The 143,689-nt window shown below is 47.3% G+C and overlaps 2 protein-coding genes across 2 annotated transcripts; one reads left to right on the top strand and one right to left on the bottom strand.

Annotated features, from left to right (window-relative positions):
• Positions 1-26,967: 26,967 nt before the first annotated feature.
• On the top strand, positions 26,968-69,515 carry LOC122378789 (spidroin-2-like). Its single transcript, XM_043360320.1, has 6 exons — positions 26,968-27,069; positions 27,263-27,382; positions 29,212-29,439; positions 29,707-29,926; positions 67,896-68,873; positions 68,932-69,515. The coding sequence occupies exons 1-6, from the start codon at positions 27,016-27,018 to the stop codon at positions 69,513-69,515; spliced, it is 2,184 nt and encodes a 727-aa protein (XP_043216255.1). The 5' UTR covers positions 26,968-27,015.
• A 37,745-nt stretch (positions 69,516-107,260) lies between these two features.
• LOC122378719 lies at positions 107,261-111,445 on the bottom strand. The gene has a single exon (XM_043360197.1). It carries the CDS (start codon positions 111,443-111,445, stop codon positions 107,261-107,263), a length of 4,185 nt encoding a protein of 1,394 aa, XP_043216132.1.
• Between the last annotated feature and the right edge of the window lie 32,244 nt (positions 111,446-143,689).

Genomic DNA, 143,689 nt, shown 5'->3' with positions numbered 1-143,689 from the left:
GGACATTATGAACCCTGGCCTCTTTGAATTTACCCTATCTGCAGCCAGTTGGCCACATTTGGACCATGCAAACCCTGGACAATATGAACACTGGCCAATTCAAGGCACTGGCCATTTCGAGCACTGGACACATCGTACCCTGGACATTATGAACCCTGGCCTAAATAATACGCACCCGCGCGCCACCCGGTGCCGTGTTGCGGAGTCGACTGGGGAGTGGGGACGGCGGCCCCGGCAAACTCCCGGAGCGGGTCCACGGCGGGCAGCGCGGAGGCGCGCGCGTCGTGGACCCGCTCGAAAAAAAAAACTAAAAACTAAAAAAAAACGAAAATTCGTGACAAATTTGAGCCAGGCTCGTTATATGATGTCAGACCATCGCTAACATAAAGTTTAAAGCATGCAAATTAACCCGCGCCCCAGTGGCGGTCTCAGCCAACTTCGCCCTAGTGGGGGGGGGGGGCATATGTTACCACCCACCTCTAACTCAAAAACTAAGAGGGCTAGAAAGACGCGGTAAAAAGCAGTCGATAGCGCTCTCATTGCGTACGTTTGAAAGTATTTCGGTCATTTTTCATCTTAGAGCAATATTGGGGTCACTGGAGGTCATCAAAGGTCAAAATTTGCCAAATGTCACAATATTTCTCAGAAAACATGCATTTATCTCAAGAACTATGATAGCTAGAAAAACGTATTGAAAAGCAATCGACAGCTTTTGAATTCTTCTTTTGATAAGGTCATTATCAAAATTGACCTCAGGTCAACGGTTTAGCCTCCAGAGGGCAAAAACTCCAAAAATAGCTGTTTTTACGAAATGTGCTTTTTGACAATAACTTTTGACTAAAAAAAAACACGACATTTCTATTGCCAGAATCGTGTTCCTCTCGCCAAGACGCCTCGAATGAATTATAATTTGACCTTGAAAGGTCAACTTGAAAATTTGACCTCAGGTCAAGGTCATGACCTGACCGGAAAAGGTCATGTTGCATATCAGTCGATGCGTCTTAACAAGACAAACACAATGAGGCCATCCCCAGCGTTCTATCTCTTTCCAATCGAGAGTTATTGGCAAAATCTGTAGCCTCAAATGCCCTCGGATTACCTTTCTAGAGGCTATCAGCGAAAAAGACACCTTGGTCCCTGGTTGGTGGTCCAAATCATTGTGATTCTGAAATATTTGGACTGTTCCTATGCGTACACACGGATCTAGAGGCATTTTCATTTTTCTCCATTGACTTATAATGGTAAGGTCACGCCACTGCACAGTGGGGATTTTTCCGATCTAGCGCGTCTTAATTCCAAAAAATCTTTTTTTGTTATTTGTTTATTTTTTTCTGTCAGTGGGGCTAAGAAATGTGTGAATTTTTCATATATGGCATTGTTTTATCTGTATGTCCACAGCAAGACTAGGAAAAATGCGCCCATAGTTCATGCGTGCTTACTCAATGGGCTCAGTAAGGCCCGAAAGTATAGCTCAATTTTATTGTCCTGTCCTGTTGGTTTTATTCTTGCGAGGTCTTAAAGTTGCATATTTTCTGAAAGATACTTTTATTAGGAATGGAATGGCAAACAGAAAGTATGCCACAGCCCACAACCTTACAAAGGTCACAAAAATGTCATTTACAAAAAAAAACCTTACAGACACCATATTGTTGCATTGTATTGTATATACCACCAATTGTATTGTATTGTATTGTATTGAAGGAATGGTATTCTAGATAAATGTAGGACATCAACAATGTTTTCCACACTTTTCCACTCCGAAACATATCCTAGCGAATTCGCCACTCTCTCCTGCACAAGACAACGCCTAGTTTGGCTGCCGAAACTTGCTTTAACACGGAATATTCGCAATAGAGTATCTTAAAGGGACCCTCCCACCTTCAAAAAAGTTAATGAATTGGCATGAAAGTGATGTCGCTCGGTTCAGAAAGAGCAAAAACGAATATCTACCAAATTTCATCGAAAAATATTCACCGGTTTTCAAGAAATTAGACTTTTACTTTTGTTTACTTTTTGGGATCTCCGCTGTTCCTAGCGACTTTATTTGAAAGGGCGGCATTTGTTGCGCGCAAAGCAGCATATACCACCGCGTGCTACAAAACGTTTTAGTCAAACATTTAACGGACGTTCGAAAGCCTGATGACGTCATCAGACTCCCGTAATGGTTAAGAGATAGGGACCACGCTGGTCCCACCCTGCAAGTAAAGGGAAGAAATTTCTTGAACACCATAAAGCTGCGGGGGTTGCGACCAGGATAAATGGTGGTTTCTGAGCCTGGCCGCAAACTTGGCTATCTCAACTCAAAACTAATGTTAAGGTGGGAGGGTCCCTTTAATACCCCACTCTAGGAGCGCTAGGGCAAACAGCACGATATAAGTATGTTCCAGACATAGGCGAATAATTTTACTTATTGATGTATATGATGCATATTTTCTGAGACACATTCATTAGGAATAGGATGACAGGCGTAAATTATACATGTAGAATTTACGCCTGTCATTCGTATACGAATAAAGACGCGCTAGATCGGAAAAATCCCCACTGTGCACTGGTCTGACCTTAGGTCACGGATATAAAAAATCCGAGATATAAGTTAAAAGCTACTCCAAGCGGCGCGGCGCCACGCGCCGCGGTTTTTTATTCACACGCAAAAAAAAATGCGACAGGGTGGTAACATATGCCCCCCCCGCCCCCCACTGGGGCGAAGGTTAAATTGTGGATTAGAATTTATTTTGCTATTTAGAATTTGGTTTCCTAAGACCAGTGAAAGCTGAGTGAAAAGGTTGGCTCTGACTTGCTGATAAAGAGGGCATAATAAGAGTAGGAGAGTGTGGGGTAAGCGAGTGTTTTGATCAGAGAATAGAGATGTTAATCGGATACCAACTTTTTGGTTTACCGATACCAAACCTATACCTACCAACTTGGTATTTGGTATTTCAAGGCCAATGTTTTTGGTATTTTGTCGGTATTGTGAATCGTTGCTAATGTAAAACAGGCTGTGAACTTGGTAAAAAGTTGGTATTTCCCTCATTTTTCAGAGTCGGTTCGGTATTGCTATTTTCCTATGGTTATTGTTGGTATTTGGTTTGGTATCGGTATCACAATTTTCCGTAATTGACATCACTAGTTTTGATGTAACAGGAAAACTTTCAAATGAATGTCGCCTCATTTCAATGGCAGTACATGAGGACGGTACATGATGAAAAAGTGAAATAGGTATGTACTAGGTGGCTGAAATAGGTATGTAGGTATGAATGAAATAGGTATGAATAGTTTTCCTACAGGAAAACTAATCATATATGTGTATGATATTTTTAAGTGCTTACAACGTTTGTTCCTGCTTTTTGTTCGTGGGGGCTAGATTTTCGGTTCCGGGGTGGTGTCGTTTGCGGCGGTGAGGACTTTTATGTTTTGACATGTTCTGCTATTTTTTTTTTGTCTCATCGCTTTCCATCTAATAACTGGAAGAGGGCCTTTAAACATTCATAAGCCGACAAACATCACACATCACACATCACACAGCTAAACGCGCTCACGCACCCGGCGCCATCAGCTGAGCCCGCACAGCTCGAGCGAAACACCGGTGGGACATCTCTGCGACACCGGCGGGCAGCGAGTTATATAGGGACGGCGCGCGGTACGCAAACCGGCGCCTCCCGGCCTCTGTCCTCGGCCGGGGTAGGCGGAAGAGGCCGTCCTGCCTGGTCGTTCACTGGCGCACATCGCGGCAGCGAGTAAACGCGTCAGCCAGTGACTCGGGCTCGCCCCACCGCAGCACCTTGTACGCGAGAGTCAGCGTCTGCGCCTCCATCATCTGCCGTGGCATCATCCAGCGCAGCTGCTCCCGCAGATCGGACACATGATCGAATTTACGTTTGCCGAAAATCACTCTCACCGCAAAGTTAAGTATCTTGAGGAGCCTGTCTAAGTTTTTTTGCGTGCCGTTTCCGTATACCGAGAGACAGTATCCGATCCGCGAGAGCACCAGCGCCGTCACCAACACCTTGATGACGCCATCGGGAAGGTAGTGTCGACAGTGGGATAGGCCGATCAATACACCCATGCACTGACGGCTCAGCTCGGACACATGCGATTCCCAGGACAGAGCACTGTCGAAGACGACACCCAGGTTTCTCACCTCCGCTTGTGGTTTCAAGACTACGTTGCAAAAATTTACCTCAATGTCCGGAAGTGATCGGAGATTCTGACGACTGCCAAAGACGGCGAGCTGGGTTTTGTTAGCGTTGACCTTGAGAGCATGAGAGATAAACCAGCGACTGAGTGATTCTAAGGAGCGTTCCATGCGCGAGGTGAGTCCCCTGAGGTCGTCCTTCGGGCCGCTCACCAACACCTGGGTGTCGTCGGCGTACTGGTACACGAGTGCTCCCTCAGCGTGTAATGACAAGTCATTAGAGAAGACGGTAAACAGGAGCGGACCCAGTACAGAACCTTGGAAGACACCCATGTTGTTGGCGAGCGGCCGAGACAGCACCCTGCATCCGGACCCATCGTTCAGAGACACACTCTGAGTGTGTCCCTGAAGATAGGCGGCGAACCAGGAGATTTCAATGGCGTACTGACGGCTCAGGCCCGGGTGACCTACGTCCGGGTGGCCTACGCCCGGCTGACCTACGCCCGAATTGCCTACTCCATCGAATGTCTACGCCCGGGTGACCTACGCCCGGCTGACCTACGCCCGAATCGCCTACTCCATCGAATGTCTACGCCCGGGTGACCTACGCCCGGCTGACCTACGCCCGAATCGCCTATTCCATCGAATGTCTACGCCCGGGTGACCTACGCCCGGCTAACCTACGCCCGAATCGCCTACTCCATCGAATGTCTACGCCCGGCTGACCTACGCCCGGCTGACCTACGCCCGAATCGCCTACTCCATCGAATGTCTACGCCCGGCTGACCTACGCCCGGCTGACCTACGCCCGAATCGCCTACTCCATCGAATGTCTACGCCCGGCTGACCTACGCCCGGCTGACCTACGCCCGAATCGCCTACTCCATCGAATGTCTACGCCCGGCTGACCTACGCCCGAATCGCCTACTCCATCGAATGTCTACTGCTCCCCTCCTGTCCGATTAACGAGTGAAGATTTCGCATACCAAAGTGACCCTTCCGGGGGAACCGGCACCCGCAGTCAGGTAACAATGGGGAGGGTCGGAGGGACCGACCGCCGCGCCGCATGGTGACAGGTGATTCCTGGGACGTCCGAGCGTCGCCTTTCAGACGCATCACCGCCCTCCCTCTCCCCCCCCCCGCCGCGCCGTGCCGCGCCGCACAAAGCAGACGGACCCTGTCGCGGAGCGAACTACCCGACCAAGCTGTCATCATCGGCGGAGAGCCTGAACTGCTTTTTTTTTTTAATCGTTGAGCTGATCAAGCTTGAGTAGCCATGCTTGCGTATTTCACGCTTCAGCCCTGCTGTGAGCCATGTTTTATGATTTCTCATTTCAGATCTTAACAATGATCTTAGGTAGGAAGAACCGCGAGAAACGCCCCTCCCCCTTAGCCCTCGCCGGTATAGGGGGGGGGTCGAACAGCCCCCTCTCGGTTTTCGCAAATAACTCGCGTAAAAACCCGCTGATCGCGACGGAACTTTCATTAGTCATTACCCTCGCGTTCATCAATTTTACACCTACCCTAACAATTTCATGACCCTGACGCAAATGACCTTTGACCTGTGACCTAATTTTCGACACCATGTTTGGCCGGAATCGCGATTCGGCGTATGTCGTCTCCTCTTACTTCTTAGCCGCGCGTTTGCACTCTTTTCGTGGTTTCAAGGGTTCAAACATGTGATATGATATTGCTCCTATGCGTTAGGTTGGGTGTTAAGTTCACTTGAAGCTCAGGACAGGTCACTGACCTTAAATGAGCTCGGTTAACTTTTACATGTTTCTAGGCTAGTTTTTTTAGCTTAATTCGAATTTAGCAACCATATGAGCATTTACGAAGTAGTTTTAGTGCCATCGTAACATGTTACGAAGCTGTCAGAGGCGGTTGACACCTACTACGAATACCCGGCAAAACCACTACTGGTTGAACTGAACTGACCTGACCCGACCTGGCCTAAAAGCATGAAGACATCATCTGTGATAAAAACTAACATGATATTCGTGATCAGAACCCCGAATAACCCCGTAGCAGCCACACTTAACGACCTAGACACTGCTTTCCTCCAAGCTGATCTCGATCGTTTATATAGGTGGTCAAAGTCCTGGGGTCTGACACTAAACCCCTCAAAGTGTAAGATTCTGACGTTGTCACTGCGCCGGTCTCCTGTAATAGGCATATATTCGATAGGCGGCGCGGTGTTGGAAAGAGTGACAGTAATGCGAGATCTTGGTGTCTTGTTGGACGAAAAACTTACTTTCGGGCCTCATGTCGATTCGATCTTACTCAAGGCCAACAGAGCACTAGGACTTATAATGAGATCTTTTCAGACAGGAAAAACGGCAGGTCCTTACGCTGTCTTAGCTGCAGCGATCGCAAGGCTATAATCAGCACTTACTGTGCGAATGTAAGGTCGGTAGTTGAATACTGTAGCGTGATATGGGGAGGAGCAGCTCAGGCACACATGAAGCGGGTGGAGCGTATCCAGCTTAAGTTTTTGATGTGGCTGTGCAGTCGCTGTTGCCTGTCAGATGTCTCGTTTGAGTATGCAGAACTCTTACGCTACTTCGGTCTGAGTTCTCTGGCGGCGCGACGAATGCAACATGATTTGATGTTCATGCGCAATGTACAAAACCAGTCTGTAGACTCGTCTTTTCTGCTCGAATATTTTCCGCTGACAGTGCCCACTCGTGCTCTGAGAGCACGGGTACTGTTTCATGTCCCATATGGTCGAGTCAGCACAGTTAAATCAGGAATGTTTTGTAGACTGCCGCTATTATGCAACGAGTTTTTAGATGCGTGTCGTGATGTAGATGTTTGGAACTCTAGCGCTGGCCAATTCAAGAGCTCTGTTCTGGCTTATGTCAACACTCGTAGTGTGTAGATGCTTTACCTTTACTGCTAAGATGTTTTTATATTGTGTTTTTATCTCTGTTTTTATCTTTACAGTTGCATACTTTTTTCTTAACGTAACAGTCACATGTAAGCGGTATTCTCTGAACTGTATTTTATAAGTGCATGTTGTGTTTTAACTGACTTCATCTGTGATTGGGGGCATACCCCGTTGATGATCTACAAATAAACTAAACTAAACTAAACTAAACTAAACCTAACTGGTCTCGATTTTCCCGACTTTTGGGCCATTGACCTGGCTTGGAAGGTCAACCAATGACCTAGGACCTTAAAATTGGGTATCATCGGCTTCCTCTTGTCACGGGAAACACGCTCGTTTTTTTCGCGAAGCTCTAGCTCGATCAGGGGTGAGACGGCAAGGGGGGTCCAACGGACTTCCCCCGCCCTTATACGTTTGCGGCTGTCAAAACACCAATACTGGCGAGGGGAAGTGTGTCACCGCTAGACTAGTTATTTGACCATATACTATTAGGTATTTATCTATATTTGTTTATTTACGATCTCAAGCCTCCACGTGGTAGGTTTTAACCCGCGCCCGGCTGGGGGTCCTGGATTTCCACGCCCTGCTGGGGGGGGGGGGTGTTTGAACACCCCCCTTCTAACTCGGCTCCTGGGCCACGTAGCGATACGCGGAAGGCGGCGTTCGAAAGAGCGTCAAAAATAATGAGGAAATTACTTCGGTCAATTTTTTGGTCAGGTCAAAGGTCAGGTCACCAGAGGTCATTGAAGGCAAATTTTCGCCGATTTCCAGGTCGAATGTCGAAAATTTCCAAGAAGCCAACGCATAACTCGGGAACCAATAGAGCTACAGCGCCGCGGAAAAGCGCATTCGATAGCCCTATTAACGCCCTTTCTGAGTAATTTTCTCAGATTTGACCTAACGTCAACGGTTTTGCCTGCAGGGGGCAAAAACTACAAAAATAGCCGATTTTTTCGGAAACAGTTTTTCTGCAATAACTTTTGACCCAAGCATTGTACGAGCTTACTTTTACCGGCATCGTGTTCCTCTCGTCAAGACGCATCGAACGAACTATAATTTGACCTTGAAAGGTCAACTTGAAAATTTGACCTCAGGTCAAGGTCATGACCTGACCGGAAAGGGTCATGTTGCATATCAGTCGATCCGTATCGTCGAGCTGAACACATCTAAGGCGTTTTCATCGCTCTAGCATGCCTCTATCAAAAGTTATTTGCGAAAAACTGTTAGATACCATTCGTGACCTAAGATGACCTCAGGGCATAAACAGGGGTCACAGACACCATTTTCATGTTCAGTGTGTCTAAACCACTTGTAATTCAGTGTTTGGGAGTGTTTATAATGTCTTTCGTCCAAAACAGGCGCATTTCAATTTTCTCCCATTGACTTATAATGGTGAGGTCGCAAAATTGACCTGACCTTAGGTCACCGATATCAAAATTCTGAGATATACATTTTGTACATGCTAATGCTCTTAGCAATCGCTGAAAGTTTCAAAGCGATCGGTCACTCGGTGTAGCTATGACAGACATTGAAACTTTTTATGAGGTGAGGTCACTTCGAGTGACCTGGTGACCTGACCTTGAATGACCTTGGTCTGAAATTTCCACAACATGTGTAGAATTGATGTATGATAAGGTGTACCAAAAACGGCGGCGCTCCGCGCCGCCGTTTTTGAGATATTCGCGAAAAACCACAGGGGGGGGTGTTCAAACACCCCCCCCCAGCAGGGCGCGGGTTAAAGCTTACGTCATTGCACAGTGTCTTAAAAGTACCGCGCAAAGTAACAGTGGATCCATCAAGCCTGACCGAGGAAGGACTGCTAGTCACCGAAACAATGGATATCCTCGTCCATTCCCCAGGTCAATTGGTTCGGTGACTTTCAAATTATAGCAGGCCCTTCCTCGGTCAGGGTTGATGGATCCACCGTCACTATGCGCGGTACTTTTAACCCTCGCCCTGGCAGGGCATTTTTCATAACACGGCCTGGCAGGGGGGGGGGGGGTCGATGCGACCCCCTCGCGATTGGCTCCTATGGCACCTAGAAACACCAAATTTGGTAGGTAGGTGGGCCCCTTGGAGTTCTCACCCCTGTGCAAATTTGGTTGCTCTAGGTCAATATTTAGGGAGTTTTTGGGGGGATATAAATGTAAAAATTTCGCTAAAATAGGTCAAATGTTTTTCGCTTATAACTTTTGATCTAAGATAGAGCAAAAAGAAAAGCAGACTGTACATACATTGTAGTGTTATGCATACATACATAGGTACAAACCATGGTCACAAGTTCATCGGTGCAAAACTCACAGCCTATATAACGCACTATGCCATATACTATTTTAAAGACCTTCTCTTTCAACCATTAAACAAAATAATGCATAAAGCACTGGTATGCTGCATTCGAGCGTGAATGAGCTTTTCCAAGACATTTCGAAACGGGGTGTTTTATATTACGGGTATGGTAAGACGCTATACTTTGGTTGTCACCTGATTATGAGTTTCGTTTGCATAGAAAATGCATTTAATGTTCCGTTTTCGTATGAGTGTCAGTAACGTGGCCTTCGGATAATAGGTTTAGACGAAGAACCGTTTCAAAAACAAACAATACTTAAGCGTTTGCAAGCAAGGTTGCCTAGCGCAATATATAGCCCCACTGCAAAAGGAATGTTTTAAACATTTTCCTTATCTATTTGCCCCAATTAGCAACAATGCATCGCAATATAGCCACTTCTGGATTGTAAAGCATTTTAGCATGTAAAATGGTAGGTATATGGATGTCTTCGGAGCCAGGTGTCAGTGCGTTTTGTGAATTCTACAGTGATTGTTTGTAGCGCGATATCTGATGTCGGTCATTTATCTATCAGTATGTCTGTCATTTAGCACTGCTTTAAGTGAATACTATTTACCTTTCTAATGACGGTCACGTTGTAAGGAATAGTGGTGTCAATCGGAACTTGAATCTTCGGAATTCCGATTTTGTCCAATGTCCAATTCGGATTTCGGTTGGAAAATGACGGCAGGCGTTGGACAACTTTGGACAATCACTTGCTACACCTCAGCATTTTTATAAAGCAATCGTGTTTAACACTGATTGGCGAATAGAAAGCTCAGCTTTTGAGATGATTAGCACATTAACCCGCGCACCGACGGGGGTCTGCGCCAACTTAGTACCGACGGGGGGGGGGAGCGGATGACCGCCCCCCCTGAGATCTCGAGAACGAAGCAAGATAGCGACAAGCGGTAAACGGCATCGGATACGCACGGACAAGGTCTACAATTTTTACTAAGGTCATTTTCAGGTCAGGTCAAAGATGACGTCACAGGGGTCGAAAAAGTCAAAATGGCGGCGCTAGATATGGAGAGGGTTTTTCTCGAATAACTTTCGAAGTAGTCAAGATAGGAACAAACTAAGGGCATCATCGTGATCCTCTCGGCAATCCGCATCGAATGATATATAGGTTGACCTCGAAAGGTCAAGGTCAAAGGTTGACCTCAGGTCACGTGACCTCGAGGTCATCATGTATATCATTCGATGCGTCTTGACGAGCTGAACACAATGAGACCATCCGCGCGGCTGTATCTTGTTCCTGTAAGGAGTTATTGGCAAAAAACCTTTGGTGACCTTTGATGACGTCACATGACCTTACAGCTGCCCAACAGCAAAACAGACCTCAAGGTAGTGAAGGTTGATCGTATGTGAAGTCATGTATGGTATATGGGGCCATTCTGACCCGTTTTAGTGGTAAAAACAGGGAGTTGATTTTTCCCCCATTGACTTATAATGGGGAGGTCGCGAAATTGACCTGACCTTAGGTCACCGACATCAAAATTCCGAGATATACAAATTGTAGCTACTAATGACCTAATAAGATCCTGCGACTTTCAAAGGCCTCCGACATCTACTGTAGCTCTGGCACGGTGACAAAGTTGCAAAAAAGTGACTTGAGGTTGGGTCATTCAAAGTGACCTGGTGACCTGACCTTAAAAGTTAGGAGGTTCAAACTTGCACACCATGTGTAAAATTGATAAGAGAATAGTCATACCAAATTTCGCGGCGCTACGCGCCGCGGTTTTCCCGCTATCCGCGAAAAACCTCAGGGGGGGCGGATATCCGCCCCCCCCCCCCGTCGGTGCGCGGGTTAAAGCTGGTAATAGTACATTTAAAACAAATTAAATAACAGTGGTGAGTGTGAACTATTGCGTAGGTTTCGGACATCTTTGGACAAATGGCTGGCTTGGACATTTTTGGACGGACAATCGACGTAAGCATTGGAAATTGGACGGATATTGGACATACATTTTCTAAAACTGACACCACTAGTAAGGAAGCCCCTACTTGGTAAAAAAAAAAAAAAAAAAAAAGCCGAAGGCCATCAGTGCGAAGTTATCTTTTGCAGAGAAATGAAACTTGCAGGAAGAAGCATCTTCTCAACTTGCAGGTAGCTATATCTCGGATCGTAAGGGACACTGTCTCAGGCGACCTTATGACCAGCTCACTGAGGTGTCTCTTTCATCGCACCTACTGTTGGCGTTCTGCGGCCGCTAGCATAAATTATATACCTACCTAAAAATAACTGAAATTCAAACGCAGTTTATGGTGTATCATTCAAGAGGTAAATGTTCTACATGCACATATATGTGCATGTAGAATTATTTGCGTATACGCAAACGAAGCAATAAGGTACTCAATTAACCCTCACCGGCCGATGGGGGGACAGCGGGTGCCGCCCCCCCCCCCCCTAGGGTTTTTTCCGCGATAGCTCCTAACACACTGGCGATGGAAAGCTGAAACTTGGCATACCTAACCTTTGATTCAAGCCAGATCTTTTGACACCAACGGCATTTTCGAGTCAGGTCAGGTCACTGACCTATGACGTTATAAGTGAACCTCTGCACGGTCTTCAGATGTCGCAACTTCACAACGCCCTCCCAGAGGAAACTCACAGGGAAATGAAACTTGCAGGATCTAGTATCCATAACGAGTCTCACAACTTGTATATCTCAGATTTTTCCTAAAGGTCATATGAGGTCAGGTCATTTTCGTGACCTCCCCATTAAAAGTCAATGGGGAAAAATGAAAACTGCTATTCTGGCGGCGGGAACGATCTCCAACTATCTCAAGCACACAGAATCGTGATTTGATGTACTCCTTGCAAGGTTACATGCGTCACTTTTGCAATTTTGACCTTGCGTGACGTCATTTACAACGTCATCAAGGTCATTTTAGTTTTTCGTCAATCACTCCCGATCAAATTGAGCTAGCGAGCCAGGAAAGCCACCAATGAACTCAGGAAGACCTGCCAAATCGAATGATATGCGACATGACCTCTTTCGACCAACTTCGTGACCTGGGGGCGCTGAACTGACCGTGACCTGAGGGCAACACCCTAAGTTGACCTGACCCAAATAAAAAGTATATCATTCGACGCGCCTGAGTGAGGCGAACACGATGCTGCCAAAATCGTGGCTCTGTGACCGTTTTTTGCGAAGTTATTCGCCAAAAACTGAACCGTACCTTGGGGCACTTGACCTGACCTCAGAGGTCACCGGTTGACCTAGGACCTTAAAATCGGGTACCAATCTCTGCGCCTCGTAACGGCACACACGCCCTTTTTTCTGCCACGCGCTAGCTCCACCAGGGGCGAAACGGCAAGGGGGGTCGTACCCGCTCACCCCCCTCCCCTCGGCCGGCGCGTATGTAGAAAAGCAATAGGTCCGGCGAGGGTTAACCTTCCAGGCGGAAGGGGGGCATTTTTTGCCCCCCCCCCCTTAGTTTTTTCGATATATCTCGAGAACTGCTGCGCCGATCGTCACCAAACTTTCAGTACCCTCCCGGGAGTAGCTAGCGCACATGGTGATCAAAACTTTTTCCAAAGGCTATGATAGGTTGGCCGCTAATGACGTCAGAGTGACGTCATTTTTGCCATTTTTGACCCAAAAAAAGGTTTCGCGGGAAGAGCTGTCAGGCCTACAGCTGTAGAGATACAGAAAAATGTTCCGAACATAAAAGGTGTGGAATTAAGAGGGCTACAAAACTGCTATTTCGGTGTTTCGAATTTTTTGGATTTTGACCCCAAAAATAAAAAAATATATTTTTTGAATATAATAGCCGACAAATCCAAGTTTTTTGAATTTCAAAAAAACGGAATATGTGTGATAGTCCCTACCGCCTTCTATCTACATACCAACTTTGAGATCAATACCTCTTTTTTTGGCCAAGTTATAGTGAAAAAACTGTTCAAAATTGATCACGTCAAATTTTCAAACTAAATTTTTAGCAATTCTAGACCTCGTAGCTCAAAACAAAGACCACCATTAGACTCCCCGTGACGAGCTGCATCGAACCGATACCCATTTTATGCAAAAATATCAACTTTGAAATCTGACCTTTTTTGACCTGACCTCCACCAGAAAGTGACCTAAACCGTACCTGATGGTCTTATAACCAATACCATTGAGTTGGAAATGAAAACTGGCCATAAAACATGCATTCCACAACCTTAGTAAAGTTGGGTTCATGTGGTGACCCTTGGTGACCTTTGGTGACCTGACCTGTGAACTGACCTGGTATGACCAGTGACCTCTAATAGCAACGTATGTACTAGACAACTGACGCCTTATCGCTGATTTTCCACAAAATGCGTTTTACTCGGTGTTATAGCGCTTTCCCTAGAGGCCCCGTGAACGGTGAAACATTTTATCTTTGACCTGACCTGTGACGTCATCGGTGACCCCGAGGTCAATGAAATTTGGTTTCCCTCGAAAAATTTGACAGGGCTATCGAACGCCGTTTGAATTTTCCAGATCCGTCCAGTAGTTTCGGAGATACGAGGGGGGGGGCAAAAAAATGCCCCCCCCCCCACCGCGCGGAAGGTGGCTGGGAGGCCCATCGCCTGCCGGGTTAACCAATTTTGAAATAATTACTGCCGATCGATGCAGAATGAACCAAATATTAGCATGAATCATAAATATAACCATTTTGAAAAAATAAAAGGGGGATACAGGTAATCGAATTAGGAAGCACACAAAATGCAACATAAATCGGCTTCTTCGTTGGTGATATCACGAAAACGTGTTGGCAATAGTCTAATTATGTTACAAAAAGGCGTGATAAAATTACTCAAATTAATTTGAAAATTCATAGATGGCGTTAGGGTACCGAAGTTGGCAGGTGAAATCGATCTCCCTTTCTTTTCCGGGGTCCACCTATGATCCACCTGGCGCCTGGCACCTCTTGTTCACTTGTGAACCTACAAAAAATGTTCATTTCAATCGCTATTGCATTTGTTATTTTACACACTTAACGTCATGATCTGAGTAGAAAATATTCGCTGTGTGTACACTTTCCATACTTTCCATGTAATTACTTTCCAATACCTTCCAACATTCACTGGACGCGCCTAGATATCTTTTTAATAGCTTGCAAGTGTTCCAGAACATAACTGAATTGAGTCACTCCAGGACAATCTAACTATTACCAAGCCGCTCATCAAATGCTACGTTGCATATCAATATCACACCCCTTTTTTGGACGCCTAGATCGTGCTATAATAACCTTCGCCCTGGCAGGGCATTTTTCGTAACGCGGCCTGGGGGGGGGGAGGGGGTGATCCGACCTCCTGGCGTTTCGAAACTAAGCGTCGTAGCGCTTCCCAACAAAGACAAGTCGATTGCTCTTTACGAGTATTCGCGACTGGTGATACCTATATTTTTATCCTAGGTCAGTATTTTACTCCTTTTTGGCTAGTCAACGATCAAATTACGGGGAAAAGATAAAATCTTCCAAGCTATTTAGCCAATAATGGCAAATCTATGAAAGATATCAACATGAAACTTTCACGACCGTGTTTCTCAATGAATTAGCAACAAAATGATGCATAGTTCACTGCAGTTCAGTCATTACTGGCGTGACATAGTCCCCGGGAACACGAGAGTCACACCCGCCGCTGGCGAGGACGGTCCTAATTGACCTGAGGTGACCTTGTAAAGATCGAGGAACAATTTTAAAGCATTTAGATGAAGATTGAACCACAGATTCGGATTCAGGGCCTCAAGAAACCCTACTAAACACAGACATGCGAGGTCAATGACCTTTGTTGACCTTAGAAAGGTCAATATACGATGTAATGTTTCATGTCCTGTCAAAATTTGACATAAGTCACACAGAATAATTTCGTTCTTGTCGATGGGATCGCGTCCAGTTACGCCAGATGTACCGGGTGGCCCAAAAAAAACTTCCGAACTTTGGAGGCCTATATCTCAAATTCGAGTGCAAATAACGAGCCAAAATTTTCATCAAGTTTGCATCACTTCTTTGCGCATTGGCATGCCAAATTGTAACACTGTACCATCATTTTGAAGCCAGCAGTCTTATGTTGAATTAAGCAAGACGTTTTTGCTTTTTTTGCCGATGTTGAGCGGAAGTGATGATTGGCTTAGACGTACTATGTTATGAAAAAATAAAAAATAGAACACGTGAATGAAACCAGCACGTATGTTGTTATTTTAAATATTTTTTATCTCACTTATGTGCCAAATATTCAAATAATGAGCCAAAATGGTGTTAAGGAATGCCATTCGTTTCAACGCTAAGTCCTGTTTCGAGCTGAAGGAGTGGCACGGTGCATGGGTTACTGCTCATCGCCCTCCCTTCAAGATGATCAAACAGTAAATCGACCGAATAAAGAAAAAAGCTAGACGAAATGTGTCACCCTGAGGCCTGAACTATCAATGAGACTAGTTGCCAGTAGCAGTCATGGCTGCAGGCCGTGGTGCCGAGATGGAAGTGGCCCGTTCACTCTCATTTTTTAGTAAACATCTGAGCAAAAAAGTAATTTTTACATGGCATGCTAGAAACACGAACCGTTTAAAAAGTAATTGATCGAATAACATAAAACTCATACCATTCATTGAAAATATATGCCGCATTGACTATTGGAAGTTTCAGTGCTGCATCTTTATCACTTTTTGAGAAATATTGATTCAAAGTTGGGAACGTTTTTTTTGGGCCACCCGGTACGATTTTGTCAAAAAGAGTCGGAGGTTTTACCTATTGTGAGGTCATAGCTCGGTGACCTGACATGACCCGAAAATACTTTTACCGAAAGATTGAGCTGAAAGTTAGCATGTAGGTAGGCACCCACTAAGCCATGCATATCCATGTGCCAGATTTGGGGTGCTGTTACACGTGCGCACGTGCAGGGGTCGATTCCAGATCTCGAAGACGGCTGGACCGATTGCGCTCAAATTTGGTACACGGTTAGGGAGCAGTTGGTAGGGTGCCGTGCAAAAGTCAGTTGGGACCCAGTTGGTACGTGCGCACATGCAGGGTGCCGCTTCCAGATCTCGAGAACGGCTGGGCCGATTGCGCTCAAATTTGTCACATCACTAGGGACCGGTTAGTAGGTCTTGGGGTGCAGTGCACAAGTTATTTGGTGGTACCCCCTCGCAATTTCGCATGTGCAAGGCCCACCCTCCCGCTCACTCCGTTGGTCGCCCCAAAAGGCGTTTTTACTGGTGTGCACGATTACTTTATAAAAATGCTGAAGTGTTGCAAGTAATTGACAAATATTGTCCAAAGCATGCTGCCTTTGTCCAACCAAATTCCGATTTGGGCATAGGACAAAATCGGAATTCTGAAGGTACAAAATCCAATTGGCACCACTCTAACAGATGTGGTAAGGTTGTGATAGGTTTTACCGAACGGAGATATAGACGATCTGTCAACTGACGAGAGAAGCCAACCTCTGTCAACTGGCTGGTGTGCAGCAAGCAGATATTGATATTCTGCAACGGTTATTTTTGTTGTTGTTTTAATCTTTCTTCAATAAGGTACCTATGTTAGAGCTGTTGTGCCTATTTGTTTATACACCAAACAACATCGGTGATAGCCAGATAACTATTTCATGGCGTGCAAAGAAAGACTGTTCAAGTTACCTAACGGTCGGGTTATTTGAATACACCGTCACTTGACGGAGAAGCAAGGCTTTACTTCACATTTTTCAAAAAAAAAAATATGTTCAACTTGAAGCTTGATGCACTCTATGGCAATGACTCTTGTCAAGTTGTTGGAAAAGTATTTGCTGAAGTGGCTATCAAGGCCACTTCATTATCAAGGCCATCAAGGCTGTTCAAGTTGTTCTTAACCCGCGCCCCAGTGGCGGTCTCAGCCAACTTCGCCCTAGTGGGGGGGGGGGGGGGGGCATATGTTACCACCCACCTCTAACTCAAAAACTAAGAGGGATAGAAAGACGCGGTAAAAAGCAGTCGATAGCTCTCAATGTGTACGTTTGAAAGTATTTCAGTCATTTTTCACCTTAGAACAATATTGGGGTCACCAGAGGTCATCAAAGGTCAAAATTTGCCAATTGTCATGATATTTTTCAGAAAACATGCCGCTATCTCAGGAACTATGGTAGCTAGAAAAACGCATGGAACAGCAAACGATAGCTTTTGAGCTCTTCTTTTGAAAACGTCATTATCAATATTGACCTCAGGTCAACAGTTTAGCCTCCAGAGGGCAAAAAACTGCAAAAATAGCTGTTTTTACGAAAAGTGTTTTTCGACAATAGCTTTTGACTACAAAAAGCCACGGCATTTCTATTGCCAGAATCGTGTTCCCCTCGCCGAGACGCGTCGAATGAGCTATAATTTGACCTTGAAGGGTCAACTTGAAAATTTGACCTCAGGTCAAGGTCATGACCTGACCGGAAAAGGTCAAGTTGCATATCAGTCGATGCGTCTCAACAAGACAAACACAATGAGACCATCCCCAGCGTTCTATCTCTTTCCAATCGCGAGTTATTGGCAAAAAACTGTTTGTAGCCTCAAGTGACCTCGGATGACCTGTCTAGAGGCTATCAGCAAAAATGACACCTTGGTCATCACGAGTGGACTAAATCATTGTGATTCTGAAATATTTGGACTGTTCCTATGCGTACACACGGATCTAGAGGCATTTTCATTTTTCTCCATTGCCTTATAATGGTAAGGTCACGCCACTGACCTGACCTTAGGTCACGGATATAAAAAATCCGAGATATACAAATTGTAGGCGCCCATAACATCATGCAATCCACCAAGTTTGAAACCTTTCTGACAAACACTGCAGGCTGGACATGATCGCAAACTTTTTTTAGGCTTGGTCAGTTAACTTGACCTGGTGACCTGACCTGACATGACCTGGGGTCAAAAATTTCACACATTGTCCAAAATTGATGTACAAAAAGCTACCCCAAGCGGCGCGGCGCTACGCGCCGCGCTTTTTTATTTACACGCGAAAAACGCGACAGGGTGGTAACATATGCCCCCCCCCACTGGGGCGAAGGTTAAGACAATAAAAATTTATTTCATTGGCTTCCACTCGCCAAACCCGCTTTCCCTATAGCTCAATCAAGGGATGAATCACTGGGTGGTTCTTTCGACCCCTCCTCACCCTCCTGCAATTGAAGTTAGCCGTTGGCAAAGACACTAATTCGTGCAGGGGCTCATTTTCACTTGTCCTTTTAATGTAATCGGTGACTTAAGCCAGCAGGCCAAATGAACAAAAATCCATACAAACCCAGGTGATGCCACGGGCCCACGGCCCTCATCCTTGTCAGCGTCCACTCCCTCGGCGGCGGCGGCGGCGGCCCGCCGTGCCGTGCGCCGCGGCATGTTAGCTCTCGCCGCGCCAGGGGCCGCGGGGCGGGACGCTACCCCCCCGCTGCGCCAGGCGACCCCCGGGCCTGGGCACCGCCGCGACGGGCGACGGACGACAATAGAGCAAACAAAGGATGGGGCCGCCAGTCAGCCGGCGTAGTGAATGGGTAAATCCTTACTCGATAATACAGCAGGGACTGCTCCAAGAACACGGGCAGGCCGTACGCTAGTAGACATTCGATGGAATAGGCGATTCGGGCGTAGGTCAGCCGGGCGTAGGTCAGCCGGGCGTAGACATTCGATGGAGTAGGCGATTCGGGCGTAGGTCAGCCGGGCGTAGGTCACCCGGGCGTAGACATTCGATGGAGTAGGCGATTCGGGCGTAGGTCAGCCGGGCGTAGGTCACCCGGGCGTAGACATTCGATGGAGTAGGCGATTCGGGCGTAGGTCAGCCGGGCGTAGGTCAGCCGGGCGTAGACATTCGATGGAGTAGGCGATTCGGGCGTAGGTTAGCCGGGCGTAGGTCAGCCGGGCGTAGACATTCGATGGAGTAGGCTATTCGGGCGTAGGTCAGCCGGGCGTAGGTCAGCCGGGCGTAGACATTCGATGGAGTAGGCGATTCGGGCGTAGGTCAGCCGGGCGTAGGTCACCCGGGCGTAGACATTCGATGGAATAGGCGATTCGGGCGTAGGTCACCCGGGCTGATCCCGTACTGACTGAGTTTTTGGAGAAGAATTTCATGATCGATAACGTCAAAACATTTACTCAAATCGATAAGGCATAGCATTGAAATCTCCCCCCTATCGGTGGCGGATAGGATCTGGTCGGATACGGACAGGAGTGCGGTTTCCGTGGAATGGTGCGGCCGAAAGCCATGCTGGCTGGATGAGAGGAGATGGTTGGCAGAGAGGTACCGGTAGAGCTGCCGGTGGACGGTGCGCTCGACAATTTTGGTGATAACTGGGACAAGGGAAATTGGGCGAAAGTTGGAAGGGTCAGACTGGTCACCGGATTTATAAATGGGGCTGACTAGGGAGTGTTTCCAGGGGGCAGGGATGTCGGAACGGGTGAGGCAGGAATTGACGATGTGTAGGATGGGATCACCGATAGCTGGGAAACCGATCTTCAGCATGCGGATACAGATGCCATCGGCGCCGCAGGCCGCAGAGCTCCGCATGCTGAAGATCGTGTGTCCGAGCATCTCCCGAGTCACGGGAGAGAGGGTGAATGAACAGGCCCCAACACGGGGCAGACGCGCGTCAGTGACAGGTCCCGCCCCCTCCGTCCGCGCCCCAATCTCCGCGGTCACCCGCGGGCCAACCGAAACAAAGAACTCGTTCAGCTCGTCCGCTGTGGCGTCAGGCCGAACACAACCCCCCTCCCTCTTACCCGCCACCACAGACTTGATACAGCGCCACACCCTGGCCGGACCGCGCTCGCCGATCTCCCGCTGTATATCACGGCGCCTGTCACTCCGCACCGCGGAGCGGACGGCTCGGTTCAGCTCCCTGTACTCGGCGGAGTCACGGCCGGAGCGCGCCAGCGCTGCCCGGCGGCGGGCCATGAGGTCACGCGTGGCCGGCGAGACCGGGGGCGCGGTGGGGTTTCGGATTGTCAGTCTTTTCACTGGTGCGTGTACGTCAATAATCGGTAAAAAGCGAGTCGTAAAGGCGTCCCACTGCTCACCCACCGTCGGCGCCGCGAACACAGCCCCCCAATCTACAGAGCACAGATCACGGTTAAAAGCGGCTACATCCAGATGCTTAAAACTCCGAGATGTAATAACGATGGGTTTCACGCGCGGCTTTGGGACATCGATGAGGACACTGATGAAACTATGCGGGCTAAAATCACAGTTCAAGACGTTTAAACTCCGTACAATGTCACGATTATTAACCATGCAGATGTCTAAGAGGGATCCGGAAGAGAACGTGGGTGATGTTACAAGCTGATAAAGTGAGTGGTCAGTTAAAAACTCCGCCAGCCGCCGACGCGAGGGGTCACAGTGGTCCTTATACCAGTCACAGTTCAGATCACCACAAATCACAAGTGGAACCCCGGGGAAGTCCACCAGCACGCGCTGCAGCTGGGCCTCCAAATCGGCAAAATCGCACTGCAGGGCAGCTACTGTGTACCGGGGTGGCCGGTACAACGAGCCGATGACGAGCTGTCGTCCCCGATCTAGCTTGAGCAGCGCCCAGTGCGACTCCAGCTTGCTGGCGGGGTCCCCGGAGCCGGTGATTTTCAGGGCGGATGTCGTGATGCCGGCTCTCGTCAGTATGGCTACGCCGCCGTATCCGCGCCCGTCGGGCCGGTCCACCCGGCTGATGTCGTAACCGGGGAGCACAACGAGACGACTGGGGGTGGCGGGCCGTAACCACGTCTCAGACAAGAGCATGACGTCGAAGTCGCGTCGCCGCAGCTCGTCCGACAACTCCAAAAGCTTCGGCTTCAGGCTCTGGATATTTAGAGCTCCAATGTGCAGGCAGCCGGGCGCTGCGCCCCGCCCGCCGCGGCCGCGTCCCCTCTGTCCGCGCGCGCCACGCCGCTGTGGTCTCCTCCTCCCTCTGCCCAGCTGCCGCCGCGGCCCAGCTCGGTCGGCGGCCGCGGGAGGTTGATAGGTCGCAGCCTCGGGCGCCGACCGGTCAGAGGTCAGGGCCGGCGCCGCGCGGCCGGGCGGCCTGGGAGCGCCACGCGGACGCGCTGGCTGCCGGGTGGCGACGTCACGCAGCAGGGCGCTGTGAGGCTGATGCAGACGGTGCACATTGCTGTCGCTGTGGTCGTGCTGGGTGGCAGTCCGGGGAGTGTGGCTCATCACCAGCCGCGGGGTGCAGAGAACCACCAGCACTCGGACGACGGCCAGCAGGGTAAGGTAGCGGGCCAGGTCTCGATGCATGGCTGGAGACTGCCACTCGCCCACCACCACACCAGTGATCCTCAGCGTCACAATAGTCACCGTGGAATCGTGAAATCCGGGTGGGTAAAATCCAGTGGGTTGTAGCGCACACACTCGCTCGCAATATCTCTCGCACTCACGCAAGCACTCGCTGGATTAGGCCGGCTGGGTACACGGGGGAGGAGCGAGCAGCGCTCGCGACCGCACGAGGCGGCGCGCTCAGCTGAACTGGGCTAACTGCTCTGAGCTAACTGAGCTAACTGCTCGTTCCGGGACGTTGTAACGAAACTAGGGTCGTTGCAACCTCCCTAGTTAGTATGCAACGAACCTAGGGTTGTTGCAAAATAACTAGGGAGTTTAAGAATTCGTGACTTGGATTCGCAAATAAGCTATACAAAACAAATTTCATTTCAATCACTGAAGAAAAAACGGAACACATCAACAGAGGCTTACACGCCACACCCAAGCGAAGCAGAGAGTGGCGCATGGGCTAGGTAAGGTTTGGTTTTGCTTTGTTTATTTGTTTTGTTGAGTTTTTCTCTTTCGGTCTAACGAGACCATTACAGAGCCGGAAGGATGATCCGATGAGTTTTTGGAATTTCGAGAATTTTCTATACCTCCTCCCAGCGTCCAAGACCGCCTTTCTTGATCCGTCAGTGCACGTGCTTTATCGCCAAGGTATTTTGTACTTACCAACAATTGCGTACGTACTTGACTTTTGTTATACATGCTTAATTAAGCGATGCGTACTTGTCCTCAAATCGTCAATGATAATTGTTTCACAGTTAACTTGTCAGCTCGCGGGGGCATGGGCAGAGGGCGCAGTATTCCACTTAGATGGCGCCAGTGACACGGACAAAACGCTAGCAGCTGAAACTATTCTACCGCGGCCTTTTCGTAAGATCTGATTTATAAGCTATTTAGGAAGGTACAGATATTTTGCTTCGCTTATGAAGAAAAAAATGTTAAAAGTTCTGTGGGGTCGGAGCTATTTTTTTAATTTGTGGAATGAATTTGTCTTATATCTGTAACTCTTATAATTTTTTTTGTGTTTTCATCCTCATGGCTGAGGCCTGAGGATCCATCGCAAAAGCATTGCCCGTTGCCTGCGGCGCGATCTGGAGGTCGGCCAATGGGTCGGGTCAGCCGGCCAGTGGGCGAGGCTTCGTGCAGCGCTGTGCGTTCGCCCCGGTTCTGTATTTGGCGGTTTAGGCCTGATTGTGAGCTAACGATGTCGCGAGAACTGTTTGAAGCACGCTTTCAAGAGTGGGTATCAAGCCAAAGCGGTAAGAACACCCGCATCGTCACAGACGACGAGCACGATGAAATCGTGCAGTTTTTAACAACGCATCAACAGGGAGATGTAGCGACATCAAAGCAGAGAAGATGGCTGACAACATTTTCTGTTGCGGACTACGGTATTGTCAAGAAGCTGCTAAGAAAAGGAACGGAGTTGGAGGTCGTAAAAAGCTCAGAACTTTTCGATAAGATTCAGGCGGTGCATGTGGAAAGTGGACACAGCGGGCGAGACAAGATGCAGGCGGAGCTGGCCAAAATGTTTTATAACATTAGTCAGCAAGTTGTTGCAATGTACCTTGGGACCTGCAGCACATGCGAGGAGAAAAGAAAACGGGTAACCGGACAAAAAGTCAAAAAGAATAAAGTCAAAAGAAAAATAGTCAAAAGACAAAAAGTCAAATGCAAAAAGTCAAACGGGATAAAAGTCAAAAAGATAAAAGTCAAAACGGATAAAAGTCAAAAGACAAAAAGTCAAAAGCAAAAAGTCAAAATGCGCAAAAGTCAAAAACGCAAAAAGTCAAATGACAAAAAGTCAAAAATGCAAAAAGTCAAAAGCAAAAAGTCAAAACGTGTAAAAGTCAAAAGACAAAAAGTCAAAAATGCAAAAAGTCAAAAGGATAAAAGTCAAAACGGAAAAAAGTCAAAAGACAAAAAGTCAAAAATGCAAAAAGTCAAAAGGATAAAAGTCAAAACGGAAAAAAGTCAAAAGACAAAAAGTCAAAACGTGTAAAAGTCAAAAGACAAAAAAGTCAAATGGAAAAAAGTCAAAAGACAAAAAGTCAAAACGGGTAAAAGTCAAAAGACAAAAAGTCAAAAAATGAAAAAAGTATAAAATAGAAAAGTCGAAGTCAAAGTCTGAAATAAAAAGTCAAAAGGATAAAAGTCGAAGCATCGATCTTTTCATCTTTTGAAAAATATTATACAGCGCAACGTACCCTACCCACTGAAGTTGTAAGGAACATGTGTGTACGCGAGGGATTCTGACAGGTACCGGGGTCCGCAGCAGCGGGGCAGGGACGCTGGCTGCGGTGGTGGGGCCCACGCTCACATAATACGCGTTGAGCGCTTCCGGCGTGCACGCTGGCGCAGCAGCAGTGGCACTCTTCCCCGCCCCGATCACCGGCCGCAGCACTGTCCACATCCTCGCCGGTCCTGCCTCACGCAGCTGGTCAGCATAGTATGCCGCGTGGTCACGTCTGATGGCCGCTCGACACTGCCGGTTCACCACCGTATACTCGGCGCGCGGGCCGAGCAGTGCGCGCCGCCGCGCCAGCAGCGCTCGCGTGGCGTCCGTGGTGCGCGGAGCACCGGGCGGCGGCAGCCCCTCCCCCATGGGAGCGAGTGAAAAGCAGTGCCTCCTCTAAGCAGTTTTGACTGGGGGGCCCGATCACGGGCAATGACTAAGGTAACCCCTACCAAAAACGTCTAAGACTAAAAAATGACTAAGGTACCCCTCAGTGACCAGTTTGGAGGATGACTGCGGGGCTGCAGCTCCCGCAGTTAACATGTTAGAGGAGCCGCATGGGTGTCGTTTTGTATAGGCATGGTAGGGCCCGAGCCCTACCAATAATTTTGGAAATTTAGCATTATGCCTATGGCGTTGCGTGGAAAGAATCGCTTTGAATTGGCAAAAATTTACATTAGAGCCCTACCAAAATTTTTTGGAAAGTGTCGCCCCTGAGAGGAGGCCCTGGTGAAAAGCCAAAACCTCAAAATAAAAAAAAATACCATGTGATTAACGCTTAAATGACGTCAATGGACTTAAAGTAAAAAATACAAAAGACGAGATAATTTCAAAATTTTGAGTTGCAATTTTTGTCCCCTCAACTTTCAACCTACCCCATCAGCTTTTCAAACGTTCCCGGGTCACCACTGCCCCATCGTGCAATTCCAGTGCTATGGCAAAGTTTTATCTGAAAGTTTAAACGTGCCCGATAGACTGGACGCGGTCCCCTCCGTCCACTCACGCTCTCTAGTCTCTGTACGGTCATCGCTGACTGGTCCAGCATCCAACGCGCTGGGTTTATAGAAATTTGGTTAAAAGAAATGAACATATTTTAATGAACGAATCCATTAAGTAATGAAATGAAAATGATTCACAGGTTATTATTACATGTGGGAGCACTGGCGCTGGAACTTTCTCAATGTTGGAGCCGGGCTCGAGGCAGTTTGAACTCATTTCTTTCCATGCAACGCCATAGGGTTAATTACGAGCGAGCGGTGTCTTAAGCCTAAGCTACACTAGCATGAATTCCGACGTTTTTTCGGTTTCTGCGGGATTTCGGTTCGCTTCGTCAAGTTCGCCTCATAGCGAATGCATTGCGCAAGCTACACTGCCAGTCTGGCGTCCCGTGGACCGAAAACCCGGAAAAACCGACGAGTCGGAACCGAAAAAAAGTTCAGAGATGTGAACTTTTTTCGGTTTCTGCGGGATTTCGTTTTAGTGATGAATGATTAGAAGTGATTGTTGCTATTAATATTGTGACGATGGAACAGTTTCAAATGTAAATAATGAAAATGGTGTAACTCATGATTAAAGAAGACAAGATGTGTTTCAAAAGTCATCATTCTACTTCAAATATGATAATTGTAATTAAGCTGACAAATGATTATGATCGAAAATATATTCTTGCTAGTTGTAAAATCCTTTAAACAATTATTTAATTATAATTTTGTTAAAACACGACAATTTTTAACATGAATAATTAATCAATTTGATCACTTATCCATCACTATGCTAATAAACAACACCGTCCACGCGGCGGCCGCCCGGAACGAAAAAACGCAGAAACCGTAAAAACGCGGAAACCGAAATCACGCGGAAACCGAAAAAACGCTGATAGTGTAGCCTGAGCTTTATGTTTTTTTAGATACCTATATGACTTTTTACTTTTGACTTTTTCTTATTTGACTTTTTCCATTTGATTTTTATCATTTTGACTTTTTTGCCGTTTTTTCACTTTTTGTCTTTTGACTTTTCGCGTTTTTTGACTTTTTGCCATTTGACTTTCTGCTTTTGACTTTTTGCGTTTTTGACTTTTCGCCATTTTGACTTTTTGCCATTTGACTTTTTTGCTTTTGACTTTTTTTCGTTTTTGACTTTTCGCCATTTTGACTTTTTGCCATTTGACTTTTTGCTTTTGACTTTTTGCGTTTTTCACTTTTTGCCATTTTGACTTTTCGCCATTTGACTTTTTGCTTTTGACTTTTTGCGTTTTTGACTTTTCGCCATTTTGACTTTTTGCCATTTGACTTTTTGCATTTTTGACTTTTGGACGTTTTGACTTTTTGCCATTTGACTTTTTGTCTTTTGACTTTTATCCGTTTTGACTTTTATCCATTTGACTTTTTTCCTTTTGACTTTTATCCGTTTTGACTTTTATCCATTTGACTTTTTTCCATTTGACTTTTATCCATTTTGACTTTTTGCATTTGACTTTTTGTCTTTTGACATTTTGTCTTTTGACTTTTTGTCCTGGAATCAAGAAAACGTCCTCGAAAAAGCGTCGTATCGAAGCCGATACTTTCTGACGACATGAACTCCAGAGCTCAGGTTGATTTAATATCATTTGAGAGTGAGAGAGATGGGCCATATGCTTACATCATGACGTATCAAGACCACTTGACAAAATTTGTTACACTCCGTGCACTTAAATCTAAAAGAGCAGAAGAAGTGGCGTACCAATTAATGGAAATTTTTTGTACCTTTGGAGCGCCGGCAATATTACAGGTATGTCGTGTGCGTATTTTAAGAGTTTAAGTGTTTCCACTTTAGAGCCATTTAGCTCGCATGCTAAAAGGATAGCCAAGTAAATCACGAGTAAGTGTTCTGTTAAGTCCACGTAAAAACGTTCAGACAATTACAGCTTTATAAACCGTTCTCTCTGCGACCCACCTTAACATTCGATAGACGCTTTTATGCAAAACTGTGTTATATGATCGCCGACTGATTTGTAGGTAAAGTAAATTTAGTCTAGTGCAACAATGACTGTGGTAATGATTTATGTACCTTACCTTCGACCAAAGAGGGATTCCTGTTACGCTTAAACATTCGCAATAAACTTTCTCTTATAATCAACTACTAACGTTGTCGTGGACCCGTCCACTTCTCAGAGCGACAACGGAAGGGAGTTTACCAGCAGCGTGATTAAGGAGTGTGTCGCTATGTGGCCGCAACTCAAAATCGTCCACGGGAAGCCGCGTCATTCGCAATCGCAGGTTTGTAGTTTTCTTTTTTTACTGTGCTTCCTGTGCATCTTCTCGCCATCATATAGAACTCACTCCGATACATATAGAACTCATTCCGATTTTATGAAATTGACATCACTATGTTTCATATCCTCCTTGCTCCCGGAACGTTGAGAAAGGAAATGTATGAGCAAATTCATTCCAGCCTTATCTCACTTCGCAGGGCTCAGTCGGAAGAGCTAATAGGACCGTACAAGAAAAACTGTCGGCGTGGATGAGAGAAAACGGAACAAAAACCTGGTCTGAGGGTCTACGATTCGTCCAATGGCAAATCAACAGCCAGGTAAAGTGTTAAGGAATGGAAAAAGCATGCCTATTCATCTTTGCTTCATTCGCTGCAATTAAAAAAAAAGCAGGACAAGCCGATTTTTTTTTACCCGGCCGGGCCCAGGAGTACCTAATCCCAACAAATGCTCTGATCCCAACCACCGCAGAACGGGGGGTGGCGTTTTTCGCCCCCCCCCCCCTCTGTCTAAACCTTTGTAAATAAGGGAGCTATGGAAACAAAAGCGATACCAAACGAAAGGTCCTTACAAGACGATTCTGAAGCACCTAAAATTTTTGACCTCAAGTCAATTTTCAAGGTCAGAGGTCAAGGTCAAAGGCAAAAACTGGCACATGTGTAGTGATCTCAAAGTAAGCGTTCTAGAGGACGGCAGGATTAAAAAGAAGGGCAAAATTGGGTGTCAAACAAAAGGCGAGAATCTGAAGATTCCGAAAATGTGCTCAAAATTAAAGATCAAGGTCAAGGTCATGCTCAAGGTTGACCTCGAACATTGCACTTTTTCGTACATCTCGCGTGCTAACTTCCAAGATATTTTGAAATGTTTTGAGACTTATCACGTCCCTATTTGTGGTTCATCTTACGATACAAGGCTGCTCAAATGTCAAGGTCACATAAGAGCATTCTTGCTGAAGGTTATTTCACTGATTCAAGTTAGCAATAATAAACAAGGCAGTTTTGCCATCCGGAGGCTATAAATGAAGGCTTAGAGGAAAATAAATGCCAGATTCGTGATCAGCGGGTACTAATCCATCTTTAGAGACCTTTCACGTGTCAAGGTCAACCAAAGTCCATTCGAGGTCACATAAGGTCAACATAAAAATTGACCTTTCCAAGCAAAATATGTATCGTACGACGCGGCTCGTCAAGGCGAATGCGTTGGTACCACTGCCGTAGCTTTAAGACCATTTTTGTCGAAGTTTTTGCGAAAAACTAAAACCACAGCTCGGGATCGTTGACCTGACCTCAGGTCTCAGTTTTGTTTTGGTGACCTCAGGTCACCAAAACTATTTTGTCTATTTTTCTCTAGGTCAACCGCTACACAACCGTGCTCGTTATTTTTATCTCTAAAACTCTACTTTTAGCAGCTATTTGAATTTCGCGTCTGTGACGCCGAAGTTTGCCGTGCAGGGGTCATCGACCCTATGACGTCATCAAGGGGGCTAGGTCCAATTTTTTAACTTCAGACGATGTCAAATTGATGGGAGAAAAGGTACGGAAAGTTTCGTTTTCCTATCCCTAAGCGTTTGGGAGCTATCGCAAATATTCGCCAGGGGGGAGCGAAAATCGCCCCCCCCCCCGGGCCCGCGAGGCTAATGATTATTGACAAATTTCTGATTAACCCTCGCCAGTCGAGGGGGCAGGTGCTGCCCCCTCCCCCTCCCATAGGTTTTTTTCGTGATAGCTCGGAACACCGCTGGAGATAGAGAGCTGAAATTTGGCAGATTTGAATTGTGACTTCATGCTTGGCATACCTACAAAGAACATAGAAGTTCAAGAAAATAATTCACATAAGCTCTGTATATTAATTTACCAAAATATGGAAGGCTAGCAATAAAAGGAACAAATTCATTTCTAAGCGTGTCTTGCTTTCTGTCATTCAATGGAAGCCATTGTCAGGTGGGCATATCTTGTGTTGACAGGTTAATGCTGGCATCGGCCGATCACCATACATGGCCATGTTTGGTACCGAACCGAAGTTGGGCCTCACAAGGACAACTATTCCAGCAGCGGTTTCGTCTGTGCTCCACACGGAAGAAGCACTCAGCACGGCTCTGAGCCTTCCATCAACGAGTGAAACGGTCATCTGCGTGGAATGCCACCGGCAGGTTCGCGACGGCGATCGGTGTCCGTGCCAAGAGGCCCGACCCGAGCCGCGGTTGGTCGCCGAGAGACGACTTGCCCAGCAGCAGCAGAGAAAGCAGGCCGAATGCATGGTAAAGAGGGCGCGCTCAAGCTCCACGGCCATCAACGTCGGCGACAACGTGACCGTGGGCATCCCCGATGTCGACCGTTCTCGTATCGAGCATCGAAACCTCATCTGCGTGGTTCTTGAGGTAGACATTTATTGTAGCTTTTGTTGTACAATATCGATGTGCTCTATGGTTATGCTGACCTTAACGGTTAATTGAACAGAAATTACACCAACAGATTTGCACGATCGCAAGGAAACAACTTGCAGGCGGGACCTGATACACTTTGGAGCAATCAATAATGCATATTTGCCAATTGATGGATGTTTTCCGAGCATTCAATCAGCTTTCCTTTACATCGTTCTGGTGAATGTTGCTGTCGGTGACTCAGAAACAACGCCTTTTTTCAAGGTAACTGATGACGGCTTCATTCTGGGCTGCCGCCATGGACGGCTGGGTCTGTACACCAGAAACCAAATGGAGCCCTGCCGGGAAAAGCACCTGTCGTCGGATGAAGTTCCCCAGCGGGACACCACTGTCCGGGAAGCGGCCCGGATGCAGTCCGGCGGAAAAGGGCAGGGATTTTTAAAATGTATGTGCTCGAAGCTGTGTAAAGGGAAGTGTGTGTGCGGTCGAATGTTAAATGCAACAGTAGGTGTCACCATAGCAAGCAGTGCAATAATACATAAGAAGTGCCCATCAATTTTTTGCAAAGTGGGAAGTTGGCATGGGGCTTCCACGCACTAATATAACAGCTCATACTAACATAATCTGACTGGCTTTCCGTAAACTCCCTAGTTATTTTGCAACAACCCTAGGTTCGTTGCATACTAACTAGGGAGGTTGCAACGACCCTAGTTTCGTTACAACGTCCCGGAACGAGCAGTTATTTTGTAACGTCCCTAGGGTCGTTGCAAACAAACTGATCGTTCAGGGAGGTTACAACCACCCTAGGGTGGTTGCAAACAAACTGAAATCGCATACTCCCTGTAACATATATATATTCACCCTGCTGGCGAAGCATTATTATGGAAAGGTGAGGCACTTACCAATATTGCGCGCGGTTATAATCTAGGCCAATTATTTAGTTGCGAGAATGATGATAGTCAGACTGGACTGGATCAGGACATGATAAACCATGAATTGATTGATAACGTTTTCTAGAGATTTTAGAAACACGTATGATCTATGAATGTCGTTACCGCATAATGTCTTGCACCATAGACACCCGAATTGTGCTAACTGCCGTATTGGTGACGCTGCATAAACTCACCTGAGATGAAGAACGGTAGCGTTTTATCTCATGTGCTTCTGGCACGTTCAACACTCTCTCAAAGCTTAACTCATGAACAGTCAGCACAATGAAATACGACACTCGGCCCGTCCAGGGCCTCGTTTCATAAAAGAAATTACTTACGGCGTTCCGTCAATTATGCCAGATTTGGCGTATTTGATGCCAATTCGGTTTCATAAAGCCGGAGACGGGAGTAATTCACGCCATCGAAATTACGGAGCTTCATTTACGGCAAATTATCGATTCCGGACCAATTGATGCTATTTGGGTTTCATAAAACGACGTAATTAACGCCAAATATTTTATCAAGTTCTTGATATCAGTGGTGTAAACTACGCACAAAAATGTTTGGTGAATTTGAATTAATGTGAAGATTCGAAGCTAATTTTTAATATATTTTATAATATTGAGCCCGGTGAGGAAGAAAGAACAGCCAAAATGAGAAAAAGAAGCTGCAAATCTTCTGTACCAGTCGCTTTTTGTGGCCACTATCGGAATTTTGTTTATTCGCCGCGCCGCGCCACTTTCGTAGTTACGCACTTCTGCTTAAGTGGCTTTCGGCTGTTTTTAATATATTGATTTAATAAAGGATGGTCATCAATATCAATTTTGTTTTTTTTTCATAAATAATTTTTAAGATTTAAATTCAACATAACTGTTTTATAATTTCTCGTAAAAAATAAGTGTTGACATGAAATTGTAATTTGTAGGATGCTTGATAAATTACGGTAACTACGCAAATGTGCTTAGTTACGGAGGTGTAAACAATTCCAGTTGTGGCTTTGTGAAACGGCTTCATTTGCGCTCCGTAGTTTGAAAGGGTGTGGATTACGGAAAGGCGTAAGTTACGGCAGAGCTTTATGAAACGAGGCCCAGGGCACTTAAGAGTCGGGTATTCCAAAGTTTTTCCTAGTATATACTAGAATCATACTATATCATCTAGAAAAACAGCTAGAACTGAGAGGTTACAACTATATAGGTACCGAAAAATATCCCAGGATATGGCTGCGCTCAAGCGCGGCGCAGCTGGCGCTCGCGTTTCGATACATTGCGCGTAATATTTATACACAATGCGGCCTGTGGTTTCGCGCGGGGTTCATTGGTGTTCTCTCTTCATTTCAAGACTTTAGAATTGTGCTGACTAAGTATCAATAACTATCATATGCATAAAAATCCGCTCTTCATCATGCCTGGAAAAGTCTGAAAGGGCTTTCTGGGCAGTTGTCTGCAAATTTGCAAAATGCTGAGCTTGAATTTTGATTTGGGTGACCGGTGATGGGCCAGCCTCATGCTTTCTCATTCTTTCACTGTTACTTAAAGGGACCCTCCCACCTTCAAAAAAGTTAATGAATTGGCATGAAAGTGATGTCCCTTGGTTCAGAAAGAGCGAAAACGAATATCTACCAAATTTCACCGAAAAATATTCACTGGTTTTCAAGATATTAGGCTTTTACTTTTGTTTACTTTTTGGGATCTCCCCTGTTACTAGCGACTTTATTTGGAAGCAATAATTTGGCAGCCTTAAAGTGCGGCAGACGTTGCGCGCAAAGCAGCGTATACCACCACGTGTTAACGATGGTTTTAGTCTAAGATTTAGAAATTGGTAGATCTCCGCTGACGTCACAAATTCTAAGGGGGCATTCCAATGCATTAGCCCCTTAGAATCCAAAAACTGCAAGTTTGAAATTCCATATCTTCGAATTAAAGCATTTTTCGATGTTGTGAGTGCCCAAACCGGTATTTGCAGGCCATGGCCACCAATTTGGCTATCTCAACTCAAAACTAATGTTAAGGTGGGAGTGTCCCTTTAACCAGTAAAACGCCTTTTGGGCGAAGAACGAGCGAGCGAGATAGTGAGCCCTGCACGTGCGGAAGGGCGAGAGGGTACTTCCAACGGGCTTGTGCAAAGCACCCTTCTAACCGGTCGCTAGCGGTGTGCCAAATTTGAACGCAATCGGCCCAGACGTTCCTGAGATCTGGAAGCGGCATTCTGCACGTGCGCACGTGCAAAGGGGTCCAAAATGACTTGCACGGCACCCTACTAACCGGTCCCCAACCGTGTACCAAATTTGAGCGCAATCGGCCCAGCCGTTCTCGAGATCTGGAAACGCCCCCTGCACGTGCGCACGTGCAGTAGCACCCCAACCGCAACACATGTGAATTCATTGCCTGGTGGTGGTGGGTGCCTACCTGTATGTCAAGTTTCAGCGAAATCGCCCCAGTAATTACCGAGTTACTGAAATGGGAACAAATTTGGCACCTCTTCTTTTTATACAGGGTGTCCCAGAAGTCTTGAAGCTTTTTTATTTTTGTCGTGTGACCTTGCTATGCCACTGATTAAGGCAAATGACGCTTCAAACGAAAGAGAATGAACTGAAGTTTTGTATTTTCATGCGTAGAGCACCATTTCAGTCAGGTGGCCCCGTTGTGAGTCGCACAAGATTGAGCACGAGAGATCACGTTCTTCGCTGCCGCCAAGATCTCCCGGTTTGCGAAACACCGGTGTCGCCATGCCCGTTTCTGGTCAGCTTCAGAGCCTTATTTCATGAAGCGAGCCAGGAAACAGAGTATTGGATCTCCGAGAAAACATTAGCAACATAATGATTTAGGTACTGATCAGAAAGTCTCCTGACATGTTTGCACGCATCCATTACGAAAATAAGGCTCAGCTGCTTGAGCGCGCTAAGCAAGCGCTAAGTTGTAATCCTTTGCTTCGTCGCATTATTTTGGGGCTATCAACCCGTCGCAAATACATGTCGCTAATATTATGTCGCTCGCTTCAGGGAATAAGACTCTGAAGCTGACAGGAAACGGGCATGGCGACACCGGTGTTTCGCAAACCGCGAGATCTTGGCGGCAGCGAAGAACGTGATCTCTCGTGCTCAATCTTGTGCGCCTCACAACGGGGGCCACCTGACTAAAGAGGTGCTCTACGCATGAAAATACAAAATTTCTGTTCATTCTCTTTCGTTTGAGGCATGATTCGCCTTAATCGATGGCATAGCAAAGTCACACGACAAAAATAAAAAAGCTTCAAGACTTCTGGGACACCCTGTATTTTGCACGTGCAGTGGGGGTCACTCACATGGATCAAGTGTATCCGACCTTTGGTAGAAGGGATGCAGCTACCCTATAAAAATTACCGCAAGACAATCCAGGGTTGCCAGACTTGGCGATATGTCGCCAATTTGGCGAATTTTGGAAGTCATTGGCGATAGAAGCACGGCGTTTGGCGATAGGCGATAAAACGTCAAATATTGGCGAATTTCCAGAGTTCGCCTCCAAATCACCGAATATTACTTTAAAAAATAAACAAAACAAAGCAAAAAACATCGTTACGAAATATTTCGTAATCTGATTAATTTAACCTTCCAGCGTTTTATATTAGGCACTCAAATATAAAATGTTCCTGATGAAAATATTCTGAACCACATCTCGCACGACCTTTGCTCAGGGCTGCAGATCTGTCAAAATGTCAGGGGGGGGGGTCCAGGCCGGGCAGATGGAGGCGGGCTGGATGCAGTACCATTGACTTACATAGCAGTTATTCGTTTACAGGGGGGGTCCTGACCCCCCGACCCCCCCCCCCCGAGATCTCCACCTCTGCCAATATTTGGCGCTGGTTAAGGTACGCTGTTATGTAGATGAATATGAGAAACGAGATAGGTAAATCGTGAACTTGGAAACGAACCGTGAACACGGTTACACGAACGCCAACTTGCGCTGCTACGTATGCTTATACAGTGCATCCTATTTGGCGAATTTTGGCGAAATTCGAGGGGCGAATTTGGCGATAAGGACCATTCTGGATCTGGCAACCCTGAGACAATCGTTCAAGCCGCTGCTGAGATATGGGCCTCTCAAAATCATTGCTTTTGCAAAACTGCTTGAGCACCCTTGACTTTTCACGTGGCACGTGCCACGACGGTCACTGAGATGTATCAAAAGTAGTCAATTACGGGGCAGAAGGGATGGGGCTACCCAGCAAAAAAAGACCGCAGGCCAATCGGTCCAGCGGTTGCTGAGATATAAGCCTCTCAAAAGCGTTACAGGCCGGGCCGGGCCAGGCCGGGCCGCTCATACTGAGATTTTTCCGTTATATTGAAAAGACTCGCTTCGCTCGCTGCGCTCGCTCGCTCGTAACAATGTGCTAAAAAAGAATTTAGTGAATTGTATCAAAGTTGATACCTTAAGACATATTTCGATTTAACTTGAGCACGGTTAGTATAATTGTATTGCAAGGATTGTTTACGCCAGCTTTATCTTGCTCTACTTGCAATGGTAGCTTCCGAACAATATTTGTGTATTTTCCTTTCTATTTTGGTCGTTTGTATGCATTTTTTAGAGCTCTGATAGGCTGACAAAGGAAGACTGAAGTCTTCCAAAAGCTATCATTACTAAGAAATAAAGCTGGTCTTTTGAACAAACTTAACAATATCTGTCAACAATAACTGTCCCAGATGAATACCATCAACGTGTAACATCATACTTTGTGTAATTATCGATAATGAAATCAAAACACATGCATTCTATATCTGGGTGAAAGTGGACAGTAGGTATGTAAAAAGTAGCATTTGTTGGCACTTGTTAGTGATAATCGTGCAACATCTTGTAATTTTAAATTAAGTGAAATAATGTAAATTTTAGTTGAGTGAAAATAAACATGGAAGATAATTTTTAGGTCAATTTTTAGTTCTCTTGCCGTTCTTGATATTCCACTTAACTCACATACCAGTTTAAAAGTTATTTCAGGGCTTTCACAAAAGCCATGTCTTTGTGGTCAATCATCCTCAGAGCAGCCTGAATCAGTTTCATTCATTACTTCCCTAGCTAAATACCTCTGATCCTTTTTCAGGATAAGACCTGCACCTCGAACCTCGAGTGAATGCTTCCTCAAACAAAGCTAACCAAAGGTGCCATCAGCTGTTTAAATAGAACAGGAAGGAAGCTGAGCTTTCAACATAGGCGCCAGCTTGTGTGAACTTGCGGCTTTCAAGGCGTGCACCTGGCACCACCCACCCAGGGTTCATTTCCGTAAAACATCAAAAATGTGTGACCTCAAAGGGAAACCCTTATGAAGGTAACATCTCTCGACCTTATAGATTCTAAGATCCCCTTAACATTCAACTATACCCAAGATAAACAGGTTACTTAATTAACCATGCATTACTCCTCTGATAATGCTTGTCATGTTTTCAGATAGGTACACATTCTTTCATCCTGAGTTTTGAAACATAAGTAGTAGAGATGTCAATCGGATACCAACTTTTTGGTATACCGATACCAAACCGATACCAACTTGGTATTTGGTATTTCAATCATAGACCCGGGAACAAGGGGGGGGGGAAGCGGGGGCGCTTGCCCCCCCCCCCCCCAACTTGAGAGCCGAGGGGGCGGCGCCCCCTCAACATTGAGGCAGCGTGAAAGGATCTTTTCTCCCTTTTCCGGACTTCTTTCCTTTTTATTTTCTTTATACATCTAAACATCATCACACGGCATTTTCCTAGCCATCTGAATGGTTTCTGCTGATACAGTATCGATTTCACAACATCTGCTATTGGTTTGGTTTGGGCCTGGCCTTGGCCATGAGTTTGGCAGGCCAGATTTTATACTAGACCATGCTGATTCAACTTCGAGAAATACATAGCGTACAACGGTGGTAAAATCGTTGCTATAATATAGGTATAACACAGTTTACCCGTTTCGGGTGTGAGGGAGGGGTGTGGAGCAATGAGTGCACTGACGTGGAGCCCTCGGAAGGCCGATACATATGGGATTAAAGCTAAGCGACACTAAGGGCTTGTGTGATGCCTTCGGTTATCGGTAGCACCCTCAGAATCACCGGCGTATAGGGCCCTCATAGCCGCCGGTAAGGGGCCTTTAGAGGCCCCGGTATAGGGCCGCCATGCAGATGCAGTGGCGGCGGAATAGGGGGTGCAGGGGGTGCAGCTGCACCCCCATCGAAAAACATGGGGGTGCAAACATATCTTTTTGCACCCCCAAAATCCGTACAAGGGGCCCGTCGCACAATCCAATACATTTTCTCCTGAAAACCAGTGATCGAGAAACGAACACTGATGTGGAATCATCCGGGATGTCCAGTTATGGTCAGGAGCGCCCAATGCTAGTCTTTGGGGCCCCCACACCGACTAGAAGTGTTCCGAGCCGCGTTTGGTGCTCCATGCGGCATCTGAGGACCCCCACGACGGCCTCAGAGGGCCCTTTTATGACGATCTCTGAGGGCTCCCACGACGACCTCTGTCCCCTGGGGCCCTACAACGGCCACTAAGGGCCCTCATGACGACCGCTGAGGGTCCCACAGAGACTCTAGGGCCTCAAGGAGACTCCTGAGGCCACACTGGCCTCTGAGGGCCCTATGACGGCCTCTGAGGGCCCTTACGATCTCTGAGGGCTCTCACGACGACCTCTGTCCCCTGGGGCCCTATAACGACCACTAAGGGCCCTCATGACAACCGCTGAGGGTCCCACAGGACTCCAGGGGCCCCGCTGGCCTCTGAGGGCCCTCGTGACGGCCCTAGACCCAACTCAAGTCTGAGGGCCCATTTGGCTTCAGACGGCCCAGCGATGGCCTCTGAGGGCCCCAACACAACCAGGCTGCAGGGGCTACGCTGGCATCTGAGGGCCCTGCAACGGTCTATGGAGGGCCCTAACGATGGCCTCTAGTGGTCTTACCAAGGCCTCTGAGAGCCCTGCAAAGGTATCTGGGGGCCCATGAAGACCCTCACTATTGCCAAGGACCATCATGACGACCTCTGATGATCCTCTCGAAGGGCCCTCACAACAACTTCTGAGGACCCAAGGATGGTCCCTGAGGGGCTGAAGGCCCTGACGACGACCTCTCTGGGCCCTCACAATGGTCTCTAAGACCCAACGCAAGCTCCAAAGGCCCACGCTGGCGTCTGAGGGTTCCACGACGGCCTCTGAGGGCCTCGACGCAGGCAGGCTCCAGGGGCCATGCTGACCTCTGAGGGCCCTCTTGACGGCTTCTAGGGCCTAACGAAGGCTTCAAGGGCCAACGCTGGCCTCTGAAGAACCCTACGACGGCCTCGGAGGGTCTCACCTCAGCGCAGGCAGGTGCCAAGAGACATGCTGGCCTCTGAGGGCCCGCAGAGTTCAGCTTCAGAGGACCCAACGACCTTTGTGGACCTTACGAAATACGAAGGTCTCCGAGAGCTCACGCAGGCTCCTGGAATTCCACACTGATTCTTAGGCCCCATGCCGGCTTGTTGCGGCACTTTATCTGCTCTTGGTGCCCCGTCGCTGGCCTCTGAGTCTCAATGTCGGAACTTATGGGGCCATGGGCTCTACATCGGCTTTTATGGCCCCTACATAGACTCTTGGGACTCATGACCCATGAAATGTGGGACTAAGCGGCTTCTAAGTCCTAAGAATCCCCATCCCTGTTCTAGTAGCCGCCAGCTGAATATTTGGGCTCACACGCGAGCTCCTGGGACCCCGTGCATATCCCAGGGGTCTACCTGCCTCTAAGATCCCGCACATACTTTTGGGGCTCAAACGCTTGCCCCTGAAGGCCCCACTGAGACCCCTTTCCTCTATTCAGTCCTCCATACCGGCTCCTTAGGCTAAACATTGGCTCCTGTGGCCTTCATCCCGGCTTTGGAGGGCCTCTCCATACAGGCTTTTTTGGGGTCCGATGCCGGTTTCTGAGAGGCCTAAAAAGACTTTCGAGCCTATACTGCCTTCCGAAACCTTTCAGCAACTTTCAAGGGACCGACCCTGATCGGAGGGCTCATTCAGTCTGGGGACTGGGGAGTCATGTAGGTCTCTGGAGGAGTCTCTATGTGGTCGGTTTCCAAGGGGCTTCTAAACACGGTCTTCTTGGAACGGTCTCGTAGGGCCCTCAATGGTCCACTGCGCATCCAGAAAAGTGGTTTGAGACGCTGCGGGTGGTGGCTAGACTAAAAGATTAGCCGATAAAAAACTAGCTGCCTGCATTCGCTTCTTTATGCTTTCATTATTTGAGATAGGTATGTACACTGCAATTTCAAACCTTTTACAGAACTTGTGTGTATGGGCATAGTTTTCCAAAATCTTCGTTTTTCATAAATCAATAATAATCACTCAAAAAAAAAATGAAGGGGGGCCCAAAACTTCCAGAGGGGCCCCTTGAGAAAACTTTGCACCCCCATCCAAAATTACCTTCCGCCGCCACTGTGCAGATGCCGGTTCGGGCGCTCAGAGGTGCTAGTGTGATTCTCTCAGAGGCGCCGGCGAGGGTCCTTACAGGCGTTGCTCTGGGCCCTCATATAGACGCTGGTGTGGAGCCGTTACAGACGGGTGTGGGGTCTTTAGAGCTGCTGACGCGAACCCTCTACAAGCCAACAGGGGGTTCTCAGTGACCGGCACGGGCCCTTAGGCCGGCAGAAGAAGTCTTGTGGGGTCCTTAGAGACCGGCTACTGTCAGACGCCGGTGGGGCCCTCAGGGCTCAGAGTCACCGGTGTGGGCCCTCAAAAGTTTCCAGTGGGTGGCCTTTAGATGCGCAGGTGTTGACAGTTGGGTCCTCAGAAGTCAGAGCCGCCGATAGGTATAGGGCTTTAATAGGCACTCAGAGTTGGGGGTGTGAAACGCTCAGAGACACTGGTGTGGGCCCTCATAGTCGCCGATGAGGGCCCCCCTAGTTGCCGTTATGGGACCCTCGGAAAAATAAGTGTGTGACCATCACGGGCGGGGAATGCCCCTAGAACTGGCCCCTCATAGTCCGGTAAGAACTCTCAGAGCCCAGTAACATGCCTTTGGAGACCACCGAGGGGCCCTTAAAATATGCAAGATTCCCTCAGAAGCCGGCGTGGGGCCCTTGTGGAGATCTTAGTGTGGTTATTTAGGGCCCATGAGGTGCTGTAACGAGACATATGGGGCCCTTCTGAGTCGAAATATGGCCATCGTTGTTAACCCTCAGCGCGCGGTCAAATGGCGCCGCAGGGCCTCTCGGACCCGAGGGTCTCTTTGAACCCGATGGGTGGGGGTGGGGACTGGGGAGGGGGGGGGGGGGTACGTGTCCCCTTAGACCTCTAACTACGCCACTGCTTCATATGCATCATGTCAGGTATTTTAGGCTCCCCCCCCCCAACTCGAAAATCGTTCCCGGGCCCCTGATTTCAATCGTAATGTGTTGGCATTTGGTTGGTATCATAAACCCTCACTAATGTATAAGAAGCTAAGAAATCGGTAAAAAGTTGGTGTTTCCCTCATTTTCCCAAGTTGGTTTGGTTTCGGTGTTTTCCCGTGCTTTTGGTTGGTATTTGGTTTGGTATCGGTATTCCGATTTTCCGTAATTGACGTCACTAATAAGTAGCACCTAAATTTGTTTTTATTGCAAGTGTGATGCATGTAATTTTATCTTGATGTGTTCCCAGATGGAAGTTTCTGCTCGCAGCTATGCCTCACTGCCTACCATGGCCGAAACTTTTTTGAGAGGGTTACCACAGTGTTCTCCGTCTTATATGTTGAGGATGAGCTGTATCTTGTGATCAATGTAACTTTAGTGTAACAACGTGACATCTTTCAATGCCAAAGTTTATTTGTAAAGAGCCAAAGTTAATTTGCATTGGAACGAGCGGTAATGTGATGTGTGGAACATGTAATTTTTACGATTGGGAACCACTTACTCTGTAACCCAAAGTGGGATGTTTACATATATGAGAATGTTCAGTGTTCATCGTCGATAGATAATAAAAGCATTAGCATACCAGTAGCTGGATTGGTTGGTGGTCGTCCAACATAGCATCAGAGCTGCAATTTTGACACCATCGTGTTCGTCATGCTCAGCCACGTCGAATGATACGCTTTTTGTATGGGTGAGGTCAATTTAGGATGTTCCAAGGTCAGGTCAGGTCATGAACTCATGATAAGATCAAGTTGCACATGATTCAATTCGGCAGGTCTTTCTGACTCCATTTGTGTCTTTTCCGTCTAAGATCACTGTCAGCGCCAAAACAACTTTTTATTCCCCCTTTGGCTTAAAGGTAATGGTCAGATCACCTGACCGACCTGACCTTACGTGACCCTTAGGGGAAATCCGAAGCTAATAACTTTTGAAAATTAGGGAGTTTGATCAGTTCTGTAAGTTCTGTGATAGATCTCCTTGCATTGATGGAGTTACGATGTTGCGACGTCTTCGAGACCGTGCAGAGGTTAACTTATGAGGTTAACTTATGGTTAACATAGGTCAGTGACCTGACCTGACCTGAAAATGAGGTTGGTGCCGCAAAATCCGGCTTGAACCAAAGGTCAAGTATGCCAGCTTACCACTCTCCATCACCAGCGCGCTTACCCCTACTTTGCATTGCAGCCATGATTTGCCGCACATTTACGATTAAAGTTTTGGTCTGTCCGAGATTCGAACACACGACCTTCGGATGTGTCAAAAACATGGGGTCATATATGGACGAATATCTCGAAAACAGTTGGATGGGCTTGAACTTTTCGTCCCAAAAATGGAAATAAAAATGTTGTAGCTATCTTTTAACATACCTTATATGTGGCTGCCCACACTACGAGACCTTGAAAACCGAGCGCGAAAAGTCTCATTTTAAAGGAACTATCCCACCTTCTAAAATGTTGTTAGAACCAGTTAAATTGAGCCCGAATTTATAGATTGGGTGACCAGGAACACGGTTCTGGCATTTATTTTTCATTAAACATCTTAGGCTTCCCATATTCCAAACACAAACTTTCAAATATGTGACGTCACAGCCCAAAATTACCTCCTTCCCCAGGCCACATTACTGTCATAAAGCTGATTCTTTTTACTCTGCAGGCACCACAACAAAGTTCAGACCAAGTTTTAAGCGATTTTTCAACGAACAAACCCATTTACATCAGAATGACTAAACGAGGTGACGTCACACTAACGGTCGCTCCATGTTGAAGATAGGGCCTTGCACAAGGCCCATTTTAAAATGAAGGGAACGAATTTCTTCAACACCAAGAGGCCGCGGGGGTTGCAACCTAGATAGATAGTGGTTTCTGAACCTCGCCGCAAACTTGGCTATCTCAACTCAAACCCCATGTTAAAGGTGGGATAGTCCCTTTAACACGCAACCCTATGGGCTAGTAGGAAAAGTCACGCCCATGCTGCCATATGACTTTGGAGGGGGCTGGGCCCGTCTACATATAAGTACCTACCTCGAGGAGGTCTTCAGTGGTGGCAGCGGTAAAGAACTCAAAACTGTCATACCATTTAGCTTTTGGTCCGTATCCGTACAAAGTTGATCTAGAAAACTATTCGTTGCGTTGCCATGTTTGATGTTAATGTCATTAAGGTCATCGTTGCTGTTGATACGAGAGTGTGTTTTGTTGTCATCTCTGTTTTGCTCTTATTGTTCTGATCTCTGACGTGGGGCCTAGTTATCATGAATGCCATTCATGTTATGAGACTATCAAAATATGCATGTCCCACGTTGTGCGCAGGCTTACGTTAGATAGCCGCTCCCGTCCGCATCGGGTGCCGGTCACACCGAATTTGTATTTGTGAGATATCGGACCATGTCTAGGCGTACTCGCATTGACCGTTCGCCAGTTGCTCGTTTTCCAAACCGCGTCACAGGCCGCCCCTGCCGCAATGGCTAGTATGAATTTTTCATTTGCACCCCCTCTCTTTAAAGGGACTATCCCACCTTCAAAAAAGTACCATTTAGGATTCGGAAACGTTACTCATGATATTGTGAGGAATTCTGCAAGTTTTTACGCGTTTTCATTGTATACTTTTTGATATATTGCGACTTTTATATTTCATCGTGACGTCATTTAGATCGGATCTGTGACGTAATGAAGGCTTTACTTCATGTCAATGTGGGGGGAATTTGGCAGCAAATATAGGTATTTGCTCTCAAATATGACTCAGCTCATACAATAACAAGTGTCTCTGATTAGCTTATTCGTAAATCAAGTGAAACACCTTAAAGCGACTATCCCACCTTTACATTAGGTTTGAGTTGAGATAGCCAAGTTTTGCGGCGAGGTCCAGAAACCACGCATATTTACGTCTGGACAACGAGTTGCGGGGAAAAGTGCTGATTGTGTTGCAGTTTTAGGAGCCGGTGATTAGGCTGGATTTTTGGGTTACTTTTTCGTTCCGATTCATGTATTTCATAGTGTTTGGCTTTTGAATATTTCAGTTCTTTCAGATAAATATTACTTGCCCAAGGCATAATTTCGCTCACATGTATGTGTTGTAAAATGATGGAGCGTATTTTAGTTTCCCATATTGTGATGCACCTAGATGATTTTGACCTATTCTCTGATAGTCAGCATGGATTCAGAAGACATCTTTCTTGTGAGTCACAACTGTTACTGCTTTATCAGGATATTATGTCATCCATTGACAAGAAAAAGAGTGTTGATTTGGCATTCATTGACTTCAGTAAGGCGTTTGATAGGGTTCCACATAAACATCTCTTAACTAAACTAAAAATGTATAATTTAGATGATAACGTTCTTGGCTGGATTGAAGCCTTCTTATATAATAGAACGCAGAGAGTTCTGGTTAATAATTGTTATTCTGATGTGATTAGAGTTACGTCCGGTGTCCCACAAGGGAGTGTATTGGGTCCAATATTATTTCTTTTATATATTAACGATCTTCCGGATATGATTAATTGTCAGATAAAATTATATGCAGATGATATTGTTCTTTACACAGACATCTTAAGCAATGAAGAATGGAGTTTTTCGTTACAGGCAAATATAAATAGATTATCTCAATGGTGTTCCAAATGGAAAATGTCTATTAATGTTGGAAAGTGTGCTATCATGAGAATGACAAAGCAAAAACTTGCTGCAATGCCTAGATACTATTTGAATGGAATAGAAGCTCAGGTTGTCAATGAGTTCAAATATTTAGGCGTGCATATTTCGAATAAATGTACCTGGCAAAATCATGTACAACATGTCACTGGTAAAGCGAATCAGATGCTACGATTTATTAAGCGAAATTTCAAGGATTGCCCACAGGCTGTAAAGGAAATCATGTATTTGTCCCTTGTTAGGCCACATCTAGACTATGCCAGCTCTGTTTGGGACCCATGGGGAGAGGGCATGAAGCATGAGCTGGAAATGGTTCAAAGGCGTGCTGCTAGATTTATACTTAATGACTACGACCGACATAGCAGTGTTACTGACATGCTGGCCACAATAGGATGGGTATCCCTAGAAAGCCGACGTAGAGAGGCGAGATTATGCTTACTGTACAAATTACACCATGGCAACATGAAAGTAGATGTTAGTAGAATTATATGTGAACCTAGCTATATATCACGGAGTGATCACCCTAAAAAGATAGAGAGACTTCCGTCGAGATTACTTCAGTACCATAACTCGTTTTTCCCAAAAACCATAAGAGAGTGGAACCAACTTTTGCCCAGCATGGTGGAAGCCGAATCTGTGGAAGATTTTCGGAAAAACGTTCAAACACATGTAAATTCGGCGTAAACGTGATTGTAATTGAAATTGCTCATGAGTAATGCAGAATGAATCAATCTAAAATCAGTAGTAATGTGAGTAGGTATGTACTTGTGTGTATGTGCGATACTGATGTGTGCATGATGTGTGAACCAGATTTAACATCACCAGGGCCAACCGGCATTCGTGATTGTTGTAATACATGATACATGATACATGATACAACTCAGGTGCTTCATACCTCAAGGCACTTCAAAAATAAAGCACCAGGTGGTGGACATTGTCTATGTGACAATCTGAAGGGGCACAGCTGAGTTTTTGCCATTTAAAGGTAGACTGCCACCTTTTTTCACAAAACGGTTTTCACTAGAGCTGAGCCACCTATGTCCCAGACTGAAGTCGGTTTTCTGAAATTCGAACCCGTTTGCGAGAAATCGGAGACCAAAGTTCAGTTTGATGCCATTTTTTTAGTCCAAGAAAACCGACATCTCTACTGTTTATCGATAACTTTGAAACATGAATTTTCTTATCTTTTGGTAAATATATGTCAAAACTTTGATTGTTTCGAGATCAGAGAAGAATTTTGGAGTGTCAAAATAAAAGTTAAACTTATATATTCAGTAGCTCATTTTTTCCAAAAAAAGTGTGGGAAATGGGGTTTAACATGGGCCAGACCCATTCCAAATGAGCCATGATTTTTAAATGTTTTACGAACTTAAATGCAAAATAAATTAAACATGGCCAATTTCTTATGAAATCATATATTAGTAAATCATAAAATACCTTACTTTTTCAAATAAAATGTAATAATCTTATGACCTTGAAGTCTGGTGATGTGTAAACATTGTCGCTAGACATTAACCGATTGATAATTGTATGATAATCGACAATTTTTTTCGCGATTCACGTGATGATACTTTGTCAGGTGAATTCTAAAATTTTGTTTTGTCCAGGGAATAAATCATAGGCCGATCTGAGAAAACTTTTTGAAGGTGGCAGTCTTCCTTTAAGCTTGGTTTTTCCCTATGTATGTACAAAGATTCGAGCGTTCTAAGGTCCATAGCTGTAGGCGGTCTTCCTAGTATCTGAAAATCCGAAATTGAAAAGCGGGTGTCGCACTCATCTGAATGATCTCTAACAGATGACTGGGGAGGAGATGTTAGCATTTTACCCGTTCTCTCAGAGATTCCTAAATGCTGGCTTACTCTGGTGTTAAGGCGTGCACTGGTAGAACCAATGTACGACCCCCCACACGAGGGGCAACAGAATTTGTATACCACGCCAGAGCAGCACATTTTGGGAACTCTATCTTTGTATTTGAAAAAAGAGCCTATCGTCAACCGGTTCCTCAGAACGATACGAAATTGAGCATAGGGATAGTAGGTAGTCAGTATATCGGTAATAGCATGTTTTAAAGCTTGAGACTGTTCTCCAAAGTACGGGAAAGTCACGTATTTGCTGAGCTTGGGCACATCAAAAGATACTGGTACCCGATCGTATTGTTTGTTGAGGAATTTCCTCACTTCAAAATGGATAAGAGGAGAAGGAAAACCATTATTTTTGAAGAAGGATCTCAGGAAGTTAAGCTCACAATCAAAAAGTTGATAACTGGAGCATAGCTTGTAAGCTCTGTGGATGGCCGATTGTACATTGGTTCTACCAGTGCACGCCTTAACACCAGAGTAAGCCAGCATTTAGGAATCTCTGAGAGAACGGGTAAAATGCTAACATCTCCTCCCCAGTCATCTGTTAGAGATCATTCAGATGAGTGCGACACCCGCTTTTCAATTTCGGATTTTCAGATACTAGGAAGACCGCCTACAGCTATGGACCTTAGAACGCTCGAATCTTTGTACATACATAGGGAAAAACCAAGCTTAACCCGCGCGGGGCTGGGGGGGGGGGTAAATTTTACCCCCCTCGCGAATTTTTGCGATATCTCAAAAACGGCGGCGCGCAGCGCCACCAAACTTTCAGTACCTTTTCTTACATCAATTTGACACGTTCCCTGAAAATTTGAGCGAAATCCGTCGGACAATTTTTGAGAAATTGACGTTTTAGTGACGTCATGTTCGCCATTTTCGCCTCAAAAACGGCAAAAGTTCAAACGCCGCTAACATCTTCATTTTTAAAGGAATCAAGACGTAACAAAAAAGGTTATACGTAATTTTACTTTGTCTATCAAATGGCTATCTCGGTTTTTTGAAAATTTTGGATTTTGGCCTAAATTTTTTTTTTTCAAAAAACTGACTTTTTTGGGAAAATCATTATAAAATCCAAAATTTTGAGTCTATCGAAAAAACCGGAATATATGTCAGAGAAGTGGTCTATGTGCACCTACATACCAAATTTTAGAAGAATCGGTTCAAAAATGTGGGAGTTATTCAAAATTTTATGACGTCACGACACACAAAATTTTTGAAAAATGACTTTTTTGGAAGTTCTAGACCTCGTACGGAAACAAAAATAGCACCATTCGATTCGCCGTGAAAAACTGCATCAGATAGACACCTTTTTAGGCCTTAACAACCAACTTCAAAATTTGACCTCACTTGACCTGACCTTGACCTGACCTCGACCTGAAATTCATCCAGAGGTGGTCCATATCACTTATTGAGTGTGCCTATTGAATTCTATGAGTAAAATGACCCATAAAACATGTGTCGCACATGCCCTTTTCTATATTTTGTTTTTTGGTGACCTGACCTGACCTGACCTTGACCTTGACCTCTGAATGATATTGTATGCAACGAATATTGTCTTGGTAGCCTAAGAACACGTTTTGGGCGATCAGTCTCAGTCCATGACTCCATTCTTCGGCAACTACGGTGCAAGGCCGATACTGTAGAAACTTGCAATTTGTACCCTTGACCTGGCCTTGACCTTGACCTCAAACTTTAAATTAAGTACATGTTTTTAGTAGTTCGTGATGAGAGCTTTCGATTGGCGTTTGAATTTTCCAAATCGGACCATTAGTTTGGGAGATAACAGGGGGGGGGTAAAATTTACCCCCCCCCCCCAGCCCCGCGCGTTCGGCTGGAGACCCCAGCCCCGCGCGGGTTAAATGGCAAAAACTCAGCTGTGCCCCTTCAGATTGTCACATAGACAATGTCCACCACCTGGTGCTTTATTTTTGAAGTGCCTTGAGGTATGAAGCACCTGAGTTTTTGGCATCTTTTTTCAAATAGGTCAGTGAGGGTCTCAAGCGATTTTTAAAAAAGACTGTAACGATTGATCCGAGTGTTGCAACGATGTAGCGATTTGTGAATTTTGAACAAATACGATTTTTTTGTATTAGCTTTGTAATGTCTTGTATCATTAATGTAACATGTATGTATGCCCACTGATGATGGTACTGAAACGTGCCGAAACCGGTCTGGAATATGATAACTGCCTTGAGCTGTCTTTTGCCGAAGTTTATTTTACTTCTACGACCAAAACATGAACGACTTTTCGATAATATTACTTGCCTTACAACTTTTGTAAAGACGTTTCATTTTTTTTATAAGCCGACGCTCAGAGTCCTAAAAAATACATCAGCACTACAATCATTGTAAACAAACAAATGGAGCACCACTTGGCTCTGTTCCAAGGCCATTTTTTAGTTTATCTGGTGGTTTTCTTGCTCTTGTACGTCGTTTTGTTGGATGTTTTGAATCCCTTAAGATTGACTTATATCATATTTAAGAAGCATGTCGACTGAAAACAATCTGAAGGATCCAGGAGGCTGACAGAGGTCCTGACTACTGAGCAATATCAAGTTGAACAAGTTATGAAATTTTGGTTGATAAACGCAAGTTGATCGGGCTCATATATCAGCAAGAAAAAGTAAAATTAAAAGAGCTTATTGTCCAAAAACAAGCTATAATATTGCAGACCTTGGAGCAATACTGAAGAGCACGCTGAGCAGGATCATGCCAGAAAATGTTGACTGATGAGCGCATATTGATGTAGGTACCTATTGGTATGAATATTGAATGATAACTTACAACAGCAAGATAAATTAGTGCTATCAAGTTAAAATCTAGAATGAATGGACTTGGGCAGTTTTACTATGCTTAGATGCTATGCAGATTGTAATGTGCATCAGGTACTCAGTGTCTGGCAAATGAAACATGCGATCATTCCATTACTACTGGAGGAGAAAGCTTGGATCACTAAATCCACTTTATGTTGATTTTGATGTTAATCATCATCACTATATTTCTTGAAAAAAGGATTGTAGTAAAATTGTCAATGTGACAATCCATGCAACGATGTGATCATATTATGTGTTCATAGTCATTCGTGATAGTCATTATTGGTCCAATATACAATGGCAAAGCTCTCAGTCTCAGCGTTTCTTCCTGTGGATGGCCAGCAGTGACTCAGAGCTTAGAAGTATTAGTTTTCTTCACAGGGCTGGGATAAAAAGTACTGAGGGTAATCTTCCACCAAGGAACTCTACTTTGACATGGTATGAGATGTAGGCACAAGTAGGTAGGTGCTCAGTTCCTATCCTATAGTCAGTAGTTGTGTATGTTTAGTCGGGTTAGCTTAGATCAGATTGTTGTTTTTTAATTTGCCAAATGTCCATAAAAATGTGACCTGAGCAATGAGCATACCTGATTCCTGAACCTGACTAACCTGACAAGTGACAGCTGACCTAACCTCAATCATCACACATATTTCAATTTGCAGCCTACCCAAGACCTGCATGGCAGTAGCACCCAGTTATAGGTAGGTACTCACCCTAACTCAATCTTACCTGCTAACCTTCAACTTGCCAAAAGTTAGCTCACATTGCCAAGCTGTGTCCAGGGAAACAGTCAACTGAGGAACTGGCTCATTGGGTGGCTGGTGTGAGTCTGTGCATTTAAAGTGTTTCTTCTCTGAAGCTGCTCTGCACTGCTGTATGTCATGTTAGATGCTCAGAAAATGTGGGCAATGATTACTAAGCTACTTTAGTGCTTTGTTAATGCTCGAGACATGAACAAGTACAGATCCTGCAGGGTACAGCTATGAGTTAGGTGCTAGGTGAGTATGTTCTGTGAATGTGCTGTTCCCTGTTTGACCGTAAGTATACAAGCAAGCACAGGGTCACAGTTAAGTTATATTCAATCTCCACGTAAACATACAACAAAAATGGCCATATAGCCTAACTCCGAACAAACCACAGATAACTTAAGCCTTTGAAGGCACAAAAATGTTTTGATTAACAGGACAGGTTTACAATATATCCTCTGTCCTTGGGGATCTTGCTGCCAAGTTGAGGTATGATGACTGAACTTCAGGATTGATCAACCTTTTCTTAGCCACTGCTTATATACGAGAAAGACCAAATGCTTGTTTGATTTACAGGACATGTATACAATATATCCTCTGTCCTTGGGGGATCTTGCTGCCAAGTTGAGGTACGATGACTGAACTTCAGGATTGATCAACCTTTTCTTAGCCACTGCCTATAAACGAGAAAGACCAAATGCTTGTTTGTAAACTGCGTTGAAAATTTAATGATCCACCTTCAATTCTGACAAGAAGGCACAAATGAAATAGTTCCCTCTCCTTTTGGAATACACAGAGCAAAATATTTAATAAATTTTAGTGGATGGACAAGAGCAATTTGAATTGGCATAGCTTTCCCTAAAGTTAACTTCTGGCACTGTTGAGTGTTGATGAATTACACTGACGCTTATTCGCTTCATATTTTGTAACAAACGTGCTAAATCTGCAATATAACAGCACTATATGCTTCTTGACAAAATGCAATAGTATTAAAAATTTAGCCCTGGTGGCATTTATTCTTGGTGGAAACGTTATTACAAAATATTTTGTAGTAACTATTAAATTCCGGCCGAAAACAGTGCACGGTGTAAAAAAGAATCATTCCAATGACGGTCCATTCTTGCGGTCCTGAAATCGCCACTATTTCCGGCCTCTCCAACGCAACTCGTTGTCCAGACGTAAATATGCAGAAACCACTATCTATCTTGGTTGCAACCCCCGCGGCCTCGTGGTGTTGAAGAAATTCGTTCCCTTCATTTGAAAATGGGCCTTGCGCAAGGCCCAATCTCTTAACCATTAACGGTAATCTGATAACGTCATTTGCCTTTTGAACGCCTGTTCAGGTGAAGTATCACTTGATTTACGAATAAGCCAATCAGAGACACTTTTGTTATTGTATATGAGCCGAGTCATATTTGAGAGCAAATACCTATATTTGCTGCCAAATTTCCCCCACACTAACATGAAGTAAATCCTTCATTACGTCACAGATCCTATCTAAATGACGTCACGATGAAATATAAAAATCGCCATATCTCAAAAAGTATACGATGAAAACGAGTAAAAACTTGCAGAATTCGTCACAATATCATGAGTAACATTTCCGAATCCTAAACGGGACTTTTTTGATGGTGGGATAGTCCCTTTAAGGCGTGACAGGCGTTCAAAATGCAAATGACGTCATCAAATGGCCGTTAATAGTTAAGAGATAGGGCCTTAGCTAAGGCCCACTTTTCAAATGAAGGGAACGAATTTCTTTAACACCACGAAACTGAGGATATTGCGACCAGGATATATAGTGGTCTCTGAACCTGGCCGCCAACTTGGCTATCTCAACTCAGAACTAATGCAAAGGTGGGACAGTCCCTTTAATGGACGCGACGGCAGTTTCTCGCGGTTCTTTGTCAGATTTCAACATTTTTGCAAGCTTGCATTCGTGGACTGAAAACGAGCAGCTCCTAATTTACCGCTACGTCTCACCGGTCTCGCGAGAGGCATTCGAATCCCTGGATCAAAGGCAGCGACAAAGTTTCAGCTTAGCAGTACGAGCGGGAGCGACAGCACGTCATAGGTCACGTGACCTAAGGTCAACTTTTGACCTTTCGACCTTTCCAGGTCAACATACATATGTTTCGATGCGGATCGACGAGAGGATCACGATGGTGATATTAGTTTGTTCCTAGCTGGGATACCTTGAAAGTTATTCGAGAAAAACTTCATATAGGTATGTGTAGTGCCGCAATTTTGACTTCCTTTTTGCTCCTGTGACGTCATCTTTGACCTGACCCGAAAACGACCTCAGTAAAAATTATAGACCTTATCCGTGTACCCTGCACCGTTTACCGCTTGTCGCTATCTTGCTTTATTCTCGAGATCTCGCTGTCGCTCCCGCCCGTAATAATGGACAGGTCATAAAAATGACCTGACCTGAGGTCAACGCAGGGCGATATCCACTTTTTTATTTTCGCATATGAATGAAAATTGATAAGGCTTTAATCGTCATCAGACAAAATTGCAACTTTCAGTGGGGAAAATATCAAGGTCACTCTTCGAAAAATAGGGAGTTATAGGCCGCCAAACATAGGGCTGCAGCGCGACCTCCAGGAATTGCCCGAGGCTATATCTCGGAAACCGTTGTTCGAAGAAAAAAAATCCTTGCCACAGCTGGCTTCCCCGCCCATCACAACCCATTAGACCAATTTTAAGCAAAAAGTAAAATATGAGGGTGCAGGGCACTTGTCGATTTGTCGTGGAACGCCCCAGTAGATGCCCTCCGTCAATGTTTCGCGCCTCTGGGGGTAGTGGAAGCTCATGCCAAGCTTCAATGTCTGACTTTTGATCCAAGCGAGACGGTAGAGGTCTTCTTGATCCGTTTTAACACGCGCAGTGGAAGGGTTGCGAGTACTACGCCCAGTGGAAGGGGGGGCGGATGTCGCCCCCCCCCCCCTAAGATCTCAGCTCCCACTGGAGCTAGAAAGACGAAATTTGGAGGGTAGGTGGGGGCCATGGGAAACTCTGTTGTGTGTGAATTTCATGATCTTAGGTTAATATCTTCAAGGTCAAATGAGGTCAAATGTGGTCAAATCTGCCATATTAGCGACTTTTTTCGTTTACACGCCGATAACTCAAAAAGTTACCGGGCGATTTTTTTTAAATCTTTCACTATACGAAAGAGCAAACATTATTGAGTATGTACGGTGAATTTCTAGATAATCCAACAATAAATATGGCAGTTAGAAGCCTGCTAAGGGTAAGATGTCGCCGGCTGAAGCGGCATCGGCCGACGCGGGAAACACGGCAATCACAATTTTGTGTTTACACACTCATAACTCAAGTTGTTACCGGCCGATTTTCAAAATTCTTTGACCATATGATTGCCTGTACATTTCTCAGTCTTCTCACCGAATTTGACGCGAATCTAATATAATCAGCGGTAAGGAGCGCGATGTAAAGACGGAACCGTCACGCCCCGGCACAGCCTACAATTCAGGCGGCGCGTAACGGCTAGCGCCGGCCGCCGCGCCGCCGCGGCGGCAGGATGTTTGACTTTACACCGCTATTACTAGAAAAGTTGTGAACCGATTTTCTTACTTCTTGCACGAGAAGATCCGCAATTCAATTCTGGACAGGTAGCCAAAATTTCACATTGATATTATGCTTGCGACGCGAGTTATTGGCGAAAAACAGGAGGGGTGGGCGAAATCCGCCCCCCCCCCCTTCCACTGCGCGTGTTAAAGCAGCCGTGCGGGCCGCCTTCCCTGGAGAGAACCACGACCGCCTACTATTCACATATTTCTTATCCAGTCTCCCTGTCAATATTCGTTCTGAGGTCATCGCAGCAGGATGTGAGTCGTTTGAACAGGCAGTAGCCAAAACTATATGCACACTTGCAGCTAGCCGAGCGGCCGCCATGTCAGCCCAACATATTACCCCCGAAGTCCCTGTCAGACGTATTGATGAGGAAGCGACACTCGAACGACTGCTAACTCGCCTGGAATCACTGGAGGCAAAAGTTGACCAGGTAATGGCGGGCCCACAGAGCTTCTCTCAGCCGCCAGAGGCGTCGATCGGCCGCGGGCCGTGCTACGCGTGTGGGCGTGGCGGACACAACCGCGCGGCCTGTCGCTATCGCACAGCCACACTGAAAATTCAACCCGCGGATTGCGAGTTGGCCCGAGTATCGCGGGTACCTATTTTGAAGAAATTACCCGCTCTGCGCGAGTTTTTGCGGCCGGGTAGGCTGACTACCCGTTTAGCTTCCTGCGTTTCGCAGAGCATCCCGTTATCGTAGCTTTCACCCGCTTCACGGGTGTCAACGCCCGCTATAATCGGGTAAAACAGCAACCCGTCATGCGCGGATGCATGAAACCTCCTCTGGCGGGGTCCATCACTCGTCCGCAGCGGGTTGTGGCCGCAGGCGTTACTCGCGCCCACGGAAATAGCGCATCACGCAGGTTTTGCATCGTGTAACTCGCTGCGCCAAGGTAGGTGACATGCCATACGCAGGTTGCCTTGATCACGCATGTGTCATGGCTGATGACCAAGTGGACTTTCTGGATTTTTCTGCGGATTCACGCATTCACTTAGCAGTTAGCATTGTCTTACAGACGCCTTAATTCACGCGCTGTAATGTTCCACGCTTCTTCGGATCCCGGAGAAAGGGCTAAACGCACATCTACCAAGTCCTACCAGACACCAGGTGAGTGCAAACGAGTGTGGCTGAAATAAAGCCAAATGACCATGTCACATGTGTTTGGAAAGTCAAGTGCGATTTTTTAAAATTGTTTGCGACGCCCGGAAAAACGAAAATTTTTCGATTCCATCCCCACCTCTGCTAGGATTTAGAATATACCAACGTTGGTATATACCAGATGGCGCAAATAAACGACACGAAATACAAATATTTAGTCGTGCAAGACGCCTTTATTCTCAACTAATAATTCATTTAAGCGATTCTGTAAAGAGAAATTATTAAAAAACGTCTTACTTTTCAATTTAGAAAATGCCTACCAGCCTACCTACCAAGCCGCCGCTCGACCAATCAGATCGCTGGAATCGCCGGCGGTCTCGGCAAACACCGGCCGGCAGCGTTCGCGATTGCGGCCGGTCGTTCCATAGATATTAACCCGCGCCCGGCTGGGGGTCCTGGATTTCCACGCCCTGCTGGGGGGGGGTGTTTGAACACCCCCCCTTCTAACTCGGCTCCTGGGCCACGTAGCGATACGCGGAAGGCGGCGTTGGAAAGAGCGTCAAAAATAATGAGGAAATCACTTCGGTCAATTTTTTAGTCAGGTCAAAGGTCAGGTCACCAGAGGTCATTGAAGGCAAAATTTCGCCGATTTCCAGGTCGAATGTCGACAATTTCCAAGAAGCCAACGCATAACTCGGGAACCAATAGAGCTACGGCGCCGCGGAAAAGCGCTTTCGATAGCCCTATTAACGCCCTTTCTGATTAATTTTCTCAGATTTGACCTAACGTCAACGGTTTTGCCTGCAGGGGGCAAAAACTGCAAAAATAGCCGATTTTTTCGGAAACAGTTTTTCTGCAATAACTTTTGACCCAAGCCTTGTACGAGCTTACTTTTACCGGCATCGTGTTCCTCTCGTCAAGACGCATCGAATGAACTATAACTTGACCTTGAAAGGTCAACTTGAAAATTTGACCTCAGGTCAAGGTCATGACCTGACCGGAAAGGGTCATGTTGCATATCAGTCGATCCGTATCGTCGAGCTGAACACATCTAAGGCGTTTTCATCGCTCTAGCATGCCTCCATCAAAAGTTATTTGCGAAAAACTGCTAGATACCATTCGTGACCTAAGATTACCTCAGGGCATAAACAGGGGTCACGGACACCATTTTCATGTTCAGTGTGTCTAAACCACTTGTAATTCAGTGTTTGGGAGTGTTTATAATGTCTTGCGTCCAAAAGAGGCGCATTTCAATTTTCTCCCATTGACTGGGAATGGGGAGGTCGCAAAATTGACCTGACCTTAGGTCATCGATATCAAAATTCTGAGATATACATTTTGTACATGCTATTGCTCTTAGCAATCGCCGAAAGTTTCAAAGCGATCGGTCACTCGGTGTAGCTATGACAGACATTGAAACTTTTTATGAGGTGAGGTCACTTCAAGTGACCTGGTGACCTGACCTTGAATGACCTTGGTCTGAAATTTTCACAACATGTGTAGAATTGATGTAAGATAAGGTGTACTAAAAACGGCGGCGCGATATTTGCGAAACACCACAAGGGGGTGTTCAAACACCCCCCAGCAGGGCGCGGGTTAACGAAATAGATACTTTTCACGCTTATAGAGACGTCATATGTAGTTTAAAACGTTCCTCTAATTCCATAATCATGTTTAAATAACCGGGCCTGGCCGATTTGTGCAGTAAAGTAGCTTTTTGATGGGATGGCGGCCCACACGGCGCCGGATGCCGCCGTCGGCGAATTTCGGCAGCGGAAGGTGCGCGATTTTGAAAATTCACGGAAAAATATAGAAAATCAAGTAAAAGTGTCCTGAAAAGTAATCGGCGACGTAACAGTGAGTATTGCCAGTGCTGAGGGACAGTTTTCTTGCAAATCGGTTACCCGGAATTGACAGAAATTGTTTGGTTACACACCTATGTTTCCCGAGTGCCGCGCGGCCATTGGTCCGGCGCGGTTCGGGGGGGGGGTGAGAAAGGCAAATTTTATCATTTTCGTGCCATTAGGAGCTGAAATGTGGTTTATAATTATCGTTTAATCAATTAATCAAGTTAAAAGTAACCCAGTGGCGTTTCGTCGACCGAAAAGTTATTTTTCTGTCCATACCTATAATAGGCGACAATATGGGGTGGTACAAAGGCGTCAAAGCCGCTGTGCAAAAGCGCTTCCGCCAGTGACGTCACGTAACGCTCTGCAGGTGCAGACAGCCAATCGGGGTGCTGGATTTTCGTCGTCAGTGACGTCATCTGTTGTATAGAAGCATTTGATGCATTTGATGCCTGTTTCATCAAAAGATTCAAAACCTGGGGTGGGGGGCAGAAGTGGATAGGGCAAAGTTTGGAAGATTTTCGTACGATAAGGAGGTGGAATGTAGTTCATGTATTATTTAATTGATTTGTCAAGTTTTAAGCATGTAGTTGTCCATTTTTTCCCTTTCAAAGTTGATATTAAGCTTTGATGATAGCTCCCAGTCTTAGTATGTAGATAATAAGTAGAAAATCAAGCACAAGTGTTCTGAAGCTTTAAAATATTGTTGCATGTGAGTATAGAAAGGCATGTTGCCTATATTTTGAAAATCATGCACCATTGAACTTGTTTTTTTTTTCGCCCTGATAATTGGCTACGTGCAGAACCCATTTTGCCTGGGTTTTGAAATTTGTTGTCATTGCAATATTTCTTGGTGGAACGCAACTCAAATTTTTCTGGGGCCATATGTGATGTACAGGACATTTTTACGGCATGTTCGATATGTTTTACCAAAATATTCCCTGCATCCATCTCATGGTTTGGTGACGTCCAACCGCCGGCTGCACGTTTGTTCGGAACCGATGTAGCCTGGGCATTTGGGGGCTTAAATCAATCAAACTTATTTCTGATGTCATGTGCAATGTACATAATAATATTTTAAGGGTGGGTTCAGCATACTTCACCCAGTAATTTGATGTCATCTGTTGGTATCATGACCTGTGGTTAGGTGGGTGTGGGTGAATTAAATGGCCTGGCCTTGCATTAAATGACCAGTCTTACCTGGACTTGCTTATTGTGACCTAAGGTGACCCCTGACCTTGCTGGACCCTTTATGACCTAAGACGACCTGTGACCTGACTCAGGTGTAGGAACAGGGTGGCCAGGGGGCCATGCTCCCCCCCCCCACTTTTCAGCCATTTTTTAGTAAATCTTTATTTTTCATTTAAATACAAAACTAAGAGCAGGAAATGGTTCAGCAAGATGAGATGAGCAGAACTGCCGTCCACAGGCAAAAACGCATATATGCATTTTTGGTCAAAAAATGTTTTTTATATCATTCGGAAGAGCTCGAAATGCTGCATTTGGTGATGTATATATTGTTATCCAAGGAAACCAAAAATTTGAGTTATTTTGAAAAAATCTACATAAAAACACATACGTCAGGGAGGTGTGTATCTACGTCGGGCAAAAGCGCATATGTCGGCCTGAAGCAGGCATATACGCATATGTTCGTTGAAACGCAGTCAGCCCTGCTGACAAAAAGACATATGTCAACGAAAGCAGACATATATTTTTCTGGCATCAAGTGTATTTTTTTAAACATATGCGTTTTGCCATTCTTGGTGGCCAGGGGGCCATGCTCCCCCCCCCCACTTTTCAGCCATTTTTTAGTAAATCTTTATTTTTCATTTAAATACAAAACTAAGAGCAGGAAATGGTTCAGCAAGATGAGATGAGCAGAACTGCCGTCCACAGGCAAAAACGCATATATGCATTTTTGGTCAAAAAATGTTTTTTATATCATTCGAAAGAGCTCGAAATGCTGCATTTGGTGATGTATATATTGTTATCCAAGAAAACCAAAATTTTGAGTTATTTTGAAAAAATCTACATAAAAACACATACGTCAGGGAGGTGTGTATCTACGTCGGGCAAAAGCGCATATGTCGGCCTGAAGCAGGCATATACGCATATGTTCGTTGAAACGCAGTCAGCCCTGCTGACAAAAAGACATATGTCAACGAAAGCAGACATATATTTTTCTGGCATCAAGTGTATTTTTTTAAACATATGCGTTTTTGCCATTCTTGGTGGCCAGGGGGCCATGCTCCCCCCCCCACTTTTCAGCCATTTTTTAGTAAATCTTTATTTTTCATTTAAATACAAAACTAAGAGCAGGAAATGGTTCAGCAAGATGAGATGAGCAGAACTGCCGTCCACAGGCAAAAACGCATATGTGCATTTTTGGTCAAAAAATGTTTTTTTATATCATTCGAAAGAGCTCGAAATGCTGCATTTGGTGATGTATATATTGTTATCCAAGAAAACCAAAATTTTGAATTATTTTGAAAAAATCTCTACATATGCAGCTTTGACACGTTAGCTAGGCCAAGTAAATGACATTATATAATATCACACGGGGCCGGTAAAATGTTTCATTCAGGACCGAGGGATTTGTTGAGTTTTCCGCACGAGACCGAAGGTCGAGGGCGGAAAATTCAACAAAGCCCGAGGTCCTCAATGGAAACATTCCGGCCCAAGTGTGATATTTATTTTAGCATTGCCGTTTAATTTCCATATTTAAGCTTCTTTAACCCGCGCCCGGCTGGGGGTCCTGGATTTCCACGCCCTGCTGGGGGGGGGGGTGTTTGAACACCCCCCCCTTCTAACTCGGCTCCTGGGCCACGTAGCGATACGCGGAAGGCGGCGTTCGAAAGAGCGTCAAAAATAATGAGGAAATCACTTCGGTCAATTTTTTGGTCAGGTCAAAGGTCAGGTCACCAGAGGTCATTGAAGGCAAATTTTCGCCGATTTCCAGGTCGAATGTCGAAAATTTCCAAGAAGCCAACGCATAACTCGGGAACCAATAGAGCTACAGCGCCGCGGAAAAGCGCATTCGATAGCCCTATTAACGCCCTTTCTGAGTAATTTTCTCAGATTTGACCTAACGTCAACGGTTTTGCCTGCAGGGGGCAAAAACTGCAAAAATAGCCGATTTTTTCGGAAACAGTTTTTCTGCAATAACTTTTGACCCAAGCATTGTACGAGCTTACTTTTACCGGCATCGTGTTCCTCTCGTCAAGACGCATCGAACGAACTATAATTTGACCTTGAAAGGTCAACTTGAAAATTTGACCTCAGGTCAAGGTCATGACCTGACCGGAAAGGGTCATGTTGCATATCAGTCGATCCGTATCGTCGAGCTGAACACATCTAAGGCGTTTTCATCGCTCTAGCATGCCTCTATCAAAAGTTATTTGCGAAAAACTGTTAGATACCATTCGTGACCTAAGATGACCTCAGGGCATAAACAGGGGTCACAGACACCATTTTCATGTTCAGTGTGTCTAAACCACTTGTAATTCAGTGTTTGGGAGTGTTTATAATGTCTTTCGTCCAAAACAGGCGCATTTCAATTTTCTCCCATTGACTTATAATGGTGAGGTCGCAAAATTGACCTGCCCTTAGGTCATCGATATCAAAATTCTGAGATATACATTTTGTACATGCTAATGCTCTTAGCAATCGCTGAAAGTTTCAAAGCGATCGGTCACTCGGTGTAGCTATGACAGACATTGAAACTTTTTATGAGGTGAGGTCACTTCGAGTGACCTGGTGACCTGACCTTGAATGACCTTGGTCTGAAATTTTCACAACATGTGTAGAATTGATGTATGATAAGGTGTACCAAAAACGGCGGCGCTCCGCGCCGCCGTTTTTGAGATATTTGCGAAAAACCACAGGGGGGGGGGGTGTTCAAACACCCCCCCCCCCAGCAGGGCGCGGGTTAACAATTGTACATGCTTGAAAGAAGTGAAAAAACCAAGAACGAATATCAAGGACTAAAAAATGTACATATTCCCTGACCTTAAAGGGAATCCCACCTTTAACATGGGGTTTGAGTTGAGATAGCTAAGTTTGCGGCGAGGTTCAGAAACCACTATCTATCTAGGTTGCAACCCCCGCGGCCTCTTGGTGTTGAAGAAATTCGTTCCCTTCATTTGAAAATGGGCCTTGTACAAGGCCCTATCTTCAACATGGAGCGACCGTTAGTGTGACGTCACCTCGTTTAGTCATTCTGATTTAAATGGGTTTGTTCATTGAAAAATCGCTTAAAACTTGGTCTGAACTTTGTTGTGGTGCCTACAGAGTAAAAAGAATCAGCTTTATGACAGTAGTGTGGCCTGGGGAAGGAGGTAATTTTGGGCTGTGACGTCACATATTTGAAAGTTTGTGTTTGGAATATGGGAAGCCTAAGATGTTTAATGAAAAATAAATGCCAGAACCCTGTTCCTGGTCATCCAATCTATAAAGTCGGGCACAATTTAACTGGTTTTAACAACATTTTAGAAGGTGGGATAGTCCCTTTAAGATAATAAACCAAGTCGACTCAAGATCACTGTGTTCCATCCTTGTGTCTGGCTCTGAGTTGGATTCATATCAAACCAAGAACATCTATTTCATATGTCATATGAGAAGCTAGAGTAACGTTCGTTTTCAATGTTAGAGAAGAGTGGAAGGTATACCATCCTGTGAAGTGAGCGCTTGGTTTTTTTTGCCCATGTCAGTATGAATAAAGTTTTTACTGATCAATGTGAAATGCATTTTTTTGTCAATTCATTGCAGTTGTAAAAGGCATGAAATTGACGCCATAAATGTACAGGGTGTTTCACAATAACGTTACTTTTGATAAGCTTTTAAAATGACCTAAACTATTCGCCTGCCCATAAATTCTATATTCATTTTGTTGCAAATTCTTTCGGGTTTTTTACCCTTACAAAAACTATGACGGATCATCAACTGCATTCTTTATTTACGTGCAATGTCCACACCATCAAAACGGGTCAATTCGCTGTTAAGCTTCAGGGTCCTTCACAATGAATGTTGCTTTTCAAACGACGATGTTTCAGTAACGTATTAAATATGACTCATGAGCATTACCACATGAGACAGCAGAACAATAGGACTTATGAACATATAACTTTCAGTTCAGCACCCTTCACGGGTCCTCCACTATGCCACCCTTCCGTCTGACTTTTTCAACCAGATTTTCTGGGATCGCCGTCCGGCCAGGAGGCGAGGCTGGTCTCGTGTTTCCAGTCTTCTGGAACCTTTCTACCACCCGTTTGAAAAACATTTTTGACGGAATATCCTTCCTCCTTTTAAAATGGCTACCGAAACTCCGTCGCACTTGCGGTCAGACTCCGCAAAGCGCCGTAATGCATGACCATTGACCACCCATACCGCCTCATCATCTGTACGCGGCGAATTGACCCGTTTTGACGGTGTTGGCATTGCACGTCCATTGGCATTGCACCGTTGACGGTTTGTAAAAAAATATAAGGACTAAAAACCGCAACAAATTTGCAGCAAAATGCATATAAAATTTATGCGCTTACGAACAAGTAAGACCTTCATTTAAGCTATTCAAAATAACATTTATTGTGAAACACCCTGTAGGTGATTAACTAATATGTCTGTACATTAGGATTTAAAATATAATGTTATTGAAAACCAACATTTACAATCTGTTCAATAGTTCAAAGCGACCAAATGCAACTCGTAAGTTCACGTTAGATTTCTATCAGTTAAGCTCTTTTCCAGCGCCTTCCTCCGTCTTAGGAAATGCTTCAAAAGTTCGCTGATAAAATGTTTTGCCCATGGGCCGAAACCTTTGTCCAATTGCCTAAGCCTTCAACATTATGCGGTTTAATCCAAAAAGCTTTTACCGCACGCTCGCGCTAATGCTAAAGGCATACTTCGGCATATGCCAAATGCGTTTCTTCCACACATAGCTTCCCGCTTCTCCTGAGTAGGAAGTGTGCTTGCAGTTTGCACATCATGCACGTCCATAATGTGCAAGAATCCCGATGCTCTATATGGGGGATCATCAAAGCGTCCAAAACCGCAGCATCCAAAGTACGCAACATCCAAAACCGCAGCGTCCAAAGTACGCAACGTCCAAAATACGTCCAAAATCGGGTATATAGGGAGCATTCACAACGTCCAAAACCGAAACATCCAAAACCGCAACATCCAAAACGTATCATCCAAAAACGCAACATCCAAGGACGCATCATCCAAAGTACGCAACATCCAAAGTACGCAACATCCAAAGTACGCAACATCCAAAGTACGCAACATCCAAAGTACGCAACATCCAAAGTACGCAACATCCAAAGTACGCAACATCCAAAACCGTTAGGTTAGGTTAGGTTAGGCTAGGTTAGGCCGTTTGACCTTGAACGCCGCCGGCCGGCCGATGACGTCATTGGAGGCAAGCCGGCTTGGCGGACACACGAGGCGAACGCATAACGGGGGGGGCGTTGGAACGTTGCGGGAGCCGGGTAGATATTTTAATGTGGTTGCATACCACCATTGTTATGCTGATTGATCTACAGACTGCATTATTTTAAGCCTCGATGCATCCTAGGCCTGGGTGGTGCGTACATTCGTGGAACGATCACCCCGTAGGCATCGGGTGAAATCCGGCGTTTCATGAAATGTCTAGGCATTACATGGAATGCCGGCAAAAACTGAAATCTTCGTAGAAATACGGGCTTTACAGTGAATGCCTGAAAATTTTAGGCTTTTCATGAAGTGCCAGGCGGAGGCCAGGCACTTCCTGAAATATGGTCAAAACCAATTGAGTACACTCGTTGCCTAGGCATTACATGAAATGCAGGCCCATGCCACTCCACTTTTGATGACATCATAAGGGGACCTCAAGACAATAATGGCGTGGTGCGTCACAATCGCTTCCAAGCTTCTTGCCAGCAGTTGCCATTTTTGAAAATATTATTTTGAAATAAAGTTACAAATAATAAAAATATTGTAATAAAGTGATTATTCAACTCAATTTGTTATCTAGAAACATACTGAAAAATGATTTACTTATAGTAAAAATATAAGATCGATGCGTTTTACGTTGCTTTTCTGCTACTGCAGAGGGTTTTTAAATCGCGTTTATCTTCAAAACCGGCCATTTCTTAGCATATTGCTGCTCTTTTTTGTCGCTAGAAAATTAGTTGGGCTTTCCAGTGACATCGACGGTTGAGCAATATGTGAAAAGTACCATCAATAATCTTCAAATGAAGTTTGCCATTTTTACGTTGTTAAGGAATGGAGTACCCCTTGCGAGCATCAGGGATGACGTCACTCAGGATCTGTCTCTGATTGGTCGGCGGGGGAGTGACTGTACCTTCTATATATGGCCTTGATGAAATGCCCGACTGACGGCCGGCACTTTCTGAAACGATTACCGCAGCTTTGTGGTTTCCCGCGCTTCCCGCCCAAAGTGGACCGTGGGCCGCTCGATCCTGCTAACATCCACGCAGTGATCACTGATGCAAGGAATGATGTGTATCAGCTGAGTACGCGCGCCGGGCTATAAAGGGCTGGTTTCCGCGCTCAGCTTTGCGGGAAACCAATGCAAACGAGGTTGGGGTGGTCGGAACAGATCGCACTCTTGGCCTGAGAGAGGCGTTCCGAGAGCAGTCACTTTTTGGAGGACAAGAGATGAAGCAGTGTGCATGCCGGGCCAGCGCCAAACAGTGCAACACCAAGAGGTGCAAGTGCCGTAAGGCTGGAATGATGTGTACGAGTCGGTGCCACGCGGCGCTCCATGTGTCAACAAATAATAAAACAGTTCTGGAACCTTTTGTTTGAAAATGCGGTCTCTCTAGGAGAGTTTCCAGACGATATTTTGTTTTTACTGCCTATGGACCAACACCGCAGACCCCACACTTCAGAGAAACCCGATAACTGCACAGTGTAATATTTGTGTACTAGCTAACAATAAAGTAGGTACGCTGCAGACGAGACTATCCGTGAAATATCTCGTAGTGTTAGCCCATTGTACACCAATACGATAACGTCCCTCCCCCTCCCGCCTGCCGGCGTGTATATGTTGCAGGCACTTTAGAAAATCAGTCATTTTGTAAAATACCTAAGCATTTTGCAAAATGCCTGATTTTCCAGGCTTTTTGCAAAAAGCCTAGGCATTTTACAAAATGACTGACTCTCCAGTCATTTTGCAAAATGCCTAGGCATTTTACAAAATACCTAGCCATTTTACAAAATGACTGAGCAGTGTGTTGTAGATACGAGTACCTAATTATATACCTTTTGGTAGCGTGTAGGTGGACCAAGGAGTCCAGCATTATGACCAGAGGAGTCCAGCAGTGGGAAGTCCATACCTACCTCTATTTTGAGAAGTGCAGGCCCGCGACATTTCCAACCCCCACGTCAGCGACGCTGCTGGATTTGAAATGATCGATCTGGAGCGTCAACAAACGACTGGCTCTATGCCGGCCTGTATCTGTAAAACTATTGGAGGTCGCGAGGACTCGATCCCACACACTTAGGCGTTAGTGTCTTCTGAAACCAACGCCCTCGTCCTACGCCAAGCGACCTGATGATTCTTCCGATGTGGAGCTTGATATTTTTAACTGGGACCATGCAAGTAGGTACTCAAAGCTGTTGCCACAGAGCAAAATAAATCGTGTTTTGTTAATTATTGCTTTAATATTCATTGTGATCAGAGAGCTTTTTTATTCCAAAGAAAAGTTAGGAAGAAAACCTAAAGAAAACCTTGCGGCGCGAGTTATTGGCGAAAAACAGGAGGGGTGGGCGGAATCCGCCCCCCCCCCCTTCAACTGCGCGTGTTAAAATGTGAGGATGAGAGAGAAGGAGTGGGAAATTATAATTAAATTCGAACGTGTTTTTAATGTCCAAATACATAATGCAGTTTTGCCCGTAATGGCACAATCAAACAAAGACTACACTCATTCGTTTACATGTAATTGTACATCGACCGGGCCTGCCTATTGACTAGGGCCGGTCTCCGGCTGGTTTTGTTAGGACTAGTTTCAGGCAGAACATGAACGGCGTTGATGTACTTGGGAGTTTTTACAGCGTTAACTAAACAATGCTTTATGCTACAGCGGAGTCTGCAACTCAACCTGGTCGTTACTCAGCATTGTCGTTATCACAGAGCTTCAAATCGATCAGCTACATGCTGAACACGTACCTATAGGGTATAGGAAGACGTCCAAAAACTGTTGGCCATAGTATCTGTAGTGGGATCTACGTTCCATGCTGGTCAGGCATTTTGCAAAATGCCTAGTCATTTTGAAAAATGGCTAGCCATTTTGAAAAAAGCCTGGTTGCGTTCAGTCATTTTTCAAACAGCCGTCTTTTTTAAAACGCCTAGGCATTTTACAAAATGACTGATTTTCTAAAGTGCCTGCAACATATATGCACACAACCGTCCGCGTACGAAAAGTTTTGTTACAGAGAGTGCCGGTCGTCTTTTGGGCAATCCATGTAATGCCTAGGCAACGAGTGTACTCAGTTAATTTTGACCATATTTCAGGGAGTGCCTGGCCTCCGCATGGCATTTCATGAAATGCCTAAAATTTTCAGGCATTCGCTGTAACGCGCCTGTTTCTACGAATATTTCAATTTTGCCGGCATTCCATGTAATGCCTAGGCATTTCATGAAATGCCGGATTTCACCCGATGCCTACGACATATATATTGTTATCCAAGAAAACCAAAATTTTGAATTATTTTGAAAAATCTCTACATAAAAACACATACGTCAGGGAGGTGTGTATCTACGTCGGGCAAAAGCGCATATGTCGGCCTGAAGCAGGCATATACGCATATGTTCGTTGAAACGCAGTCAGCCCTGCTGACAAAAAGACATATGTCAACGAAAGCAGACATATATTTTTCTGGCATCAAGTGTATTTTTTTTTAAACATATGCGTTTTTGCCATTCTTCTGTGGCCGGAACATATGCAGCTTTGACACGTTAGCTAGGCCAAGTAAATGACATATGCGTTTCTTCCACACATAGCTTCCCGCTTCTCCTGAGTAGGAAGTGTGCTTGCACATCATGCACGTTCATAATGTGCAAGAATCCCGATGCTCTATATAGGTTAGTTCGGTTAGTTCAAGGCTATAGAACTCCGGTTAGTTCAAGGCGGTTAGTTCGGCTCAAGGTCGGTTTGGTTAGGTTGGGTTAGGCTTAGGAGTTGTTGGTAGTGTGCAGGGGTTTAGGGTGCTTGTCTTTTTGGTTGTGTTGTAACTATTGTAATTTTTGAGCAGTGCATTCCGGGCATGAATTTCCTGATCCTCGTTCATAACTGACGAACGTTTTGCGATGGACGAGAGAAAACGTAAGAAAAAGAGAGAAGTCAGGGTAGAATGGGATGACCAAAGCCGAGGAGCTTCGCACTACGTGGCTGTCAGCGCTTTGAAGGTTGTACCCGGGTCATCATTTTGCGCTGGAGGTCGGGTGAAGCTGAAACATGGAGGGAAATTTTGGACGGGTACTTTGGCTGCTACACGCAAGATATCTGCAGCTCGTCGGTTCATACAAGGTCAGTAAAATAAATTCAAAAATAATTGTGAAGGTAGTGCAAAACTGTGGTATTAAATATCAAGCATAGGAAATTAAAGTGCGTTTATTGATTAAGTATTTTAGTTAACATCACCGCGCGTTTTTTTTCTTGATATTGAATGATTTAAAGGAAATATATCACTTTTAACAGGAGGTTTTGAACTGGAATAGGTACCTAGCAGTTTTGTAGCTTGGGCTGAGGCTAGCACAAAGCAGGAGCTTTTACACCCCACCGATCAATCCTAGGCAAAGATAGGTATTCCATTTCTCGTTCCGAAAAAAGTGCCTTGTAGTTGTAGAGGCATAAGCGTAGGAACCATGGGTGCAAGGGTGCAGCTGCACCCACAATATTTATCCAGTGGGTGCAGACAATGTATTCTGCACCCACAATAATCTGAACCAAAAACCCCTTTTTCATCAACACTACTTCCCATGCAGCACGGCAAATTCAGGATATGTTGCCTACTATCCATCTTTCGAAGCATTTGCTACTGTGATCAGTGATGGTCTTCAAAACTTACATTTGTGCTGAAAAAAGGGAAATGGAGCATGTGATTGAACACATACCGAACCGATGACCCACTGTCAAAAATTTTAGCCCGATATCTTCGAAAATGGCTAAGTTGGCCGCTTTTACTTTTTGCGGTAGTCAATATTGACAATATTAGCCCTCGAATGTGTGCAGCGTTTTCCAGCTTCTAATGTGTAGGGGGAGGGGGAGGGGGGTCGGTCGGACCCCCTGCCGTTCGGCCCCTGATCGAGCTAGAGCTTCGCGGAAAAAAACGAGGGTATTGCCCGTGACGAGAGGAAGCCGTTGATACCCAATTTTAAGGTCCTACTTCATTGGTTGACCTTCCAGGTCAGGTCAATATTCCAAAAGTCGGGAAAATCGGGACATGCTAGAACTGCGTAAAGTGAAGCTGTTATCGGGTTTTTCGGGGTGCTGATCACGAATATCTGATGTTAGTTTTGATCACAGATGATTTCTTCATGCATTTAGGCCAGATCGGGTCAGGTCAGGTCAGGTCAACCATTAGGCGTCCTACCGGCTATCCATAGTAGGTGTCAACTACCACTGACGGCGTCGTAGCATGTCACGAAAGCACTAAAACTACTTCGTAAACGTTCAAATGGATGCTAAATTCGAAATCAGCCCGAAAAACTACCCTAGAAACATGTAAAACTCAAAAAAGTGAGCCGAGGTCATCAAAGGTCAATGACCTGACCTGACCTTCAGGTGACCTTCACACCCACCGTGATGCATGATGGGACGAACATCATTTCACATGTTTGGACGTCTACAATCACAAAAAGACTGGAAACGCGCGGATAATGTGAGCTGACATACGCCAAATCGCGATTCCGGCCGAACATGGTCTCGAGAATCAGGTCACAGGTCAAAGGTCTTTTGGGTCAGGGTCATGAAATTTTTAGATTAGGTGTAAAACTGATCAACTCGAGGGTACTAAAAAATTCGTCGCGATCGGCCGCTTTTTGCGCGAGTTATTTGCGAACAACCATGGAGGGGGGGGTCATCCGACCCCCCTACACATGCGAGGGTCAATGCTTCCAAATACACTTATCGGTTGGTACCTTTTCGACATGGTACACCCTCAAAGCTCGTAACGAGCCTTCGCTCGGGTGTCGCCCCCCCCCCCCCCCGCTTCACCGGCCATGGCTGGATTTCTGCACCTATGCACCCACAATATTCCAGCCGTTCCTACGCCCATGTGTAGAGGAATGTGGTGCCTTGTAGAAGAATGCACAGAACGCAGTCACCTCAGCGTCAGCCAATCAGCATGCAGCTGGTTTTGAAATACGCAATATGATTGGTCAACGCGTAATAAGCTTCCAAGAGAAACACTACTTTATGTAGAATATAGTCCTTCCTACATGAAAATAGTAAAATATTTCCTTTTGTGAATAACAACGCAATTACTTTTCCACTACAGACATCTCGGACAACGCAAGTTCACCTGGAGAGGTTCCTCCCGGGCCTCTCCTGGCTGCAGCGGCGTCCCCTCAGCAGCAGGTGACCGGTCCTGTTGCGGTAGCAGCGGCCCTGTCGGACGGACCTCTGGGCGGAGCGGCGTCCCCTCAGCCGGCAGCGGCCCTGTCGGACGGACCTCTCCTGGCCGCAGCGGCATCCCCTCAGCAGCAGGTGACCGGTCCTGTTGCGGCAGCAGCGGCCCTGTCGGACGGACCTCTGGGCGGAGCGGCGTCCCCTCAGCAGCAGGTGACCGGTCCTGTTGCGGCAGCAGCGGCCCTGTCGGACGGACCTCTGGGCGGAGCGGCGTCCCCTCAGCCGGCAGCGGCCCTGTCGGACGGACCTCTCCTGGTCGCAGCGGCGTCCCCTCAGCAGCAGGTGACCGGTCCTGTTGCGGCAGCAGCGGCCCTGTCGGACGGACCTCTGGGCGGAGCGGCGTCCCCTCAGCCGGCAGCGGCCCTGTCGGACGGACCTCTCCTGGCCGCAGCGGCGTCCCCTCAGCAGCAGGTGACCGGTCCTGTTGCGGCAGCAGCGGCCCTGTCGGACGGACCTCTGGGCGGAGTGGCGTCCCCTCAGCCGGCAGCGGCCCTGTCGGACGGACCTCTCCTGGCCGCAGCGGCATCCCCTCAGCAGCAGGTGACCGGTCCTGTTGCGGCAGCAGCAGCCCTGTCGGACGGACCTCTGGGCGGAGCGGCGTCCCCTCAGCCGGCAGCGGCCCTGTCGGACGGACCTCTCCTGGTCGCAGCGGCGTCCCCTCAGCAGCAGGTGACCGGTCCTGTTGCGGCAGCAGCGGCCCTGTCGAGCGGACCTCTCCTGGCCGCAGCGGCGTCCCCTCAGCAGCAGGTGACCGGTCCTGTTGCGGCACCAGCGGCCCTGTCGGACGGACCTCTCCTGGCCGCAGCGGCGTCCCCTCAGCAGCAGGTGACCGGTCCTGTTGCGGCAGCAGCGGCGTCCCCTGTCGAGCGGACCTCTCCTGGCCGCAGCGGCGTCCCCTCAGCAGCAGGTGACCGGTCCTGTTGCGGCAGTAGCGGCCCTGTCGGACGGACCTCTCCTGGCCGCAGCGGCGTCCCCTCAGCAGCAGGTGACCGGTCCTGTTGCGGCAGCAGCGGCCCTGTCGGACGGACCTCTCCTGGCCGCAGCGGCATCCCCTCAGCAGCAGGTGACCGGTCCTGTTGCGGCAGCAGCGGCCCTGTCGGACGGACCTCTGGGCGGAGCGGCGTCCCCTCAGCCGGCAGCGGCCCTGTCGGACGGACCTCTCCTGGCCGCAGCGGCGTCTCCTCAGCAGCAGGTGACCGGACCTGTTGGGGCAGCAGCGGCCCTGTCGGACGGACCTCTCCTGGCCGCAGCGGCATCCCCTCAGCAGCAGGTGACTGGTCCTGTTGCCGGAGCAGCGGCCCTGTCGGACGGACCTCTGGGCGGAGCGGCGTCCCCTCAGCCGGCAGCGGCCCTGTCGGACGGACCTCTCCTGGCCGCAGCAGCGTCCCCTCAGCAGCAGGTGACCGGTCCTGTCGCGGCGGAGGCGGCCCTGTCGAGCGGACCTCTCCTGGCCGCAGCGGCGTCCCCTCAGCAGCAGGTGACCGGTCCTGTCGCGGCGGAGGCGGCTCTGCCGGACGGACCTCTTCTCGGTGCAGTGGCAGTATCTTAGCCGGATGTATCTGCGTTTGGCGCGGAAATTTTGAAATTTTTGGAATTTTTTTTTTGGCGTTTGGAGAAATGACTGGATGAACGGTGAAAGTGTCATTGACATGTCAGCATCATCTGGGTTTTCGTCGTTGTTGGATATCACCCCATTAATAACAGCGCTAGACATGTCTCTGAACTCCTCTGGCCCTCAGCTATGCGATGCAATGCCGCATGAACAGGATTATACAGAGAACGGCAGGAGCTTGCCAGAGCAGACCCTGGGTGAGGAGTTTGATGGATACGGGCAAAGTACAGAACAGAACGGGGAAGAAAACCAGAAAAAAAAACAAAGAGCACGGAACGTAGAAGAACAGACAAAGAAGTACGCAGAAAAACACTCTGTGCTGCCTGTCCCAAGCCGCTGTATTTCTGGTTGCAGACAGTCTTGCTCGACAGTCTTCGGCGAAAACGAACGCGTGCAGATCAACAGCAAAGTCAACAACAAGGATAGGAAAACACGACAGGAATGGATAAGATCACATGTGAAGGCGATGCCAGTGATGTCGAGGAGAAGTAGCCAGAAAAAAATGTCCTGTTCAAAAAGAAGAACCGATCGTCCAAGTTTACTCTACCGAATGGCAACGGAGACTGTAAGCAAGTATGCAAAGGATTTTTCCTCACCACCCTTGGGTTGACGCAGGACAATATGGGGCCTATACTCACCGCTCTCGACAGTGAGTCTTCGCCATCCGACAGAAGAGGACGCCACACGCCAGCCAACAAGGTCGACGATGAGGAGATTCGCCGGCACATCGAATCTATGCATCCCATTCGCCACCACTACCGTTATTCTCATGCACCTCTTCGGCGCTACTTGCCAGCCGACCTAACCGTGCAGAGAATGTATTCCGAGTTCTGTCGTGACAAGCCGGTGCCTCCCTGCTCGTTGGAGAAATACAGAAAAGTTGTCCGTTCAATGAACATCAGCTTCACAACACTGGCCGGCGAAGAATGCAGTAAATGTTCTCTGCACACAAAGCACATGCTGGACGCCCATGGCATTTCCTTAAAGGAGCCGTCAGAGCACGTCGACCACTGTGATCACTGTGCGACGCACAAGAAGCACATGACAGACGCTGAAGAAGGACGAAAGGCTACCGGGCTGATGCGGATGCTGAATGGGAGGAGGGCCAAGTAGTACTTTCCGCAGACATGATGGTGATCGTTATGCCCATTCTTCCAGTGAAAGAGGCCATCTTCACACAGCGCCTGCCAGTGTACAACGAGACATTCAGTCTGCTGATGCCTCAGGAGAAGACCAGGAAAGAAAACAGAAAGCTGATGCAGCGGCTCATGAGTGCATGTGTGATCTGGCACGAGGGAGAGGCAGGGAGGAGTGCGGAGGACGTGGCCGGAGCGTACCTCGTCTTTCTGGACGAGGTTTGTCGCGATGTCACGCGGGTGGTGATATGGGCCGACAATTGCGCCGGCCAGAACAAGAGCTGGGCCCTCATGACCGCTCTTCTGAAGGCGATCCACTCACCACGAACGAAGACGAAGACGATCACTATGAAGTATTTTGAACCCGGCCACACCAGCATGTCGGCGGACGCCACACACCAAGTCCTAAGTAAAAACCTGTCCAGGAGAGGTATTGTGGAAGATTGGCGGGACTACGTCGACACTGTGTCGGAGGTATGTCGGGCGATTGAAATGCAGCCAGGGGTGAACATGCCGGAAGTAACGTCCGGCATCAGCCAGAGTCGCCTCCAGTCTCTGGCGAACGAGGGAGTTCGCCCGTACATAGCCTCCTTCAAAACCATCCAGGTTCGCCGCGGGAGTGAGCTGCTCTACACGAAAACTGAGCTGGGGGCAAGAACTTGGAAGTCTTATGCTCTGCTCCGGGCCACCGTTTCTGCCGAAGAGCAGTTCGACCTGACGAGTCCTGCGCCAAACATGGATCGACAGAAAATCGCCGACATCTGCGCCCGTCTGACACCTCACATCACGCCTCACAAGCGAGCATTCTGGGTATCGCTGGAAGCTAAGTCCAAAGGGAAACGTTCCGGTGGCGGGGACATGAACGCTACAGGACAGCAAAAGAAAAGGCGAAAGTAGACCGGTCCTGTCGGCAGCGGCCCTGTCGAGCGGACCTCTCCTGGCCGCAGCGGCGTCTCCTCAGCAGCAGGTGACCGGTCCTGTTGCGGCAGCAGCGGCCCTGTCGGACGGACCTCTGGGCGGAGCGGCGTCCCCTCAGCCGGCAGCGGCCCTGTCGAGCGGACCTCTCCTGGCCGCAGCGGCGTCCCCTCAGCAGCAGGTGACCGGTCCTGTTGCGGCAGCAGCGGCCCTGTCGGACGGACCTCCTCTGGCCGCATAGAGCTGGATGGAGCCCAGGCTGTGATTATTACCATAATTTATTTGGTTTAATGTGTGATTCACGAAATGAATTGTACTGCAGCGTGTCAACCTATCGTTTATTTGAAAAGTTTACCCATGAACTCATGCTGTGTAGTTTGGGCGAGTTATATGTTTATATTTTCCGCTGCAGCGCCTTTCGGCTGCCGTGGCGTTTGACGGACGCAGTTTGTTTCGTCCGTGATTGCTTTGGTGATTTACCATTCATTGTATTGATTTTTGAAAATGGTGGAAACCGAATGCTTGCTAAACTGTAAAACTAACATATTGGTGCAAGTTGTGGGACGAGCTATCAAAATATGCGAATAATGCGCGATTTTGGATTGTAGACTACAGTCTACCACGTTTTCAGGTGCACATGTAGTTACCGAGTTAGGGTTTTGTGCCCTGCTGAATGTTTCAGTGTAATACATCTTACTTGGGAATTCAGAGTGTTTATGCCTGGCCGAAGTGACGACAAAATGGTTGGTTTCAGTTGAATCGTGTAATACCTATTAGGGCAGGAACATACTATCTAAGGCACAAGGACTGATATTCTAGGCTGTTTTAGTTGGGATTTAGTATCTATTTAATGCGACATGGAAGAAGCTTTCCAGTCGATTTTTTTTTCCTCATCCATTTGCATCCTGTTGACCTGCGTGTCTGATTCGTTTTGATTGGAAATCGCATAAAGTCCCTGGGTTTATTAACGCTGTGAATGCACCTGGTTATTTTTACCTCAGTGCTCCATACAGTGAACCATTTACAGTCTACAGCATAAGCATTTTTGACATTGCAAACGGCACTCTCAGTAAGCTACGTATGCTTTTCTGTCATTGGTGTCACCATTATGACAACATATGTGTTTTTGCCAATGCTATCAGCTGACTCACTTCCACAACATATGCGGTTTTGCCAGACAATCAATACATATGGTTTTTTGCCTTTTGGCATCCACGGCTATTTCAGTCCCACGCACAAGGGGGAAAAGCTCAAAAAATTGAGCGCTCAAAATATTGAGCGTGTGACGTCAGAGGCTCCCATAGGCGTAATGCTGAGGGCTCAAAAAATTGAGCCGTTTCAGGAACACGTTTTGCAAAAGCAACTCGCAACACCTAGGGAGAAATGGCAACACCCTAGGAGAATCACTAATGATGCAAAACAGATAAGGCTTTCATATTTTTCACTGCTCAAGCTTCAATGATTGGGGGAACACCAATTTATAGGTCGAAATCTTACGGCATACCAGGATGACTTAAAAACAGGCCAATATTTATGTCGAAATTAAAGTTATTTTTTGTCCATTCACGTTTTTTACTAGGGTTCTGTTGGAAAGAGCATTTTTCATACTACCCAAAATGATTGCGACTCAATTTCACATTACCCATATCGGAGAATATTTTTCATTTGGCGGCGCCGTTTGTTTATTTCGTCGCGACGTCTCAGGTCGCGTGGTTGTCGTCGTCCTTGTGTTGAAGGTAAGTTTTTATCGTTTTAGTTATACTTAGATGTTAAAAGGTACTTTGAAAAGTTTGAATATGCTGTGATTTTAAATTTGGAAACACGTAAACGTCAATCAATTCACGTTTTCCTCGATTTACGTGCAGATAAGTAACTGTCGACGAAAGTGGCGCCATCCGATATAATGTTTTGAAGGAAGGAGACACACCATATTTACGTGAATTTTTTTTGTTTTTTAGTGGTCTAAGTGCTTCAAAGAGGCTGTGGATGTTTTCTTCACACAATTTTTCATTAGGTATGATGAGGTAAAAGGTAGTTTCAGCCTTAACTTTCATATAATTGACATTAAAACATATGATAGTCCACTGCTATCAGTGATTGAATACCTTGATATTTGGCATTTCTTATTAATTTGAATGTATTCTCTATCCATATGTCCTGATAGTAAGTGACAATACTCTGCCAATATGTTTCCACAGTTTTCACATTCATTTTCCAGTCCTTTACATAACATCACAATTTATAATCAACAAAACTCAACTCCTTCGTTACTTCACAACACTGACAGCATGACAGACTGACAGTCAACTATTGTGTGCGTGAATGCTGAAACAGGATAGCCACTTTGCTGACTGGCTCATATGAAATAAGATAAAAATGATCCTTTATATCATTTCCATCTGGATGATCGGAGTCAATGGAAAAGGAAGGCCACTTTCAAGCCTCAAGGTCTAGGCCGCCAGACGCCGGTCGGCAGTCACTACCAAATTTATAATAGATTAAGTCATCATTATACTTTGAGACCCTTAGGTCACTGAATCGGCATCACATTTTCAGTTTCAATATAGTAAAGGTTTTTATTTGTATGATGTGAAATATTTTCCTGAATCAGAATTTAATTATCCCTAGGTACCTGGTAGAGGTTTCGGATTTAATGCTCATTGTTGGTGTGCAGTCAGGATTTTTTGACAGGTCCAGATAGGGAATCCTGAGCAATTTTATAGTAAAGTGGTCTCCTTATAATCACCACACATTTTATCAATAGCATTTGCAGAATTCATTCAATGAAGAATTTTATCAATGTTGCACCCATTTCTTAGACGACCTAGGCTGCATCTTTTTTTAGTTCCTGTTGTATGACATATTTTCCATTTTGTTCCACTGCATAAAGAAAAAAAATCGTTTGAGATCACCAAACAGCTTTTCTTTTTCTGGCAGGTCTGCACAACCAAGCGGTCGCTGGCGAGGACGTCGGCCGTCCCTGTGGGTAAGGTCATCTGCTCAGCCTTTGTGGAGATCAGCAAGACGTCACCAAGATGAAGACTTCGCTGGAGCAGAAGCTGCTGACCCGTGTCCGATCGGGCAGGTCATGCTCGACGGCACGAGCCACAACTTGAACGACTCGGTGACATCAACAACATGGTGGAGCAGGTGAATGAGTTTGGCAACGTGTTGTGCGACTGCAAGAAGGGTTGTCTGCGTGTTCTGGCTGGCGGAGCGGCGACGCTGCGCAGTCTGTGCTGGCGGTGAGCAGCTGGCCGTGGTGACCGCGCGCGCCCACATGCGCCGACAACCTGTGCGGCTTCGACGGCCCCGGGACAGCCCGATGCCGCCCACTATGCGACGCCGACCGCGCACTGTCTGCACGGCCACATTGAGGTGTGCCCGCGCCTTTTGCCCGCACGCCGCTACCTCGCAGCTGGTCTGCAACCACGCCGTCGCCGCCTGTAGCCCGATAACAAAACGGCTGTCTGATAATGCCGCGTGTTCTTTGTGATGTGATAGGGTTGCTACTGCTGGTCTGAGACTCGATGTTTCCATGTCCTTTACATGTTAAGGATTTGATAACGATTAGCTTAGTCCGAGCTTAGGTCGTTTACATCATGTTATATGGCATATTTTGGATCAAAGCAGTACGACACTGCCTCCTGCTTTTGTGATGTATGCTGGCAAGACGCAGGTTCCGGTCGCAGGTCACCCGGTTCCAATGTGGTCGGGGTGGCATGCGATAATGTGATGTTGTTTTGCTCGTCTCTGTGTTCCACACTTGATGATGTTTGTGAATCTAACCCACATTGTATAGTATTTTTGTTTGTTTGCGGCCGATGGCCTTGTAAGTTGTAACCGTGGCAATACAGTTTTTCCTGCTATAATTCTCCAATATTCAAGCGTGGGTGGATATCTTTCTGTATTCACGTATTCCCTTCTCCCAGTACAGTCAGAGAATATCAATACAGTATTCATACGGATTATTCAAGCCCTGTATAGTTATTTGAGGTGTGCCGAATCCGAAAGGCGACCGATAAAACTACTAGCGGAAAATGTGACATGATGCCATGGGTTTGTGAAAAGTTTGGGTACCACGTAGCATTCAACTTCCTGCATTTCTGTTTCAACTCAGTTTAACCCTCGCCCGTATAGGGGGGGGGGGGTCGAACGGACCCCCCCCCATGGTTTTTCGCGAATAACTCGCGTAAAAAGCGGCCGATCGCGACGAAACTTTCAGTACCCTCGCGTTGATCAATTTTACGCCTACCCTGAAAATTTCATGACCCTGACCCCAATGACCTTTGACCTGTGACCTACTTTTCGAGACCATGTTTGGCCGGAATCGCGATTCGGCGTATGTCGGCTCGCATTAGCCGCGCGTTTGCAGTCTTTTCGTGGTTTCAAGCGTTCAAACATGTGATATGATGTTGCCCCCATGCATTAGGGTGGGTGTCAAGGTCACCTGAAGGTCAGGTCAGGTCATTGACCTTTGGTGACCTCGGTTCACTTTTTCGAGTTTTACATGTTTCTAGGCCAGTTTTTGGAGCTGAATTCGAATTTAGCAACCATATGAACGTTTACAAAGTAGTTTTGGTACCTTCGTAACATGTTACGAAGCTGTCAGAGGCGGTTGACACCTACTAGGAATACCCAACAGGACCCCTACTGGTTGACCTGACCTGACCTGACCCGACCTGGACTAAATGCATAAAGACATCATCTGTGATCAAAACTAACATGATATTCGTGATCGTCGCCCCGAAAAACCCCATAGCAGCCACACTTTACGACGTTCTAACAGGTCCCGATTTTCCCGACTTTCGGGTCATTTACCTGACCTGCAAGGTCAACCAATGACCTAGGACCTTAAAATTAGGTATCATCGGCTTCCTCTCGTCACGGGCAACACGCTCGTTTTTTTCCGCGAAGCTCTAGCTCGATCAGGGGCGAAACGGCAAGGGGGGGGGGGGTCCAACGGACCCCCCCCCCCTTATACGTTCGCGGCTGGAAAAACACCAATACGGGCGAGGGTTAACGTATTTCAACGAACATAACATCAAAAATGGCAGCCAGTACCGGCTTCACCTGTCACGGAGAACGCTCAAAAAATTGAGTATGGATGCTGGCCGGCACTCAATTTTTTGAGCGCCAGCTGACTGTCGTCTGTCGTGGCGCTCAATTTATTGAGTATCGCGGTCCCGAACGACAAGTGGCGCTCAAAAAGTTGAGCGTCTTTAGGGCATTTTCTTTCCAAAAACACCGATATAAATTATCACGGCGAGTGTTGGAGAAGAAACCTTGTTGCTCCCTCTTGCCATTGATACCTTATTTGGATACGATAGCTCCCGTAGTGTGACGCTAAAGGCATTGTAAAATACCATCGTTTCGCCTATTCCTTCATAATGGGGCCCGCTCAATTTTTTGAGCGCTCAATTTTTTGAGCTTTTCCCCCTTGTGCGTGGGACTGATTTCGGAAAAGCACCAGTTGGCAGAAAAACATTCTTGATTTAACCCGCGCCCGGCTGGGGGTCCTGGATTTCCACGCCCTGCTGGGGGGGGGGGGGTGTTTGAACACCCCCCCTTGTAACTCGGCTCCTGGGCCACGTAGCGATACGCGGAAGGCGGCGTTCGAAAGAGCGTCAAAAATAATGACGAAATCACTTCGGTCAATTTTTTGGTCAGGGCAAAGGTCAGGTCACCAGAGGTCATTGAAGGCAAAATTTCGCCGATTTCCAGGTCGAATATCGAAAATTTCCAAGAAGCCAACGCATAACTCGGGAACCAATAGAGCTACAGCGCCGCGGAAAAGCGCATTCGATAGCCCTATTAACGCCCTTTCTGAGTAATTCTCTCAGATTTGACCTAACGTCAACGGTTTTGCCTGCAGGGGGCAAAAACTGCAAAAATAGCCGATTTTTTCGGAAACAGTTTTTCGGCAATAACTTTTGACCCAAGCCTTGTACGAGCTTACTTTTACCGGCATCGTGTTCCTCTCGTCAAGACGCATCGAATGAACTATAACTTGACCTTGAAAGGTCAACTTGAAAATTTGACCTCAGGTCAAGGTCATGACCTGACCGGAAAGGGTCATGTTGCATATCAGTCGATCCGTATCGTCGAGCTGAACACATCTAAGGCGTTTTCATCGCTCTAGCATGCCTCTATCAAAAGTTATTTGCGAAAAACTGTTAGATACAATTCGTGACCTGAGATGACCTCAGGGCATAAACAAGGGTCACGGACACCATTTTCATGTTCAGTGTGTCTAAACCATTTGTAATTCAGTGTTTGGGAGTGTCTATAATGTCTTTCGTCCAAAAGAGGCGCATTTCAATTTTCTCCCATTGACTTATAATGGGGAGGTCGCAAAATTGACCTGACCTTAGGTCACCGATATCAAAATTCCTAGATATACATGTTATAGATACTGTTACTCTTATCAAACGCTGAAAGTTTCAAAGCGATCGGTCACTCGGTGTAGCTATGACAGACATTGAAACTTTTTATGAGGTGAGGTCACTTCAAGTGACCTGGTGACCTGACCTTGAATGACCTTGGTCTGAAATTTTCACAACATGTGTAGAATTGATGTATGATAAGGTATACCAAAAACGGCGGCGCTCCGCGCCGCCGTTTTTGAGATATTCGCGAAAAACCACAAGGGGGGGTGTTCAAACACCCCCCCCCCAGCAGGGCGCGGGCTAAGCAAACGTTAAGAATCTCAGAATCGTGAAACTTCATATGTAAGTACATCAGTTCATCCTCTTCAAAATGAGGTAAATTTTATCCCACTTACGATAAACTTCTGAGGAAAGGAGAGCGAAACACAACTTTGTCTCTCCTGAAAACTTTGTAATGGGCACAAAACAGCTACATATGCGTTTTTGCCTTTGGACGGCAGAGAAAACTGCAAAGAATTTCTTCATATGGGTATTAAGGTTCCCACAAGGTGACATCAAAGTTTCGCTGCCCGTCCCCCCCCCCCACACACACACACTTTTCCTGAGGTTCCTACACCCATGACCTGACTTGAGCCATTGTGACCCGAGACGAGAGCTGACGAGACGGAGACAGCGGGTTTGACTTAGAATGACATCAGATGACCGCTGACCTGGCTTGACCTTTGTGACCTGTGTTGACCTCAAACCTGGCCGGACCTATCGTGACCGAGGTGTGACCACTGACCTGGCTTGACCCTTTATGACCTGAGTTGACTCAAACCTGGCCTGACCCACCGTGACCTGAGATGACCTCTGACCATCGTGACCAGAGGTGACCTCTGTGACCAGGCCTGACCCATTTTGACTAACCATCGTATTCTGATGTGACCTTCATGACCTGGCCTGACCTTATGTGACCAGTTTGACCTGGACTGACCCATCGTGACCTGAGGTGACCTCTGACCTGAACTGACCTACCGTGACCTGAGGTGACCTCTGACGTGACCTGACCTACTATGACCTGAGGTGACCTGACGTGACCTGATCTGACCTATCGTGACCTAAGGTGACCTATCGTGACCGCAAGTGACCTGACATGACCTGACCTGACCTAGGGTGACCCAAATTGACCCCTGTGACCTTTTATGACCTCTTTGACCTCAAATTAACCCGCGCGGGGCTGGGGTCTCCAGCCGAACGCGCGGGGCTGGGGGGGGGGGGTAAATTTTACCCCCCCTGTTATCTCCCGAACTAATGGTCCGATTTGGAAAATTCAAACGCCAATCGAAAGCTCTCATCACGAACTACTAAAAACATGTACTTAATTTAAAGTTTGAGGTCAAGGTCAAGGTCAGGTCAAGGGTACAAATTGCAAGTTTCTACAGTATCGGCCTTGCAGCGTAGTTGCCGAAAAATGGAGTCATGGACTGAGACTGATCGCCCAAAACGTGTTCTTAGGCTACCAAGACAATATTCGTTGCATACAATATCATTCAGAGGTCAAGGTCAAGGTCAGGTCAGGTCAGGTCAGGTCACCAAAAAACAAAATATAGAAAAGGGCATGTGCGACACATGTTTTATGGGTCATTTTACTCATAGAATTCAATAGGCACACTCAATAAGTGATATGGACCACCTCTGGATGAATTTCAGGTCGAGGTCAGGTCAAGGTCAGGTCAAGTGAGGTCAAATTTTGAAGTTGGATGTTAAGGCCTAAAAAGGTGTCTATCTGATGCAGTTTTTCACGACGAATCGAATGGTGCTATTTTTGTTTCCGTACGAGGTCTAGAACTTCCAAAAAAGTCATTTTTCAAAAATTTTGTGTGTCGTGACGTCATACAATTTTGAATAACTCCCACATTTTTGAACCGATTCTTCTAAAATTTGGTATGTAGGTGCACATAGACCACTTCTCTGACATATATTCCGGTTTTTTCGATAAACTCAAAATTTTGGATTTTATAATGATTTTGCCAAAAAAGTCAGTTTTTTGAAAAAATTTAGGCCAAAATCCAAAATTTTCAAAAAACCGAGATAGCCATTTGATAGACAAAGTAAAATTACGTATAACCTTTTTTGTTACGTCTTGATTCCTTTAAAAATGAAGATGTTAGCGGCGTTTGAACTTTTGCCGTTTTTGAGGCGAAAATGGCGAACATGACGTCACTAAAACGTCAATTTCTCAAAAATTTTCCGACGGATTTCGCTCAAATTTTCAGGGAACGTGTCAAATTGATGTAAGAAAAGGTACTGAAAGTTTGGCGGCGCTGCGCGCCGCCGTTTTTGAGATATCGCAAAAATTCGCGAGGGGGGGTAAAATTTACCCCCCCCCCCCAGCCCCGCGCGGGTTAACCCATTTTGACCCCTTCATTCGCTGTTTCGCGTATATTTCGACTTCTAGATGTCACACAAACTCGAAATTACAACTAATCGAACTGGTCAATTCAGCGTAATGCTGATCCTCGAGGGTGAAGCGAGAGCGAGCGGAGCTCGCTTGGCCTGACCCTCCTCCCCCCTTCCCCCCCCCCCCAGCAAGGCGCGGGTTAAGATGCATTTATTTCTTTGTAAAAACATATTCTACAAAATTTATACGATTTCAACAGAATCCCTCACTGTTGGAAAAATGTGGCAGGGAAATATCTTTAAATAGCATTTAAGGTTCTCTGTTTGGATACTGTCCTCAAATCTGAACTTTTTAAACAAAATGCTTATAACTGTGTTGCACTGTTTTTCTTATACAGGGGGCAACGTCGAGGGGCTGGTCGGAGGGCTGCAGGAATTCGCCAGCCTCTGGATGGAGGCCGACGACGAGCCGGAGAAAGTCCCGCACCCTGGCCTGCTAAGGCAGGCCGGAAAAAAACCCTCCTCTTCGTGGAAGGGACCCAGTGCCTGCCTCTCGAGGGGGACGAGATAGATCAGCTGCTCGCATGGGGGCAAGCTTCGCTGTGTTCGGTCAAAAACTTAACTACACACTACACAGCTGTGAAGAACACTGCGACTTTTCTAGCAGTGTACGTGCTGGGGACTGACACTGTCCCGAAACTGCCTAAGCAACTAGCGGGGGAAATGGGACGGCTCTTTCCCCCAGTCAGTATCACATTTGAGTGAGAACATCTGAGTCTCCAGGTGAGCGCAGGAGCTGCGCAGCGCATAGTATTGTGGCGTGCAGCTTGCAGGGGGCGCAGCGAGCAGTTTCATTTCACAGCAGGGTGTGCAGCGAGCAGTATCATTCAAATACAGTTTCCGCGAAAATCTTTTCTGTCTTTGCTGATCCTTGTCGGGGAAAATGGACTAATACGACGCAGACCCGGGCGGCGTTGCTGCTTAATGTTGGCAACTTTAGGAGCAACTGTAGGAAGCATTTTATTTTTTTTTTTCATATTCAAGCCAGAGTGTGCATTTACCCTTTTACTTCATTGTGTCCAGTGATAAGTCGCCAGGTGGACAATCAACGAGCAGCCTGTGTATAACAAATCAGCAACCTGTTAGCAACAAACCAGCGGACAAATCCTGTGGACAGTATACTGTTAGCAACAAACCAGCGGACAAATCCTGTGGACAGTGAGTGGACAAATGGACTGGACAAATGAGTGTGCCTCTTGGTGTTACCGCAGTGTAACTAGTGAGGCCAATACAATTTTTTCACACTCACAACAACGGTCGGGGCCACGTCCGAACGCGGCAGCCCACACCGACCGACTGAGGCGTCCCCACCGCTGAACCCGCACGCAGGCGGGGAGGCGCAGCCTCTGATTGGTGGGAGTTGATGACGTTTTCCCGCGCTGATGACGTCACGCGCATTTACCGGAGGGCACACGTGCCCTTGGTGTTGCAACAAACAATTCACAAAACACAAACATACACAAACATTCTGTGCTAAAGCGAGCGACCCTAGAAAACACGTGAGTGACGGTCTGCTGGGTTGTGTGCTGTGTTTATATACCTGAGACTGGATTTCCTGTTTACGAAGACCTCTGTGACCCAAGGGAGCCACGCGGGGGGGGGGGGGGCATCGTCCTTTATGAGATGCCGAAAGCGCGCCTGTGTTGTCGGTGAGGATAGTGGTACACTCGGGGGCAGATTGATGTTCTACAACTCTTTATTCACCGGGTTCCTATGGCTCAGTATTGTCAGCAGCCGCCTGGTACCGGTAGACTGTGCCGCTTCACTTACTTGTCAAGCGGCACAGCCTACCCACACCGTATGCCACCGGTCTGGGTCGGTGGCTGGAAGGTGATGTGGGCCGCCTGTGACGTCAGCGCAGCGGTGAGGGCCGAGCCGGGGCCCTGTTTCAGCGGTGATAGCAGCAAGCTACTATCAAATTGCGCGAGCTGACGCAATATGATGACGTCACACTAATGACGTTTCGTGTGATCCGTGAGCTTTTTCATAGCTGCGTTTGAAACAGAGTCTGTCTCGTTGAATGCGTTTGATACATTTGTGACGCAAACTATTTCGATTTCTTTCTATAACAAATAAATGTAAAGTGATAAGAGACGAGTGAAAATGGCGGAAGGGTGAGATGTATTTGTGTGTTGCTGTTGAGTTTTTGCCAAGGCGTTTTTCTTTTGATTTATTATGATGAAGATGTTTTTCGACAAACTAGGTAGTTACATATGCGCTCATAAGATGAGTCATGGCACTGAGAGGCACCTACTTATGCTGCATGATGCTTACTGTATGTAAATTAATTTTTTCAAGTAAGCAACAATGCATGTAGGTAGGTACTGTCCCATTTCATCCAACTTATGGTGATAGCAATCACAAAATATTTTGAATGTCATCCCCAATCACACTAGAATCTCTTGTGTCATTCTTCACATTATGTGGTCAGGCACTGCCTTGCCTAAGCATTAATGTCATTTTATAAGATAGCCCTGTTTCACTGCACACTGTCGCTGCCACGATGCTACCAGCACATTTTTTGTGGTGCCCTGGGTTGTTTGTGACCCTGTTTCATGGCATGCTGCTACTGCAACTGTGCTGTTATGCACATATTGATATCCCGAGCTGACATAGGTTGTGGTCAAGTCATAAGTCATTCATTGTTTTCCTGGGTTTGTTGATGTCTCCATTGAAACCCAATTTGCAATGTGTGATGGCAGCTTGCTAGCGGCGGCCTTGAAACACCACCAAGGCCTAGGGTAGAAATGTTGCGGATACCCTCCTTGAGGGGAAAATGGTGTGTCACCACTCAAGTTCCTTGTTATTTTACCACATGCTACTAAGTATTTTGTTAAAACCTTGTCTTTTGACTGTTCATAAAATAGGTAAAGCACTGTCATGCTGTGTCCTCACATGAATTAGCTTTTTCAATGCCTCTGCAAGTAGTGTGTCTTACATATATACAACATAGGTATGGCAAGATGTGCCACATGAGTTGCACAATGCATATGGCTATGAGTTAAATCTTCATAGATAGTGCATTTAAGACCCTGTTTAAGTGTGGTATTTCCTGGTCCTGTTCTATGATTTAGGCAAACAAAAACTATTAATGTCAGTAGCATGGCTTTCAAAGAATAGGGTTAAATGGAGTTATGCTCCAAAAATCAAATTTAAGCATGTGCAAGTACCTATATACAGCCTAAAGCTGCCTTACTTGATAAGTTGACCAACTGTAAAATACCTTTTCACTTTTTCAATGTTTTCATCATCTGTTTACCCCAACCAGCAACAACACATTCCAATAAAGCAATTCCTGGAATGAAAGGGATTTTTGCATTAAAATGGTAGGTATGGGCTGGGCATCTTATAAACCAGTTGTTCAGGTTTTGTGGGCATTGTATTGTACTGTGCTTATTGCTTCTTTTTGGCTGCATTTCTGATAAATCAACATACCTACTCAGTCACACTGCCTTTGGTGAGCAGTAAACTGTTCCTGCTTACCAAAGTATCTCAGATCCAAGTGATAACTGATAAGTGAGCACTGAGCAGTTACTCAATGTTATGTTTATGACAGAGATTTGCCTTTTTAAGGAATTGTATGAAGCCATGATTTTGGCTATAAATCAGTTCAATAAAAATGGCGTTTACAACAATTTGTCAGTACTTTGCTGTAACAGTATGTAGTGCATTTGTTAGATTGTTATCAAGGACGCAATGGTGCCATAAGTAATGGCATGTGTATCCTGTCTACCCTGGGCATCTTAGATGGTTCTCCCCTGTTTTTCTCAACAAATGGAAGGGCACCTTAAAGTAAATGTGTTCTGTGAAAGATTTTGAGCCAACAACATGTGATGCTCTGGTCATAAAGGCTACAACACGACCATGCCATGTGCAAGTTGCGTTTTGTCTTGCCAGTGGAATACACAACTGACAACATGTTGTCTTCTCCCAAGTCCCAATTCAGTGTTTCAAGCCGCGAGCTGGTAGCAAATAACATACCATGTACCTATGCTACTGGGAGGATCAGGAAGTGGTTTCCATAGTGAAAGCTGTGTTCCAGCCTAAAGTGGAGCTTAGGCAGCAAAATATAACAGCTTGATGATAGATAAGATTCTGGAAGTGCAAAGGCACTTAGCCTGAGTGTGGTGCTATTTGGATTCCATTGTCCCAAAATTTTATTTTGGCTTGGGTGTCAGATGGGAAATCGTTCACTCAAAAGGGGGATACCGGATAAGAGTGCAAAATTGTTGGTCACATTAGGCCCAAAAAGAGTGGAAAAGGATCAATGGCGCACATTTATATACAACTGTCACAGAATGCAGGATGTAAAACGACCATCCACGAAAATGCTTACTGTCGATGAAATTGCGGGTGGGAAACAAAGGTGAAAAAGTGCCGTCACGGCGACGCACGGCGGTGTAAAATCGAACAAGCCAGCGATCCTCGATGGTGGAAAAAAAATGTCGCCGCCGTCGCCGTTGCTCTGCCTGGTACACATATGATGGGAACCTGGTGGAAATCTAGTGGTAGAAGAAATGCTGTCGGTGGACGATTCGGCCTTTGTTTCACCTCTGGGTCACTGGGAAATAGCTCTTAACCCTCGCCCTGGCAGGGGGGGGGGGAAGGGTCGATGCGACCCCCTAAGGTTTTTATCATACCTCTAATACCATGTGCGCTGACCAGTTTTCTCAGTAAATCAGTTATCAATTATCGTGCTGTGTTCAAAAGGTGTTTACAGTGGGGTTCGAACTTGAAAAAGCGAACTATACTAGATGTTTATTTGCCATTGGGTGTACAGTGCAAACATATTTTCATCCAGCTGACTCCTCTGAGCTGCAAAGACGAGGTGCAACGATAAAGTATCGAGGGTTCCCGGTTCATGGCCAAAAAGCCAGCGCTCAAGTGATGAAGCAACTTTTGATGGTTGTTTGCGTTGAGACTTATGAATTAAAAACAAACTACTCCAAATATAGGTATTTTGCACAAGTAAATCCATTTGAACATCATATTTAACGAATTGTGAATAAACATAGAATAAACATCTATCTATATTATCAATTACAATTAACATAAGCGATAGAATAATAATTATAAAAAATAAAAATAGCAAGATAATGAGACGTTTTCACTTATGTTTTACTGCATCGAATGTGCCCCTATCGTCTTGACAGTGGACATCGAAACTGCTAATATTTTCACGTCTGTGTTCCAGTGAACAGAAGGAACATGGCTTGCTGCATGGTTGACCCAATGTCACTGTTGACACATGAACCTGAGGATGCTGCCGTTCAAAATGCTGAAGAAAGGCTTCGAGACAGTGGAATCAAGTAAAATGCAAAAACCAGACAAAATGCACTAAAGCAGCATTTTGTGGTCCTTTAGGTTCTATATTATATTGGAGCTTATGTAAAACGTGATGATTGCTGCGGTTCAGTTCAAGCTAATTTCGGCAGGCACCTAATGCACATTCATTTTCATAATTGTTGTGCGGCATGGCTGGTATGAGGGCGATATATTATATAGGCTGTCCATGGTCTTAAAGGCTGGAACGCAGCCTTAAGGCGTGCAAGTCGCGTCTCAGCGCCTTCCATTTGAATGCGTATAATATTTTCCGCTCCCAGCTCGCAGCGCATTGAGTTGCGTGTTGGGAGAGGAAAATATTCCAATGGGAGGCGCTGGGACGCGATTTGCACGTTTGAAAGCTGTGCTCCAGACTTAACACTTTGGGGATCATGAGTCACGGGAGGCCGGGTCGCTGGTGGGCTCGTTGCAGCAGCGATTATAGGTATTTGGTGCGCTCAAAGACAGCATGTCTATGACTGATTCACTTGATGCTGTTTCTGAGCACTGTTGAACAACACTAGTGACTAGATGCTTGGAGAAATGCATGGAGTTTATGTTAGTTGTTGTTATTTGGTGATTCACCACATAATAACAACAAACATAAACCTCAGGTGACCATGGCAAATAACTTGACAACTGCCAAATGTATGGAAAGTAAATAATAACACATTTGGATTGTTGTGAATATTTTCAGTGCACCGACCATTTTCTATCCATGCGCCTAGTTGAGTGAGGCAAACGGTTATTTTAGGAGCATTACTCTTTGATATGTTACTATCGTTAAGTATAACTTCGCATTGGTTTGGACTTTATAAGTGTGCATGCAATTATGTTTGTTGATGTCCAATAAACAAATAACATGACAGCTATGATTTTGTACGGCAGAAGGATGGGTTACATCACTACTCCCTGACATTTTACGGTACCAATCAACCACAGTTGTCACCAAACATCAAATAATGTAATAGGTACTTCTGCGATTTCAGATGACAAACACTGATCTCACTGTCTGCGTTGCACCCTGGCGAGCCTTTCGCTTGCTAGGTTATGAAACTATGAGCTTCTGAAGTTAGAATTAAATGTGTACCATAAGAGCAACTTAACCACACCAAAGCTTAAACGTTTATGGGGATATAGGTAAAAGGGAATGAATGTAAATAGGTAGAATAATATCGGCATTACTGACTTTAGGTGACATTGGCATTAGACATTATCATATTGAATGGTACAGAGGCATTGCAAGTTAACGATGGATGAGGGCGATGGCTTTCTTCCACACAGCGATTTATTATCCCAAACGAACACCGCTATTGAAATGTGGCTATCGAAATGACAGACTTTCAACTGTAAGAATGACGATCAGGCTCCATATCGAAAAAGGCCATGAACTGCTTTATAAGGTCTCGGCATACGTTGTCAGATCCAGAGGGTCGAGTGTTGGGCATTTGTCACTACCTCCTTTGTGTCTGGACTTGAGCCAGGTGTCTGCCGCAGCCGTTCGAGTTGACCAGTGCCTTTTTTATTTAAAAAACAATAAAAGAACAGTTTAAATACCGTTGAGCAAACTTAACCGCTTTGCACACCAGTGAAGAGTGTTGCGCCGCTGACTATAGTAGATAACGAGACACCACGTATATTGTGCAATTCTGATAGCTGACGGAATTGTGTGACCATTTTCCTCTCGGCAGGCGAATATCGTTTTATGCATGTTCTGTGTGCTTCGGCATAGCCGCTGACGAGACTTTCATCTCGGCCCACTCAAAAGCGTGCCAGGGCAACAGTACCTTCTACTCATGTGAGCAGTGCTTCTTGGACTTTCTGGATGTTGAAGAGTACGATGCCCATGCGCCACTCTGCACGGGTGGAGAGAGGCAACAAGTCGCTGGGCAACAGACAAACGCTGAAAGGCCCGACGTCAACGAGACACCAATCTGGCAGAAAGATATGGTCGCTACCCTCCTTTCCGAAATGGAAAACCGCTACCAGCGCCTAGTAACAATCAGCCCCCTCCAAAGTCATATGGCAGCATGGGCGTGACTTTTCCTACTAGCCCATAGGGTTGCATGTTAAAATGCGACTTTTCGCACTCGGTTTTCAAGGTCTTATAGTGTGGGCATCCACATACAAAGTATGTTATAAGATAGCTACAACATTTTTATTTCCATTTTTGGAATGAAAAGTTCAAGCCCATCCAACCGTTTTCGAGATATTCGTCCATAAATGGCCCCATGTTTTTCATACATCGGAAGGTCCTGTGTTCGAATCTCGGCCGGACCAAAACTTTTATCGTTAATGTGCGGCAAACCATGGCTGCAAAGTAAAGTAGGGGTGAGCGCGCTGGTGATGGAGAGTTGTAACTTGGCATACCTGACCTTTGATTCAAGCCGGATTTTGTGGCACCAACCTCATTTTCAGGTCAGGTCAGGTCACTGACCTATGACGTCATAAGTGAACCTCTGCACGGTCACGAAAACGTCGTAACATCGCAGCTCCATCAATGCAAGGAGAGCTATCACAGGCAGATGAAACTTACAGAACTTATCAAACTCCCTAATTCTCAAAAGTCGGATTTCTCCTAAGGGTCACCTAGCGTCAGGTCGGTCAGGTGATCTGGCCATTATAAGCCAATGGGGGAATATAGAGACAGTTATTTTCGCGCTGACAGTGATCTTAGATGGAAAAGACACAATGGACTCAGAAAGATCTTCCCAATTGAATAATGTGCAACTTGACCTCATCATGAGGTCATGACCTGACCTGACCTTGAACGGAGGTCAACATCCTAAATTGACCTCACCCATACAAAAAGCATATCATTCGACGTGGCTGAGCATGACGAACACGATGGTGTCAAAATCGCAGCTCTAATACTATTTTGGGCATCCACCGACCAATCCACATACTCGTATGCTAATGCTTTTATTATCTATAGACGATGAATATTGAACATTCTCATATATGCAAACATGCCACTTTGGGTTTCAGAGTAAGTGGTTCCCAATCGTGCATATTACATGTTCCACACATCGCATTACTGCTCGTTGCAATGCTTTGGCTTGTTGCAAATAAACTTTGGCATTGAAAGATGTCACGGACACGGTGCTACACTTATCATTGACCACAAGATATCACGTATCAATATCAGTGACATTCAGCTCATCCTCAACACATATGAGACGGAGAACACTACAGTAACCCTCTCAAAGAAGCTTTGGCCATGGTAGGCAATGAGGCATAGCTGCGAGCAGGATCTTCGATCTAAGAACACATCAAGATGAAATTACATGCATCACACTTGCAATAAAAACAAACTCAAGTGATAAGTATCTTTGAAAAATCAGGATGAAAGAACATGTACCTATCTGAAAACATAAAAAGCATTATCAGAGGGATGATGCATGGTTATTTAAGTGCCCTGTTAATCTTAGGGTAGTTGGTTGTAAAGGGGATTTATAATCTATATGGTCGAGAGATATTACCTTCACAAGGGTTTCCCTTCATGGTCACACATTTTTGATGTTAACAGAAATGAACACTGGGTGGTGCACACCCTGAAAGTCACAGCTTCACACAAGCTGGTGCCTATGCTGAAAGCTAGGCTTCCTTCCTATTGAGATTTAGACAGTTGATGGCACCTTTGGTTAGCTTTGTTTGAGAAAGCATTCATTTTGCCAGTGTCGGTAGGGCAGCCTGGCCATATATAGGAATCTTGAGCCAGCTGCACAACATACATGTAGTAGTGCACGTCTTGTCCTTAAAAAGGATCAGATATATGGCTAAGGAAGTCAATTTGATGTGTGAGTGAAGTGGAATATCAAGAACAGCAACAACAAGAACAAAGGAAAAGTAAAAATTGACCTAGAAATTATTTTCCATGTTTAGTTTCAATCAACTAATCTCACATTATTTCATTTAAATGAAAATTACCAGGATGATGCATAATTATCACAACAAATGCCACTTTTTACTTACTATCCACTCTCATGGATACAGGATGCATGTGTTTTGATTTCATTATCACACCAACACAGTTGTACGAGATGCTTACACAGAGTATGATGAATTATTTGTTGATGTTATTCAGCTGGGACAGTGATATTCTATTGTTAAATTTGTCCAAAACCAGTGACCCAAAACTTGCCAGTTTTGGGTGGGAAGTGACATCCAAATGAAATCAATTTTCCCCTTTTATATCCAATTTTCCAGAACAATTTTGCACCCCTAATTTTACCAATAAAGAGCACTTGCACATACATTCGCTGGCTGGCTTTAACCTAGGTACCGTAAAATGGGGTGTTAAGGGACAGTTTTGAGGTGTTTTGTTATATAACTCAAGAAGGGTTGGAGATAGAATCATCAAATTGTCAGCATTTTATGTGGAATTTGGTGCTTTACATGCCTGCCACATTAAAGTTTTTAAGATTTATACCTGCATATTATTTTTTATTATTTTTCATCACTGTCCCTTAGCACCCCAATGTGGGGTGTTAAGGGACACCTATATTATTCCAAGAAATGGTCATCAAATGCCCACAATTGGGGTGTGGAAGGGCACACAATTTATTTATTGAAGTGTTTTGCATATTCTGTCACAAAACAAGTCAGGTTCATTTACCACTAATGACCTTTTTAGCCAATTATGTGTAATGCAGTTTACGCTTGTGGAAAATGTGCTATTTATAAGGTAAACAGAACCAAAAAGTAATCTTCTGTCATCAATAAAAACCCATGTTGAAGCTTGTCACTTGTCATTATGTTGCGCTCTTTGTTTAAGCCTTTTTATGATGACATCACATTTACTTACATCAGTCTCCATTGACCCATCATTGTAAAAGAGTGTTGAGATGTTTTGTTACATAACTTAAGATGTGTTAGAGATAAAAGCATGAACTTGCCAGCATTTTATGTGGAATTTGGTGTTTTCCATGCCTACTTAATTAAATCATATTTAGATATTATTTTTTATTTTTTCTTCCCTGTTCCTTAGCACCCCACATCCACCTCAAAATATGCATGTATCCGAAAAAGAGGAAGAGGATGATGAATGAATGGGTGGATTTGCACAAGTTTTTCAGGAAACATGTGCAATACATGGGACAATACACCTATGCATTCATTTTCCCTGTACACCCACTAGTTTATGTGGTAAACACAGAGTTTTGGAGATATTTCAATTTTGTGAAAATGTAGCATGATTTTCAAATCCATTTTTGAACCAAATCACTTGCATGAAAAACCATACCATTTTCTCCTATGGTCAAGAGCAAAACAGTGTCAACTACCACACTGAAGTTTTTATTGAACCTTCTCAAATTAGGAAGTTAATATGACTCAAAGTTTTTCCCATGCAACTGTCCCTTAACACCCCACTGTCCCTTAACACCCCATTTTACGGTACCTCCATTATCCATATTACATTGAATCATTAAAAAAACTGATGATCCCTGTTTCAAATTTTTTGTGTCTTTCTTACTGGCGATTATCCACTCTCAGCCCTCTTTGTGGTGCGGAGTATCTCCCTCCAACACCCAAGCCCAAATAAAATTTTGGGACACTGTTCAAAACACCAGCTTTATTTCTTAGTAATGATAGCTTTCAGAAGACTTCAGTCTTCCTTCGTCAGCCTGTCAGAGCTATAAAAATATATACAAACGACCAACTTAGAATAGACAATACACAAATGTCGTACGAGAGCTACCCTTGCAAACAGATAAAGCTGGTGTAAGCAATCTTTGCAACACAACTTATATGCAAAACATGCTCACAGTTAAGTCCAAAGGTGTCTTCATGTCTCACATTTGATAAAGAACATTGAAACTTCTTTTTAAGAATGAGAGAGCGAGGCTGCAGCCCCCCACTCAAATTCAAGTTCAGCAATTTGCAGATTTGCACACAACTGCCCAGAAATGCAAATTCATTGCATATTAAAGAGCGGATTTTTTTGTGTATAATATAGTTATTAAAGGGACCCTCCCACCTTAACATTAGTTTTGAGTTGAGATAGCGAAGTTTGCGGCCAGGCTCAGAAACCACCATTTATCCTGGTCGCAACCCCCGCAGCTTTATGGTGTTCAAGAAATTTCCTTCCTTTACTTGCAGGGTGGGACCAGCGTGGTCCCTATCTCTTAACCATTACGGGAATCTGATGACGTCATCAGGCTTTCAAACGTCCGTTAAATGTTTGACTAAAACGTTTTGTAGCACGCCGTGGTATATGCTGCTTTGCGCGCAACAAATGCCGCACTTTCAAATAAAGTCGCTAGGAACAGCGGAGATCCCAAAAAGTAAACAAAAGTAAAAGTCTAATATCTTGAAAACCGGTGAATATTTTTCTATGAAATTTGGTAGATATTCGTTTTTGCTCTTTCTGAACCGAGCGACATCACTTTCATGCCAATTCATTAACTTTTTTGAAGGTGGGAGGGTCCCTTTAAATAATTAGCCAGCACAATTTACAATCTCTGAACTCTGAAGAGAGAACACCATGGAACCGCGTGAAACTACAGGCCGCCCTGTGTATAAATATGAAGCGCAATGTATTGAAACACAAGCGCCAGCTGCGCCGCGCTTGAGTGCAGCCATATCCTGGGATAATTTTCGGTATATAGTTGTAAGCTCCCGATTCTAGTTGCTTTTCTAGTTGATATAGTATAATTCTAGTATATACTAGGAAAAACTTTGGAGTACCCGACTCTTTAGTGCCCTGGTAACAATGATGCCCTCAGCCAAGAAGGTCCATTGGCAGGAGGTAGGCGATGCCGTTGGAGTTCCACCCGATTCAGCACGGCTGAAATAGAACTCGCTGACTGCTTCCTACCGGCGAGTGAAGGACAACGATGGACCGAAGGCGAGCGGCAGGGGGTCCTTACCCGCCTGGCCTTTCTTCGAGCAAATGCAGCTCATCATGGAAGGCAACCCGGCCGTCTCTCCCCCATACGTGGCCTCATCGTTACAGGGAAACGAAGCCAAGCCATCAACCAGCGGTACTACGCACCAGGATCAAGGAGCTACAATGGCAGCTTCGAACCAAACCGACGACGAGCTCTCATCCCGTCCTTCCAGAGCCGCTCGCCATGAGACGAGCTTGCCCGAGCCGCCCACCAGATCCACTGGATCTAAAACGAGGCCGGTCCGAGGGGGTGGCGGCTACGATGCACTTTCAGAGTGGGTGCGACAGAAAAGTGCCATCGAAAAGACAAAGGCCAAAAATTATGAACGCCGAACCGCTGCTTTGGAACGCTTAGCCGCCAGCCAACAAGCGGGACAAGCTGAGCATCGAAACGAGAAGCCCAATGCCGCGTCCCAACACCAGTCGCTGCAGCAAGTAGCTCAGCAATTTAAAAGACAGGCGTTGGAAGCAATGGGTCATGAGTTCACCCCCAAGAAAATGGTCAAGCTTTTCAAGTTGTGTCTGGAGAGCGACTCCAGTGAAAGCGACTCTGACCTAATAGAAGCTGTCCTGACTGACAGTGACTGAAGGCCTGAAAGCGAGTTGTATGATGCAACAGAGGTAGCATCAGAGGTATTTATTGATTTGTTTGTGTTTTGAAGATAAGACTGCTATTTTCTGTTGACCGCGGGGCATGTCAGTGAAGCTATGGTGTGCGTCGTGCCCGTACTGTGCACTTTCCAATGTCACGGCTCGGTTTGTAGTCGTCATGATGGGCTGTCACTGGCTGTCAGTGTCACTGTCACTTTTTGACGCATAAGTTGTTTTGATAAGTGCTTTCAGTTTTAACGCCTTCCTTATACTGCAGTATTGACGCCTTCCATATACTGCAGTAAAGTATGCCAAATGCATACGCTAGGCGCTGTACTTGTCGCAGCTAGATCTGCAGATCTCAGGTGCTTTCATGTGTGAACAGTCAGGGTCGGGGCTGTGATACTCGTACAATACAAGTGTACAAATTTGTCGTGTCCGACGTTGTCTTCACCATATCGTCTGGCTGTGGCCTGTGATGGCCGTGTTAGCTAAATAACTGAGCTTCGGAAGAACGGCATTTGAAATTATCTTCGCTGCTTGCCTCCCACTGACATGATAAATAGCGCTATGATTGATAAAGGCAAAGTTGCACAGGGTTTCATTGTATTACTCGTAAGCATGAAAAAGGCATTCGATTTTGGCATGTCAAAAGTAAGATGATTCTAAATCAGCACTTCACCGAGGACGGCTGGCTCGTACCAACATGTATTTTAACAGTTCTTGCACACATAATGCTCATCGTCATAAACTTTTCTTTGCAATAGGTTGCAAGCTGAGCAGCAGTTAGTGAATCGCAAACACGACATCCCACACGATTTCTGCCGTACAACACAGTCGCTAACAAGCTGGCACGAATCACAATAATGTAAATAAAATGCCCGATGAATGGCTGACAGGTATTCCCACCAAGAAACGAACATTCGAACGGTAGCATATCAACCGCGTGCAAAGGTGCGGTGGCGTCATCTATATCGGTGGCGTCACTGTACATTTTATGCTAGATGGCCGAGTATCACATTACAAATCGCAGGACCGCGTGCAATGCCCGTCACAGGATGCGATTGCAATTGCGAACTTCCCATAACTTCAGTAATGAGAGGCATAGTTAACGCTCATCGCGTTAGCCGTATAGAGCAAGCCTTGGAAGACCTGCAAAATCGAGAGACTAAGCAAGTTCACAAAGGCTTTGTGAAAGGCAGCTGTACGCACAGCCTTCGTCGCCGCGTGGTAGGTAGTCCTATTTTGAAAAAGCCAATAATACGTCGAGTGCTAAAATCCCGATATATCAGTCACACAGAAAGAAAAAAACGGTTCCCTGCCCAGTGGTGATGGCAACACAAAAGTTTTGAATTTTAAACAAACAACATTGTGCTTATTAATGCCACACTGGGCGGGAAAATAGGCCATTCATGGTCTCGATCGTTATTTAGCATGGGCCGCGTTTGTGCGTTTATTTGCTAATTTCGAGTGACTATAAAGTAACATTGTCTTTGTCCTATTATCGGCTTTGTCAAAAATAAGTGCCTACAAAGCAGACGACAACGAACGGATCTAGTTTCAAGAACCCGTGAGATCCATTACAGATTACAGAATCAATTGCGCTGTGGCATTAACGGCATCATCGGCGTAGTGGATGGATGTCACATTCCGATTGAGCGTCCGAGTGAGCAAGAGCATGCATACGTCAATCGCAAAGGGTACCTGGTGGCTGTTTGTGATGCCCAGGGAAAGTTTTTGGTTGTTTCCGACTACACACGCTCCCACTGGACAGCTTCATCATCGGCGATTCTGCATTCCAGCTGAAGCCCTGGCTGATCACACAACCAAATGGGACAGGGAGTTCATACGGCTGCGCAGAACAGACTTCAACAAGAAATTAAGCTCTGTTCGGGCAGTAGTCGAACATTCGTTTGGCTTGCCGAAGGGAAGATTCCGTCGCCTCACGTATCTCGAAGAGCAGCAGTCAGCAGGTGCCAACCAGTCAGACGTGCCAGGAACATTCACCCGGGTACGCCAGGCTGACACGACACGCCTGATGTGATGAAGGTCCTGCAAATATGAAACAAATGAATGAATAAAGTATTGGAGACCTTACATGCAATGAAGGTGCCTCTATGAATAACATCGGTTTGTCGAGAAATGGCATTTACTGTTTGAACAATATTGGCCAAGCGTCACATAGGTGTCATCATTGGTGCTACTATGCAATAGTAAAATAAAAATGAAGAACTTATATGGAAATACTGGCAACTAGGCTGCACAATGTTCATTAGGTGACATGTTACTCTAAGTAGGTAGATTTATGTCATACACAGCTTCAATGACATCGTGGATGAAATGAAATGTGTTTTCCCAAAGGATTATTTTAAACTTACTGAGCAACCGTTCAAGTAAACATTAAAGACGGTCAGCTTACCGCTAGCGAAGCAGCAGGACCTCATCCACCAGTCGGTTTCGTCGACCAGTGGCCGCCTCAGCAGTGGCCGCTTCGGCGTCAGCATCGGCATTCGGAGCTACTTCGGCTCCCATCGCATCACCGTCAGGTAGTTGACCGTCATCCACCCAGTCATCGTCGTCTGCCATGCATAGATTGTGTAGCACACACGCAGCACATGTAATGTCTATCGCCTTCTTCACAGACTTTGCTTCGAGATACTTCAGGCGACGGAATCTTCCCTTCAGCAAGCCAAACGAATGTTCGACTACTGCCCGAACAGAGCTTAATTTCTTGTTGAAGAGTCTCTTCTGCGCAGCCGTATGAACTCCCTGTCCCATTTGGTTGTGACGGAATGGTGTGATCAGCCAGGGCTTCAGCTGGAATGCAGAATCACCGATGATGAAGCTGTCCAGTGGGAGCGTGTGTAGTCGAAAATTTTCGTCTTCGAGGAGCTTTCCGAGAGTGGAGTTTTTCCAAACCCTGGCATCGTGAACGGAACCAGGCCATCCGATGCAAACATCCAAGAACTTTCCTTGGGCATCACAAACAGCCATCAGGTTGATGGAATGGTACCCTTTGCGATTGACGTATGCATGCTCTTGCTCACTCGGACGCTCAATCGGAATGTGACATCCATCCACTACGCCGATGATGCCGTTAATGCCACAGCGCTGGTGAAAATCGGCCATCACTGCTTCAAGGATGGGCGGTGAGGCGAAACGTACATAGCGTGCGCAAAGACTTGACAGAGTGGTCACAATGTTGTCCACATATCGCCATGCGGTTGACACAGAGATGCCAAACAATACGCACACTTTTCGAAAACTGATCATGCTGCCAGCATAGTACAGGAACAGCAGTAGCCTGAACTCCAGCTTCTGCTTCTCGGCTTCCTTCTCTTCTTCAGGCGTCTGCTCAACCAAAACATCAACAATTCTGGCCACTGTGGCGCGTTGCATGCGGAAGTTCTCCTTGTACTGAAGATCAGTCATGGCAGGTACTGTTATGTCAACGAAGCCATGGACTTTGCTTCTCCGCTGTTGATCTCGCAGGTCCCTGAAACAAAATGCCTTATCAACAATCATGCGAATAATAATGTACCTATATGTATGCTACATATACGAAATCCGCCAGTTTGGAACGTAACTTTTTTGACAAAATCGGATTTCGAAAGCTCAACGAGCTCGTATCGTCAAGCAAACAGGTGCAGGGCATGACGTTGAGCCATGCAGCGTTAACCACGATTCCGGAGTCTGAGTCGGGAAGATTTTGACGACTCGAACTCCGACTCCCACTCCGGGCAAAACTGTCGACTCCGACCGACTCCGACTCCGACTCCGCAGCCCTGCATCATAGCCATGTACTTCCGGTGCAACGAAACTAGGTACTTTATATTGTACGATGGTCGCATTCAAACTATTTTGTTTGCAAAATAACTGGCCAATCAGGTAGTTTGCAATGAAACTAGTTCTGTTGCAAACTAGCGAATTTCGCATATTAACTGTAGCATACCTACGATACGAGTATGCCGTATGCATATCGTGCAACGAGCATTTCTATTTGTCACCTCCCCCGCCTGAGGCTAACAATTCTGGCTAATGCAAACCTGATGAACTGAAAGGTAAGGTAGCCTCTTTCCGACACTATCCCAACAACAGCTGGCACCATGAATATGAAACAAAACAGATTCCCCATGTGTTTGACTTTCAGATCAGTATAAAGCTGTTCCACACAATAACAACAGCAATATGTTTGGACATAGCGATAAAGACACGTTTGTTAATGAAATACCTACACGTTATGTCATACAAAAAGTGACTAGTATCTACTTTACTGACCTTAGATCAGCAGCCGCAAAAACAAACTCTTCTTCGCTGGTGTCGTCATCTTCTTGTTCATCCTGTCAACAGAGGAGACAGACCTTTGTTAGAGCTTGAGCAAGATGATGAGAACTGCTCACCACATTAAAAAAGAGCACTTTTATGAAAGTATCATTGATAACAAAAGAAGCTTTGTCCTTTTGTAACTAACAATTCTGGGCAGGCATAGGGGAGAGTGGGGCAAAGCGGCCACCCTAACGCTTCTCACGATGTCAACGCTTGATTTTTAACCCGCGCCCTGCTGGGGGGGGGTGTTTGAACACCCCCCCCCCTGTGGTTTTTCGCGAATATCTCAAAAACGGCGGCGCGGAGCGCCGCCGTTTTTGGTACACCTTATCATACATCAATTCTACACATGTTGTGAAAATTTCAGACCAAGGTCATTCAAGGTCAGGTCACCAGGTCACTTGAAGTGACCTCACCTCATAAAAACTTTCAATGTCTGTCATAGCTACACCGAGTGACCGATCGCTTTGAAACTTTCAGCGATTGCTAAGAGCAATAGCATGTACAAAATGTATATCTCAGAATTTTGATATCGATGACCTAAGGTCAGGTCAATTTTGCGACCTCCCCATTATAAGTCAATGGGAGAAAATTGAAATGCGCCTCTTTTGGATGAAAGACGTTATAAACACTCCCAAACACCGAAATACAAGTGGTTTAGACACACTGAACTTGAAAATGGTGTCCGTGACCCTTGTTTATGCCCTGAGGTAATCTTAGGTCACGAATGGTATCTAACAGTTTTTCGCAAATAACTTTTGATAGAGGCATGCTAGAGCGATGAAAACGCCTTAGATGTGTTCAGCTCGACGATACGGATCTACTGATATGCAACATGACCCTTTCCGGTCAGGTCATGACCTTGACCTGAGGTCAAATTTTCAAGTTGACCTTTCAAGGTCAAGTTATAGTTCATTCGATGCGTCTTGACGAGAGGAACACGATGCCGGTAAAAGTAAGCTCGTACAATGCTTGGATCAAAAGTTATTGCAGAAAAACTGTTTTCGAAAAAATCGGCTATTTTTGCAGTTTTTGCCCCCTGCAGGCAAAACCGTTGACGTTAGGTCAAATCTGAGAGAATTACTCAGAAAGGGCGTTAATAGGGCTAACGAATGCGCTTTTCCGCGGCGCTGTAGCTCTATTGGTTCCCGAGTTATGCGCTGGCTTCTTGGAAATTGTCGACATTCGACCTGGAAATCGGCGAAATTTTGCCTTCAATGACCTCTGGTGACCTGACCTTTGACCTGACCAAAAAATTGACCGAAGTGATTTCGTCATTATTTTTTACGCTCTTTCGAACGCCGCCTTCCGCGTATCGCTACGTGGCCCAGGAGCCGAGTTACAAGGGGGGGTGTTCAAACACCCCCCCCCCCCAGCAGGGCGTGGAAATCCAGGACCCCCAGCAGGGCGCGGGTTAAACTTGGAAAGATTCTTTCTATACCAATGTGACCCCTATTAAGTTGCCTTTTATTTCAACTGCGTTTTATTTCCAAAGGCGTTCACATATTTAAGATATTGACAAAACTTTAAACCTATGCATATTGGCCACTTTGCCCCATACCCGGGGCAAAGCGGCCACCGGCGTCTTCTCAAGTCCCGATATGAGAAACAAAATAGTTGCCTCGTGTACGACTAGGGTATTTGATGGTGACAAGGTTAAGCGAGGATGGATGTTTACTTTATCATCTTCCACCTGTCGGTAAACAAAGAAAGGATTTTCAAAAAAAAACATTTAATTGCATTATTTGGTAACTCATGCAACTGAAAAGTGGCCAAGATGAATGCATGACGACACATTTGAATATAAATAATGTTTTTTTTATCCAGATGGAAGCAACTTATGGCCAATTGGGGGGGGGGGGGCACTTTGCCCCGGCCACTTTGCCCCGCGCACACCGTCCGAGACAAAAATATTCCAGCTTAGCTATTAGTGGGGTAAAAAGCATTACACTTGGTAGAATACATGTACGATAAGCATGCAATGCATGGACAAGAACGCTGATAAAAATTCCAAACGGTTATGGAATAACATAACATTAAAAAATTGTAAACATAGTTGGTAACCTGGCAAGAAATGCTTTTCCGTGTTTCACAGAACAATGGTGATGGGCCTGAAACCCCGGTCTGGCTCATTCGAACGACCGTGAAGAGAAGTATAATTGGAAACCATAAATTGGAACTGACGCCAGCTATGAAGGGCTAAAACGATGGGTGGCCGCTTTGCCCCGGGTGGCCGCTTTGCCCCACTCTCCCCTACTTAATTATTTTTACATATGCATCGATACGAGGGCACAAAGCTTATTTCCTTTTACGGTTTGTTCCCTTGTAACGTTCCCTTGTAACGTTGTTATGTATGTATGTAATATGTATGTATGTATGTATTGATGATCATGAGCAATCCGCACATGGCTTGTCGATTACTGCCCATATTAACGGGTTGTTGCACTGAGGCTCAGTGGATCAATGATAGCTCAGTGGATGGCGCATCTGACCGCTGAGTTGACTGATAGTGAGAGCTGGGTTAAAAAATGCATTGACAGTCCATTGTGGTGGATGATGGGCATAACGTCCAGCGTCCTGCAGTCTGCAGCCTATGCATGATTGTCATCATATTATGTCATCAATGATCATTGAGTTGGACAGCAAAGCGTTATGTACCTTAGCAAGTAGGAAGATATGTCGGTAAGCTTTAGAATCCACTTAATATTGTTTTGTTGTTAGCCCCAAAAGTGCAAAATGTAAGGAGGACCCAAACTTACCAACGCTGTGAACAACTTATAAGATTTGCCGGCACTGGCCGCCCACTGGAGTTACCGGCAATAATATGAATTGCATTCTTTTTATTTACTTCTAGGTAATCTCGCCGAAAGTGCTAAATTGCGTGAATTATTATGAATGTTGCCTGAATGAATGAATAAATGAATGTTGAATACTTATGAATGTTACCAAATGCCGTGAATGTGCATTCACAGCATTTGGTAATATTGGGCCCAGGTGACATTAACATTTGAGGGCTTGTCAATCAAGTCAATAATTACAGTCGTTTTTTTTTTTAATGATGGCGGATCGCTCTAGGCGGACAAATGAGTATGGCACGAGACGAGCAGTAGGATTTAACAGAAGGTCGAAGGGTGAAATCAAGAGCAAGATGATATTTTTAGCTGGCCAGTGTTAAATGCATTGATGTCTCGCGTGTACTTGTCACTAACGCGCTTAAAGCTATCTGCCATCGTTATAAAAACAGACTATAGTGATCAAGATGATTGTTATAACAGCTCTGGCCTGGAAAATCCGCCCATATGTATAAATAGGACAATTTAAAATAAAGATCAATTGGTCAGGGTCCCTCAGGCCTCAACAAGACACAACCAGTGGCGGATCAAAGGGGGCCATGGGGGCCATGCCCCCCCCCCTTGGGCCTCCCGTGGTGCTGCACCATCACGGAGTTTTTTTTTTTTATTCACCACGGAGGTCACCGACGGGAGCTTCAACCCAGAGGTCTCCTAAGGGGGCACCATCCAGAAGGTGCCCTGTCAGGGACACCACAGGGTTGTCAGGGGCACCATCGGCCTAGCAGAAGCACCACAGGTCTGCCAGGGCCACCACAGACCTGCCAGGGGCACCAGAGGTCTGCCAGAAGCACCACCGGCCTCGCAGGGGCACCACCGGCCTCGCAGGGGCGCTTTGGGCCTGTCAGGGGCACCACGGGCCTGTGGGGACACTTCAGGCTTGTCCGGGCACCACAGTCCTTTCAGAGGCACTACAAACCTATCAGGGGCACCTGCGGCCTAGCAGGGGCACCACAGGCCCGCCAGGGGCAATACACACAAAAATTTAAAAATTGCAAAACTGAAAATAGGTCACCATAAAAATGAAGTGGCTGAAATCCGTTGAGTTTTTTATTTTGGATATAGGTAGGGGCACCACTTCGATTCATGGCCCCCCTTGGAGTTTTCCTGGATCTAACCCTGCACAAGGCTGCCTGTTACCATATTATTGTGATGCCATTGCAACAGCCATTAAGAAGAAGTAAGAACTGTTTCTGAGGTAGGTATATTGGTGGACATGTCTTGATAACATCTGTCACTGCACAATTTCCCTTATGCATGCATGCATTTCAGTTAGATGATGAGCTTTTAAGCTTCTGTTAATGCTCTTAGCTCTATGAATGTTAAATGCCCAGGTACCAACACCTACAATACAATAAAATGTTGATAGTTAGCCTGAGTTTTATCTGCTATTTTTCATTCATGTTTTACAGACATAAATTCCTACTGTCAGAAGACAACTCCTTGGGATGTACACCATTTCAAATCCAATTTAAGACAAATGGAAGTCCAATTTAAAGCAATTGATTTCTAAACTCAAACAATTGAAAGACGGGTTAAAACATGACATTCAGCTTAAAATAACTGACACATGACTGCGTTTTGGTTGTTTTAAAATAAATGTCACATGTTTTAACCAGCTCGTCAATTGCTTTAATTACAAAATCAACAGTTTTAAAGTGGACTTAATTTTCTTACGTTGGATAAAAAAGTGTAGGTACCTAGTTGATTTACAGCTTGTTTTTTTCACTATTATCGAGGGTAGAATTAAGCAAGCAGTTCCGTCCATGGCAATTACACAACATTACAATGCTGAATGCAAGCTTGATAGCATGACATTGGCACTGCTACAAAATGTAGTTCTAAAACTAGGGTTACCCGCGTGCTCCGCAACGCGAAGAAGGGTTGTTTTTGACCCGTGGATATTGGATTGGTTTGTGTCAATTTGGTTGGTATCCATTTCGTTCGATTGCTTTTTGACGGCCAAGCATTTTGTAATAAAACAAAAAAGATGCATCGCATCGAGGTGCCCGTGTCGTATTATCATGCGTTCTACTTAAGATTGATTCGAAAACTGGCATGAAGTCTTTTGAGGGCCATCGATGAATTTCGCTAAAAATGACAATGTAATGGTTTGGAACATTTACATTTTTAAGAGTACTGTTGCTCATCATGCAAAAATGAAGAGTGAATATTGGACAGAATTGAATGCTCTATCCAATGGTACCATATTCAATTGCCAAAGGTATCAGGTTATGCAGCAAAACTCGTGTAATGAATAAAGTGGCACATCATTGACAAACACCATTTTCTCCTGTGATTTGCACCACCTTGATTTGGATCAATCAGCTTTTCACAATTTTTATATGAGAGGCGGTACATTCCTCTTGCAAATAGGCGTTGTTTTAGCTCACTCCATTTAACGGTCACCTAAAAATAAAATTAATTCCAAAATCCGTCAAAAACCGCAATTTTTCCAATAAAAGTGTCCTCACGGGTGCACGTGGCGCGTGCCATCCCCTGCGCCGCACACCATTTAATAGCCCGTTCGATTCTCTACACGATGCTGTTTTCCCCGTACCGATCGGGGCCACGGTTACCGAGATATTGCACGGGGATCGGACCCGTGTCGGGCAAATTTAGCCATTTTCGCCCGATTTTGCAAGCCGATTTATACATGTAAAGTCTATGACGCGAATTTGCACTTTTTGAGCACACGCCACGCGCTCCCTACCAATCTGATCGAGCCCAGACCCCTCAAAGGCACGTCGCGCATCCTTCATCTATAAGTTGTGCAAATTTCAGGGCGCTAGGTGCAACGGTCTGGCCTGTAGTCCACGCAAAGCACGACCAAGTCGGGACCTCGGTAACGGACAGACGCACCCTCCTCAAATAGTAATATAGACAAGATATCTTGGCTCGCTCCGCGTCGCTTTGGCCATAAAAAGATTCGGGAGAAAATTTGGGATCGAATGGTGTTTTTCCGGTGACGATCGGACGTCTAGAAGCTTCGATATTGGCGAAAAACTTGCTGAACTTGCAAAAGTACTTGGTACTTGCTTGGTACTTGCGAAAGTTCTCGGTACTTGCCAAAGTACTTGGTACTTGCTTGGTATTTGCATAAGTACTCGGTATTTGCCAAAGTACTTGGTACCTGCGTGGTATTTGCATAAGTACTTGGTAGTTGCTTGGTACTTGTAAAAGTACTTGGTACTTGTACTTGCGAAAGTACTTGGTACTTGCTTGGTACTTGTACTTGCCCCCCCTTGCTCCCACCCCTACCCCCTCGGGATAATTCCGGGTTCGTCGGGTAGAAAAACTTGCCACTCTATCCCCCCCCCCCCCCCCCAGAGCCATTTGGTATCGATCGGTGTTTGTCCCGTGTCAATCGGTCGTCAATAAGCCGAGATATGCAGGGCGACTTATTTCAATCGGCGCCGATCAGAATCTTCAGGACAGAGGTACCCACACTCATTTGTGGCCGTATCTCACTTTTCCGAGATCTACGTCAAACTACGTATTTAAAACTACATATTCTACAGCCGAATCTTCCAACTGGGGATACCTCACTCACAATCGCAAGTGAATTCAGCCGCATTCCATGTAACGCGCAATGTTGAAGAGATATGTGTGCACGCAGCTATCTCGCAAGCCCTAACAGGAAAAGCTCGCTGCAAAAACTGAGCGTTTCAAAAAACCCGCAATCCTACTCAAATAGTATACTATACAAGATATCTTGGCTCGCTCCGCGTCGCTTTGGCAATCAAAGTATGAGGGAGAAAATTTGGGATCGATTGGTGTTCGTCCCGTGTTAATCGGACGTCTAGAAGCTTAGATATTCACGAAAAACTTGTTGAACTTGGCAAAGTACCTGCCAGCTTGCTGTATCACCTGCTACTTGGTAATGTACTGAAAACTTTCTAATGTACTGAAAACCTGCCAAAGTACTTGGTATTTACTTGCCTAAATGCCGCAAAGAACGTTTAAATCAGACGTATTTAGATGACCAAAGACTTTGCAAATTTGCCTTGGTCTCAGATCGTTTTGATTTGTTTTCAATGAAATATTTGCAATTTGAGTTATGCTTATTTCCAAATCGTATTTACTTTCACCTACTTTTCGTATTTTGTTTCACCTACCTATCAATTATCATTTTTACCTACCTAACTATAATTTATCACTTGCTCTTTGCGTCCTACCTATTAATCGATTACACATACGTCGAGAGAGCCGGTGGGTGGTTATAATCCAATACACTGCACGGTGAACAGCTTGCGAGTTTTACAGCGGTGCGAATGCTGGGGCTTATCGCTGACTGAAAAGGGTAAATACAGTAAATACAGATGGTTGTGTTGGATCCCTTTGCTTTTGCCTAGCATTCAGCGTTGGAATTGTGGCTTTACCGTCCCTCTTATTAAAGTTATCTAACTTTTTGTAGCTTCGTCAGGTTAGCCACGACGCGTGTGGCGATATCCATCTGGCGGCCGCTGGCGGAACTACCGCGCACGGCCCGCTTGCCGCACGGGCCTGGCGGCCGCCAGTGCAACTACTGCGCAGGTGGCAGCACCTGCCCGTGGAGAAGCGGCTGGCAATCGGCCGCCCCACTCCCCATCCCGCCCCCACCCAGCTGGCCGCCAGACCGTGGGAACGACTCGGCTCAGCGCTGCCGGCCGCTGGACGGGGAAACCCCGCCCCGCCGCCCGCCGCCCGACACACTGCCGCCGGGCCGGCCGGTGGAATTTTCCAGCCGTCGGCCGGCCGCCGGCTGCCGGATCTCCCGAACGGCGGTACCTCGCTCATTTTCGCACGCGCATTCAGCGGTGGCTTGTCGATTTTTCGAGTGTCGGCTGCCGATCTCCCGAGAGCCGGCCACCTGTCAGCCGCCGCTCGGCTCTGTGTTAAGCATATGGGGACGGCGAATTTCTCCCGGAGGGAAGCACCTCGCTCACAAAAGCACGTGAATCAGCCGCATTCCTGTGTGGCGCGCAATGCTGAAGAGATATGTGTGTACGCAGCTATCTCGCAGGCCCTAAGAGAAAAAGCTCGCTGCGAAAACTGAGCGTTTCAAAAAACCCGCAATCCTAGTCAAATAGTATACTATACTAGGTGACTTGCTTGCTCCGCGCGCATGATTGGGCCACAGGAGATTTGCAGCAGCCAAACGACGGGATTAGCCAATTCGAGCAGTGAATGTTTATGTGAAATCTAGCAGCAGCGATTTACCTAACTGGGCCAGGGGACAGGTCACAGTAGTTGACATGGCGAATCATTCTGACATGAATTCAGAAGGTTGACAGCGGTAATGCTGGCGTGCTAAGCTACGCTACAAAAACCGCCCTGTGTAGGCAGCATGCTCAGTAGGAGAAAAAGAGCAGTGAAGTAGAAGTAGTGTAAATGTAGCGTGCTGCTATGGCGATACACAATAGGAAGGCCGATTAGGAAACAGAAGTAAGCAAAGTGTCAAAGCGGCATTAGGCGACACACTGACCGGATTAGACACAGTCAGAATGACTTGCTGGGATTAGCTGGACTGGTCTGGTCCGATTGCCTGGCAGAGCTTATCGGATCCGGGGTTTGTTGGCGTCAGCTGCGGCTGCTGGCGGCAGCCGGTGTCGATGACTGGCGGCCCTGCTGGTTAACTGCATGGTGGCGAGAAATGTAGTCAGGGACACGGCATAAGGAAGTCAAAAGGCTCGGAGTCTTAGCCAGGCATAGTTCAGGGTCGCCGTGCCGAGGTGATGGATAGATTGAAGGTTTTATAGGGAACATCAAGGTCGGCTCCGCACACTGAACACAGCCTGTTACCAGGGTGCACTGTCGTGGAAGTGCTCCGAGCGCGCACCCCGCCCTTAACACGTTTTTAAAGTAACTTTGAAATATGATTTAAGCACAATGAAATGAGTTAAGCACACTGAAATGTCAATGTCAGCCTCCTGATGAACTTACGTTAACGATGTCAAACTTTTAGTATAACGGTTAAGGGCCCGTTACGTCAGCGCGTACCGGCATACACTCACTCACGCGCAATCATTCACCACTCCAAATACCCACAGCACCGAAAGGGTTAAGCACAGGATGCAGATGCAGCCACGCACTCACTCACTGGCACCCCCCGACGTAAGACTCGCCCCGCAGCGGTTTAGACTCCCCCTATCAAGGGGTGAAGTGTCCGATCGATCACACGACACGGACTTCAGACGTTCACACGTCTGAAAGGGGGTCTCACAACCGACAGCGACGCGCCTAACAACCGTCACACCTGACAGTTGACACAGTTACAGTCACGCACACATTCGCACACGGACTCACTCACTGACACGCTCAGACGTAAGACTCGCCCCGCAGCGGTTTAGACTCCCCCTATCAAGGGGTGAAGTGTCCGATCGATCACACGAAACGGACTTCAGACGTTCACACGTCTGAAAGGGGGTCTCACAACCAACAGCGACGCGCTAACATTTCCAGACTAAAAAATCCCAGCACACGGACCACCAGCCGTACCACACGACTGACCACAGGAGTATCTGACCGCTCTTGGACGCCGCCGCCTGACTATACTTCCGATAACGTTTAAGATTACGGCCGATGACGCACCCGCTTCCTAACGCCCAATACGATTGGCCGCAGCCTACAGTTGGCCGTCGACATTGACCACCCGGACAGACAGAGTGGCCCTCCCACTCAAGGAGCAAGGGCTTCCTCCGGCCACTCCGGGCTCAACGTCATAGCAATTGGGTGAAGGACGGCACAACGCGGGGTACATCCGATCGTCGCTCGACAACCGAACTAAGATAACGCCCCATAACGCACCCGTATGACGCCCGATCCTGGCGCGCGCACCTCACAGAACCTCTCTGTATACGACATTCCGCGTCCGATGGTTGTGCGTGGAAAGCACCTCGACTGAATCAAAGCTGCCTACGCGCGAGAGAGCCACGTAGAACTGGCCATGAGTGAAGGCCGGGGATGGCAGATATATGCCCACGCGTCGCTTAGTCTGCCCTTGGCAGCGATTGATGGTCATGGCGAATGACAGCTTGACGGGGAACTGACAGCGGCGGAATGGTCGGCCGATGCCGGAATCGACAGCGCTCACCACCAGAGGGAGGCGCGGCAAAAACAGCGTCTCGCCACGCGCGACTCCACTGGCGATTCGCAGCTCGAGCACGTTGGGCGCGGCGCGCAGCACCGTGCACAGCGTGCCGTTCACGACGCGCGGAGCGTCGAGGTTGCGCATCAACACGACCGGGGCGCCGACCTTGACCTGAAGTCGATGCGACGGCATGCCCGACACGTCGATCGCGTTGAGCACCTCGGTGGGCACCGGAGGCCCGTGATCCTCGTTGTCGTCGTCACTGATGGTGTCGACGCTAGCGTACGTGACTGTTTCGCCGGGCAGAAGGGCCAGCGCGGCCTCATTCGCCCTGTCAACGGTCGCATTTAGCGGCGAGAGGATGGCGCGCTCATGCAGCCACTCTTCATCACGGTGTCGCCCGGCCATGTCAGGGAAAATGCGATCGACCAAGGCGGCGAGACTGCGCGCCGGGCTGACCACCAACTCGGGCACCTGCACCGAGTCCGGCTGTGCCACGACGGGCAGCCGGCCGTCGCCGACGCGCAGCAGGAAGTTGGCGAACTCACCGGCCTGATCGTCGCCGTTCAACGCCCGCATGTTGGTCGCGAGCTCCATGGTGTCGATCCGAGGCCACATGGGCGATGACTTGAGGCAGGCGTCAACAACCTCTGCGCGCCCGCCGCGCTTCACCACTGGCAGGATCTGTCTCCAGTCGCCAGAGAGCAGCGTCAGAACGCCGCCAAACAGCTCTTGCCTGTCGCGGACGTCTTGGAGAGCCCGGTCGACCGCCTCAGTGGCGCGCCGGTTCGTCATGGCCGCTTCGTCCCATACAATGAGGCGACAGCGGCGAAGGTAGTCGGCCTCGGGAGAGCGGCGATCAATGCCGCAGACGTTCTCGTTGTCAGGATGCAGCTGCAGAGGGATCTTGAACCGATGATGGGCAGTCGTGCCGCCCTCCAACAGGCTGGCTGCGATGCCGGATGTGGCCACTGCAACTGCCACGTGTCCCCGGCTGCGCACCTTGGCCAGCAGCAGGTTCTCCAAGAACGTCTTCCCGCAGCCGCCTGGAGCTTGCAGGAAGATGACACCCGACTCGTCATTGTCCAGCCGTCGCAGCACCTCGTCATAGACGGCGCGCTGGTCATCCGTCAGACGCGGCTCGTCGCGCTCAACGCGATCGGCCAGAGCGGCCGGGTCGTACTCGGGACCGCCGGGCGGCTCGTCGTCGTCGCCATCGGCGGCGGCGGCGGCGTCCGGCACCGGCGGCACCGGCAGTCCGTACTCCGCCAGAGATCTGCCGCGCAGCCGGCGGAGAATGCCAGCGATCTTCCGCAGCGCCTGCTGGCGCACTTCGTCCTCGGTGAGACCACGTCTGCCAGCCGCGCGAGCGGTGCGCTGACGGCGAGCGATGTCCTCGGACAGGGCGTCCGCGAACCTCATCCACAGCGCCATGGGATCGCACGTAGCCTCTCCCTCGATCAGAATCAGAGCGAAGAGGAAACGCAAACCACCTGCAAAGCGCGTCACACTCGCCTCCTCCAGTGCGCGCGCCCAGTGCGCTCCGTCCTCGAGCAGCCCCAGTGCGGAGCACGCCTCGCGCATGGTGGCACACACGCGGCCATCGACCGTGCGGAGGTGCTCGTAAGAGCGCGGACCTCGGACGCTGTGAAGGAGCAGGCGAAGAAAGAAAACTTCGCCCGCGCGCGGCGTCGTGGTGTACACGCGCGACAGAGTCTCAGAGGCAACCACGCCCGGCACCTCGGGGTGAGGCTGGCCACGGACGCGGCGTTTCCAGTGGGCCGGACGGGCGTCTGCGCCCCGGCCGCGTCGCACCTGCCACGTGTAGTATCGCGGCACCTCTGGGTAGAGGAGTGTCGCCGCGAACGCGTCACGCTGGCACAGCTCAAAGAAGGCTGTGAGCATGGATGGATTAGCCTGCTCGCCCGCGATGACCGCTTCCAGGTTTTCGTCGCCGCGGAACACGACACGTCTCTCGTCGTCACCGAGATGCAGCTGCAGCCGCTGGACCGGCGGATGATGGACGTGGACTGGTCGGTCGAGCAGCCGCCACGCTGCCTCCATGGATCCCAGGTACCGGCTGTTCTGATACTGGGTCACCTCGTCAACCACGCCGTCGGGCTGCACGGCGAACATGATCCTATCCGAGCCCTTGGTGACGTACTTGATGCAGTAGCGGATCGCTCCCATCGCGTGCGTGATCAGCTCGACGTTGACGTGTGAGTCCAGCGCGCGAAGGATGTGCGGATTGTAGGGAACGATCCAGCGGTTGTCGATTTCCACACCGCGCCGTCCGGGCGTCCGCGCACGTTGACCGCCGTCCTCCGGCGCGCGCCGCCTGTACTTGGGATAGCTGCGCTCTGGCAGCTCTGTGGCCTCCAGATACGGGCGCGGATAGCCGACGCTACAGCGGCCGTCCTTCATGCAGACCGCCTGCGGGTTCAGCGCGCCGCACGGACCATGCACCATCTTGGTGCAGACGATCGCGTGCAGTTCCGGATCGGTCTCGGGATCTGGCAGCTCAGCGCACACGCACGTGTCCACGTCTTCGGCGCGAGGTTTGTCGGCGGGCACGACCCACAGCAGAAGGTGAGCGTGCGGCAGGCCACGCTTCTGCCACTCAATCGTGTGCAGAATGGCCCGCTGTCGACCCAGGATGCCGCCCCGCAGCTGCTTCAGCAGCGCCTGCAGCTTGAGGTCAAACACCTGACTGACAACGTCAGGGTGGTCGCACGGCCGATCGTAGTCGCCCGGCCTCTCTCCCGGGTAGAGGGTGCGCAGAGTTTGCTCAATCTCTGGCCAGGCCGGGTTGCACGTCACGGTGATGAAAAAGTCGGCGGCGCCAAAGTCTCGAACGTAGCAGAGAGCGTCTTGTAGTTTGGCCATCATGAAGCGCGGACTACTCGTTACGGATGCCGGCAGCACCACGCGCCGTCCGACGGCTCGGCCGTGCTCCTCGCCGTCAGCCAGCGCGTCTCGCACGCCGCGGATGGTCTCGGCGCGGAAGCCGTTGAAGCCGTCCTGGTTCGCGCGCACATACGACAGACGACTCGACTCAGCTTTTGCCTCAGTGTCCACCAGGTACTGTTGAAACAGCCGGCCCCCTCGCGGAATGAGATTGAAATGACCCGGTCGGAAGCGCATGTGGAACGCACCATACTGACGGATTGTGACGCCGCGCTCGGCCTTCAGCTCGAGCGACCACCCGTCCGTGCCGCGCGGGTGCAGCAGCACATAGAGCAGCGGGTCGTACTGGCGGCTCAGTTCGTCGATGCGGAACAGTTGTCCGCCGCGCTCGCGAACGACGATGTCGCGCCGGCCCCCCATCTCATTGGGCATCAGGACCGCCACTTCGCGACCGATCGGTAGATTGAACCGGCGCTCGTGCTCCGACAGCGGCCGGTGTTCGGCCGACAACACGATCCGGCAGTTCGGCACACCGCGCGCCATCAGCAGAGCCGGCTGGAGCGCACGCACGTAGTTGTTGTGCTCGTGCAGCATGCCCAAAAGGATGTCGAGAACGGCTCTGTCGAGGCCGCCACACATGGTGGCACGTCGCGCGGTGGCCTCGTCTGCGTCGAGGAAATACACCTGCATGAACTGCTCCTCGCCGCCGCGAGCGGGCAGTAGAGATCCCATACGATGACACACGCTACCCTGAACGGTGAAAGCCGCGTGATACGCCCCGTCGTGTCGGACGACGTTGCACCCCATACTGGCCAGCTGGAAGGCCGTGTTGTAAGCGCGAATTTTGCCCCGAAACTCGTCATAGAACGCCGTGCCGGGGGTCATCAGCTCCACCATCTCGTCCGGCGGCGGGGGATGGAAGTCAAGCTGCACCTTGCCCTGATGGCAACAGGCGCCTGCGGGCTCGGCACGCCAGCGCAGCGCTCCACAATGGGCACAGACGGTGTCCATTCGGCCCAGCTGCATGCCAGCCGGCGGCTCGAACTCGGCGGGGACATAATTGCGAGCCAGCAGGTGCTGGTCGCCTCGACGACGGGCGGGCGCGTCCACCGGAGCCTGTCCATCAGCGCCCCCCACTGCCTCCGCGTCGTGCGCATCGGCCGCGGGCTGGCGGGCCGCTGCGCCGTCTGGCGCATCGACCGCTGCCGCCTCCACAGCGTCTACAGCATCATCGGGCGTGTGGGGCGCCTCCTCTCCTACAGCGCCGCCCACTGCCTCCGCGTCGGGCGCATCGGCCGCGGGCCGGCGCGCCGCTGCGCCGTCTAGCGCATCGACCGCTGCCACCTCCACAGCGTCTACAGCATCATCGGGCGTGTGGGGCGCCTCCTCTCCTACAGCGCCGCCCACTGCCTCCGCGTCGGGCGCATCGGCCGCGGGCCGGCGCGCCGCTGCGCCGTCTAGCGCATCGACCGCTGCCACCTCGACAGCGTCTACAGCACCATCGGGCGTGTGGGGCGCCTCCTCTCCTACAGCGCCGCCCACTGCCTCCGCGTCGGGCGCATCGGCCGCGGGCCGGCGCGCCGCTGCGTCGTCTGGCGCATCGGCTACTGTCGCCTCGACAGCATCTACAGCACCATCGGGCGAGTGCGTTGCCACCTCTCCTACAGCGCCGCCCACTGCCTCCGCGCCGGGCGCGACGTCCGCGACACCGCCCACCACCGGCGGTTCAAACGCAGTCGGTGGTGCGATCGGCTGATCCGCCACACCAGCAGCAACAGGTGGCTCAAGACCTGCGCCGTCTCTCCCTGTCCTGACCTCAGTGCGAGCCGTAGCCATTCTCTCACGATTGCGTCGCCGACGCTCGGCGAGCTCAGCCTCCGATTCACGCTCCCTCCTAAGTCGATGACGCTCCCGCTCACGCTCCCGTCGTGCGGCAGCGACATCCGCGGCAAGGATCACCGGCGGCTGGGCCCCCGATGGACCGGGAACCGGCACTGCCTCGACTACCGCCCGATGGGAAGGACCCGCGCCACCTGTCTGATCTCTTTTTCTGGCGCGAGCCAGAGCCTGACGTTCACGTTTACGTTGCTGGCGAAGAAGTCGCTCAGCCTCAGTTTCTCGCTCTCGAGCGAGGCGACGACGCTCGCGATCACGCGCCCGTCTCGCGGCCGCGGCGTCTACCGGCGGATCTACGGACTGACCGTTACGTTGACCGTTTGCGCGTTCAGCTGCATCGCCATCGACCATCAGACCGTCAGCGCGCCGTGCCACCGTCTCCGGCGCTGGCCCCGGAGGGTCGGCGGCGGTCGGGCGACTCGGCGACGTTGGCGGAGGTGTTTGACCTGGCATTGCGAGCAATTCTGGAAATGGAACAAAGGAACGGGATTACAATCGGAATCTGCTAGGAGGAGGCAAATGGGTAATACTGTCTTATCAGTAGACAAACACCAAACACAATCCATCTGCCAGGGTCAGTTCTACATGTTAGATTATAATAATTTTGCAGTTTTAATTACAGATAAAAGTATTTAATTATAACAGTCTAGCCTGAGTTTAAACAAAGAGATGAAATTGAAATTCAGGTGACAATTTAGCATCATATCAGCCACTTTTGCACTGATAAACCACTCTCCCTCCCCTCACACACTTTATTCATGACAATGCTATGAAGGTCGGGCTGGTCGGGTCATAACAGTCTAGCCTGAGTTTAAACAAAGAGATGAAATTGAAATTCAGGTGATAATTTAGCATCATATCATCCACTTTTGCACTGATAAACCACTCTCCCTCCCCTCACACACTATTCATCGGGTCGGGTCGGGTCGGGTCGGGTCGGGTCGGGTCGGGTCGGGTCGGGTCGGGTCGGGTCGGGTCGGGTCGGGTCGGGTCGGGTCGGGTCGGGTCGGGTCGGGTCGGGTCGGGTCGGGTCGGGTCGGGTCGGGTCGGGTCGGGTCGGGTCGGGTCGGGTCGGGTCGGGTCGGGTCGGGTCGGGTCGGGTCGGGTCGGGTCGGGTCGGGTCGGGTCGGGTCGGGTCGGGTCGGGTCGGGTCGGGTCGGGTCGGGTCGGGTCGGGTCGGGTCGGGTCGGGTCGGGTCGGGTCGGGTCGGGTCGGGTCGGGTCGGGTCGGGTCGGGTCGGGTCGGGTCGGGTCGGGTCGGGTCGGGTCGGTCGGTCGGTCGGTCGGTCGGTCGGTCGGTCGGTCGGTCGGTCGGTCGGTCGGTCGGTCGGTCGGTCGGTCGGTCGGTCGGTCGGTCGGTCGGTCGGTCGGCTGGAGAGAATCAAAATGTCCATCATCTAGCAGTGAAACTTTTGCATAAAAAAAAACAGGTAGTGTCGAATGTCTTTTCTGCATTAACTGCCCTACGCACACTCCAATCACTGAAAAAATCAGAAATTTAAAACACAAAAAAGAAGTCATTCTAAGCTTCAAAAGTGAAACCACACATCAAAACTTACAATACATTTTACGCACAAATTTCCTATACCAACCTGACAACCTCTGAGTGAGGTAAGGTTGGGCTACGTTTGGTAGGATTTGGTCAGAGCAGGTTGGGTTCTGCAAATTTAAATTAGGTCCAGGTTCTATATCAACTGATGACTGGCTGGAGAGAAACAAAATGTCTATCATCTAACAGAAAACTTTTGCAGAAAAAAGGTAGCCGTAACTTAGCGCTCTGAAGAAAATTCTGCAATCAGCTGACAGTTAACCTCAACGTATCAACACTGTTTCCAAATGGAAAAGGTAGTAGAACCAAAATGTCTATCATCTAATAGAAAAAAATGGAATAAATTGTGCAAAAAAAAGAGAACAGATAGCCTAAACTTAGCTCCTCGAGGAAAATCATACAATCAGGATAAATGATAGCCTTAACTTAGCTCCTCGAGGAAAATCATACAATCAGGAACAGGTAGCCCTAACTTAGCTCTTCGATGAAAATCATACAATCAGCTGGCCTATGCGGCTGTAACTGCCTTTTCCACCATCTACAAAGCAGAAACTGATGAACTTCACATAATTAAACATGAAAGAAAAACACATCCCTTAACTTAGCTCCTCGAGGAAAATCATACAATCAGGAACAGGTAGCCCTAACTTAGCTCTTCGATGAAAATCATACAATCAGCTGGCCTCTGCGGCTGTAACTGCCTTTTCCACCATCTACAAAGCAGAAACTGATGAACTTCACATAATTAAACATGAAAGAAAAACACATCCTTCTAAGCTTGAAAAATGACATCACACATTGATACTTACCATACTTTTTACACAAAACATTTATGACTTTCACCCGACCACCCGCTGGGCCCGACGGGCTAGGTTAGGTAGGTACCACGGGAAAGCTATTGATCATGTTAGGAGAGAAGGGTTCAGTTTTTGCATGTCTGCTGACAGCACATCTGTTGTTTGTTTTATTCCCTTGATAATTATTATTATGTTAACAAATGTGTGAATGTTTGCTGTTTTGGAACAGATTTAGGGCCACAGGATCAGAAGGCGAATTTCACCGGCTTTCTAAATTCCGCATGTTTCACCATATTTTATCAGCTGTTCTAAGAAAATAAATTGCAAGATTGAAATCCATTTATCATTATTATTACAAATTTGTGAAACTTTTTACTTTGCTGTTTTCGAACAGATTCAGAGCCCGGGGTTTAGAAGGCAACTTCCACCGGCTTTCCAAGTTCCACAATTTTCACCGTATTTTATCAGCTTTTTTAACAAAATGAATTGCAGAATAAATACACGCCAAAACTTAACTTGTCCTTTGCATTGATGGAGGCAACATATTCCATGAAAAGCAGCATGGGTGCGCCACGAAAGCCGCGCCATTTCCATTCCGTAGTAAATAAGCATTTACGCACCAAAACCACCTTCCAGAATCATCCCAGTAATTAACAGCAGTTCTCAATGTCAATCAGCGATCATAGGTAATCCGTAACACCCTTCAAATTCAAAATGTCTATCTAAATCACTATGGCGCATCCGCCATCCAGCTCACCCGCGTCAAACACAACGGCCGATTTAGTGTTGAATATTAGGTGCATTGTAAAAAAATATTTGAAGTTTATAAGTACTTTGTTTAAACAGAAACACTAACCATATTTTTCTACTTTTTTAGAGCCAAACTCTGTCTTACTTCCAATCCCTCTTTCGTATTGTGGTGCGTAACTTGAACTATAGTGACGACGGTATGCTCTCGGCAGCGGGAGCAAACATTTGTCGAGCCCGGTTGTGACCGAAATCTTGCGATTAGAGATTTTCGTGTCCTACTTGCCAAACGTTTTACCTATTATTTGTTTTTTTTTTTATCGTACCTCGATTAATTCCACACTCTGTCGGCCCCAGCAAACCTGTATTGCTGGCGGGCCCGGGTTCGCCCGGTCCTGAAATATTGCCAATCGACGCGGCCGGCTGTGATTGACGGCTCAGGCGCAGATGAAGTGAACATTTGTCGAACCCGGTCGCCACCGTATGCGTTTGATTGAAGATCTTCGCGTCCTACTTTAATATCGTTGGACCTTTTACTTGTAGCGTGTTTGTCATGCGTCTCTTGTTCAATGCCACCCTCTGTCGGCCCCAACTAACCTGGATTTTTGGCGACTCCGGGCTCGCCCGGTGACGAAAACCGGCCGATCCAGTACGGGCAGACGCCGGCCGGCGGCGAGAGCAGACGGGCCGTCACGGAAGGTGCAGACGGGATGGGATCGGCTTAAAACACTCGTGCATCTCGGCGGCAGCGTGTATTGAGAACAAAGAGACGATTTCATTATTTATTCAATGTATTACGCATATCACATGAGCATGCCCATAGCACACGCTGCCGCCGGCCGTTATATTTTTCCCAGCCGTCGGCCTGCCGCTGGCCGGCGAGATCTTCGCGACGGAGGAACAGCGATCGACTAAGTCACGTGAATCAGCCGCATTCCTGTGAGGCGCGCAATGTTGAAGAGATATGTGTGCACGCAGCTATCTCGCAAGCCCTAAGAGAAAAAGCTCGCTGCAAAAACTGAGCACTTCAAAAAACCCGAAATCCTACTCAAATGGATATTTAAACAAGATATCTTGGCTCGCTCCGCGTCGCTTTGGCCATAAAAAGATTCGGGAGAAAATTTGGGATCGAATGGTGTTTTTCCGGTGACAATCGGACGTCTAGAAGCTTCGATATTGGCGAAAAACTTGCTGAACTTGCAAAAGTACTTGGTACTTGCTTGGTACTTGCCAAAGTACTCGGTACTTGCCAAAGTACTTGGTACTTGCTTGGTATTTGCATAAGTACTCGGTATTTGCCAAAGTACTTGGTACTTGCTTGGTATTTCCATAAGTACTTGGTACTTGTAAAAGTACTTGGTACTTGCTTGGTACTTGCGAAAGTACTTGGTACTTGCACTCGCCCCCCCCCCCGTTCCCCCGACTCTACTCCCACACCTACCCCCTCGGGATAATTCCGGGTTCGTCGGGTAGGAAAACTTGCCACTCTACTCCCCCCCCCCCCCCCACAGAGCCATTTGGTATCGATCGGTGTTTATCCCGTGTCAATCGGTCGTCAATAAGCCGAGATATGCACGGCGAATTATTTCAATCGGCGTCGATCAGAATCTTCAGAACGGAGGGACCCACACTCATTTCTGGCCGTATCTCACTTTTCCGAGATGTACGTCAAACTACGTATTTAAAACTACATATTCTACAGCCGAATCTTCAAACTGGGGGTACCTCAGACCGTGGGAACGACTCGGCTCAGCACTGCCGCACGCGCATTCAGCGGCGGCTTGTCGATTTTTCGAGTGTCGGCTGCCAATCTCCCGAGAGCCGGCCACCTGTCAGCCGCCGCTCGGCTCTGTGTTAAGCATATGGGGACGGCGAATTTCTCCCGGAGGGAAGCACCTCGCTCACAAAAGCACGTGAATCAGCCGCATTCCTTGTTATCGTCTAATGCTGAAGAGATATGTGTGTACGCAGCTATCTCGCAAGCCCTAACAGGAAAAGCTCGCTGCAAAAACTGAGCGTTTCAAATAACGCCAAATCCTAGTCAAATAGTATACTATACAAGCGGCTGCGCCACTTGCTTTGCTGCGTGGTAGAGAAAAAGCGGCACCAGCCAATTTGCTTTCGAATGGTGTTTGATTTACGTCGATGTGTCGTCTAGAAGCGGAGATATGGACGGAAATGTAAAGAGAAAATTTTGAAAAAAGAACTGCTCTGAGGGCGTTGTTGGATGAAATTTGGGTGATACGGGGTCAAGACGGGTCAAAGGGGTCAGCCCCGGTCACTTTGGGTCAGGCCAGGTCATATAGGTCACCTCTCGTCCGCTGGGATCAGCCCGGGCCACTGTTCTGCTTTTGCCTCCACCACTACCCCTACCCCTACCACTACCCCTACCACTACCCCTACCACTACCCCTACCACTACCCCTACCACTGCCCCTACCCCTACCCCTACCACTACATCTACCCCTACCCCTACCACTACTACTACCCATACTCCTACCCCTACCACTACCCCTACCACTACCCCTACTACTACCCCTACTACTACCCCTACTACTACCCCTACCACTATCCCTACCCTTACTACTACTCCTACCACTACCCCTACCCCTACCGCTACCACTACACTACCCCTACCACTACCCCTACCACTACCCCTACCACTACCCCTACTCCTACCCCTACCAACACCGCCGGGTCATGTCAGGTCACAGAATAATTGGATCCAATCAGTACTAAAATATCAGACTTTAAGTGTTCCCAGCCCTGCCCCTATTCGTGCCATTCCATTACGCTTAATCGTATTTGTCGGAAATGGCGTTTTGTGGCATATGTGGCGCATTGCGACAAACGCGGCGCATTTTCACCCGGCGATTGAGCATGTATCTTGGCACCAAATTGCACCCATATCGGACTATATTTGACAAAACTGTGCGATTTGCGGCAAAAATGACGCCCTGAGATAATTGTGGCGCATTGCGACAAACGCGGTGCATTTGTAAATTCCTATCACAAACTGTTGCCATTCAACGAAAATCTACACAATCTCTCGCCACTATTTATTAAAATTAAAAACTTGCCCATCCGCCAATGCGAGGCACTCGCCGCCGATCGGCATGCATTTAGTCCACAAAGTTTGTCGACCCCGGCTCTCAATGAAGATCTACGAACCGATCAAAATTTCATTGGCGTTCTTCCAGCGCGCCCCACGCGGGAACCGTGCACCCCAGCGAGTCGGAACCTAGAAAAGGCGCTGACCCGCTCTGTCACCTATAAGGTGTGCAAATTTCAACCCCCTACGATATACCGTCTGCCCTGTAGGCCGGCTAAATTGAACCCACTACACGGCGTGGCGGACAGACAAACAAACAAACAGATGGATCCTGTTCAAATAGTAGTATAGACAAGCGGCTGCGCCACTTGCTTTGCTGCGTGGTAGGAAAAATTGCGGCACCAGCCAATTTGCTTTCGAATGGTGTTTGATTCATGTCGATGTGTCGTCTAGAAGCATAGATATGGACGGAAATGTGAAGAGAATTTAAAAAAGAACTGTTCTGAGGGCGTTGTTGGATGAAATTTGGGTGATACGGGGTCAAGACGGGTCAAAGGGGTCAGCCCCGGTCACTTTGGGTCAGGCCAGGTCACATAGGTCACCTCTCGTCCGCTGGGATCAGCCCGGGCCACTGTTCTGCTTTTGTCTCCACCACTACCCCTACCCCTACCACTACCCCTACCACTACCCCTACCCTACCAATACCCCTACCCCTACCCCTACCACTACCCCTACCACTACCCCTACCACTACCCCTACCACTACCCCTACCACTACACTACCCCTACCCCTACCACTACCACTACATCTACCCCTACCACTACTACTACCCATACCACTACCCCTACCACTACCCCTACCACTACCCCTACCACTACCCCTACCACTACCCTTACCACTACACTGCCCCTACCACTACCCCTACCACTACCCCTACCCCTACTCCTACCAACACCGCTGGGTCATGTCAGGTCACAGCATAATTCGTGCCATTCCATTGCCCTTACTCGATTTTGTCGGAAATGGCGCTTTGTGGCAAATGTGGCGCAATGCGGCGCATTTGTACCTGTTGTTTGAGCATGCATCTTGACACCAAATTACACCTATATCGGTCTATATTTGACAAAACTGTGCGAGTTGCGGCGAAAATGACGCCCTGAGATAATTGTGGTGCATTGCGGCAAACGCGGTGCATTTGTAAACTCGTATCACAAACTGTTGCCATTCAACGAAAATCTACACAATCTCTCGCCACTATTTATTCAAATTAAAACTTGCCCATCCGCCAATGCGAGGTACTCGCCGCCGATCGGCATGCATTTAGTCCCCAAAGTTTGTCGACCCCGGCTCTCAATGAAGATCTACGAACCGATCAAAATTTCATTGGCGTTCTTCCAGCGCGCCCCACGCGCGAACCGTGCACCCCAGCGAGTCGGAACCTAGAAAAGGCACTGACCCGTTCTGTCACCTATAAGGTGTGCAAATTTCAACCCCCTACGATATACCGTCTGCCCTGTAGGCCGGCTAAATTGAACCCACTACACGGCGTGGCGGACAAACAAACAGACAGATGGATCCTGTTCAAATAGTAATATAGATGCAAGCATGGAATTGGAATTTATCACGAACAATTCACGTGTTTAACATAGGTCACGTTCAATTTTGTCAGGTTCAGTGTTTGCCCTTTTCTGCTAAGTAGGTAAGGAACATACTCATACATGAGTTTTTTTTTGTCCTACCCCGACCGCAATAATGACACGCTGACAAAATTTTGCAAAAACAATTCTAAAGCTCTGACCCAAATAATTTGTCGTGGAGTACCTTGTGTCCTAATTTATTTACATCAAAATGTAGGTACTTGGAGCCCATTCCAGCTTGGAAAAAAATGAACATAAGCTTATCAGATGTGTTTAACAGTTCAAACATCTTCATCTACCTCTTTTGTATGCTTTGAGGGTGGGGAAGAACTAAGAAGACAATTTAGGATGATACATTCATGTGAATTTTACCTTTCATCTTTGTCATGATATTGATAATTTAAGTAAAAATAGTACTTACAAGCCAGAGATTCGCGTCCGCCGCCATCATTCTACGAAAAACTCAAACTATGAATGATCAAATAACCGTGAATACTCATAACGAATAGATAAGCCACAATTCCAATAAACTAATCAATTGTATTTCGCGCCGTATATGAATGTAACACTGAGCTGCTCGCACGGCCGTGAGAATGTTGGCAGCAATATTTGATGACATCACACAGATTGACGACGTCATGGTTTGTTGATGTTTCCATGGAAACCCAATTTGACACGTGTCATAGCAGCATGCTGCTATCACCGGTGAAACAGGGCCCCGGAGGCATGGCTCGGGTCGGCGCGGTGCGGCGGCTGGCGAGGGCTGGGGAGTGAGGTGGGGTGGGAGCACGGACCATCGCGCGGCTGAGCGAGTGTAGTTAACTTTCGCGTCTCAAGGCGCCAATTATTCTACCTAACAATTGTGCTAAAGCAGTTGTTAAAATTTCCTATCCCCAAGACAGCGCCCATCATACTTGCCATGCACATTACGACACACTTAAACGTGGCATTGGGACCAGGGTATATAGAACAACGGGTACACCAACGACGCGGAAAGCGCCCATTTTACCTGGATGAGTTACATGGTAGGTGATGTATTTTTTGAATATGGAAAAAATAGAGTATTCTATTCTGACGAGTAAAGCCAAATTCATAAAGCAGTTATTTTTAAAATATATATACCAGAAATAACATACTGACCATAGTTTAAAACTTAGTCTAAAGTTAGTTGAAAAGCGTATAGTTGATACTAAGATGGAAGGAATCAATGGAAGGCGGAAATGGCGCAGCTGTTTCATTCTTTAAATGTGTTCGCAAGCAGGATTTATGTGATACTAGCGACATCTATTAATGTAATCGGCGACGCTGATTGGCTGACCGAGTCCGTGAGCAGCATCACTAGTGTACGCCAGTACAGGGTTGAGGCAATGTGCGCATGCGCAGGAACTTGTGCTCTCATGGTGGGGCTTTTGGTACAGGGACCCGCAGTTGCTTCTGTACACACTAGTATTTCAGCGTATTCTTGGCCTGTGACACCGTTGAAGGCGAATTGGGAAATGATTGTGTGCTTATTAAAACCACTATCTGAAGGGCTTTAAACTGATGTGCTGCTCTCCTAATTCAATGAACATTTTATGGCTGTATCAGCAAAACATTGTTTTCAGCGCTTTTTCCTGCCCCATTCCTTCTGAAACCTGGAACCGCTTATTCCACTCACTCCTGCCATCTGACGATGGTCGTGCTGATTACTAGTTCCGGCGCTAGTAACTGCCCCAGTTTTGCACCCGGCACAAACTCAGGCGGCACCGTGGCTCGACCAGGGAGGGTCGGACCGAGCCGACTGCCTGGGGCGCGGTTAGATCGGACGCCCTGCTGGGGAAGGGGACGGGAATGAAGGGGAGGGCAGGAGGTGGTCACGTGGTCCGTCCAAGCTCGCACACGACCTGTCCCGCGCCCAGCCATGTTCCGTGATTCAAAATGGCACTAGAGAGAGCTGTGGAATCCGTGGAGGAGACGCTTCGAAAGTGAACTTCAGCAGCACTATTTTAACATATTCTGTGGAGATAAATGAATATTGTCTTGTTGCAGAAAAATTATATGCCTAAGCTGTATAAGCTGAATCTTTTTAAGAGCTCTAAATACGATTATTTTTAGGGACTTATAGGTTTCGTATACGCAGTGAAGTGTTACATTTAGCCGTTTCACTCTTATGGTTAGAACTGAAGAGTTATACTTTTTTCTCACAGGGAATGGCTATACACTAACAATACGAATAAAACCAGACGTTTCGCACAACAAAGTGCCTTCATCAGTGACAAGAAATAAGTCACTAGGCATATGTGCTATCTTTCGGTAAAATCGATGAAGTAGTTATTTTAATTTTTTAAGATATATTTTTAGCATTTTTAAAGCACATCATGAAAGCATATAAATATTTGTGTATTTTATCGGCGACCCGGCTGGCCAAACCGAGACAGTGCCGCATATATTTATCATCGATGTTAAACCTACACTTATTTTTCTCCACTGACGAAGGCACGTTGTGGTCCGAAACGTCTGGTTTTATTCGCATTGTTATTGTGAGAAAAACATACTCAAGTGGACTGGGCTCAGTTCATGTAGAAATTGTCGCACATTCATCAACACAGATAAAATGAAATTTTAACCCTTACCTACCAGTCACATACAAGTAGGTAAAGGTAACCCGCCCTCTGTTTTTCACCAATTAACTACCTAAATCGCGGAGAACCTAAGGATTGCAACGATTCTTTGGTGCCCTGTAGCTAATCAGTTTAACAGCTTCCCGTAAAATTAAAAAGCCCTTATTTTTTTGCACCTCCCCGATAATTTGAAATCCCTGAACCAAATTATATCTTTGCCCTGTGATTAGTTTTTATCAAGATCATGTCAGGCCAGAAGAGCGATTGAAAGTCAGTCAGCGCACATCTTCTGTGTTTCCAGTCTTTTCGTGATTAAGGACGTGACAACATGTGAAATATAATATTTAATGTTTGTCTCATTGATTGTTGTGGGTGCAAAGGCCACGTGAAACTCAGATTAAGGTCGTTTACTTGAAATGATCTCGGTTAACTTCCTTAAACTTACACCTTTTTAGTGTGTTTTTCAGGTAATGTTGGACGTTGGTTTGAAATTTAGCATCCATTTTAACATTTGAAAACTAGGTATAGTTTGGTATCAGTTATAGTGCCTATGCAACATGTTGCAAGGCTGTCAGTGCTGGTTAACATTCTATGGATAGCCGGCAGAACGACTACGACCTAATGGATGATCTGGCGTGACCCGTCCTACCCGAAATGCTTTGATACATTATCTTTGAACAAAGCAAGTGCAAATTCGAAGTCAGGAGCAAGCCAAGTCTCAGCAAACTTCACTTGGAGAAATTCTAGCAGGACCCAATTTTCCTGGGAGGTCGACCTAGGATCTCAACATTGACCAGGACATAAAGATTAAAGATACTTGGCTTTCTCTTGTCAGCGATGACCAGGACCCTAAAATCATTGGATTTCTCTCGTTACCAGCACGCTCTTTTTTCTTTTTCAGCAAAGCTCTGGCTCTATTATCAAGGGCCGAACAACTGAATGTTTCTATGCCCCTCCGCTACATGTTAGACGCTGAAAAATGCCTACTTAGATTGGTGAGGTTTAAATATCGATTGTTTTATAAGTGCCGAAACACTTTAAGTTACTTCGATAGCAGTTTTTAAGACCAACGAGCTCGAAAACAACAACTTCTTGAATAATGTAAGCATAATATAAAATGAATCGTGAGAGAAGTGGCTCAAGATTAAGGAGCTTTGAGACACTTAATAAAAAAAACGGCATAGATTAGAATAGAAACAGCACTTAACTTGCACTGCCGTTTTTAAACCTTTCCGTTGCAGACTGGTAGATCAAGTTTTAGGATTGATTTCATCTGACGCTCAAATGATGTAGAGCTTTTCATTCGTTCATTCATGTGACCATCCATTCATAAAAGAACTAAATCAAAGTTGAGAGCCCCAAATACGTAACACAATTGAGGGCATTTTAGGCCATCACATCACAGTATTTGTCAGCAATTGTTGTTGGGGGAGGGGGGGACTGGGGAGGGTGGTTGCTGGATCATTAACTGTAAAAAAAAAACGAACCGATCATCCGCGAATGAACTATTGAGCTCGAACCGAGCTGACGAATCGATTTATAGGTATGCAACATGACTCACGAATCACGATGCCACTTTTTGACTTCTTGTGTCGGTATAAATTCCATCATCTGGATAGCACGTCAACATTCTATTTGACATTTTGCAATAAACGTATACTATTTGTATGTATGTGTGTATGTATTGACACCAAAAGCCTTCCACATATGGTGTGGCGATTACGGCTTTGGCGCGATTAGCCTCAGAAATGTTCTTAAACTAAAACCGTTTCTTTGCAATTAACTTTGCCCACGTCATCCCAGCTTATGCACGACAAAAATAAAATAATGCTTCAGGGTCACTGGCCTGAATTCCAATGCTTAAGGTTTACTTAAAACCGGTGTGCCTGAGGCACTATTCGCTACATCTCGTGACGGCCACCATTGTGTTGCATCTTTTCGGTAAGCTATAACTTAATAGCTATAACTTAATTAAGGAAAGGATTGTGAGTGTGTTGAAAACAGCCCTCCCCCTCTCCTTCTTCTGGGAACATAAGTGTTCGAAAGATCAGGCGGCAATGGTTTATCCACTTCGTCTGCCGCCGCGCTGCGAGACCTCGATTCGTTCGGTATGTGGCTTCCTGAGCGGTCCCCCCGGAGGCAAGGTGAAAGGTCATGGCCTGTATCATAAATTTATACGTTTTTGAATACGTTTTACAGTTCTTCTAAGGCCTTGGACACCGTTTTATTATATCGGATAAGCATTGCACTTTCTTGTTTATCAATAAATTTAAAGAAAACTTTATCATAATCTCATACTGCGGCAATTGTAGTTCTGCTTAGGCTGCCTTTTTATGATACGGGCCACCACCACCTCCACTGCGCTGGAGCTCTGGCGTTCTACCCCTCCCCGCTACGGACCGGCCCTCGGGCTAGGTGTGTTAGTACTGAGCGCAAGCGTGTAGTAGTCACGTGACTTTCATTCACGTAGCGGGAGCGGGAGCTAGTGGCGATACCAAGGACGGGCTCTGGGGAGGCAACCGGCACATAAAAATAGCACGGTTGTAGTTTTGGAAGAATATCTGTTGCGGTAAGAGGAATTATGCAAAACATTTGTCCTAGAAGCAAACATGTGCTATTCCTCCATACTTTGCGCTACATTTGCTTTCTCCAATGGCCAGCACTTGGCAAATAATAGCAAAATTCTAATTTGGTAATATATGTGTACAGTAGCAACTGCGGGTCCCTGTACCTCGGTCAGCGCCCAATGCTTTTTGGACCTGTTATGGCCTCCGCATCGAAAAACGCTAGATGAAAAGGTTGTAGAGGAAGCTTGAGGCTTCCTTTCCCCACAATAATATTGGCACTTTATCTTTTAGATTACGAGTGAGGCTCCCTTGAAAAAGGTCGATTTAACATGGAAACCCTATGGGGTAGTAGTTTTTGAGCGCCCATTTGGCCTAATGCTACCAACTGTTACTGGCTACCCCTGATTGGGACAGCCGATAGAATTTATATCACACGTGCATCGAGTTGCGGAGCTACATTCAAATGTCACAATACTGTCATTGGCGGTCAGCGGGTGAATGTCATTTTGTTTTGTGCATACCAGGACCATTCTCGGTAGCTCAGTGGATGAACGCTCGTGTCGTGAATTGGCCGGTGGGAGAAGCCCGGTTCGAACCCCCCCCCCCCCTGAGTGGCCGACTTTTTGGCTCCTAGTTGGAACGGTTTGCTATTGGGGGCTGCGACCACATATTAGAGCAACAGTAATTAATCGCTTTAACCCGCGCCGTGCTGGGGGGGGCGTTTTTACGCCCCCCCCCCTCAGGTTTTTCGCAAATATCTCAAAAACGGCGGCGCGCAGCGCCGCCGTTTTTGGTACACGTGTTCCTACATCATTTCCGCACATGTTGTGAAAATTTCAGACCTAGGCCGTTCAAGGTCAGGTCACCAGGTCACGTCAAGTGACCTTACCTCAGAAAAAGTTCAAAGGCTCGCTATAGCTACACCGACTGAACGATCACTTTGAAACTTTCAGCGATTGATATGAGTAACAGTATGTATAAAATGTATATCTCGGATTTTTGATATCTGTGACCTAAGGTCAGGTCAATTTTGCGACCTCTCCATTATAAGTCAATGGGAGAAAATTGAAATGCGCCTCTTTTGGACGAATATCGTTCAAAACGCTCTCAAACATCGGTTCATAGGTAAACATGACACACTGAATAGGAAAAATGCACCTGTGACCCCTCTGTGTGCCCCTGAGGTCATCTCAGGTCATGAACGGTCGCCAGCAGTTTTTTGGCTATAACTTTTGATAGAGACGTGCTAGAGCGGTAAAAACACGTCAGATGTGTTCAGCTCGACGATACGGATCGACTGATATGCAACATGACCCTTTTCGGTCAGGTCATGACCTTGACCTGAGGTCAAATTTTCAAAATGACCTTTCAAGGTCAACGAATAGTTCATTCGACGCGTCTCGACGAGAGAAACACGATGCTGGCAAAAGTAATGTCATGGCGCTTATGAGTCAAAAGTTATTGACGAAAAAACGTTTTTCGTAAAAACGGCTATTTTTGGAGTTTTTGCCCTCTGGAGGCTAAACCGTTGACCTGAGGTCAAATCTGAGGACATTACTCAGAAAGGTCTGTATTAAAAGGGCTATCGAATGCGCTTTTCCGCGGCGCTGTAGCTCTATCGGTTCCCGAGATAGCCGTTGGCAGTTTCCAAAATGTTGAAATAGTCAACATTTTACCTTTGGTGACCTCTGGTGACCTGACCTTTGACCTGACCCAAAAAATGACCGAAGTGTTTTCGTCCTTATTTTTGACGCTCTTTCGATTGCCGCTTACCGCGTGTCGCTACGTGGCCCAGGAGCCGAGTTAGACGGGGGGGCGTGAAAACGCCCCCCCCCCCCAGCACTCGGCGGAAAGTTCAGGCCACCAGCACGGCGCGGGTTAAATTGGGGCGTTGGCTGCGGCACTACTCATAACCCCCAGTTCCCACGTCTCTGGACGATTGCCGTGCGAAACAATAGACACCAATCTGCTCAATCAAGGCCTTAATACTAATATATTATACAAAATATAGCTCCGCTCCTCGATGCACGAGTGACATAAGTTCTATCGGCTGTCCCATTGCCACGCTTAAGTGTGTCGTAATGTGCATTGCAAGTATGATGATAGGCGCTGTCTTGGGGAAAGGACATTTTAGCAACCGTGCTTTAGCACAATTGTTAGGTAGAATAATTGGCGCCTTAAAGGGACTATCCCACCTCATGGGGTTTGAGTTGAGATAGCCAAGTTTGCGGCGAGGTTCATAAACCACTATTTATCTAGGTTGCAACCCCCGCGGCCTCTTGGTGTTGAAGAAATTCGTTCCCTTCATTTGAAAATGGGCCTTGTACAAGGCCCTATCTTCAACATGGAGCGACCGTTAGTGTGACGTCACCTCGTTTAGTCATTCTGATTTAAATGGGTTTGTTCGTTGAAAAATCGCTTAAAACTTGGTCTGAACTTTGTTGTGGTGCCTACAGAGTAAAAAGAATCAGCTTTATGACAGAAATGTGGCCAGGGGAAGGAGGTAATTTTGGGCTGTGACGTCACATATTTGAAAGTTTGTGGTTGGAATATGGGAAGCCTAAGATGTTTAATGAAAAATAAATGCCAGAACCGTGTTCCTGGTCATCCAATCTATAAAGTCGGACACAATTTAACTGGTTTTAACCATAGAGATCTTATAATATAGAGATGCCCTGGCACTAAAAAACCTAACGTTTTTTGGGCGTTTTCTAAGCAAGAAATTCCGCTTTTTAAATACCGTGATTTCTGTTTGTACCCTCTTCTAAAAAGAAAATGAACGATAATAATTCGTATTTTTTGATTATATGAAGTGTATGAAAAAAAAAATAAAGGATCACATCAGTCCACTTTAAACGTTTTTGTTGCAATAATTTCTTATGTTCTCGGACACGTCGGACACATCCCGGGATATGTGGATTGGAATTGAAGTTGACGTTGGGAATTGGGATAGCATTGAAGTGGCGCTGTATTTTCCAAAGTTCGTTACTTGATTTCTAATTTTCTATATTCTCGAATCTCGAAATATCTCGAAAACGGCGGCGCGCAGCGTCACCGTTTTTGGTACACCTATTCATACATCATTTTCGCACATGTGAAAATTTCAGACCCGGATCGTTCAAGGTTAGGTCACCAGGTCTCGTCAAGTGACCTTACCTCAGAAAAAGTTCGAAGGCTCGCTATAGCTATACCGACTGAACTTTGAAACTTTCAGCGATTGATATGAGTAACAGTATGTATAAAATGTATATCTCGGATTTTTGATATCTGTGACCTAAGGTCAGGTCAATTTTGCGACCTCTACATTATAAGTCAAGTGGGAGGGAGAAAATTATAAGTGGGAGAAAATTGAAATGCGCCTCTTTTGGACGAATGTCGTTCAAAACGCTCTCAAACATCGGTTCATATGTGAACATGACACACTGAGTCGGAAAAATACACCTGTGACCCCTCTGGATGCCCCTGAGGTCATGGGTGGAGAACCTGCCCCGGCCACCCCGGCCGTGGCCGGGGTAACTTTCAGCCTACCCCGGCGCGGCCGGGGTAACTTTTTCACTCAAATCCTAAAAGCTTCCTCCATAAGAGAAAAAAAAACTCGTTCTTCGGATGTTGACTGCCATGGGTGTAATGTTGCAAATCGGGTAGGTATTTACTTAACGGGCCAAAATCTCCAACTGTAAGACCCGCGTGTGGTTGCCAATACCTGCAGATTGCTCTCAATGAATCATAGGTACTCAATTTTGAAAATTTTGCGCTCCTTCGGCGCACTATATAGAACCACTGCTGTCTGCTTGACAAAAATCTAAGGATTTTTTAAACAAATTTGGCCCGAACCTTTTAAATGGAAGGATTTACAAGGACAGATGCAGAGCCCCCGCTAAGCGGAGCTTGCTGCGCTGGCCGTGCCCTTATACCTTCTGATGGTGTAATTCCTGATCCATGGCAGAAGTTAGAGCCCGAAGCTGAACGTACACACAAAGCCGCGCACGGCCGGTCCTTCTCATTGACTTCGGCTGACTTCGATTGGCCTGCCACCAACCGCAACCATATACCCGTCAGGATGCTCAACACCGAGCGCCCGTCGCGATTCGAACCCGGACTGTTGTAACCGGGACGCGTGCTCTCACCACACGGAGTCCAACGCTCTACCGAGTGAGCTACGAGATCGGGACCGGTCGATCTCCTTGGATTGACCCTCTGTTTGTCTCATGTGAGGTTGAGCCGCTTAACTTTGAAAAAGACTGCGTCCCTGGATGTCAGTCACCCACTTTAGTACTTTGATTCGAACGTTCAATTTTCTCTGTAAAGCTCCTACAAGGTGAGCTGTCGTCTTTTTGTGGCTGTTTTGAGACACAATAAAAAACTGAAAACGCAACATTTACTAATAATGGCATATTATATGGCTTGGGTATGGTGTTTGCATACGTTTAAGCAAAAAGAAATCATTTTAATGGAAATCACTTTTTTAATCATGCCAGTAGCGGCGGAACATCCTCGATTAAGGGGGGGGGGGGGGCACTGCCGACTTTTGGTCCCATTCTTTCCATGCAATGCCCATAGGGCTAATGTTAAAATGCCAAAATCAAAGGGGGGCACGGTGCCCCGGTGCCCTCCCCGTTCCGCCGCCTATGAATCCATGCCAGAAATGTTATGAATGATACGATGTCGGATACAACCCTCATCCTTTCACAAACTCAACATCCATTATTGCATGCCATGCGTCAGAAAAGGGGTTTGTTGATGACCGTTGATAACGGCGTGAGCATATCGTTTTTCCGACTAACGGTCGCCGGCCGGGGTAACTTTTTCAAACATTCTCCACCCATGCCTGAGGTCATCTCAGGTCATGAACGCCACGGTCACGAGCAGTTTTTTTTGCTATAGCTTTTGATAGAGACGTGCTAGAGCAGCGAAAACACGTCAGATGTGTTCAGCACGACGATACGGATCGACTGATATGCAAGTTGCAACATGACACTTCTCGGTCCGGTCATGACTTTGACCTGAGGTCAAATTTCCAAAATGACCTTTCAAGGTCAACAAATAGTTCATTCGACGCGTCTCGATAAGAGGAACACGATGCTGCCAAAAGTAATGTCATGACTCTCTTGAGTCAAAAGTAATTGCTGAAAAAAACATTTTCGTGAAAACGGCTATTTTTACAGTTTTTGCCCTCTGGAGGCTAAACCGTTGACCTGAGGTCAGATCTGAGAGCACTGTACAGAAAGTTGTGCAAAAGGGCTATCGAATGCGCTTTTCTGCGGCGCTGTAGCTCTATTGGTTCCCGAGTTAGCCGTTGGCAGTTTCCAAAATTAGTAAAATGGACTAAATTTGACCTTCGATGACCTCTGGTGACCTGACCTTTGACCTGACTTTAAAAAATGACCGAAGTGTTTTCTTTTTTGTTTGTGATGCTCTTTCGATTGCCGCTTACCGCGTGTCGCTACGTGGCCCAGGAGCCGAATTAGATGGGGGGGGGGGCGTGAAAACGTCCCCCCTCCCCAGCACTCGGCGGAAAGTTCATCCCACTGGCACGGCGCGGGTTAAGCGTTTTAGAGGACGGCAGGATGCAAAAAAACCGGCAATCTGAGGATTCCTAAAATGTGCCTAAAATCAAAGATCAAGGTCCAGGTCATGCTCAAAATTGACCTCAAACTTTCCACTTTTTCGTACATCTTGCGTGCTAAATTCCCAGATGTTTTGAATTGTTTTGAGGCTTATCAGGTCCCTATTTGTGGTTCATCTTACGATACAAGGCTGCTCAAAGGTCAAGGTTACAGAAGAATATCCTAGCTAAAGGCTATCTTACTGATTCACGTTAGTAATAATAAATAAGACAGTTTTGCCATCCGAAAGCCTTAAAATTATAAATGAAGGCTTAGAGGAAAATAGATACCAGATTGGTGTCAGCGGCACCGAATCTATCATACACGACCTTTCATGTGTCAAAGTCAACCAAAGGACATTCGGGGTCACATGAGGTCAACATAAAACTTGACCGTTTCCAAACAAAATATAATATAAAATATAAATTTCACCTTACATTACCTTACCTTAATATGATCGGAATTTTGAGGCCACTTGGCCTGTAGGGAACCGCTCTCATCGAGCTCGTATCAGGTGGGACCTTTCTAACTCCTATCAGGTATCAGGTACCTGATGTTTGCCCAGTGGGCGTCCAGTCTTGATTTGAATTGATCGACTGAGGCAGCGCCGACGACCGTTGGGGGTAAACTGTTCCAGTCATTGACGACCCTCACGCTAAACGATTGTCTTCTTGGCCTGGTTTCCGCTCTGGGCTTCTGGACTTTCATCGAGTGGCCTCGGGTACGATTGTCAGTGGCAGCCGCAAAGAAATCCTCAGGAGACAGGTCGACCCCTCCATGAAACAGCTGATACATTTGGATCATGTCACCTCGTCGTCGGCGGTAGAACAATGAAGGCAGCTTTAGCACTCGTAGACGTTCTTCGTAGGGGAGGTGTCTGATGGAAGCTACCAGGCGTGTTGCTCTCCTTTGGACTTTTTCAATCAGGAGTTGGTCGGCCCGATTGAACGGGCCCCATGCCAAGTTTCCGTACTCTAAATGTGGGCGCACCAGAGTCTTGTATAGCAGTGGGAGTGTGAATTCGTCGATAAGTTCGAAGGAGCGCCTGATGACTGCCAAGATCTGATTGGCCTTCGCAGCAGCAGTGGTGGCTTGTTTGCGAAACTTTAGCAAGGAGTCGATATGGACACCGAGGTCGTGCTCTGTTTCCACCGCCTCTAGGTCGACTTCTCGCATGGTGTACTTGATCCGGGGATTGTTATTCCCCAGGTGCAGGATCTTGCACTTGCCTTCGTTGAATGGGAGTTGCCACCGGTCAGACCATGTCACTAGGGCATCAATGTCGCCTTGAAGAGTTGTCGCCGCCGTTGTGTCTCGCACCTGCTGTGGGGACGATGGTCGGGCAGAGTGGTATCTGACATCTCTGAAGTGAGAGACAGCCACCTCTCCCTCCTCGTCAACCTCAGGTAGGGCACCACTAGTGTTCCGACTCTGTTCATCAATCGACAGCTGGGTGTGTTCAGTGGAGTGGTCTCTGCCAGCCCTTTGTTGAGCGACAGCCAGCCCCACAACCTCAGCGTCTTCTGAATGGGAGTCTCTTGTCATGCCGCTTGGATACGTTTCGGTAGAGCTTCGTGTCGTCAGCGAACATCTTCACAGAGCAGTCGACCACAGAAGGAATGTCATCCACAAACAACAGAAACAAGAGGGGCCCCAGAACTGAGCCCTGAGGAACCCCACTTCTGACGACCATTGAGTCTGAGTGGCTTCCGTTTATGACGACTTCTTGTTTACGACCAGTTAGGAATGCCTCGATCCACTGGAGAAGTTGGCCTGAGATCCCGAAACACCTCAATTTCTTCAAGAGTCGGCTGTGTGGGACAGAGTCAAACGCTTTACGAAAGTCTAAATATGCCACGTCGACGGAATCACCCTGCTCGAGCATCGTGGTCCAGTCGTCTAGTACCTCCAGGAGTTGAGTGCTGCAGGACCTTCGGGGACGGAAACCGTGCTGGTGCCTGGACAGTTGGCCAGTGGAGGCGAGGAACTCAACGATGGCATCGCGCACCAGAGACTCCATGATCTTACATGGGATGGACGTTAGGCTGATTGGTCGGTAGTTTTCTGGGATACTCCTGCTACCCTTCTTGTGTATCGGAACCACTGACGCTGATTTCCATATTGTTGGGATAGTTCCTTTTTCTAGAGATTCACAGTACAATGACGACAGTGGGCCGGCCAGAACCGCGGAGGCAAGCTGTAGCAGTTTTGGGTGCAAACCGTCAGGTCCAGGGGCAGCATCTGTCTTTAAGTGAGCAAGTTTTTGTCGTACCGCTTCAGCTGTAATGGAGACAGTCTCAATTGGCGCGCCGGTGTAGTGGTTACTTGGTTCCGGTATGTGAGATTTGTCTTCATCAGTGAAAACACTGCTGAAGGAGTTCAAGAGCTGGGCTTTGCCCTTGTCATCACTCACTGTGGCTCCGGAAGCATCTACAAGGTTGTCCAGTCCAGCCTTCGTCTTCAATCTTGAGTTGGAATATCGCCAAAATACCTTCGGATTGGTTCTGATGTTTTTAGCAAGTTCCTCCTCCAGGTCCCTCCTGAGCCTTCGGGTCAAGGCCCGCAGCTGGTTCCTACAGCGGGTGTATCTGCTGTAGTCCAGGATGTCTTTGGTTTGGGAGTAGATCGCCCAGAGTCTCTCCTTCTCCTTTTTCAGTCGTAGGGCTCGGCCATTGATATAGATGTTCTTGCGGCTGTTCTTTCTCTTGCTTGTTGGGAAACACTCTCTGGCACTTGTTTTGATGCAATTCATGATGAACTGGTACTTCTCCTCGAGCGTGAGATTAGCCGTAGAGTCCCAGTCGGTGTCGTGAAGCTTTTTTAAGAACTTATCTGGTTTCCCTTTAAAGTAGTTTGGGTGGAATGTGGGAGCTACTTGCTTGCAAGTGTAACAACACAGGTCAAATCGCAAGATAACATGGTCGCTTTTGCCAAGCCCAGCTTCATGGAGAATGTCTTGTACCATCCCTTCCTCGTTTGTCAAAACAAGATCCAATATGTGTGGAGTCTCGCCTGGGCGGAAACGTGTAGGTTGGAAGACCTGCTGCTTCAGAAAGCAGTCATCCAGAGTCTCCAGGAACCTGTGCGAGATATCCATGGGTGGGGCTGGGGAGAAACTTCTCCCAGTCGATCTGAGGCATGTTGAAATCACCCCCGATTAGTAAATGTGAGTGACCCGATAAGCACGCAGTGTGTATGAGATGACACAGCTCATCAGAAGCATCTCTTGTGTTTTCAGAGGGACTTCTGTGGATGCATCCCAACAGGAGTTTGTCATCATTGGCCAGCGAAAGATGCACCCACAGCTGTTCAATGCAAGTCGTTGGGCTAGTTGAAAACTCGGACGCTTGGAGGCAGGTCCTTACATAAATAGCTACTCCTCGGCGACCACTGGATCCCAAGTCAGGTTGTGAGGGATCAAAGTTTGTGTACATAGAGTAGCCCGGAATAGAAATTAGAGCCGTACCAATGGGGAACAACTGCGCCTTTGGGATGACCTCTGTGATCATAATGATATCGGGTTCGTTGCCAGCAATTTTCATGCAGAGTTCATCTCGCTTGTTTGGAAATTGGTCAGCATATGTGTACAGGACCTGCATGCTCGTCTTCTTTTGCTCGTTGACCCTTCTTCCTAGTCAATTATCAGAAAAAATACTTTTCTGGGATTCAGACTGATCACTGACAGCCCCCGCAGGAGGAACAGTCAGCTCTGCAGCCTCCACGTTTCCAAAACAAATATTTCCAAACAAAAAAAAATAAACAAAATATATCATTCGAAGCAACTTGACAGGGCGAATGCGATGGTACCACTGCCGTAGCTTTACGATCATTTTTGTTAAAGGTATTTGCAAAAAAAAAAAAAACACCGCTTGCGGTCGTTGACCTGACCTTACTTCAGGTCACTAAAACTATTTTTCTATTTTTCTATACATCGACCGCTACACAATCGTGCTCGTAATTTGTCTTTATCTCTAAAACGCTATTTTTGGCAGCTGTTTCAAGTTCACGTATGTTAAGCCGAAGTTTGCTGTGCAGGGGTCTAGCAAAATCGACCCTGGGACGTCATCAAGGGGGCTAGGTCCAAATTTTTTACTTCAGAAGATGTCAAATTGATGGGAAAAGGCACTGAAAGTTTCGTTTTCCTATCCCTAAGAGAGCAAATATAGTAAGTGACACTGGCGGATCCAGGGGGGCCACGGGGGCCATGCCCCCCCCCAAAGGCCTAAAGTGGCCTGTTTGGCCCCCCCCCCAAAACGTCAGAAAAATTGCTAAGAAAATATACCTTGATAGAGGTTTTTAGCCACTTGGTGAAGTAAAGCTTTCCACAGCATAATATGGAAGCAATATGGTAGCAGTGAGGGTCAGTCAAAAGTTGCGCGAGCGGAGTCGACCTTCAAAAAAAGACTGTTGTTGGCACGTGTTTATGGCGCGGCAGCTGGTAGTTGGCGGTGTTTCGCGTGGTGTGGCATCACTGGCGGATCCGGGGGGGGGGGGCACGGGAGCCTGAGGTGCCCCTAACAGGCCCGTGGTGCCCTTGCTAGGCCTGTGGTGCCCCTGGACCCTGGCAGGCCTGTGGTGCCTCTGGCGGCCAGGGTGCCCCTGCTAGGCTGCTGATGCCCCTGGGACCTGACAGGACTGTGGTGCCCCTGACAAGCCTAAAGTGCCCCCAACAGGCCCGTGCTGCCCCCAACAGGCCCAAGGTGCCTCTGCGTGATGCCGTGATGCCTGCGAGGCCAGGCCGGTGGTGCCCCTGCGAGGCCGGTGGGGCCCCTGACAGGCCCATGGTGCCCCTGCGAGGCCGGTGGTGCCCCTGGCAGGCCTGTGGTGCCCCTGCTAGGCCGCTAGTGCCCCTGGGCTCTGACAGGACTGTGGTGCCCCTGACAGGCCCAAGGTGCCCCTGCAAGGCCGGTGGTGCCCCTGTAAGGCCTGTGGTACCCCTGCTAGGCCTCTGGTGCCCCTGACTGGCCCATGGTTCCCCTGCGAGGCCGGCGGCGCCCCTGGCAGGTCTCTGGTGTCTCTGACAGACCTGGGGTGCCCCTGACAAGCCTGTGGGGCCCCTCACAGGCCCGTGGTGCCCTTGCTAGGCCTGTGGTGCCCCTGGCGGGCTGGTGATGCCCCTGACAGGCCTGTGGTTCCCCCGGGCGTACCAAGGGGGGTCATGACCCATGTGGCCCCCCTTGGATCTGCCACTGATACATAATGTATATTGATTTGTAAAGGCGTTATGGCTTATGCAATATGCAATTGCAGGCACTTGGTATCCCTCTTTTATCCCTCATTGGGGGCTCTGGCGGACTCCCGAGGGCCCACGTCTATCTCCGGGAGCCCTAGACAGGCTCCTTTGGGTCCTTTCAGTCCACTATAGCATAAGAGGTCTCCATGCGAGTCCTATACATCTGAGGGCGTACCCTGACGTCTGAGGTACCCAACTGCAGCTCCAATGGTCTCTTACACTGGCGGATCCAGGGAGGGGGCATTTAGGGCCATGCCCCCTTCCCAGAGGCCTTAAGTGTCCCGTTTGCCCCCTCCACCAAACGATAATGAAACATAGTTCAATCAGTGCGTGGCCCAGGAGCCGAGTTAGACAGGGGGTGTTTTACCACCTTCCGGCCCGCAAATGGAGCCAAGCACTGACTCGAAGCGGGTTAACTGGTCGACAAAAGCAATGGTAAGTGTTTACAAAGTAATATAAAGGCATGGGTCGGGTGGGCTACCATTTATATATTTTTCTTTTTAGTAAAAAAAAAAAATATTCGTAGTGTCAGGGCTGTGACGAAAAATAAGTGGCCTAAATCCGATGAGAAAACAGGATTTGGGGGTACCCTAGGTTTGGCTCCTGCATGAGTTGGCCCCCCCCCCAAAAAAAAAAACGCAAGCCTGGATCCGCCAGTGGTAAGTGAATATATTAAAAAAAGACAATTACTTACATAACAGCTGACCGGTTTTGTCTAAAACGACTTCTTCAGCGCTTAAAAATCGAGCGCTGAAGAAGTTTGTTTAGACGGAACCGGTCCTGTTTTATATATGTATTTTTTAATATATTCATTTACTACTTACTCTCTACTATAGGTCGTTGGTACAGTCCACAGCAGAAGTAATGTGCGGTTTCAGTCATGGGTATGTTCTGCTTCTAATCTGAAGCTTAGGAACGCTTAGCCAGACTTCGATGAAACTTTGAATGTAGCTTACATGTAGGTATTGTCACCCTTGCAGCTACAAGTTTAAATATTGACGTCTTCTATTCGATCACTCCGCATTTATAAATTGTCAGTCAAAGCCATCCGTTGAGATTGGTAAAACCGCACATTACTTCAGCTGTTGGCTGTACACTCGTCAAATATATCTGCATGATGTCATCAATCTATGTTTTTACTTTCTTCTCGAAGCAGTCTGGTGTTCAAGAGCCTCACGAGCTACCTGCGCTCAAAAAAGTTACTTAAAAAACGCCCAAGAAACGGTGCGAAACTGAGTGTTTTAACATTGCATGGGCATCTCTATATTATAAGATCTCTATGGTTTTAACAACATTTTAGAAGGTGGGATAGTCCCTTTAACTACACTCGCTCAGCCGCGCGATGTCCGTGCTCCCATCCCACCTCACTCCCCAGCCCTCGCCAGCCGCCGCGCCGCGCCGACCCGAGTCATGCCTCCGGGCTCGGCCCTCACCGCTGCGCTGACGTCACAGGCGGCCCACATCACCTTCCAGCCACCGACCCAGACCGGTGTCATACGGGTGGGTAGGCTGTGCCGCTTGACAAGTAAGTGAAGCGGCACAGTCTACCGGTACCAGGCGGCTGCTGCCAATGCTGAGCCATAGGAACCCGGTGGATAAAGAGTTGTAGAACATCAATCTGCCCCCGAGTGTAGGGGAGAACGGGGCGATTTGGCCGCTCTTTTGTAAAAACGATATTTTGAGAAAACCAGTGCGCGTTTGGTCGATTTCTCCATGGAGGGGTGTGAGGCGTTCAATTGTTGTTCCGGCCTATTACTTGCATCATGCCGGGACATCTCGTTTCGGTAGTAATTAAACGTTTTTTTCAAAGACTGCACGGCGGCCAAATGACCCCGGTACCGGGGTCATTTGGCCGGGGGAGTGGGGTCATTTGGCCGGGCATGTGATTCAGAGATATATCCATTACAGAGCTGAGACAACCTGAAATATTGACGCCCAAGATTGTGCTTAACTCATGAATTCTGGATTGACTCGACGCATGACTGATGTGACGATCCAGATGCCCCAATGCTGACACAAATGATGAGCATCGTGTCTCATCTTTGATTTGCCTAAAATCCTTAATTTTTCAAAGGACTAGGCTTACACTCGATTCATTTGAATCAGTGCAAGTGAGGAGCCACATTTGATTTACGAGCTTACGACTCATGAGTTGAGCAGTAAGTGCCCAGTGATAACAACAGCCAACCGTAATGGCTGCCAAATCGTAGATTGCTTTAGAGGACAATCGCCCTGCAAAAAAGTCCTTTGTGCACGAGTTGTTTGTTTATTTCAAATTCTGTCGTAAACATAAAATCAAAACGATTCCAGCAGGCCCCGTCTTCGACCCAGCACTTAAACGCATCCACTGTAAAAGACGGTCCCGACGGCATGGACACATGTCCAGTCATCACTGCGCTTCACTGTTTTTCACTTTTGCTGTTTCTTCGACGGTCCAGCAGCCGACGTTCGATGGTTCGACCAGGGTGGTTCGACGGTCCAGCTTGTGGACCCCGCTTTTTGCTCCTCGCCATGTGCCTGTTGCTCGTCCTCCAAAGCCGTCCGCTCCGGGCTGCTAGTCAAGATTTTAGAACGCCCTTTCTTCCGACCGGCTTTTCGAACGTTGATGAGCAGCTGCGGTCCGGAAGTGGTCGGATGGACTCTGGGCTTCCGACAAGCGGCAGGCAGCTGGAGCACGGCTGCGGCAGGCAGCTGGAGCACGGCCGAGGCTGGCGGCTGGAGCACGGCCGGGGCTGGCGGCTGGAGCACGGCCAAGGCCGCGGCGTGCTGATCTGCCGTCTCTGGGGGCGACGACCGATACGAAGACCGCCGTCGGCGCAAAGTCTTCGTCGTCGAAGGTATCCCGGTTGAGCGGCGATATCCCGGCCGTTTCGAATCCTTAAAATTAAGGATGTTCTTCCACGTGAAGCTGTGGCGTCTTAGGCACGACGAAAAATCGTCGCCACCTGTGACCTGGTGGAGGTCGATGTGACGTCCCGGGTTCACCATCTGCCGCCGGGTGCCGAAAGCCAATCAGCGGACACCTTGGTTAGGTCGTCCCTTGCATTTAGACTGCGCCGCATTACCATCCTCAGCGGCAGAACTTAGCCAGCGCAGCGCGTCGCTCGCAGACTAGGCAAAAAATCAACGGAGTCGCTGGGCGGCCAATTCGCCCCGTATGGGGCGGCCAATTTACCCCAATATGACATTTTTAGGAAAAGGGGTCCGCAGACAAGCAAAAATTGTTACTTAAACTTGCAAAAGGGTCAGACAGCTCCCCGAATTACCAGATTGTTCTACCAATAGAGTTAAAATTTTGATGTCACCCAAATAAGGGACATCATGCAACTTTTCGTAAGGAAGAAAAGTTACGTTTTTTAGCCAAAATTCAAATATCGTTGGCTTTACAAAAAACTGGGCGTGGGCGAGTTTCCTAAGTTTCTTTCCAAAGTAGTTCTTATGACGGCGGATGGTGCCATATTCAAAAATAATCGCTCGGGACCGTCAAAACGCGTAGGCATGGGGCGGCCAAAGTGACCCGGGCGGCCAAATGACCCCGCTCTCGTTCCATGGCCAAGTACACCGCGAGCAACTCGGCTTGGAAAATTGGCAGGTATGTGGGCAGCTGTATCGAGATCTCTGTACTGTGATCCGCGAACCCGAGTTGGGTTGGAGTTGCACCAGTTGCCAACCAGTGTGGGTGTTCCCGGAACCTCTTGTGATAGTCCTCCTCCGTGAACTCCCATGTGTGTGTGAGGAGTTCTGAGCCCGTTAGGAGGGGGAGCTGTGCTGAGCGTGCGAGAATCTCCGAAACGAGTTGGAGTGGCAGTTTCGCAATGGGCCTTACGAAATTGACAAATCCAGCCAGTCGCTGTGCGTACAGGAAGGATTTGGAGGGTGCCACCTCGATGGCTTTGAGGATCTTATTCCTCAGGCGGTTGGAGACAGAGAGACAGAGAGTGAGCGGTCTCGGAGATTTAGAGACACTCCGAGGTACGAGAGCTCTTGGGTTGGCTCGAGCACAGACTTGTTTTTGCTGAGGTTGAGACCGATTTTTGTCATGTAATCGGAAATCTCAAGCAGGTAGGACGGGTCAGGGGCGACAAACAAGAAATCATCCAGGTAAACGTATGCCGTCACGTGCGGGAATTGATGGGTGATTTCTTTTGTGGCTTCCCGCATTACGCTCTGCATAATTGCGGGTGCCGTGGCCAGGCCCATCGGGAGGCGTTTCCATCTGTAGGTGACGCCTTGATATTGGATCCCGAGGTACTGTCTGAGTTTGGGATCCAACGGGATATGGAAAAAGCCGTCGGTGAGATCGACTTTAATCGCATAACGGGCTTGTCTGTTTGCAAGAACATCGATCGGTCGTGGCAGATGGCAGGTCGGGGTCTGCAAGTGGGGTGTTAGATCTGCCAGGTCATAAAGCACACGTACTCGGTTATCTTTCCTTGGGATTGTAAACAGGCGGTACGTGGAGCGAACATGGCCAAATCAGAAAATGAATTAAGTCTCCCTCCCCCCGATTCTCCTCCTACGCTTCGCTCATCTACCGACATCCAGTCATCGCATGTCAAGAAAAATTTTACCATAAGCTTTTAAATTATTTTATAAACATACCAGAGGTCATCTGCACAGCAAACCAGATCCAAAATCACAGAAGGTACCCAGGAAGGCTAGGTACAGCCAGGTACAGAAAGGCACAGACACAGAGAGGCACTACCAGCAACCTGAGATCAACAGCACCTCCTATCAGACAAAAATTTACAAGACTCGAGGTTGCTACATGCTCCGCACTTAGACATCAGCCCGCGCTGTTGCTCACATGTGCTAGCTATTTGACATGTCACCAGCACTTTGACGTAACACAGCAAATCGGATCCAAATTAACAGTGCCACGGGAGCCTAAGGGGCTCCTGAACCTGAAGGACATTCTAGCAGATCAAAATTTACGGTATCTACGGCTGCCACAAGCTTCGCACATGAGACAACAAACCGTGCCATTGTTCACACGGGCTAACTACTTGGCACCCGACACCTACTTGGCACCCTTGCGGCGCTTCGACGTAATCACGTTGTACACGTGATACTTGACGTCCCGCCAGGAACGTCGCGACAAGTCTGGCTCCTTTTCGATCGCCTGTAAACATCTTCGCTGTCCAGGTACCTCCATCTTCGCAATACTATTTCCAAGCTGTCGACAAAAGGCCTGCTTCTCCAAGCTTGACCAGCGGATCCTCATCTTCTTGGTTGGCCGGGACCCCTCAGGTGGTTCATCGTCGTCAGGGTCTCTTGGGCGACTTGATTTCTTCTTTTGTCTCCTCTCTTCCGGACTCGTTGATCATCTCCATAGTCCATAGCGTCTTCTACGCCACCTTCGACCAGCTTTCCATCCAGGCTCGCATCGCTTCATTCCATTTCCATTCCAGTGTATTTTAGTAAACAAGGATCAAATAAATGTACAGAGCAAATAAGGGATCGGCGCAAAAGCATCGCTTAACCCGCGCACCGACGGGGGGGGGCGGATATCCGCCCCCCCCCCCCCCCCCGAGGTTTTTCGCGGATAGCGGGAAAACCGCGGCGCGTAGCGCCGCGAAATTTGGTATGACTATTCTCTCATCAATTTTACACATGGTGTGCAAGTTTGAACCTCCTAACTTTTAAGGTCAGGTCACCAGGTCACTTTGAATGACCCAACCTCAAGTCACTTTTTTGCAACTTTGTCACCGTGCCAGAGCTACAGTAGATGTCGGAGGCCTTTGAAAGTCGCAGGATGTTATTAGGTCATTAGTAGCTACAATTTGTATATCTCGGAATTTTGATGTCGGTGACCTAAGGTCAGGTCAATTTCGCGACCTCCCCATTATAAGTCAATGGGGGAAAAATCAACTCCCTGTTTTTACCACTAAAACGGGTCGGAATGGCCCCATATACCATACATGACTTCACATACGATCAACCTTCACTACCTTGAGGTCTGTTTTGCTGTTGGGCAGCTGTAAGGTCATGTGACGTCATCAAAGGTCACCAAAGGTTTTTTGCCAATAACTCCTTACAGGAACAAGATACAGCCGCGCGGATGGTCTCATTGTGTTCAGCTCGTCAAGACGCATCGAATGATATACATGATGACCTCGAGGTCACGTGACCTGAGGTCAACCTTTGACCTTGACCTTTCGAGGTCAACATATATATCATTCGATGCGGATTGACGAGAGGATCACGATGATGCCCTTAGTTTGTTCCTATGTTGACTAATTCGAAAGTTATTCGAGAAAAACCCTCTCCATATCTAGCGCCGCCATTTTGACTTTTTCGACCCCTGTGACGTCATCTTTGACCTGACCTGAAAATGACCTTAGTAAAAATTGTAGACCTTGTCCGTGCGTATCCGATGCCGTTTACCGCTTGTCGCTATCTTGCTTCGTTCTCGAGATCTCAGGGGGGGCGGTCATCCGCCCCCCCCCCCCCCCGTCGGTACTAAGTTGGCGCAGACCCCCGTCGGTGCGCGGGTTAAATTAAAGCGCCTCTCCGAAGAAGAACATAAAATTGACAATGCTAACCTAACCGATACCTGAGGCCACTCTTCTTGGTCGCTTGTGTGACCAACCTCGTCAAGATTTTTTCCTCTGCATGTGTTGGCATCCTTTTCCATGGCCATGAGAACTTTCCCTATTTTTGCGATTTGGACGGTCGCGTCGGGAAGGCGGTAGAACTCTCGATGTATCTTGATATTGTGACCAAGGAAATCAGCAAGCTGGTCGAGCTCGTTTTCTCTTAAATTCATGATCTGTGAGAGGGTGGCGATGTGTTTTCTGAGGCTCGTTGACGTTATGGCCTCTGGGGCCTTCGCACCACACGCAATCGCATACTTTTTCAGGGCGGTGCACCCTAGCATCGCACGGTTGTCTGTAGACGTGGTGTTCACAAAGATGTAAGGACATTCTCCGTCTATCCCGGCTTCCTCCCGCTTTGCCAGCAGGGTGTCCATACCATCACGTACTTCTGCAGTCAGAAGAACGGGCACTCCTCGCCCTCTTTTTTCTCTGGACAACCCTAGTCAGAGTGTCGGAGAGGCGCTTTTCCAGCGGGGATAGCGATTTCGCGATGACATCCTGGGGTTGTTCCCCCATCCGACTGCGGTTGTACACTTGTGTTGTTATTCTACCAGCTTCCCCCTGCCTCCTTCTATTGAACAGGATGATCCGAGCCAGGATCACTTCCGCAAAATCCTTATAGGATTTAGCGCATGGTCTCGCCTCCAGCTCAGCTTTTTTCCTGCATGGCCCCGTCCAGGAAGACTTGAAGCTTCTGGAGGTCTTCCGTCATGGGGAGCAGCTCTTCCCTGTTCCACCTGCTCTCTGAAAGTGTTGTCAGCGCCCTTCTGGAAATTTGATCAGTCCATTCAAGTGTTTTGAGCTCTAGAAACCATGTCACTGGTGCAGTGTCTTCTCCCCGCTCGATTTGCATCGCTTTCACGATACCAGCGCACTTGACAATGCTGTGACCAATCTTCAGAGCGAGTGATGGTACGCCGAACTTGTTTTCGTCAGCGCTGAAGCTGCACAGCTGACGGACAGCGGCTGTCAAGGAGAAGAACTTCTCA

Source organism: Amphibalanus amphitrite, unplaced genomic scaffold, assembly GCF_019059575.1.
Source record: "Amphibalanus amphitrite isolate SeventyFive unplaced genomic scaffold, NRLGWU_Aamphi_draft 000000F_arrow, whole genome shotgun sequence".
Taxonomy (NCBI): Eukaryota; Metazoa; Arthropoda; class Thecostraca; order Balanomorpha; family Balanidae; genus Amphibalanus; species Amphibalanus amphitrite.
The sequence above is the reverse complement of the archived record's forward strand: the minus strand, read 5'-3'. Positions and strand labels throughout refer to the sequence as shown.

Bases quoted from the DNA above. Each gene is read 5' to 3' on its own strand.
- LOC122378789 (XM_043360320.1), top strand. From the start codon at position 27,016: ATGTGGCCGCAACTCAAAATCGTCCACGGGAAGCCGCGTCATTCGCAA. The intron at 29,440-29,706 runs GTAGACATTTAT...CCTTTTTTCAAG, and splicing joins TCATCTGCGTGGTTCTTGAG to GTAACTGATGACGGCTTCAT. The intron at 68,874-68,931 runs GTGACCGGTCCT...TCCTGGCCGCAG, and splicing joins CGGCGTCCCCTCAGCAGCAG to CGGCGTCCCCTCAGCAGCAG.
- LOC122378719 (XM_043360197.1), bottom strand. From the start codon at position 111,445: ATGCAGCTGGGCCGAATGGACACCGTCTGTGCCCATTGTGGAGCGCTG.